The following is a 141,005-nucleotide window of genomic DNA, read 5'->3' on the forward strand; positions in this document are numbered from 1 at the left end:
TTCTGGATTCCTGGATCTTCTTCTGTTCGTAGGCAGCCATCTTTGGATTAGCTGGACCATAGCCTGTGAGTCATTCTAATAAATCTCCTTTCTATGTATAGAGAGGTTCTTTAGGTTCTGTTACTCTAGGGAGCCCTGAGTAATACAAAATCATTTATCAAATATCTTTCCTGAGACAGCATTTTCTTGAAGTCAGTACACATGCCTAAGGATGCATTCCATACAGCTTATCAACTGCGTCATTTTAAACTAGTCAACTGGGTAAGAAGGTGAGAGTAAGCACTGACAAGTTAGAGGGAGGCACAGGAACCAGCTGCTTGCTTGCTTGCTTGCTTGCTTGCTTGCTTGCTTGCTTGCTTAATTTTTTGACACAGCTACTCAAATTCTATGCTGGTTGGTGTTTGTCAACTTGACACAAACCCTCAAGTCATTTAGGAAGAGGACATCAATTGAGATAATGCCCACACGAGATTGGCCTCTAGGCAAGCCTGTGGTGCATTTTCTTGATTAGTGGAAAAACCCAGTCTATTGTGGGTGGTGCTACCCCTGAGTAGGTGGTCCTGGGGGTGGTGTATAAAAGAGCAGGCTGAGAAAGCCCTGAGGAGAAAGCCAGTAAGCAACATTCTTCAGTGGCCTCTCCTTATGGACTGTGGTGTAGAGGTTGAAGTGAATACTTGAATTCTCAAATTGGTTTTGGTCATGGTGTTTCATCACAACGATAGAAAGTCAACCAAGACAAATACTTTGGATCATGTTGTCATTTTCTCTAGACCCTAGACCAACAGTTCCTAACCTGTGGGTCACAATCCCTTTGGGGGGTCAAATGACCCTTTCATAGGAGTTACATATCAGGTGTTCTGCATATCAGATGTTTACATTGATTCGTAACAGTAGCAAAGTTTTGAGTAGTAACAAAAATAATTTTGTGGTGAGGGTTACCACAACATGAGGAATTGTATTAAAGGGTCACAGCATTAGGAAAGTTGAGAACCACTGTCGTAGACACATTTCTTATATCTTTGTACCTAATGTGGGGTCCCTCTCTCCATGACTGAACGTCTTGGAGACTGACTCCCACCCTGTGAAACACAACCACTGCTTTCTTGTAGTCGTTTGAATGTAAAGACAGTCCTGTGCTCAGGAACTAATGGAAACCTCACATCAAAAGTAGATCCGCAGCACAACAAGGCTCAAAGCAAGCAACACAGAAACCTGTAACTCTGGGCATGAACCGAGGTAGCATAATTGGATTTTAAAATCCTTCTGGTCATTGGGTATTTGTATAAGAATGTATAGTGGTTTGACTATGCTTGGCCCAGGGAATGGCCCTATTAGGGAGTGTGGCCTTGTTGGAGTGGGTGTATCCACGTTGGAGGAAGTGTGTCTCTGTGAGGGTGGGCGTTGAGATCCTCAAAGTTGCCTGAAGCCAGTCTGCTCCTGGCTTCCTTTGGATGAAGATATAGAACTTTCATCTCCTCCAGTGCCTGCCTGGATGTGGCCATGCTTCCCACCATGATAATAATGGACTGAACCTCTGAACCTGAAAGTCAGCCCAATTAAATGTTGTCCTTCATAAGTGTTGCTTTGGTCATGGTGTCTCTCCACAGCAGTAAAACCCTAAGACAGAATGTGACTGAAGGTAGTTTGGCGGGACATTAAGTTGATAGCTCTTTTGTTAACAGCAGCCAGAGCATCAAGGGAGTATCTAATCGCTAATTAAAGAGTCAACTGCCCCACACCCAGTGACTTCACCCATTTCCAGAAAAATAAATATCAGGAGTGTTTACAATATAATCTTAAAGTACTTATTATTAACATTATATTATAGTTATACTTAATTATATAATATATTTAACAAACATAATTAAATTATTAATTAATTTTTAACAAATTTCAACAGTGCCTTAGCAATGCTTAACAGTTCTCCAAGGGAAAGTTCAGTTCTCCAAGGGAAAGGTGGGTTCTGCTTTCCTGCCCCAGTCCATGCGTGGCCATAGAACTCGCAAGCATGAGAACCTGAGTTCAGATACTGAGCACCCATTTGCTGACAGCAGCGATGCACCAGTTACTGCAGAACAGATAGAGATGAAAGCCAGTCTCACCAATGAGCGAGCTACAGGTTCAGTGGCAGGCTTCATCTCAAACACTAAGGGAGAGAGTGAGAGAGGAAGATGCTGACCCCAGATGTTGACCCCAGTCTTCAGATAGGAACATACAGGTAGGGTCTGTGCTTATATACATATATGCACACACACCCACAAACACACACACACATCATCATCATCATCACCATTAGATGGCCTTATGCATTTTACCTGGAGTACATGTGCTACTATTGTGAGACAGAATGTTGTATTTATATTCTATCTTAGTCGGGGTTTCTATTCCTGCACAAAACATCATGACCAAGAAGCAAGTTGGGGAGGAAAGGGTTTATTCAGCTTACACTTCCACATTGCTGTTCATCACCAAAGGAAGTCAGGACTGGAACTCAAGCAGGTCAGGAAGCAGGAGCTGGTGCAGAAGCCATGGAGGGATGTTCCTTACTGGCTTGCTCAGCTTGCTCACTTATAGAACCCAAGACCAGGAATGTCACCACCCACAATGGGCTAGGCCCTCCCGGCTTGATCACTAATTGAGAAAATGCCTTACAGCTGGATCTCATGGAGGCATTTCCTCAAGGGAGGCTCCTTTCTCTCTGCTAGCTCCAGCTTGTGTCAAGTTGACACACAAAACTAGCCAGTACATATTCCTAATTTTTTTTTCAGAAAACATAACCAAAACTACCAAGACATGGGCAGACAAACCCCCTCTCCCAGACTCTTGAAGATAGGCTGTGAGAACCCTCTAACTCTACAGAAGTTCAACTTCCAAGGTTAGAAACATTACTCAACTGAACTGAGCCCTGGGGATGACTTCTGATACCCCAAGACTAATATATATATATATATAGTATCACAGTGCACTTGTGGAAATCAGAGGACAACTTCCAGGCGTTGGCTCTTTCCTTTATCCAAGTGGATTCTGGGACTCAAATTCAGATCATCAGGCTTGGTAGCAAGCACCAGCTGCTGAGCCATGTCCCAGGCCCTAGATTTGGATTTCTTATGTGACTATAGCTCAACTCTAAAGCAACACAAAGTACCAGAAAAGCCAAAGTGCATTTTGGGAATCACTGTAAGATAAATTATTGCATGTTTGAACTTCAGCTAGGTACTTCATAATCATCTCTCTCTTCTGTGGAGAGGAATATGCAAATCAGAATTGCTAACAGAGATCAAGAGGGAGGAAAAAGAAAGTGAAAATATAGAAAAATACAATCCACCTGGCACAAGGTGTAATTAAGATATTTTCAAGTTCTTTCTTCGTATACAGCTCAGCTTTGCCCGCTGACAGTTTTAAAGGGCTCATTTCTGAATCCTACCACATCGAGGCCTATTATATTCTCCTGGAAGAGAATTTATATTAAACTCACTGTACTTTTAAACAAATTTATCTTCCTCCTACAATGCACTTCTTTGACTTTCCCATATTTAAAAACTAGTCTTTTCCTTTGTTCTTCCTTTGAGCCTGTTACTGTCACACGTGCTTTTGGAACACCTTGCATCCTCTCCCTTCCTAGTTCTCTCGGTGTAGCCTGGTCAACTTCCTCACTGCATCCTGCCTGCACCATCGTATTACCTAGGAGGCTGTGTTAACTCAGAAGCAATTTCTCCTACTTAGGTTTGTTTTCCAGTTAATTTTCCCATTAGCACACTCCCATCATGGTCATATAATGGTTGTAGTATCTGATACATTGATTTTTAAGTAAATTATGTTTAAATAATTAGTAACACACTCAAGTGACCCTAGCCCTAGTGGTTGGGAGGCTTAGATAGAAGGACTGTAGGTTCAAAGCCATCCTGGGATACCTGATGAATTGGAATTCAGTCTAGCAAGACCTGTCCATCTCAAAATAAGTGTAAAGGCCAGGGATGTGGTAGTGAACATGTCTAACACAAGGTGATAGTGTTAGACATTCCTCAGTGGCCACTAAGTCCCAGAACCATTTGTGATGCCATGATGACAATGGACTGAACCTCTGAAACTGTAAGCCAGCCCGAATTAAATGTTGTCTTTTATAAGAGTTGCCTTTGTCATGGTGTCTCTTCACAGCAATGGAATCCCTAACTAAGACAAGGAATTTTCCCCAAATAAGAAAGCAGTAACTTTTTGGCATACTTTAACATACCGAACTAATATATATGAAAAGGAACACATTAGGAGGCTGGAGAGATGGTTCAGTGATTAAGAACACCGACTGCTCTTCCAGAGGTCCTGAGTTCAATTCCCAGCAACCACATGGTGGCTCACAACCATCTGTCATGGGATCCCATGCCCTCTTCTGGTGTGTCTGAAGACAGGGACAGTGTACTCCCATACATAAAATAAATAAATAAACCTTAAAAAGAAGAATACTTAAGAAAAAGGAAACGTTAACTTATAAAAACTACCTCAGAACACATACTTTGTCTCAATAAAATGATTTAAGGTAGACAGAGGTAGACAGTCCCTTACCTAAAATGCTTGAGACTAGATGAATTTCAAGTTTCAACTTTTATATTTTGTTTTACTCCAAAAAGAAACGTAATCTTGGAGTCTTTCCCTAGACATCAGTGGCTGAGCACCTCTAAGGGTCTTGGTACTCATCCATCCATTTAGCAATCATTCCTTCAATGCTTGTTAGTTTTATGTCAACTTGACACAAGCCACAGTCGTCTGATAGGAGGGATCCCTCCCTAAGACCAGGCTGTCGGCAAGCCTATGGAGCATTTTTATAGTTAGGGATTGATGGGGAGGGCCTAGGCCACTGTGGGTGGTGCCATCCCTGGGTAAATGGTCCTGGATTCTATAAAGAAAGCAAGCTGGTTGGTGGTGCACGCCTTTAATCCCAGCACTTGGGAGGCAGAGGCAGGTGGATTTCTGAGTTCAAGGCCAGCCTGGTCTACAGAGTCAGTTCCAGGACAGCCAAGGCTACACAGAGAAACCCTGTCTTGAAGAAACCCAAAAAAACAAAGAAAAAAAGAAAGAAAGAAAGAGAGAGAGAGAAAGCAAGCAAGCTGAAGAAACCAAGCACCCCTCAATGCCCTCTGCATCAGCTCCTGCCTCTAGATTCCGGCCATGTTTGAGTTCCTGTCCTGTCTTCCTTAGATGATCAAACTGTGATATGGAAGTGTAACCAAAATAGACACTTTCCTCCCCACATTGCTTTTGTTCACGGTGTTTCATCACAGCAATGGTAACCCTAACTAAGGCATATATTTAATGTACTGCAGTAGGCAACGAGCTGCAATACTTAAGGTCAACTAATTGGGGGCTACTTTCATTCCAGTTGGGACTTAGGGGTACTATGGGATATTTCATAGCGGTTGAGGAATGTGTGTTCTGTGCAGAGGGTAAGCAGAGTAAAAGACTGGAAGGTAGGCCTTCTGGTCTGCAGCTATAGCTGCCGTGAGGTGTGAGACAAGCCAGGATGACATCACTAGCAATAGGGAGGTTGGATGCGAGAATCAATATAGAGCTTTGAAAAGCAAAGGAATCCTAGCTATGGAGTATAAAGAAGGGCTCCCAAGCAACTCAGGGCTTTTATTTAAGCGGTCTTGCAGTCATGCGCATTTGGCCTTGGCTGATCATCTAGAGTACAAACCTCTAGGCAGGTCTACGAGGGGGCGTGTCCAGAGAGGATTCACTGGAGAAAGGGAAGTCCTTGGGCACCTCCCAGGAGTGAAGCAGCTGAGCAAAGGAAGTGGCTACCAGCTTCTTTGTTCTTAAAAACAGCCACTGTTGGACTGCCCAGCCTGTGCTGTGTAAACTAATCTAGTACACACACACACACATGTGCACACACTCACATGCAAACATGCACATACACACATATATAAACATGTACACAAACACCCATCATACAACTATATACAAACTTACACATACACAAACATACACACACCCTATTGATTCTGCTCCTCTGGAGAACCTTAATTAATACAGATTTTTGGGAAGACAGGTCCTTAAGGAATAGAATCGTAACATAAATGTTTCCAATATGCCCAATAGGGTTTTTGGGTTTTGGTATTTGATTTTTTTTCTTTCTTTTTTTTTTTTTTTTTTTTTGGAGCCAACTCTAATTTGACTACGCCTACAGTTACAAAAAGTTTTTCTTGATAACAGAGGGGCATTGTCTACGGGGAGAGCTCTTTAATGAATTACATAAGATGAGGGAGCTCCCAATGCACCACCCGTGACAGGCAAAGGATCTAATGATTCTATATTAAAAGGCTTTTAGGTATTCCTGGAAAAATAAGAAATACGGCTGGTTACTGGTAGCATTACTGGATAAAATAACAAAGGGGGAAAAGTGAGCTCAGAGATGATCTTCTCCAGTCACGGGGCTAAAATTGTCAAAACTTAAGAACAAGGACCCATCACTTGGTTAACTTATGATGCAAGTTTATGTCTCACCCTTGAGGAGTGTGTGTAGTTAAAGTGAGGGCACAGGGAAACATTGGAGTCCTGTGACTTGGACCCCATAAGGAAGGCTTCCCATCCCTCTGAGCCCCACTGGAGAATGCTCTACCACTCCCATAGACAGAGGTATTTATCCTTGACATGACCACGCCTATGTCAGCAATTCCCATTCAGGGACTCACTCAGAGGTTCCTTTGAACCCAAGCTGCCGCTGGTACTTCAAATGTCACCAAGTGGACGATCAGCCCTCTACTGTCTGGTTCCCCCCTCAAAACTAGAAGATTTGAAGCCACTTGGCATATGGCCAGAGTAATACACCCAAGTGAGAAATGTTCTGCCTCCAAGATCCAAATAAGCCTCTCTATAAGTCTTTTCCTTCTTTCTTGGTGATAGAAAAGGCACAGAGTCCTCTCTGTGAAAGGGGTTGCTGTGCCTGCCATCTCCCTGAACCTTGGACTGAGCCCACAGGATGCTCTGGAAGGACCTTGGGAGACCGACACACAAAGCCTGTCTCGGTTTTTTGTTTGTTTGGTTGGTTTGGTTTGGTTTGGTTTTTTTCCTCCCTGTGCCGCATCCACAAGTCCCAAGCGTATAGCTCCTGAGAAGCTATGTGGCTGTTTTCACCAAGGATGACTTCCCAGAGACTGACACCCATAAGAGAGGCCCCTCCACCCAAGGGTGGGAGGACTCTCTGTGGCATCACCGTGAGGGGAGGCCAGGTGTGGGCACTGCAGCTATTTCTAATCCACCAGAGGAAAGGCAGCTTTGACTGCTTGAAAAGCAGGCTGATTGTCAGGGGCGGAACCCAGCTCAGAGCTGTCAGGGAAGCTCCTGGCAGGGGGTGGAGACAGGGGGCTTGGACTGACAGCCCTGTGATTTTGAAAGAAATGTCTTTAAGAGAGTGACTTAAAGTAGGAGAGAAATATTATTATTAGGTAATGCCTGTCAGGTTATTTTTTTATGTGTTCTTGGTATTTCATAATCATTTTGTCTTTAGATGGTAAGCCCTTCCTGGTCCTGGGCCATGAACTATGCCCCTCGGGTCTCACCCCAGCCTTGGACATGCAATGGGCACCAGGAGGTATTTGCTGCCTGACCCTTGGTCTCTGTAGTAGAAAGTAAATAATCCTCTAGCAGTTAGTGATGAACCACAAATACGGGCAAACATTTACACTTGCACCCTTTCAAACCCACCCAGCACACAGCACCCACCCAGCACCAGGCATAAAGCTGACCCCTGGGGGAACAACAGAGCAGAAATTCAGCCTCCTGAGGGGTAAAATGGATGTAGGGTCCACCTTCAGAGTCAGTTCTTGCTCTTCATCCTAGGAGGCCACATTCTCTCTAGACCTCCTCTGTCACCTCAGCCAGCTCAGCCCATAGGCTCAGCATAACCCCCTGATTCTGATTCAGAAATGCTATCTGGATGAGCCGGGAGTGGTGGCGCACGCCTTTAATCCCAGCACTCGTGGGAGGCAGAGGCAGGTGGATTTCTGAGTTCGAGGCCAGCCTGGTCTACAAAGTGAGCTCCAGGACAGCCAAGGCTATATAGAGAAACCCTGTCTCGACACCCCCCTCCCCCCTGCAAAAAAGAAATGCTATCTGGAGCCAGTTCTCCTTTGTCTGTGCTGGCTACAGGCTCTTCAATCTCTGCCCAGATTTCAATACTTACAAACAGTCACTAACCGGCCAACCACACTCCCTCCCTTTGCCAGACCTAACCAGGCCTTCTCTCTACTAGAGCTTCCCAGTTCACTCTCAGCATAGCATCCACTTACACTTCTATGTAGGCCGAAGACCCTGTGCTGAAGGCTTCTGAGCCAGGATGCCCCCAGTTCTTTGTCTGATAAACGTCAGAGAGGTGGAGAGGTTTCTCATTTTAGTTTCGGGTCCAACCCAAGGCTTCACACACCCTGAGCCCACACTCTACATTCATGTCACACTCTCAGGCCCTGGACAGGGATTCTTAAACATAGAACAGCTCTTCAACAATCTTCTCCCTGACCATTCAGCAAGCTCAGTTTGAGCAGAAAATCTTTACACACACACACACATACATACACACACCACACATACACAAAACACATAAACACACCACACATACATCACACACATACATAATACACACACACAACACATACAAAACACACAATACACACACAACACACACACCATACACACACATCACACATACACAACACACACACTCTACATATACACCACATACAACACACACACAACACACACACTACACACACACAACACACACATAACACATACACAACACACACACCCTACACATACACCACATACAGCACACACACAACACATACACCACACACATAACACACACCAACACACAACACATACACAACACATACACCACACAGACAACACACACAACACACACACAGCACACCTTCTCTGTGCTCATGCACCCAGGCTAGCTCAGACCAGAATCCTTCTCAAAAAAACCTCCCCCACCCTCCATTTTACCCCCTCCTTCAGAACTTTATGCTGGAATATTTATTTGAACAGGAAAAGGGCTATTAAACCGGAAACCAGAACCTATGACAGCAAGAGATGAAATCAACATGGGAGGTTTTATTCCCCAGGGGCATTTGAGCAACTCCTGATATTGTGAAAGCCAAGAATGAATGGTCACCAAGGACATTTTTGTTTTCAACAGCTTTTTTTCCCTTTCACTTCTATCCTCCTTAAAACAGCTCATCCCTTTGCACGGAAGAGGTCTCGGGGAGCCTTGCCTGCCTTGGAGACTGTTGCTGGCAGCGCTTACTGCCTGCTTGGGCCAAGCGCACCAATGGTGACATGCTCACTCTAGAGCAAGGGGACTGCAAGTTCCAACTTCTCTTCCTTTTCTGAGAAGTGGGTATGGCTTCTGCTTCATGAGCTTGGGGGATCAGCTGTCTGTTACAACCCCAGGCTGCTCTGTGACGTCTAAAGAAACCCAGACCCCAGCCCAACACTGAACTCAACCCCATCACATCAGGTAGTATCTTACAAATGTTTCACAAGATGATTAATTCCAAACTGACATAACAACAGTGCACCCATAGAACTGCCCAATCTTTTTTTTTTTTGTTTTTGTTTTTTTTGTTGTTGTTGTTTTTTTGAGAAAGGGTTTCTCTCTGTAGCCCTGGCTGTCCTGGAATTCACTCTGTAGACCAGGCTGGCCTTGAACTCAGAAATCCGCCTGCCTCTGCCTCCCGAGTGCTGGGATTAAAGGCGTGCGCCACCACGCCCGGCTCTGCCCAATCTTTTTAAAAGGAATAAACCTTCACTTACAATCTGAAACATTGAACCTGTGTGTGTGTATGGGGGTTGGGAGACCAGGGATAAAACATGGGAAACAAACTTGAACTTATAGGTGTAGTCGAGTTAATTTTATATCCACCTACTTCACCGAAGCTGTTTATCAGGCTTAGGAGTTCTCTGGTGGAATTTTTAGGGTCACTTATATATACTATCATATCATCTGCAAAAAGTGATATTTTGACTTCATCTTTTCCAATTTGTATCCCTTTGATCTCCTTTTGTTGTCGAATTGCTCTGGCTAGGACTTCAAGTACAATGTTGAATAGGTAGGGAGAAAGTGAGCAGCCTTGTCTAGTCCCTGATTTTAGTGGGATTGCTTCAAGCTTCTCACCATTTACTTTGATGTTGGCTACTGGTTTGCTGTAGATTGCTTTTATCATGTTTAGGTATGGGCCTTGAATTCCTGATCTTTCCAAGACTTTTATCATGAATGGGTGTTGGATCTTGTCAAATGCTTTTTCCGCATTTAACGAGATGATCATGTGGTTTTTGTCTTTGAGTTTGTTTATATACTGGATTACGTTGATGGATTTCCATATATTGAACCATCCCTGCATCCCTGGGATGAAACCTACTTGGTCAGGATGGATGATTGTTTTGATGTGTTCTTGGATTCCGTTAGCAAGAACTTTATTGAGGATTTTTGCATCAATATTCATAAGGGATATTGGTCTGAAGTTTTCTATCTTTGTTGGGTCTTTTTGTGGTTTAGGTATCAGAGTAATTGTGGCTTCATAGAATGAGTTGGGAACTCAAACAAGTCAATGGCCTTTCTCTACACAAAGAATAAACAGGCTGAGAAAGAAATTAGGGAAACAACACCCTTCTCAATAGTCACAAATAATATAAAATATCTTGGCGTGACTCTAACTAAGGAAGTGAAAGATCTGTATAATAAAAACTTCAAGTCTCTGAGGAAAGAAATTATAGAAGATCTCAGAAGATGGAAAGATCTCCCATGCTCATGGATTGGCAGGATCAACATTGTAAAAATGGCTATCTTGCCAAAAGCAATCTACAGATTCAATGCAATCCCCATCAAAATTCCAAATCAATTCTTCAACGAATTAGAAAGGGCAATCTGCAAATTCATCTGGAATAACAAAAAAACCTAGGATAGCAAAAACTCTTCTCAAGGATAAAAGAACCTCTGGTGGAATCACCATGCCTGACCTAAAGCTTTACTACAGAGCAATTGTGATAAAAACTGCATGGTACTGGTATAGTGACAGACAAGTAGACCAATGGAATAGAATTGAAGACCCAGAAATGAAGCCACACACCTATGGTCACTTGATCTTCGACAAGGGAGCTAAAACCATCCAGTGGAAGAAAGACAGCATTTTTCAACAAATGGTGCTGGCACAACTGGTTGTTATCATGTAGAAGAATGCGAATTGATCCATTCCTATCTCCTTGTACTAAGGTCAAATCTAAGTGGATCAAGGAACTTCACATAAAACCAGAGACACTGAAACTTATAGAGGAGAAAGTGGGGAAAAGCCTTGAAGATATGGGCACAGGGGAAAAATTCTTGAATAGAACAGCAATGGCTTGTGCTGTAAGATCGAGAATTGACAAATGGGACCTTATGAAACTGCAAAGCTTCTGCAAGGCAAAAGACACCATCAATAAGACAAAAAGACCACCAACAGATTGGGAAAGGATCTTTACCTATCCTAAATCAGATAAGGGACTAATATCTAATATATATAAAGAACTCAAGAAGGTGGACTCCAGAAAATCAAATAACCCCATTAAAAAATGGAGCTCAGAACTGAACAAAGAATTCTCACCTGAGGAATACCGAATGGCAGAAAAGCACCTGAAAAAATGTTCAACATCCTTAATCATCAGGGAAATGCAAATCAAAACAACCCTGAGATTCCACCTCACACCAGTCAGAATGGCTAAGATCAAAACTTCAGGTGACAGCAGATGCTGGTGAGGATGTGGAGAAAGAGGAACACTCCTCCATTGTTGGTGGGATTGCAAGCTTGTACAACCACTCTGGAAATCAGTCTGGCGGTTCCTCAGAAAATTGGACATAGTACTACCGGAGGATCCAGCAATACCTCTCCTGGGCATATATCCAGAAGATGTCCCAACCGGTAAGAAGGACACATGCTCCACTATGTTCATAGCAGCCCATGAAACTCAAGAAGAATGAAGACCAAAGTGTGGACACTGTGCCCCTTCTTACAAGTGGGAACAAAACACCCAGGGAAGGAGTTACAGAGACAAAGTTTGGAGCTGTGATGAAAGGATGGACCATCTAGAGACTGCCATATCCAGGGATCCATCCCATAATCAGCTTCCAAACGATGACACCATTGCACACACTAGCAAGATTTTGCTGAAAGGACCCAGATATAGCTCTCTCTTGTGAAACTATGCCAGGGCCAAACAAACACAGAAGTGGATGCTCACTTCAGCTATTGGATGGATCACAGGGCCCCCAATGGAGAAGCTAGAGAAAGTACCCAAGGAGCTAAAGGGATCTGCAACCCTATAGTTGGAACAACATGATGAACTAACCAGTACCCCGGAGCTCTTGTCTCTAGCTGCATATGTATCGAAAGATGGCCTAGTCAGCCATCACTGGAAAGAGAGGCCCATTGGACTGCAAACTTTATATGCCCCAATACAGGGGAATGCCAGGGCCAAAAGAATGGGAATGGGTGGGTAGGGAATTGGGGGGGGGTATGGGGGACTTTGGGGATAGCATTGGAAATGTAATTGAGGAAAATACGTAATAAAAAAAATAATAAAGGCAATTCAATGGAAAAAAAAAAGAAACTAGAGAGAGCACACACTAGCAGCTTGACAACACACCTAAAAGCTCTAGAACAAAAGGAAGCAAATTCACCCAAGAGGAGTAGATAGCAGGAAATAATCAAACTCAGGGGCGAAATCAACCAAAAAAAAAAAAAAATAGGTGTAGTTGAGAACTTTCTGGAGAGTGCCAAGAGAACAGGACATAGAATCAACAAATGGAGGTGCATGGAATTCAAAAGTTTCTGCATACCAGTTATCAGCAGAGTGAATAGTTTTTTGAATTAAAAAAAAAATCTTTGCCATCTGTGCTCCAGACAAGGGGTTAATATCTAGGATATATGAAGAAAAAAAAATTAAAGACAACTACAGTGAAATGAACAGACGGTTCTCAAAAGAAGAAATGCAAATGGCCAATATGTTTTAAAACATTCGATATCCTTAGCCATGAGGGAAATTCAGATTAAAACTACTTAGAGAATCCATCTCACCCCAGTCGGGATGGGTGAGATCAAGATACCAAATGACAACCAATGCGGTGAATCTTTGGGGAGAGAGGAATCCTCACCAGGTGAGAGGTGGGAGTGTAACTCATACGGTGACTGTGTGATGATTCACACACACACACACACACACACACACACACAAATTAAAAGTAGAACTATCATATATATAGTACCCAAAGGATTCTACATCCCACCACAGAGACACTTGCACGTGTAGAAAGAATATCTTATGTCTGAATGGATGTGACACCTGTCAATAATAAATCTCATGGCCTATGGCTTAGGCAGGGAATAGGAGGTGGGACATCCGGGAGGAGAAAAATTCTAGGATAGAACCAGGTGGGAGATTGGCCCTGGAGATGTTGATAAGACAGAGTGGAGCGAGGTGTTGAGAAAAAGGGGGTTGGGGGAGAAGCCACACATGAAATCAAAACAGAATGGAGGTGACAGGGGAGGAAGAAGGGGAGGGAAGTAAATTTTGTTTGAAAAATGCCATATTGAAACCGAATTCTTTGAAATTAAATTTTCTTTAAAATTAAATTTTCTTTGAAATTTAAATTTCAAAAAAATAAACTAGAGGGCTGGAGAGATAGCTCAGCTGTTAAGAGCCCTGACTGCTCTTCCAGAGGTCCTGAGTTCAAATATCAGCAGCCACATGATGGCTCACAACCATCTATAATGGGATCTGACACCCTCTTCTGGTGTGTCTGAAGACAGCTACAAATGTACTCCTATACATTAAATAAATAAATCTTTAAAAAATAAATAAATAAACTAGAGACCTAGAACCAGATGTGGGGGTTCTTGCCCATAATCCCATCAATCAAGAACTAAAGACAGACAGTCCTGAGCTGAAGGGCTGCCTAGGTAGCAAAGGAGACCTTCACTTTCAAAATCAAGCCCTGGGTTGTACCCCAGTGTTATAGGGGTTCCTACCATGTCCCAGTCCCTACTTTGATCCCCTATACAAAGAGGGTGGCAATGGCAGATGGATACTGAGAATCCTGTGACTGGGAAAAGACGAGGGTTTGCTGAGTTCACTCAGAAATGGAACTCAGGACTCTGAATCAAAAAGAAAGAGATAAACAACCCAGCAGCAAATAGACTGTAATTGTGCTGGCTAGTTTTCTGTCAGCTTGACACAAGCTAAAGTCATCTGAGAGGAAGGAGCCTCAAACAGGGGGTGGGGATAGGGGATGCCTTCCTAATAAGATCCAGCAGGTGGCAAGCCTGTATGGTATTTTCTTAGTGATTGATGGGGTTGATAGGGCTCTGCTCATTGTGGGTGGGGCCACCCTGGGCGGGTGGTCCTGGGTTCTATAAGAAAGCAGGCTGTGGGCTGGAGAGATGGCTCAAAGTTAAGAGCACTGACTGCTCTTCCGAAAGTCCTGAGTTCAAATCCCAGCAACCACATGGTGGTTCACAACCATCCGTAATGAGATATAATGCCCTTTTCTAGTGTGTCTAAAAGACAGTTACAGTGTACTTGCATAAATAAATCTTTGGGCAGGAGTGAGTGGGGCCAGAGTGAGCAGAGGTCCTGAGTTCAATTCCCAGCAACTACATGATGGCTCACAACCATCTGTACAACTACAGTGTACTCACATACATAAAATAAATAAATAAATAAATGAATCTTTAGAAAGAAAAGAAAGCAGGCTGAACAAGCCTCGAGGAGCAAGCCAGTAAACAGCACCCCTCCATGGCCTCTGCATCAGCTCCTGCCTCCAGGTTCCTGCCCTGTGTGAGTTCCTGTCCTGGTTTCCCTCTGTGATGGACATCACTATGGAAGTGTAAGCCCTTTCTTCCTCAAGTTGCTTTGGTCTCGGTGTTTCATCAGAGCAACAGTTACCCTAACTAAGACAAGCTGGTACCAGGGAGTGGGGTATCGCTATGACAGACCTGACCATGTCGTTCTGGGGAAGAACTTTGAAACTTCACACAGGTAAAGCCACTGAGTGGTCAGTGTTTGGTGAGCTGTTCTGTCGGAGCCTGGAAGATAAGAAAGACTGTTGAGAGCAGTGCAGATGGCGGAGGCCTGGCTTTCCAAGGGTCAGAGAGAAATTTAAAGACTGTAGGAGCCATTTGCTATTTTGAATGAAGACTCTGTGGTTCTGGTTACTGGGGCTGAAGAGTCAGCTGCTTAGAAGATACCAGAACTGGGCTGGAGAGATGGCTCAGTGGTTAAGAGCAATGACTGCTCTTCCGGAGGTCCTGAGTTCAAATCCCAGAAACCACATGGTGGCTTACAACCATCTGTAATGGGATCTGATGCCCTCTTCTGGTGTGTCTGAAGACAGCTACAGTGTACTCACATATAATAAATAAATCAAGAGTTGGCTTAAAAAAAAAAAAAAGACACCGGAACTTCTTTGCTTTGTAGGGATGTTTGATGTTGGCCAGCTGGGACTGAGACATTAACAGTGCTTACGAAGTTGACTAGCACCATTGAAGTGAAATCTTCTGGGAAGTGTTTCTTAAGAGCACACAGAAGCTGTGTTCCAAAGGCGGCCATGGCGGCCATGGTTGTACCTCGTGCTGGCAGCTGAACTTGGTGATGGAGGCGTAAGAGTCACCCAGGTGGGTTGCACAGACTCTGGTGGCTGCAACAGTTTATTGGCGACACAGAGGGGCGAAGGCACTGCAGTGAGGGAAACTCAGCGCAAACAATGCAAAAGATGGGGAGCCCTTGTCGGGGTGGGGTGGACAGGATCTGGGGGCTCAGTTGTATTATATCCCAGCCCTTAAATAAATACTATACATACAGCTAGGGGCTCAGATAGGGCAGCAGGACCTGGGGGCTCCCAAGGGGTCACAGGTCTGAGCAGCACTTGCTATAGTGGTCGAACTGGTTCTTCCAGTGCACCATGTAGGAGCTCCAGCTGAAGGACTCGGCCTTCCACTGGCGCCCCGCCCCACCAGCGGCTCTGCAAGAGTGGGAGGAGGAAACTGAACAGGAAGGGTAGTAAAGATCCGTGGTAAGTGCACCCGTATATACACATCGCCAGAGACCAACGGGGTAGTGGAAATAGAACAGTGGATGATCCGGAGAATGAAGATAGAGGCGGAGAAGTGTAGCAGGAAGGTGAGGAAGAGAAAAATCACCGGAAGATGGAAGGGAGGGACAGGATCAGAATGGTTGGTAGGGAAAAGAGAGAAGATACAGAAATGGTTGGCGATTATAAGGCCCATTGGCTGGCGCCACTAGCCCCGGATCCTTCTCCCTTCAACACCAGGGCTCAAGCTCCAAAGTATAATTTTTACATAAACAAAACAAAACAACAACAAAAAAGTCACCCAGGTGGTACTGGTTTTGAAGGCATGAAGAGGTCATGAAGAGCAGCTGACTTTGGGCACTGTGAGAGGCCAGGAGAGGCCATTGGTGAGGTGCAGCCTCAGCAGTAGTTGGAAGGCCCAGGACTGAAGGGGTCATGGAGAGAAGTTGAGGTTTGGTGCCATGAAGAGAGCCCATGAGAGACTATTGGTGAAAGTGTAGCCCAGTTGCAACAGAAGATCCCCACCAGCATTGTGGAGATGCCAGTACCATGGAATGACCATCAAGAACAGCAGCAGCAGTGGAGTGGAGCCAGCTGTAGCCTAGAAGACAAGCTGCGTGTGCTGCAGACGGCAGAGCTGGAGAAGTGACTCAAGCTCTTTGGGAAAGCCCAGAAGATTGTCAGTGGATTCCCGATATCAGACATTGCGTCGTTTACACTTTGGGAGTCTGTTTTGCTTTGGTTGTGTCTATCTGTGCCCCAATCCTTCTCTCTTGAAGTGAGAAAGCATTCGATTTATTTTTGCTTTTACGGAAGGTCACAGTCAAGAGACTTTACATTTTGAAAAGACTTTGGATTGGTTATTTCAAAGAGATTGAATTATTTGAATTCTTCAAGATTGATTTTTAAAGTTATTTATATTGTTTTATATGAGATTGTGGGGATGACCAAGAAAGGAAAGGTTGGCTTTTAGCAGTGACGACTTGTGTGTCAAGTTGACAAGGGGTCAGTTGGGCTGGCTAATTTTGTGTCAGCTTGACCCAAGTTAAAGTCATCCGATGGCAAGGAGCCTCACTTGAGAAAATGCCTCCATAAAATCTGGCTGTAGGCAAGACTGTTGGGAGTTTTCTAAACTAGCCATTAATGTGTGAAGCCAGCCCATTGCGTATAGTGTCATCCCTGGGCTGGTGGCCCTGGGTTCTATAAGAGCAGGCTGAGCCAGCCACAGGGAGCAAACAGTTACATGGTAAGCAGCACTCGTTCCCCCCAACACCCATGAAGGGTTGGTGTGCTCACTGCTATAAAGCAGACAGGAACAGTTTCAAGGACAGGAACCAACCTTGGCAAAAGCGCTTTCTGTTTTTAAAGATTTATTTATTTATTACATGTAAGTACACTGTAGCTGTCTTTAGACACACCAGAAGAGGGCGTCAGATCCCATTACAGATACTTATGAGCCACCACATGGTTGCTGGGATTTGAACTCAGGACCTTCAGAAGAGCAGTCAGTGCTCTTAACCATTGAGCCATCTCTCCAGCCTGGCAAAAATGCTTTCTATCTGAATTATCATAAAAATGTTTAAGTAAAAAAAAAAAAGAAAGAAAGAAAAGGAGCAGAGGGGCCACGGTAGTTTCGGAGTAAGGGGATGAGTCACAGTTCAAGTCAGACATTCAGTCTTGGCTCCGGTGTAACTAAGTGGAAACAGGATCGCTATCATACAAAAGGTTCCATGCAGCTCACTGTGTGCACCTGTTCCAAGTCCCTAATGCTTCCAACTCAATTTCTTCCCAGCCCGTTGGGCCTGATGATGGAGGAGCACGTAGGTCTTCTCTTTGATCCAGTCTGTTACACAGCTGGTGTGTCTGTGTATCTGTGTGGTAGACAAGACAGCTGAGATCTGCCAGGGGTCAATAAAATCAAACAGCTGACTGATACCAGGTACCATGGAAGGGATGCTGGGATTTGTTCTCTTCAGATGTTCTTCATATGTTTTACAAACACCTTCCATGCCCTCACAGACTCCTAGTCAGCGTTAAGTCCTGCTGCCTGCTGGCCTCTCGGTAGGCTGTACCAGCAAAATGGTGTGAGACATCACGCGCCAAGTGCTTTCCTGCAGCCACCACTAACTCCTGCCTCCAGGTTCCTGCCATATTTGAGTTCTGGTCCTGACTTCTTCTATGGTGAACATCACTATGAAAGTGTAAGCCGAAAAACCCCTTTGCTCCCCAACTTACTTGGGTCATGGTGTTCATTGATGCAATAGTTACTCTAAGACGGTAACAATGAGCTCTGAGAGGAAGACCAGAGCCATCAGGGGATATGCAGCATAGTGCCCACTTAGATAGCAAGCAGTGGGCAGAAAAGATTTATTTTCAGTGTCAGAGAGTGCTAGGAAAGTGTCTCACACCCCAGGACAAGGACGGCCTTTAGTTTTCTTTGGTTTGGTCAATGCCAGTTCTCAGGTGGTGAGGCAGAATGGTGGGCATTTGAAGCAGAGAGACAAACTCTATATAAATGCCCAAGAGACTAAATTGAACTTGATTTCTCAAGAAGTACAATTGTTCAGCATGTGATGATCCTGGCCTAGGCGTGGTCAGCAAATTGAGAAACGTCGATAGGGCTATAGGTTCTCTGGAGCGAAATATTTCTAAGTCCCAGCTAGAGGCGGGGTTGGAAAGTAACCCTATCCATCTTTTCCCTGGGATTAGCCCTTAGCTCCCCGCATACAGCACTGGGTGTTAGGTTTTGGATGGGGTGGGTGGTTCAACAGGACAGTAACATGGATTACTAGAGGCTAAGAAATTAGCGTCATTAACAGCATGAGCAGACAGACAGCCATCAGCATTGCTGGGGCTCCAAAGAGAGATAGCATGACTGAGTCCCTGAAGAGAATCAGAGGATGAGGAAGGTTCACAGCCTGGCTTTCTGAGAGGACACGGGGGGGAGGGGGGGATGAAGAGCATAGTGCAGTACCCTTCAGAGTGGTGGCACTAGCAAGAGGGCTAGCCTGGGAATCACAACGTCCCAGTGGGCTGTCTGTTGGTATCCGTGAGAGGAAGAGCAAGCAAGGATGGATTCTAACATTCAATTCCTCCAAATTCACGGAGGATGTCTGCAGCAGAAGTGCTCTGTGCTCCTGCTGCGCAGGTTCTGTCTCAGAGGGGTGGGGAGGCCATGGGAGGAAATCTGATTCCACCCCTTGTGGGCCCACACTGCTCTCTCTCTCTTCATGAATTTTTATCCGATCTCTTGCAAATGTCATATGTGAAATGTATTTTTATCTTCCCTTGAAGCCAAAAAAAGATGTGTCCCTGCTGTGTGTGGTCAGAGCTCTGACTCTGTGTGTGTGTGTGTGTGAAAATGACACATGGTTTCTTGCTGGAATGTTCTAAGAAAGCCGGTGGTGATTTAGTGAGAATACACTACACTTCTGGCCATGGGTTTGACTTCCTATGCACAACACCTTCCTGTCGAATTGCAAGGACCATGTTCTTGGTAGTTGGATCCCGGTACCTGTTTAGTTCTGGAAAGTGCCATCCACAGCACGTCTCTGTAAAAGTCCCGTTCTTAAACATTTGTCAGCTGGGTTTTTAGCAGCTGAGAGGAAAAGAGGAAGCCAGGCCCCATTTCCTTTCTCCCTCTCCTAGCCCTGTGAAACCTCCCGAGGATTAGGCTTGAGTAAACACACACTACTTCCTAGTTCAAGCCAGGTGCCCACTGAGGGAAGATTCCAGGGCGTTGTTGCTCCCAGCTGCTCCGTGTTTAAAGTGGTCATTGCTTCAGCCATCTCGAATCTTAATACTGTTTCTTCTCAGACTAGAGATACCCAGTGCTGAGAGGCCCGCTGTCTTAGTTAGGGTTTCCATTGCTGTGAGCAGACACCATGGCCAAGGCAAGTCTTGTAAAGGCCATTTAATTGGGGCTGGCTTACAGGTTCAGAGGTTCAGTCCATTATCATCAAGGTGGGAGCATGGCAGGCAGCATCCAGGCAGGCATGGTGTGGGAGGAGCTGAGAGTTCTACATCTTTATCTGAAGGCTGCTAGCAGAATAGAGGCTTCCCGGCAGCTAGGATGAGGGTCTTAAAGCCCACATCCACAGTGACACACCATCCCTTACGCGCATGCACATATGCATACATGCACACACGCATGCACTCCACATGTCCTCCTGTCTGGCCCAAGGAGAGAAAGAGATCGTATGTTCAAGCTGAATGTTTTGCTAAAACCCTTTGGAAAGCTCTTCTTTCTGCTGTCCTTGCTTTCAAGTGACTGGCTTCTTCCATTCATTTAGTTTTGGTTTTCAAGACAGGGTTTCTCTGTTGTCCTGGAACTCCCTCTGTAGCCCAGGCTGGCCTGGAACTCAGAGATCCACCTGCCTCTGCTTTCTTGAGTGCTGGGATTAAAGATATGTGCCACCAATGCTGTAGGCATTCTTAACAACTGAACTACCTCTCAAGTCCCTACAGGTCTCGTTTCTAATTCTACCCTACAGATGGGTTCCATGAACTACGCGTGTTTTATGTAACTCTGTTCTTACTGTCTCTGTTTCCATTGGCTTTGTGTGGTATTTGTTTGTTCTGCTTTTTGAGACAGAATTTTGCCTCTGTAGCACAGGTTGGCCTAGAACTCACTATGTAGTTCAAGCTGGTTTTGAACTCATAAAACTTCCAAGTACTGATCTCTATGATTCACACTAATTATCGGTTAAACCTTTATCATAGCATCTATCAGTCATTAGTTTCCTACTAAGCCTTTCTGATTTGGGACAATGTCAGGAACCCAATGATTTAGTTATTTGAGGCAAGCTGTTATTTCCATAGGCAGGCCCAGCCTCGGGAACTGTGGGTACCTAGTGTCTCCCTGCTCCAGGATTTTAAACCCAAGAACAAAACCCAGGTCTTGCCTTGCCTGTCACACTCCTTGCTGGCTTCCTAAGGCCCGCCCATCGCTGGCCTGCTGAACATTAAACAAAACCTTGCTGACTGCCCACTGAGTGCAGACACGGTGCTCCCTTTAACTCAGTGGTTCAAAATCTGTGGGCCGTGACCCTCTTGGGGCCAGACAACCCTTTTAAAGGAGTTGCCTAAGACCATCGGAAAACACAGACATTTACATTAAGATTCTTAACATTCGTAGAATTACAGTTATGAAGTAGCAACAAAATAATTTTATGGCTGTGGGTCACCACAACATGAGGAACTGTATTAAAGGGTTGCAGCATTGGGAAGTCTGAGAACCACTTCAAGTGTAATTGCTTGGGCTTCTTGCTGCTCTTGGTCTGGCTGGGTGATCTGGAAAGACTGTTCTGATGCTGCCACCTAGAGGTTGATCTTTGCATTGCACATAATGCACAGACACACATTTCCTTCCATCTCCTTCTGGAGAAAGGTATGACCGAGAGCTTTCCTGTTGGTGGGACTCATTGTCCTCCATTCCACCTACTTCCTCTGGGCTGGGTCTGCTCCACAGTCTGTGCCTGCTCTCTGGGCGCCTAGGAAGGGAGCACTGACTCTCCTCTGTGTCCTTGAAGGGTGTACTGTGGGAGTCTGTGGCTGGCATGTGGATCCTTCATGGATGGCCACCTGGTTCCCTAAATATGGGGATCACATGGGAATAAGTCTGGTCTCTCTGCCTCATCAGAACTTGTATGAAGGAAAGTTGTCCTGGGACTCAGAAGCCCAAGAACCACCCAAAGACAAGGTAATCCAATGGAAGGGTATCCTAAGACACGGAAGCCCAGAATCCACACAGCTCTGACAGGATATCTCCCCAGCAGAGGCACTGCAGCTCCCAGGGGAGGGGGTCTCCAGCTGAGCTGAGGAGTTCAGGAGTCTCAACCCTGCTCCACTTCTTCCCTTCTTCTCTTCATTGCTTCTTGGCAAGTCACACCAGACAGCAAATCTCTTAAAAGAGATTTATAAGCCGGGCGTGGTGGCGCACGCCTTTAATCCCAGCACTCGGGAGGCAGAGGCAGGCGGATTTCTGAGTTCGAGGACAGCCTGGTCTACAAAGTGAGCTCCAGGACAGCCAGAGCTATAAAGAGAAACCCTGTCTCGAAAAAAAAAAAAAAAAGAGAGAGAGAGAGATTTATAGAATATAGAGGGACAATCCAGGGTTGACTGCCACTGCTCCCAGGAGAAGACAGCAGGGAACTGAGCAGACACTACCTTTATATAGGATTCCTTCAGGGGTGGAGCTTTCCAGGGTAGGGATTTCCAGGGTGACGATTGGTGGGATTTCAAGTCCTAAGCTTGGGGGCGCTCAGTGATTGGTGGGTTTTCCTGCTCAGGGATTGGTGGCTTTTTGTTCAGCCTTTTCGCCTAAAATTAGCATAATCTGGAAAGGGTCCTTTTGAGAAGGCTGTGTGATAGTTGCAGATACTGGAAATGCTATTTTGACAGTTAGAGAGGTCTGAGGGAGGGGACTGGCTGCTAGAGATCCTCAGGCCTGACCACTTTCTTGCCTTGAGCGTCTACAAAGTCTATGAAGTTTATAAAGAGTCCACGGCAGGGACACCTTTCCCTCCCGCTTGAGTATTCTGCATGATTAGCCAACATTCCTCCCTTTTTTGTTTGTTATTGATAATATTGACAGCCAGGGTAGAAGGGGGCGATGCTATCACTAGACTACTCCCTGCTGCGTGCGGCATAGCGGGCGGTCCGTGGGATGAGTTCGATCTCCGCTGTTAGGGTATACTCAGAAGTTGCCGGCTTCAGAGACGAGGGGCGGTAATCCTGTAATAACATCTGATTAAAGGTCTGGTTAGACATCTTTTGGATCTGTTTTTGAAGAAATCTAGACAAGAAGTCTGTAAGTCAATGTGTGATTGATTAGGAAAAAGAGAAAACAGAGACAAGAAGGGTAGTGTCCAATTCCATATTGGACTGTTAATGGTCCACTGGCCAGAGGTATTAAGCTGTTTTCTACGTTTTTGGAGATCCACCTGGAGTGGCAGGATCTTCTCTTTTACTATGAAGCCTGACTGGTTGATATACAAGCAACTTTCCTCCTCGAGGAAGAGACAATGGCCATCCATCTTTCTCTGCCGTTAGCAAATACAATCCTCACCAATTTGGTAGCACTACAGTGGCCAAAGGGCGTATCTGAGAACAGTGATATAAATTCAAGGCTTAAGTGTATTTATTTTTAGATCATAAAGGATAGTTACTTTTAATTTTAGCTTCCCTTTTGCAAATAGCTTTTAAATTTAAACCATTATAATTTTGTTTTGTTTTGTTTTGAGACAGGGTTTCTGTGTACCCTTGGCTGTCCTGGAACTCACTCTGTAGACCAGGCTGGCCTCAAACTCAGAAATCTGCCTGCCTCTGCCTCCCAAGTGCTGGGAATAAAGGTGTGAACCACCACCTGGCATTGGGTTCCGAATAATATTCTCACAGGGTTGTACTGGTTTAATCTGGTTCTCCATTTCCCCTTATTTTTTTTAGTGTTAGGATAAACGTTCAAGTTTTTTGAATGGGTGATCTATCATTCTTGCTGATTTATTCTGAGTTTGTTCCCTGGCAAATTTCAATATTCTAGTCTTAATTAAAGATACCAATTCATCCACTATTTCATTATTTTCAGACATTTTGTCTGTCTTGCCTGTATGAACTATATAAATGTGATGTCTTCCCTAAGTTTGCTAGGTTCTACCATTTCCATTTATTCCTCCCAGGACCAGATATCTTTGCCATTTTTCTGCCAGTTAGTGGCAGTTTCCATGATGACCATATAGCTATATCTTTGCACATACAGTATGAATTTGGAGAAGATATTTTCCTTTTGCTTTTGTAGTGGTTGTTTGTGTTAATAGCCAATAGTGCCGCACTGATTTTGTGGGTCCTTCCTCAGTCTCAGCCATTCCATCCCCCCCGTCTATAGGTTGCCATTTTCCATTAGTTTTGGTTCCGTCAGTGGATGATGAACCATCAGTAAACCATGCATTCGCCAAATGCTGCGACCTTTCTGTCTACTCGTATCCCTCACCTAATAGTCTTTTAGTAGAGAGTTGTTCAGTTTCCATGAGATTGTAGGCTTTATGTTGTTTCTGTTGCTGCTGAATTCCAGTGTTAATCCATGGCAGTCTGACAAGATATAAAGGGTTATTTCAACTTTGTCATACCTGTTGAGGCTTGTTTTGTGACCAACTATGCGCTGAGAAGAAGGTATATGCTTTTGTGTTTGGGTGTAATGTTCCGTAGACATCTGTTAGGTACATTTGATTCATACTGCTGTCAGTCTCATTATTTCTCTGTTTAGTTTCTCTCTTGATGACCTGTCCACCGGTGAGAGTAGAGTGTTGAAGTCTCCCACTACCAATATGTGGGCTTTGATGTGTAATTTAAGCTTTAGTAATGTTTCTGTTAACGAATGTGGGTGCAATTAAAAAGAGAAAGGGAGGAGGGGGAAGCTGGTGTTGATGGCACCAGGCATGAGCCGATGCGACTGATGGTAGCAGGAGACTAGAGAAAAGAAAGGAGACCAGTGTTGGTGGCAACTGGCTTAAACTGCTACTGATAGGAACCAGGGAAACTGCCACTGATAGAGGCTATCTGGGCTCCTGTAGGCTTAGATTTTTTAAAACCTACTTTTATAAGGGTTCTCAAATGCTTAAAACCACCAGGCCTCTACCTAATCAGCACGAGTCAGTGGGAGCAACCAGGACCAGGCAGAATGCCAGGAGTTCTCTGCCATGCCTTTCTCAATGAAGCGAAGATCAGAGACCAATGAAGTGTTGCAAGGCTAGCTATACAAGTGCCCTGTCTCTGTCTATTGAGTCCTACTTATACTCTCTCCAAATATCACATATCCTCTCATAGGTCTTGCCTCAGCAAAACATCAAGGGAGTTTGCATCACATGACACAACCAGAAACCTCCACTTCAGGCTTCCACTGATGTGGCCAGTGATCACACACACACACACACACACACACACACACACACACACACACACACTGGATGAAGCAAAGTAGGCTCCAACAACTTTACACATATATACACACACATGGATATAGATATGTATGTACATATAGACAGACAGACATATTCGGTGGATGGAGAAAAGCTTCAACAACCTTACATACATACATACATACATACAGAGTGAGAGAGAGAAAGAGAGAGAGAGAGAGAGAGAGAGAGAGAGATTGATTGAGATTAAAAGCCAGAAGGGGTTTGGACTGTCTTGCTGACTCTAAGAAACCACAAATGCCAGCCCAGGTTACTACACCCAGTAAAACTGGGTGTAAAACTGGGTGTAAAACTGCCCATGAATTACTATCTGCTTCACATATGGTGAACACATATGAAATGGTCACTTCCTTGAATCTTCTCAAATCTAATACATCCATAGGATTTTCTTTAATTTCTTCATAACCTTGGGGGCATCTATCATTTGCTGGTAAGCCTTACATAGTAACTGGATGAACTAAAGGTTGGTTTTCAAACAACCTTGGGCTTCTTCTCTTCAGTTTCATTATTTGGTGGCATGGTAGGTCCTTGTCTAAATTCCTCTGTGTCTGAGTAATTTTCTTATTTTCACCTTTAAGTCTTTCTAAGGCTTGTCTCTTATCAATTCACTTATTCTATTATTTTAGTATAAAATAGGGTTTATTCAGGGCATGGGGAGAGGAGTTGAGAGAAAGGCAGGGGGGGAGTGAGAGAGAGAGTAGAGGCCAGCCATGAGCACATGGAGGGAAGGGAGTGGGTAGAGAGGGGGAAGAGGGTAAGGGGCAAGAGAAGAGAGAGAGTAAGAACCACTTATCATATCTGACACAAACAAAACCCACTATGGCCATTAAGGGTAGAATCTGAGCTACCAGACTGATAGTAATTATAATCAGTATTATGTCAATCTCAATTAAGAAGCTATCTTTTCATTTTCTGCTTATATTTTTCAAGCCATCTGGAGCAGCAGTAGCAGGGTCCCTAGTGCATTGTATTACGGTATTTCCCATCCTTAACTCTCTCTCTCTCTGAGGACTCCCAGGTGCCTTAACCAAATCTGATGGCTTCTCAGTTTGTCTGCAGCTGGCATGATTTCTTCGTCCATGTGGTCGTGCCACACATTGTAGTGCCAAATGTTGTTCTTCATAAAATCTCAAATGTTTGCTTTTACCAAGACAGACTTGGGAGCCAGATGCTGGGTTTGAAAGCCTGCTAACTCAGAGAAGCAAAAAAAAAAAAAAATTACCCAGCTGACCTTCCTCCTCAGCCGACATCCCAATAGGAAGCTCTTCACACTGTCTCAAAAACCTCAAAATGAATGCCCCCCTCTTCTACTTCCTGTGCATTTCTCTACCCATCCTCTTGACTTCCTCTTGCTCTTTATGATTTTTTTCCTATGTTCACTTCCTGTCAACTAGATGCTTGCTCCACCTCTTGACCTATGGTTAACTTTATATAATCTTTCTTATGATAAACAGAAACCTCTTGGATTAAAGGTCTATGCTATGGCTGAGTCACACCACAACTAGAAACAGTTTTTTCTTCTTCCAGTAAATAACACAATCTTAGGGTTCACGATGTGATCAGATATCCTGCAACATGTCTTATTTTTGAAGTCTTGTTCAACTAAACTGGCTAATTATCTATTGTCTATTCTCATACTGACAGTAGAATAATCTACTCTTTATTCATAACCCTGTCTTTTTTGTGGTCCACTCTGAAACCTATGTCCACATTCCTAAATCGCAAGATCCAGGAACTCAGACCTAACCTAGAATGAGTGTTTTCTTTGAGTGTTGTCCCAAGCCTATTTTTCTCTTCCAAGTACAATTGCATGCTTATAATGCATGGAAGCTCACGGTGCACCTTTCTATCCTATGTAGCCTTTGATATTCTACAAGGGAAGGGGCATGTTCTACTCTAATTCTAATTTTATTATATCTTTTTGGCAAAACAATGTAAACCATCCCTTAAACTTTCTATAAACTACCCTAACTTCCCAAAACTACTTAAATCAAATCACGAATTCTGTAAAAATCATTGCTTCATCAAAATAAAATTATTTCACCAAAGTTCACCTTCATATTGATCTGCAGGAAAACTGACCAAGAAGCCCAAGAAGCCATCACACCAGACTATAGGCAGTAAGGCGCTCTCCATGCCCAACCACACCATGCCAGATGTATGAGGACGAGAGCAATGACAGACATGAGATGGAGCAGCAGCAGCATCAAGAAGTAATCCAGAAGCGGGAGCCCCCGCATCCCTTGAGCTCGAGCCCCGGAGCCCCCGGCTGCGTGCCCCGCCGGGCCCGTGCAGCTTTGCTGTAAGGAGGTGCAGCAGATCCGTGACCAGCACCCCAGTGAGATCCCGGTAAGGACTCCCAAGGGTGAGAAGCAGCTGCCTGTCCTGGATAAGACCAAGTTTCTGGTCCCAGACCATGTTAACATGAGCGAGTTGGTCAAGATTATCCGGCGCCGCCTGCAACTCAACCCCACGCAGGCCTTCTTCCTGCTGGTCAACCAGCACAGCATAGTGAGCGTCTCCAGATCCATCGCTGACATTTATGAACAGGAGAAGGATGAAGACGGATTCCTCTACATGGTCTATGCCTCCCAAGAAACCTTTGGCTTCTGAGTCAAGAGGAAGGGTTGGGGGTGGCTGGGAGTTCTGGTCAGATTCTCCCCAGGGAGGTCCTGGCTCCTAAACTAAGCTATTTCAGTCCCCAGTGGATTAGGCAGAGATGTGACACCCCCTCCCCCCAGGTAGGGGCCACCAGCCAGCCTACCACATCCTGGGTAGGTCCTGGGCCAATCATGTTAGGGTTGCTCTTTTGGGTGCTGGCTGGGTTGGGAGTGGGTGGGGAGCAGCATCCCTGCTCTGTGGGGTTTGTCATTTTGTTAGGTCCTTGCCTGTCTGCCCATCTTGCCCCTCATCCACCTGAGGCTTTGCCTCCTGCCAGGACCTGCCCCACCCCTGAAAGGCTGGCTCCCCTTGTCCTGACACGGTGTATGGATCTGTGGTCATTTCCTCTGCAGAATAAAGATTGCTCAGGCCTGCCTGAAAAAAACAAAAAACAAAAACAAAAAAAACAAAAACAAAAACAAAACAAAAAAAAAAAGCAAAAACAAAAACAAAAAAAACAAAAAAAAAAGAAGTAATCCAGAGATGAATCCCTCAGGACTGCCTCTCCGAGGTACATCCTTTGTAGCTGTGCAAACTGGTCAACCGTCTCCAGAAATCTCACTTGCCCACTTTCTTAGTCAGGGTTTTACTGATGTGAGCAGACACCATGACCAAGGCAACTCTTATAAGGACAACATTTAATTGGGGCTGGCTTACAGGTTCAGAGGTTTAGTCCATTATCATCAAGGCAGGGAACATGGCAGCTTCCAGGCAGGCATGGTGCAGGAGGAGCTGGGAGTTCTACATCTTCATCTGAAGGCTGCTAGTGGAAGACTGGCTTTCAGGCAGCTAGGATGAGTGTCTTAAAGGCCATGCCCACAGTGACACATCTATTCCAACAAGGCCACACCTTCTAAAAGTGCTACTCCCAGGGCCGAGCATATACAAACCATCACACCCACCACAGCTCCTCCTTTATGGCATCCACCAGACTACCTTGAAGTAGAATTCTCACAGGAGAGTCCAGTGAGGGAAGCCATCAAGTTTAGAGACAGTTGGGGTAGTAAGGATGACCTTGGGGTAGTAAGGATGACCTTGGGGTAGTAAGGATGAATCTTTCTCCATTTAAGAAGAAAGAGGAAGGGGGTTGTGATCAAAAGTAGGGAGGAGGACCAAGTCCTCAATGTGGATTGAGGAGGAAAGGGAGTCAAGGGTGACACTGAGGCAGGCAGTAGTGGGTGTAGTTCCAACAGAGCATGCGAAAATAGTGAGCTTAACAAAGGAGTAAGGAGGTGATCAGGGAGAGGTGACAACTGAGACAGGGGGGCCAGGAGGCAGGACCAGCTGTCCATACTTGAGCTCAAAACAAGGGATAGAGGTTTCTCTGGGAAGGCCCTCAGTCTCAGGAGAGCCAATGGCAGAAGTTCTTGGGAGACTTTGATCTGAGGGGATGGTAGAGAGAAGAGAATAGGGTTTTGGGACCACAGGGTGAAGAGGCACCACTACCAAGTTAATATGTCGGAGATCCTGAACCAAGTGATAGGTTCCATTGGGCTTCTTAACTGCAAGTATGGGAGTATAAAGGAGAACGATCAGAGATAAGGGGATTAAGTCCTCTGAGGCTGTGGGGTGAGAGAGGGGGAGTATTGAGCCCAGGTGATATATTTGCTGGGATTTTGTAATCATAATGATGAAAGGAGAATGGTGTTTGGCTAGAGGGTGTCCCATACCTGGGGATCCACCAGGGAGGCTGGTAAGGGAAAGGGTGTGTCAGGTTGTGTGGTTTGGAGGAGAAGGATGAGAAAAAATGGCTGTCAAGGCTAGGGTCAAGCAGATATGGGGAGCAAGAGAAATAGACATTCCCATAGAAAGGAGAGGTGAGTCCCTAGAACTCCATCAGGATTGAGTAGGTGGCCCCCCGCATCCAGAAGGAAGGAGATTGGACACTCTCATACTGTGATGACTGCATAAGGCTCCCTGCCAGAGTTAGTGGTGGCTGGACCAAAGGAGGTTGGGCCCCTTCAATTATCCATGGCCTGGATCTGGGAGATCAGCTGGAGAGGCTTCTGGGTCTGATGTCCTTATACCTCCAGGGACATGAGGACAGTCAGTAGCCCGATGTCCCTATTGATGGCACTTTGACAATGCCGAAATGGCTTATGAGACCTCGGACAGGCCCAGCCCTGTGACTTCCTGACCACAATTGGGACCTTGGAGACTCTTTGGCTCTGGGGGAGTCCCAGGAACCTGGGCAGTTGCTGAGGCTGGCTGAAAGGCCTCAGCATCAGGTACTTTTGTTTTTGAACTTTTTCATCTCTCCCATGGTATACCTTAAAGGCAACAGTTAAGACATCTGCCTGTAAAGTCAGGGGTCCTTTCTCTAGAAGTTTAAGTTTGGCCCTAATATCAAGGGAGCTCTGAGAGAAGAGGTAGGTCATAAGGAGTTGTCTTCTATTCTGGAGTCTCGGGATCCAGAATGTTATATATAAGAGGCCCTTTGTAAGGCACGCTGGGAGTTGAGACAGGTTTTCTTGTTTGTACTGGATGACCTCGCAGATTTTTTCATTATTTACCACCTTAAGGGCCTTATGAATTCTGGATAGGAGACAAATTATAAATTGATCCCTAGCTCAAATGTCCCCTGGGGTATTGTAATCCCATCCAGGGTCCTGGCTGGAAACAGCCTCAATCCGTGGGGTGGGCAGCATCAGTTTGGAGAATTTCATCTGCATTGATCTGGGGGTCTGCCTGATTCCAGACTTGCCTGCGTTCCTCAGGGAGACTGTTTGTAAAGACCATATGGACCTCATGGAAGGTGAAATTTTAAGGCTGGTTTATATACCAGAATTCCTTAATAAAGGTGGAGAGATTGGCAGTATAGGACCCCAATCTCTTCTCTATTTGAGAGAGTTTGCTTCATAAAAAGGGGCATGTACTCTGACCAAGCCATCCATCACAGCAACTTCCCAAAAAGGGAGAGCCATGACTGGTTTAGGCAAGGTACAGCGGGAATTGATGTGTTTATCAGAACAGCTACCTGGCTGGCCCTAACTGGCCCTAACTGGCCCTGGCTAATACCCTCCTCCCCTAACAAGTCTAAGGGAAAGCCAAATTGTTCCACATCACAGATATTTTTAGAAATCTGCACTGCCAATGTCAGCAACACAATTTGAACTTGCTCCAGGGAAAGGAAGACTCGCTGTAGTCCCAGCAATACCCAGAAAAACAGCCAGACACCTCAAACAGTCAGACACCTCAAACAGCCAGACACCTCAAACAGCGTGGTTCAAAACTGGTTCCCAGACAGCAGGAAGGACTGGACTTCCCCGAGGAACACGATGCCCCTAATCAGCAGGAAGTAACTCATTCCCCTCTAGCCTTCTCTCTCTCCTACCCAGTGCTAGGGGGTTGGGAGGAATAAGGGTTGGGAAGGTGATAGAAATAAAAGAGCCCCAATAAAAAGCTTTTTTAAAATTAGCTGTGTTTGCAGTTGGTTTGCTTTGAGTTTTGTGTTTGTGTTTTGAGACAGGGTCTTACTGGGTGATTCCTGGCTGGCTTAGAACTTGTTTGTAGACCAGGCTAGCCTTGAACTCAAAGAGATCTGGCTGCCTCTGATTCCTGAGTGCTGGGATTAAAGGTGTGTACCACCACGCCCAGCACATGTGTGCATGTTCTCGTGTGTGTGTGTGTGTGTGTGTGTGTGTGTGTGTGTGTGTGTGTGTATGCAGATTTGAGATGTTTGTCTTGGAGCTTGCTGAAGCTGCCAAACCCAACTATAGCCCTACAGTCATGAAGGAGAACCTGGCTCCAGGCTCTGTCTTCCTAAGCCAGTTAGGTGTGAGTACATATCATGCCCCAGTGTGTGATTTAAAAAAACAAAAAAGATTTGTCTATTTTATTTATATGAGTACATGGTAGCTGTCTTCAGACACACCAGAAGAGGGCATCAGATCCCATTACAGGTGGTTGTGAGCCACCATGTGGTTGCTGGGAATTGAACTCAGGACCTCTAGGAAGAGCAGTCAGTGCTCTTAACCACTGAGCCATCTCTCTAGCCCCCAGTGTGTGATTTTTAAGGAGTTTTCTAATACCCAAGAAGGAGTCAGGCTTACTAGGAAAGTGAGCTGCTAAAAATTAGTAATTTGCTTCCTTCTAAGGTGTTGGAAATACTCTGGGGTGGTTCAACAACCTTGGACATTTATTAAGTATAGCTGTATATTTGAAGTGTTTCAGTTGTTATACAAATTCTACCTCTATTTAAGAAATCCCTAAATGTTGCTTTTGCTTATGGGTTTGAAATTAGACACGTGGGACACTCCAGTGTAGTGAAAGTTTGGGTTTCTTTAAAAATCAAGTTATGCGAATGTTTTTGTTTTAATCCCAGGTGTGGAATAAGTGGCTGGTTCACACTGGGTAATTATGATTTGCCTCGTACACTAGTGATCTTTTCTAACTGCAGATAGTTTAATTCTAGGAACTTTAGAGAACCTGGAGGGGGGTGGGGGTGCTCCAAGGCAGCTGCTGTTGCATTTGCCATTGCTATTGCTGGGTTGTTAGGTTGCTGGGATCTTCTGAAAACCAAGATTGGACTTGCCCCAAGGAACCCAGCTTCCCCAGTCTGTAGGAAGTAGCCTGGAGAGGTCTTATGTCCCCTTTCCTCTCTAACCTTCTGTCTTAGTGAGGGTTTACTGCTGTGAGCAGACACCATGACCAAGGCAACTCTCATAAGGACAACATTTAATTGGGGCTGGCTTACAGGTTCAGAGGTTCAGTCCATTATCATCAAGGCATGAGTATGGCAGCATCCAGGCAGGCATGGTGCAGGAGGAGCTGAGAGTTCTACATCTTCATCTGAAGGCTGCTAGTAGAATACTTGCTTCCAGGCAGCTAGGATGAGTGTCTTAAAGCCCATTCCCACAGTGACACACCTACTCCAACAATGCCACACCTCCAAGTAGTGCCACTCCCTAGGCCAAGCATATTTAAACCATGACATCTTCTTTCTCCCCTACCTAGTTTTGTGGGGTTGGAAGGAATTCAGGTAGAATAAGGGTTGGAAGTAAAAGTATAAAAACCCAATAAAATAACTTAAAAGATATACCAATTTTCCAGTGCTGAGGTGCCAGCCCCCCTTTTTTTGTTGTTTTGGGGTTTTTGTTTGTTTGTTTTGTTTTTGGGGGTTGTTTTGTTTTGTTTTGTTTTGTGTTTGTTTGTTTGTTTGTTTGTTTGTTTTTCGAGATAGGATTTCTCTGTGTAGCCCTGACTGTCCTGAAACTCACTTTGTAGACCAGGCTGGCCTCGAACTCAGAAATCCGCCTGCCTCTGCCTCCCGAGTGCTGGGATTAAAGGCGTGCGCCACCACGCCCAGCTGGTGACAGCCTTTTGAGGGTCAGTTTTGGAGAGACCGCGTGCTGGGGGTCGGGGGTGGGGGATATGGAGAGTCACGGAGACCACAGTGTTCTGCTTTGGATTTACTGATGCCACGTGATAAAACACTGACTGTTAAAAAGAAAAAACTAAGGGGAGGGAAAGATTTATTTGGTGTTTAAATTATAGCCCATCACGGAGAGAAACCAGGGCAGGTGCTGGAGGTGGGAACGTGAGGGCAGAAACTAAAGCAGAGGCCATGGAGGAATGCTGCTTACTGGCTTGCTCCCTATGCCTTGCTCAGTTCCTTTGTGTGTGTTTGTGTGTAGCCCAGGCTGACCTGCCCATCCGTGGCACCACTCACAGGGCAGAGCCTTCCTATAGCAATTAGCAATTAAGAAAATGTCCCACAGACAAGCCCACCAGAGGGAGTCAGTTCTTCAGTTGAGGTTCCCTCTTCCCAAGTGTGTTGAGCTGATAACAAAAACCAGCCAGGGGACACAGCATGGCTATGGGCAGGTGGGATGTTCTTTTGATGCAACCCCACCTTGGTTACAGTCTCAAATTCTTCAGTTAGGCACAGACCTAGGTATGTGTAAGAAAAGATCTAGGACAGAGAAGGTTGAGACAGCTCTAGCTGTCACTAGTTTGTCCGGGCTGGTCTTAAACTTCCCTTGGTCATCCTTGCTTAGCTGGGACTTGAGGCACAGGCACCATGCTCTGTGTGACAGCTACTTTTACCATCACTGTCACAAAGCTTCCTGACTTAAGGAAGGAGGTGAAAGTTGCTCATGGTTCTAGGACAAAGTCTACCACAGCAGAGAAATCAAGATGGTAGCTGGTTACCTTTTGCCCACAAGAGGAAGGAGTTGGTGATGGATTCTAGGGGCTAGTTTGCTTGCTTTTTGTTATTCAGTCTGTAACCCCAGCCCATGGAATGGCCCTGCTGATACTCAGGCTTGGTCTTCCCACCCCAATTGCTTCAAACATTTTCTCACAGGTTCGCAGGCAGGTTTATTCCCACGTCATTTCTAAATCTCCTAAGTTGATATCAAACATAACCCATGCCGGCAGCTTTGTGCAAAGGTATCTTACAAACACTATTGGAGTTTATAGCCAGTGACTTGAGTGAGATCATGCCATAAAACCTGGATGGGAATTCCCGTGGCTTCTGTGGAGAGGAAGGAACTGTATAGACAGCAGTTCCAGCCCTGGTGAGAAGTTCAACCTGCCTCCCTGATACTACTGAGACAGCCTGGCTCTCCCTGGAACTATTAGACTGACCTAGGCAGTCCCCCTTCCCCACTCTCTTCACATCCTCATAACATCTCCTAACATGTCGCCTGTGAGTCCTGCCACTGGCGAGGCCTAATTGATACAGGCTTTGTTGCCATATGTGATCCCAAAGGAACAGAAGCTTAGGGGATGAGTTTTCCTCTCTGGGTCTGGATTTCTGGAATTTTTTCCATTTGATTTGGTTTAAAGACATCAATGACTCTGTTTACTATGATAAACATAGAAATGGTTGCCCATAGCATGATGGGTGCCACTCTTGCGCGCGTCCGACTCGACCAGCAAGAACGACACGGCACACAAGTAGGATCCTTCTGCAGCCAAGCTTTAATGCATCTTGAGAGGGAGAGCATAAGCTTACACACAGATGTGAAGACTCTGAGGAACCCAGCCCTGTGCCTTATATAGAATTTTTGTCCCGCCTCTGATGTGGCGCATCCTCACAGGGCCATTTCCAAATGGACAAGATAACGTACTTAACGGATGTATGTCCTCGCGGACAGGGACTATCCAGAGACATGTGCAGTAAGCCTTTTTACTTGTTCAAACACCCAGCTCATGTGCCATCTTGTAATGGCGAATGTGGGAGCGGCTTTCCACATGCCACCATTAATCTATATGTAGGGCCGATCACAACAGTGCCCAAGTGCACCAGCCTGCCTGCCCTTCCTGGTGGCCTCCCCTGTGGGTCTCAGGCTTGTGTCACCAGGCTTCCTATCATCCCATCAGGAGGTTCTTTGTACTAAATCTCTTGGTGTCTCTCACTTCTCTTTGTTTTCTCATGGCTCCCACATTGGTGATTGATTCCTGACTTACGAATCAGGAAACTCAGTTCTCTGCCTATGCATTTGTATAATGGAGCCACAAGACCATCCGCTTTAGGTTTCAGGATGGTGGCAAGAGAGACAAGAGGTCCCATAAAGCCCCATGGCAGTGGGCAGTGCAGTGCCTATGAGGGCTGTGTCCTTCCAAACCAAACACATAGACAGAGGGGTAGCTCTGGGGTAGAGTACAGAGCCTCAAACTATAGTTGACCTGAGTGTCAGGAATAGGAGGTGGTACTTTGTAGTGGCTTGTCTTCTTCTTTTTTTTTTTTTTTTTTCCTTTTATTTTTCCTTTTGTTTTTTTCCCAAGATAGGGTTTCTCTGTATAGCCCTGGCTGTCCTGGAACTCACTCTGTAGACCAGACTGGCCTTGAACTCAGAAATCTGCCTGCCTCTGCCTCCCAAGTGCTGGGATTAAAGGCTGAGGCTTGTATTCTTATGTTAATTTGGGTCCCCCAAACTGCTCTTGTGTTTGAAGGAAAGACACTCAGGGACCCTGCCCCCATTTGGTTCTGATTTGTAAATAAATATGCCAACAGCCAATGGCTGGGCAGGGCAGACAGAGTGGGAGTTTTCAGATTCCTGGGCTAGGAACAGAGAGGAAGAAAAGGGAAGAAAGGATCTGCCTGGAGAAGGAGGAAAAGAGAGTCTCCATACCTGAGCAGGTGCAGGGCAGAGAGGCATAGCCGTGTAAGAGTGAAAAGGGAGCGGGGGTTGGAGGGGTGGCAGAATGTCCTAAGTGATAACTCAGAATGATCAGAAGGAGGTGGATTAGTCACATCGAGGTTAGGAAGTGGCCCAGCCATTGAATTATTCTAGGCATATCAAAATATATAAAGGCTGTGTGTGTGTGTGTGTGTGTGTGTGTGTGTGTGTGTGTGTGTGTGTGTGTGTGTAATTCAGGAATCCAGAACTTTGGGGCAGGAATGTGCCACCACAGGATTTACTAAATTTTATACTACTATAGTACTTCATAGTTCCACCCTTCCTGTTCTTATCAGAGAAGACAGCCTCATTGACCAGCAACGAGATTACATAAACAACCCATGTCAGTGATAGGTGTCGCTAGATAGCACCTTGGCTGACAAAGTCCAATGGATCTGCCTCATCATGTTTACACTGTCTGTCCTTAATCCTTCTGTGCTTCAGAAACAGTGGCTCTGGAACTTGAGTGTATGCTAGATCCATTTCCGTCTATGGGGAGATAGTAAGGTCCCTGGGTCTTTCTGGTCAGCCAGCCTAACCTAACCTATTCAGTGATTCCCAGACCAGGAAAAGAATTTGTCTCAAAAACAAGGGGATGTGGGTGGAAGGTACCCTGTGAGATGACAGCTGACCTCTGGCCTCCACGTGCACATACACCCTCAGGAGAGGAGATCAATGATACCAGTAGTTCGTTCTTCAAAAAGATCACCAAAGCTGGTTATTAGCAAAGCTTATTATGCGGACACGAGGACTCCAGTGAGACCCTCCAGCAGTAAGACCCTCCAGCACCGGTGTGACACACCTGAAGTGTCCATGCTGGGGAAGCAGACAGGAGGTCTCCTGGAGCTTACTGGCCAGACCATCTAGCTGACTGATAGACTCAAAGTACAGCAAGAGATGTTCTCTAAAAATTAAGATGGGGTGGGGGGGTAGAGAGACTGCTCAGCAGTTAAGAGCACTGGCTGCTCTTCCGGAGGTCCTGAGTCCAATTAACAGCAACCACATGGTGGCTCACAACCATCTGCAATGAGATCTGATGCTCTCTTCTGGTATGTCTGAAGACAGCTACAGTGTACTTATAAATAAATAAGTAAATAAATAAATAAATCTAAAAAAAAAAAGGGCAGTGGTGATGCATGCCTTTAAAAAAAATAATAAGATGGCTATGAACTGGAGAGATGGAGCAGCAGTTGAGAGCACTGGCTACTCTTGAAGAGGACCAGCGTTGGGTTGCCAGCACCCGCATAGTGGATAACAACCATGTAACTCTGGTTCCAGGGGATCCAATTCCTTCTTTGACTTTTACAGGCCCTGCTTGCATGTGGACCGTAGACATACATGAGGCAAGACACTCATACACATAAAATTAAAATCTTAAAAAAAAAAAAAAAAAAAAGGCCAGGAATGGTGGCTCCTACCTTTAATTTCAGCACTCAGGAGGCTGAGGCAGGCAGTGCTTTAAGTTCGAAGCCAGCCTGGCTACATGGGAAGTGTCAGCTGGTTCTGAAATCCCTATATCATAATCATATTATATATACACATGGTACACGTGTGTGTGTGTGTGTGTGTTGGGGAGTGGGGCAAAGACCCTTTCCTAAAAAGTAACCTAACTGGCTGCAGCCAGCTTTTGCCATCTATGGTCATAGTGTGATTAGCCATTTGCTTCTTTGAGCATGATCTAATTAGTTGGCAACTCATGATTGGTTGGCGCTTGACCACAGCAGTTGGCAGATCCTTGGCTGGTTGCCTGTTTACCAGGGTATTTAGCCTCAGACCAGGTTAAGTTTGTTTACATGTCAAGCTAGGGTACAGTTAGTTCTGGAGCCTGCTTTGGGCCAAACAAATCAATTTTGTAGATAGAGTTAGACCAAACTTACATCAGGTTGACAATATATTTTACCACAGCTAATTTTATTTTTTTTTTAAATTTTATTTTCCCCCTTCACGTTCTTCCTCTTGCTCCAGCCCCACTTGCTCTGGCCCTGTTCGCTCAGCCCATAGGTTCTTTATTACTTGTTTCTCATTACAGATGGCTGTGAGCCACCAGATGGCTGCTGGGATTTGAACTCATGACCTCCAGAAGAGCAGTTGATGCTCTTATCTGCTGAGCCATCTCTCCAGTCCCCCCCCCCTTTGTTTTCTTTTTTAAATTTGAAAACAGAGTCTTAGTGTGTAACCCTGGCAGGCCTGGAATTTGTTATGTAGACCAGGCTAGCCTCAAACTTAGAGATTCATCTGACGCTGCCTCCCAACAGGTGGGATCAAAGGCCACCATACCCAGCTTAGCACAATTCTTTTGAGGAGGAAGTTGTCAAGCAAAGCCACTTTACAGTTCTTTTATCATTGGAGACGGCACCCCCGTCCTGAAATCACTTTAAGTCACAGGAGACAGGTTTTTGAGGGAGACACAGGGAAACATATAGTTTGTATTGCCTTCTTCCCTCCAAAAACTGGAGCCAGAGCTGTAGTCCTGTCTCCAAGGTGGAGGGAAGCTGGTCCAGGCTTGCCATCCTTCCTTCATCCATATGCTCACGCCACAGAGCATCCATGGTCCAGGACCAAGGGCTAGCACCTGCCCACTTGGATAGCTGCCTCCTGGGGAAAGCCTTCCTGGTCACCCACTGGTCCAGGATGAGCCAAGGGTCTTGTGGTACAGTGTCTGTGAGCTGAGAGCTGGGCCTCTGCTCTGACTCTTTCAGTGCTTGGTGCACAGCCTGAGGAAACAGGTAGAATAACCCATAACTAATGTTTTGACATAAATCTGTTCAAACTTTTAAAAAATATATTTTTAAAAAAGATTTATTTATTTATTTTATGTGAGTACACTGTAGCTCTCTTCAGACACACCAGAAGAGGGCATTTGATCCCATTACAGGTGGTTGTGAGCCACCATGTGGTTGCTGGGAATTGAACTCAGGACCTCTGGAAGAGCAGTTGGTGCTCTTAACCACTGAGCCATCTCTCCAGCCCTTTATACCTTTGATGCCTACTTTAATGGAATTGGATCCATATGTCTAAAATGCTGCCATCCACTGTTTCATGATATAATGAGCATTTCCCTTTACCATAAAACGTTGGTTGCAAAGCTATTTCTACAACTTGTGCGTCTCACATGTGGCTAGTCCCTTACTGGATCATTCTCCTATTTCAAAAGTACTCACTAGTCACGCTTTTGTAGTATTGTGACCAAAAATGCAAGTGCACACATTTTAAAGGCTAAACCTGCCGTGTTTCTGTTCTTTCCTTCAGAGACTATCTTCAGGCTAGATTTCAGGAAACAGAATTCACCATATTAAAAAGCATGAACATTCCGGAACCCTGAAGAGCTAGGTTTATGGGGCTTATTTGTACGATAATCTTTTAAAGAACTGAGGTTGATAGATTCTGTGTGAATGGCTAAATACATGCCTGTGAAACCAGGATCCCCAAGCATGGATGGAAGACCAGGTCTGATATCTCTCTCCCAATCTAGACTGCCAACATCACAGGATCCCAGGATTTCCAGTAAACCGTTCTGCGTTGAGAAAGTCAAACACATTTTTCAGTTGATTTTTGAGGAAGCCTTTCTAGTATTCCACAGTGCCAGATGCTTACAGGTGGCAGGAAGTGTGGGTACCGTGATTGTTAGCCACTGTTGGGTGACTTCTGTGACAAAAGGTCACTGCTGGCAGACTACAAAAGGCTCAGAAAGCCAAACTTAGATGGCGAATCTGTTCAGTAGCCCTTGTGGTTCCACCAGAGCTGGCTGATCAAACTGGAATCCAATAATATGGAAAAGTGTCAATAGTGGTCAGAGACCGTGACTACACCCTCTTTGCTTTGTAATCTCCTTCATCACCAAAAGAAAAGAGGGCCAGTCCTCCCGTGGATTCTGCATATGGGAAGTATCATATATCTCAGGTGGACATTCTACTTGGTGCTTTTATATCCTCTATCCCACAAAACAGAAACCTTTGAGTGGGAGCCAAGAGTAACTGACTACATTGGAGAAGTTTTGGGCTGTGCTTTGTACAAGGTGAACTCTTTGCTGGTATGAGAACTGGCTAATCACAAGCCTGGCCTACTGTGGCCATCTCTGATTGGCGGCTGTCATTCCTGGTATGTTCAGCTCACAAAACGGATGTATTACCATGTTCAACACAGTGATAAATAGGATCTGGGTCATACTGACTAGGTCAACAGCCTCATTCCAATTGGTTCAAAGGAAAACGGGTTCTTAGAATGGGCAATATGTATTTACCCATCACAGCCACAGATTGCCCAATTCACAGACCCAAACAGATGTGTCTTTAAATGCCAGTTGGGAGTGCTGGAGAGACAGCTCAGTGGTTAAGAGCACTGGCTGCACTTCCAGAGGACCAGAGCTCGATTCCCTGCAACCACATGGCTGCTTACAACCATCTCTAACTCCAGTTTCAGGAAACCTGACATTTCTATTCACCAGTCAGCAAGCACACAAATGGGGCACAGACATACATGGCAGGCAAAACACCCATACATATAAAACTTTTTTAAAAATTTAAAGATAAAATAAAAATAAATTTAAATACAAGTTGAGGTTTTTTCTAAGTGGCAGACCAAACTGGGCCACTGGCCACAGCCTGAGATTCAGGGGAAGAGGAAGTCAATGAGGTAGAATACTATGTCCAGATTATTGGCAGGTTCTGCCAGAGGGCAGTGACTCACCCACTTTCTGTTTGGTGTGGCAGCCTCTAAGTAAACAACCACAGCTGGTGGACACCAGCACAGCTTCAGTTTAGTCAAGCTGTCTGTAAAGCAGCAGAAACTATGTTAAGGCCTCCTTGGAGCCTATGCCTTTGTTTTAAGTATGGCTGTGTTCTCCCGAAAAAGGCTAGCTGCCCATTTTTTTTTTCCATGTAAAGCTTAGATACCACCTGGCCCCAGGGAGCTATGTGTGAATGGCCCACTTCCATTTTACTCCCGCGGCTTTCAAGAATCATCTTTAAGGCTGGCCTTTGAACTCACAACCCTCTTGCCTCAGCCTCAGTACTGAGACTACCAGCATGTGTCACCATATCTAGCTATGGACTTCATTTTAATTATTAACCAGGGCTGGAGAGTTGACCCAGGAGTTAAGGGCATAAGTTGCTCTTCCAGAGGATTCAAGGTCAGCTCCCAGAACCCTTATGGTGGCTCACAACCACCTGGAACTCCTGTTCTAGAAAGTCTGAGGAGCCGGGCAGGGGTGGCACACAGCTTTAATCCCAGAACTTAGAAGGTAGAGGCAGGCAGATCTCTGAGTCTGAGGCCAGCCTGGTCTACAGAGTGAATTCCAGGACAGCCAGGGCTACACAGAGAAATCCTGTCTTGAAGAAAGAAAAAAAAGAAAAGAAAAGAAAAAGAAGAAAAAAAGAAAGTGTGATGCCCTCTTCTGCCTCTTTGAGTATAGCACACATCCGATGTAGACATACATGCCAACAGAATCCTATATATAAAATAAAAATAAATCTTTTTAAGAGGAATACAGTCAGCCAGCTTTGGCAGATGACTACCTGGTCACTGTGTCACAGACACAGTGAGTCCCACATGTTCTGAGGCACCTCTAGCTTCCCTCTGTCAGATGCTCCAATCAGCAAAATTACCAACTACAGAGCCTTAACAGCTTTTTAACGAGAGTGTTGGGATTGCCGGACCCTCAGGGAGAGTGACTCACAGTTTGCTAGACACTTTCAGTACAGGACAATGTTGTCTGAACATTGCTCAAAAGGTGCTAACTATATAGAAGGCTGTACAAAGGACCCAACAGGACAATGAGGCGTGGTAGTCCAAGAAGATTCCAGGTCTCCTTTTTTTTTTTTTTTTTTTTTTTTTTTTCTGATGGTGGTAGAATGGCTGGGCTGGGGTGGGGTGGGTGGGTGGATAGATAGCTTGCCTGTAACTTCTGGAAGGAAATGGGTTGATGAATCTCTCACTCAGCCTGGAAAAACTGAATTTTGTCTGAGATTATCTATCAGTCACCTCCTCTGGTGAAGGTGTCAGTGTTATATCAAAAGCCCAGGAGACCTGTTATCGGCTACATGCTGGGGCAAAGGAAACAGAAAGGTTCGTGTCCCCCACTGTACCCCCTGGCTTTTTTCTTATAGACACACTATCTCCCTCAACTCAACCAAGTATCCTATCTTCTTTAAGAGCCGGTCTGAGTTCTGAAATATGTAGGTGCTGTCTATCCTGGCCTTGTCCAGCATCAAGGCCTGGTTGAGGCCTCAAAGGCAGAAAATGAAATTCCAGTCCCAGCTAAAACTAGATACAGCATTCCAAGGACCTGGTTCCAAGCAGTCAAGCCAACAATTTGGGGAGACAGGAACTCTGCAGGCTAATAGGGCTTTCATGACGGCAGGACAAAGGGTGCTACCACTGTACACTGAGAATATTTATTGAGAATGGCTCATTACAAACAAAATATATTTGTGTATAAAATCCTCTGCTATGCAAGATCCCTTTCGTCCTCCGGTGGCTAGAGTGATCAGAACCATCTAGAGTATCCATGTGGCCTCAGAGCCTACACTGGGCTGCACAGGAGCTGAGAAGTCTGAGTGTCACATGCTATGGTCAGTATCTGATGACAAGGCTTCCTCTAGCCCAATTCATGGCTCATGCAGTATAGCACAGTGTGCCTCGTGCCCCGCCTCAGGCAGGTGATCTCGAAGGCAGCAGCTTTCTTGTTATTCTTCCAGACAACTGGACCCGATAACTTATGACTTGCCCTGAGAAGCCATCATCTGGGTCCAGGGACTGAGTATGTTTTAAATGTCCTAGAGGATGAAGATGACTACCTTCGGTGGAGGCCACTTCCCACGAGCACTCCCGAGGGGAGGGGGGTGTCACACCTCATCCCATCCACTCGCTGTGAAGGCTTTACTTCTTCCTATCACTTAGTCTCACAGTTACACCAGGGCCTCCTAGAGGAGGACACCCATACCCATAGCTGCTATGTGGTACTCCTGAGCTTAGATCCAGAGTTCCTTGGGGCCCTGACCACCCAGCATTAAGGCAATGGAAATGAGACCAGAATGAAACCAATACTACTCTCTGAAACCCAGAGTAGCTGCCTAGCCGACAGCACCTCCTTCAGCTCAAGGCTTCGTCTAACATTGATGAATAATATGGGTGACTGGTCTTGACTGCCCTTGTAAACACAGACCACCTCTGTCCCCCAGACGACCATGAGGGGGCAGCTAGTGGTAGGGGAAGCAGCTACTGCCACGCCATGCCTTGAGTACTAAAAGTCCAAGGCCCCTGGAGGACAGTGATGGTGAGAGGCCATTGGGGTACCCTTTATTCTTCACCACGGAGAGCCCATGAGGAGTGGGCTCCCTGGTCTCTTTAGAAATGACCCATTCGCTTGTCTTTGGTGCAGCTTCAGCATGCAGACTGCTGGCCAGGCCAGAACAGCCATCTTGTTAAGAAAGAACTCGGACTGGCCTATGTGCCCCGTGTAAAGAAGGGTTAGTGGTTTCAAAGTACCTGTATCTATTATGGTCTAACTCCCCACACATTGGAAACTGAAGTCTCGCTCCCAAGAGCAAAACAACACACATTAACTAGCTCTAGTTGATGCTACCTGCTGTGCTGTGTGACTCGGGGACACTGCCTTTCTTCAAGACAGAAGACACCCAGTATTCTGTGCAAACGCTCCTGGTGTACACACCAGGGTGGGTGGGAAGCTGCCTGCTGTTTTAGGGGCACGGCCCCTCTAGCACCCATCTTCAAAAGGCTCCCAGAGTTAGAGCTTGCTGTGGGAAGCCAAGCTGGTATCAGGAGGCCTTATGGACGCAGGGGCTCTCTGGGGAGTCTCTTGTCAACTCCTTGTTCCTAAGATATTCTCTTCAGCTCCCATCCATTCAGCCCTGCCCACTCCTAAAAGCTTTCCATTGTACAGACTGTACCTAGAGGCTAAGAAGGCCTCAGCATCTCAGGGGTCAGAGAGCCTCAGAGTGGCTGTGAGGTATGCTTACGCTGCGTGATTACAAGGCCTAGTGAGCAGTCCCAGAGACCTGAGTCCGTAGGAGACAGGAGAGAGCAGTGCTGCCACCCACTATGGGGCTGAGCGTGGCCTAGCCACAGGCCTGGATCTGCATGTGCTCTTCCCAAACACGCTTCTCTTCCAGGGTTCCTGCCTCGGGCATGGCTGGAGGCAGACTTGAGGTCTTTCACTGGGCACAGCTGGAGGCAGAATTTAGGGTTGTGAGAGATACTCCCCTTAGATGCTCTTGAGTTGTCTCCAGCAACTACAAGGTGTTTAGGCAAATGGCATGATGACACTGGTGGGCAAAGCAGTCACAGAGTTCCCAAGAGCTTTGTCAAACAGGCTGAGGCTACAATTCTGAACCCCAGCACCTGCTGCCCTGGGCGTGGGCATCCTGAGTGGGCCTGGCTGAGATAGAACATAGGGTCTGAGGACCTGGCATGCCAGGCTCCTGCTGTCAGCTGTCCAGGTAGACAAAGAGGATGTCCTCATCTGTGCCGTAGCTAGTTCTGGCCTCCTCAAAGTTACTGATGCTGGTGCTGCACATCCCTGCATGGGCGGGAAAGAACAGAGACAGATCAGTGGGTGGGGTAAATACGCACTGCTGGTACTCAGGGGGACTGGATGGGGTCTGGGTTCTACCTGCCTTGTCACCTCTTAGCTCCCCTAGGGAACCTTTCGTGCCCATTCTGGCCTTCTCCAGGTAAGTCTTTCTTTTGACTCCTTCCCAGGTTAGCAGATAGAGAAAACAAGGCCCGAAGGGAAGAAAAGAGTGTGTTCCAGGACATGTGCCCTGGTCTGCTCAGAGGAGTCCTCCTCCAGACCAGGGTCGTCAGTGAGGACAGTGGATAGTCTACAACACGTCTAGCCAGGCTCTGCAGCTTGTGTGCTGGCTAGCCTGTGAAGCCCAGGAGATAGGCCCGTGGAACGTAAGTTATCAAGGTGGGGAGCTGAGCAGTAGACAGAACCTGGTAGTGTGGGAGGAGAGGTAGCTGGCGGTCAGGACAGCAGCTGGTTTTGTCTGCATGGCCTGAGGGGCAAGCCCTGATGACAGGACCCCAGGAGGAGCAGGGGCTTTGGAGACAGACATCGGCCTACCAGCTTGAAAGGGAGAAAGCCATGAGATCTGGGCCTAAGGGACAGTTGTAAGGTCTGGGCATAGAGGACAGTGAATACCAGCCACCCTGGCCCACCTGCCCCTGGCACTCACGGTCAGCATAGGCTGGGTTGTTATAGAAGATGCAGCCGGTAGCCCTGTTATAGCCACGCAGGACGATGAAGTGGCCCTGGTAGTCGGGGGTGCGGCAGAAGCAGCGGTGGCCACTGGGAGTGAAGCAGCAGTACTTGACAGGGCTGGAGCACAGGTCGCAGTGTAGCACCCCGGAATTCACCAACACAATGGCCACGTGGCCCTGTGCCAGGTGTGCTTGGATGTCCTGCACACTCACTGTGCTGTGGGCAGGAGGGAGGTCAGCGGGTGCCAGTGTGGCCTTGTTCCCATCTCCCAGACCAATGTCCCCAGTTTGCACCCACTCCCCAGTGCAACAAGACGTAAGGACTTGGCTTGTCTGCTCTCGGCCCTGAGCTCCCTGCCTTGTCACTATGACCAGGAAAGTGGGGTGGGAAGGCTCACCATTTCTCCACTTGCACCTTGCAGGCCTTGGCCTGTGCAAACAGCTGGTTCACTCGGGTCTCCTCTGTGTCAAAGTGCTTCCTGTAGAAGGACTGAAGAGAGAAGGACAGACTGCAGTCACCTACCCTGGATGCACACACTTCATTTAAATGAAACAAACACCGTCTTATAGGAGTAAGAACATACAGGAGCCCTACCGATGGGCGGGCAGCTTTACCCAGCATGTCCAGAAAGAAAGCCAGGTCTGTCCCTGGCTGGGGAGTGGATAGGACTACACAGGGGCATGAAGAAGATGCTCAAGAGATGAGGAAGCGTTAGATTCGGAGTAGCTCCCAGAGAAGGACTGACCATTTTCTGGTAGAGAGGAGCAGGAGCCTAAAGCAAAGGAGCAAGGCGGGCAAGGCTGTCCTCCTAACCCCCGCCAGGAAGGCTCAGCCACGGCCCAGTGTAGCCAAGTGTGATTCACAGAACACACTCTGCTTGGTGCTGGGGCCTCATGTGACCAGAGAGAGACCTAGGAGGCAGGCCAAAGACATTCTGTTCCCAGGTCCCCTTTTCTGTCTTAAGATTTAGTAGCCTTCTTTACCTGGCATGGAAGGTTCAAACAAGAATTAGGCTGACTGCCACTGGCCACCATGTGATAGCAGCTCTGCCAACGAGGCCAGCAGAGGCTACTCTGCCAAGCCTTGGCACCGGGGCAAGATCGCCTCAAGGGCAGGTAAGCCTGGATCTGGCTTTACGAGAGAGATCGGAACAAAGTGGTGTGTTGGCACCGCCATCGCGATGGCTTTAGTTTTCTAGAGAGGAAAACAGAGGAAGGCAGAAAAGCAGACAGACAGCTAATAACGTGTTCTTCTCCCAGAATGCCAATTACCCTGATGAGAAGGAAGAAAACAAGGCAACAGTAGTCACGTGATCAGCGTGCTCTGCTGCCTTCGACCTGCCCTGCCCTACAATGGAGAAAGATGCAGAAAGGCAGACAGAAGTCAGGACTGAGCGTGTATATGCCCCACACAGGCCAGACCTCAGAGCCACCTGTCTGTTGTCTGTCTGCCACCGCCACCGGTGTCTGTACCCCTGTGCATGTACTCGAGTGCCCAGGCTTTGACCACTCCCTCCTGCAGCTGAGATAACTGGCTATCCTCAAAGGCCCACCCAGTGGCCAGCTGCTCACCTGGTTTTTGTAACCCTTGTCAACACCCAGAGTCTGGGTACAGAAGCGGTGTCTCACACCAAAGTGGCGCATCAGGTAGGCCAGGTCGATGGTCCAGATGCTCCTGGTCAGCTGCAACTCCTGCAGGGCGTTTTCAAACTCCCCATCATTGAGCTGGCCCAGGTACCTGAGGGCAAGGGGCAAAGGGGTTAGCTTGTTTTTGAAGTGAAGCTAGACCAAGCCACTCCCTCCTCCCATGAGTGCCACAGTCACTGCTTGCACTTCTAATCCTTTATCATGAATCCCCATGGAGTGATCCATGGACTTGAGTACAACCTGAGGCTTTCAGGGCTCAGGCAGCCTGGGATGCTGTCTGGCCCCCAGAGCGAAGGGCCTGGATCTTGGATTTTGCATCTCTTATGGACTAAGTGAACCTGGGGAAGTTGCTGCTCTCTCTGGCCTCACTGACTGCATATCGGAGATGAAACTCTTTGGATCATGGAAGTGGTTTTCAAAACTGCAGGCACGAGATACTCTGTTAAGGTCTAGCTTTCCCAGAACCATAGTATGTAAGATACACAAAGGAGAACTGATCTGGGCCTCCAGACAACCAGTTAAAAACTCTTGCCGAAGGTAACAAGGTACCAGTCCTTTCTGGCTCAAACTATCAAGGTCCTTATATTTATGCAGTATCCCAGTGGGCTGATATCCGAGGAGTGGAGATGCACCAGCTACCCAACCTGAACACCTGGGACTTCTTTGTCCACCCCAAGCTCCCAGGCATCACCTGAGTGAACACACTTGGGCAGCCTGACCCACCCTTTGTTCGTATTTCAAATATGACAGGGCCTGAATGGAAGCTGGGCCTCTTCTAGGGTTCAAACAAAGCCAACCCATGCAGATGCTGGCTGCCATCCTGGTTACTTCCTGTTTCATCCCTGAGCCATGCACAGCAGGTGTGGCTGCTCACCGAAGCACCATCCTGGAGCAGGCCAGGCCACAGTCCCAGTGATAGAGCTGCTGGATGATAGGCACAGGCAGCTGCACAAAGTCCCCTGCCAAGAAAGGAGAGTGAGGTCGCAGACTCTGCACAGTGCCCACCAATGCCACTCCCCACAGAAGCACCACGATAGGATCTCAGGGGCCTTCCCACAGCTCGCTCTTCTTACACCACCAGCATGTTCTCCTACATACCAGCCAATAAGCCCTACCCAGGATCTTCCTGGGCGTTGGTCCCCACTTTACAACAAAGTAGTGTTAGCTGCTGCCCCGGCATGTTTCCTTTGAGTCACCAGTGCCCACTCTGGGCGGCATCAGTTGCTGCCATGACCACTCACACTTGGGGTTGGGGGGAGGTCTCTGCACACATGCTTTTGGTCAGCAGTGTCCCCGGAGGTCTGCCTGGCTCAAGTTCCCAGGGTGAGCAAGTGGGCAGCCATGACTGAGAGAAGGGAAGTGACCCAGGCTAGGGAAGTAGACTGCTCCTCCAAACTCCAGCTAGCACTGTCCCTGGGCAACCCTCTCAGCCTGTCCATTCTGAGCTGTGAAGCGGAGCAGAAAGGACCACACCTAGGCATTCTGGTACCATTGGCTGACGGGAGGGGCTAAACAACCATTCTCCTCTCAATGGGTCGAGTTTCGCTATTCCCAGTTTCAGTTTTTCCAAGAGCCTGGCACACGTGCTGCGGCAGTGACCAGTAACATGGCAGGGTACTGTCCCAGTGTGTAGCAAGAGCTTAGGTTAGGAAAGCGATGGGGTGTGCCTCAGAGAAAATAACATGGAGGGCAAAGGCAAATTGCATTTCCTGAGGCTCTGAAGGTAGAACAAGCTGACACGTGGCCTGCGGGAGCTTAGCCCGTGAATGAATATGCTCAAAGTTCAGTCTATTGGGGCATTGTGGCACAAATTTTTTTTTTTTTTTTTTTTTTTTTTTTTTTTGGTTTTTCGAGACAGGGTTTCTCTTTATAGCTCTGGCTGTCCTGGAGCTCACTTTGTAGACCAGGCTGGCCTCGAACTCAGAAATCCGCCTGCCTCTGCCTCCCGAGTGCTGGGATTAAAGGCGTGCGCCACCAAGCCCGGCGTGGCACAAATTTATAATCACAAGGCTTGAGAGATTGAGACAGGAGGAGCATAAGGCTAGTCTGGCTAGAGAGGAAGGTCTCTCTCTCTCTCTCTCTCTCTCTCTCTCACACACACACACACACACACACACACAGGAGGGAGAGAAGGAAATGCAGAGTTTAAAAAAACAGGAGGGACTTCTTTATACTGGTCACCACGTTACTTATTGACACATGAATAGCCAGTCAACTAGGATTCCCGTTTGTGGATTTCTAGGCTTTCCCCTGGGCCAGGTAACCAGCTCTGTACAAAGCCTACCAGGCCAGTCCCTCTCCTACCATTCCCTCTGTGTGTGTCAGAGGAGAGGGCCATTCACTAGCCAGAGGCCTGATGTCTTGAGTCTTAACCTTCTGCTCTCCTATATCCTCAGGGACTGGCTGAAAGGCCACTGTTTCTAGGGCTTTCCCTAACCCCAGGCTGGTCATTCCCCACCCCTCTTGTGTAATCTTTTAAACCCGAGTTCACACTTAAGGTTACAGGATGTAGATTTTTATCTAGTCTTTACTCCAGGAACCTCTAAGCCCAAGTCTTTCCAAGGCCTTTGGAACATCTTGTAGATTTGATCTTGCCTGTCCCCTTCCCAAATCCAGATACTTCACACAGCAGGGAGAGGAATTTCGTCTCCAGTTTCTAATCCTTAGAGTCCTTGGGATGGGCAGATGGCTCAGTGGATAAAGAGCTCAAGCAGGATGACCCAAGTTCAGACACCCAGAACCCGCACGCACCGCCCTGTAATCCCAGCAAGCGGATGGAAGCAGGAAGTCTCTAGAGCGAGCTGGCTAAATAGACTAAGAGAAACAGCAAACTCAAGGTTGAGTAAGAGACTCTGCCTCAACATATAGGAAGACACCTGAAGTCAGTCTTGGGCTTCCACATACATGCATACGCACGCACTCATATACATGAGAACACACACACACTACCCCCACACACACTACACTTAACCTTACCTTTATAATTAACCTTATCCCTTACATTAGAACTAATCCACTACCCACCCCTACCACTATCCCAACAAACTCCAAACTCCAAACCCAACCTCAACCCCAAACCCTATCTCCAATGTCCTCTTTTGCCTTCTGACAGCAGAGAGCACACATTGGTATAGTCAGAGCAACAAGCAAACAAAACAAGACCAAAAAACCCTCATGCACACACAATAGAAATCTTTAAATCGATAAAAGAAAGAAATCGGGAAGGGAGTAATTGCTCAGTTGTGAGTTGTCTGAGGCTGGGTCTTATAAAAGGTCAGGAAACACTAACCTAGGCTTTGCCTTAGCTTCCTTTCTAGTCGGAGTGATGACCGCTCCTGACAAACTTAGGGGGAAGGGGCTTATTTCTTAAGCTCACAATTCCAGTTTCCACCGGTCATTTCTGGGATGTCACATTGGTTGGAGACAGCCAGTCATATCATCTCCAAAATCAGGAACAGACAGCAAAGAGTATGCTCGTGTCTGTCCTTCCCCCTTATCAGACTGGGGCCCAACCCACGTTGGGGTGAGTCTTCCCAGCTCAATTAACCCATTAAGAAAATCTCTCATAGGCAGCGCTAAACAGCTCCTTACTGCGACTCCTTTCCCACACGATTATAGATTCCATCAGGCTGACAATTTAAAGTAAATAGCTGGTGCTTGCTCAGCAGCTAAAAGGAACTTGATGCTTTTGCAAAGGACCCAGGCATAGTTCAGGTCCAAGCACCTACACCGTCTTAGAGCTAGCTGTCTGTTCACTCCACTTCAGGGGATTCTGACATTCTCTTTCAGCACCTGCATGCAGACAAAACACTCAAGACACAAACGATTTGATAATGTAAATCTTAGGAAGCTAACAACCATAAGGCCTCTTTTTTTTTTTTTTCTTTATCTTTCTCATGCTCTGCTGTTAGAGAACACATTATTTCCCCCTCTCCTCTCTCCCCGCCATGTGGACATATCTAGAGAGAATCTATAAGGAATGGGTAGATCTTGTACTTAACTTGCAAGCATCTTGATCTTAGAATTCTCAGCCCCCAGAACTGTGAGAAAATAAATTCCTAGTGCTTATAAGTTTCTCAGCTGTACGAATGGATGAAGACAGTGGGGGATTGACTCATCTTGTTAGATGTTTCCTGGCCTAGTGTCTAATGCTTAGTACTCACTGTTACACCTGAGGCTGGGGTGTAGCCCTTGTCTAGCACTGTCTAGGACCTAGGTTCAATCCCTAGTGCTACAAATTAAAAAAAAAAAAAAAAAAAAAAAAGGAATGGAAAAAAAATCACACTTATTGAGGTGACATAAACCTTGGTCTCCAGGGACTTATCCTAAAACAGTTCTCTCAAAATACGCTAGAGGAAAACTCTCTGCAGGGTGTGGCTCTATCAAGATGGGTGTCTTCCCTTTTCAGAACCCTTACTGAGGCTGTAAATGGCTCTGATCTACTCAGGCTGATTGCTAGCCAGGTTTTGTTTTTATCTAACCATCGGTCTGGAATGTTGCTTTCTCATCTCTAATATCCAAATCCTCTGTGTTCACTCGTGTTTCTGCCATGGGCATGTAGGGCCAGGGCTTCGTTAGCCTCCCCACTTACGCTGCTGAAAAGATTTTGGGTTGATTTTGGTTTTTGAAAGCTCTGTCTACCCTTTGAAATATCTGCTTGTCACTACAAGTGCCCATTAGTTCTAGGCCTCCAGATCACAACCCTCTGTTGGAGGCTGCCTCCTTACTCTGTGGCCTGAGCTCTGCTTCTAATTAGTTGAACTATGCCCTCTAAACTGTGGTATAGGACAGTTGCTCCTCAGGGTCCTAAGAGACTCCGGTGTCTCTCCTCTTTCACTGAACCTTAGAACCCCTACATCCTGAGGCCTCACAAGGCAAACATCCCTGATTAACTCTCCTCATCTTACTTAGCACAGGGAAGATGCTTTCTGGGGCTAGGTGATAAGGGGAGAAGCAGCCTTGGTGTTTGTCCTGATAACAGCTTTGGCATTCAGAGCCCAAAACTGCTTTGGATATTGATGCCTTAAGCCAAGACAGTCCTCTACCTGAAAGCTAGGGTCTGCTTTGGAGAAAGCCCTGACCTAGCTTCAGCTGTCTGGTTGCCACAAGAGAAAGCAGACAGCCAGCTCTTCCTGGTTCTTTAACCCTCTCAGCCTATCTGCTCACCTCAAAAGGTACCGAAAGCAGCGGTCGCCTACTTCACTGGGATTTATGAAGATTAATTCTATGCTATCTATAAACACTTTAACACTGCATCTACCTAAGTGAGCCATTATCTGCTGAGGCTAAGATAGGGGCAATGATCTAGTCAAAGTTCACAGCGGTGGCTAACTGGAGGAGTAAATATGTAATCCCAGTACAGGTCCAAGCTCAGCTCCTCCAGGTTACAACCAGAAGGAACCACTCCCTGAACGTGATGCCAACTGACACTAAAGGGTTTGGGTCCCATAAACCTTTGACCCCTCCCCTGAGATGGCACCTCAACTGTTTACAGTTTATTAATATCAACTCTTGTGTCTTAAGCTCCACCATAACTTCCCGCTGTCCCCACTTCGTGAGTAAGCAAAGGGGCTCGGGTTTCCTCAGGGCAGAGGGAACCACCAGTAAGCGAGTAACCAAAACAGTACCAAGACAAAAGCGCTGAGTTTGGGAAGCCAGAGAAAATGACGTTCCCTTTGCTGGGTGCTCCCAGGCCATTCTTTCCCCCTCTTTCCCGCCCCTTTGCTGAGTGCTCTCAAGCCATTCTTTCCCCCTCTTTCTCGGCCTCAGGCTTTCCACAGTTCCCCGGGGAACAGGATCACCCAACGTGCTTCAAGCAGGGCTATTCGATTCTGGACAAGGTTGTGCCTTTTTGCCCCTTGGACTTTTCCACTTGACGGCTCTCAGAACTCCCTGGGCTTCAAGCCCCGGGAGACTCAGGAACACCCTAAGTGGAGGACAGGAGATGAGAAGGAATATCCACCTAGCTAGGACCCTCTAGAAGCTCCAGGCTGGGCTGAGGCCGCAGACGACCCAAGGTCGCGCGCGGCCAGACCCTGCCCGGCTCTAGGGCGGAGTCCCCCTCGGTTCCCCCGGTTGAAGGCAAGGCCCTGAAGAGAGGCACTGACCGGGCTCGAGCGGCTGCCCCGTTGCCTCTGCCTCCGTCCTCATGACCCGGATGGCGCAGGGCGCCCATGGCCCCGGCCTGGAGCTGATTGCAGCGGCTACTTCTGCTGGGCAGCGAGCGCGGCCAGTGAGCGCAGAGTTCCTCCTCCGCCGCCGCCGCCACCGCGGTTCAGAGCCGGGTAGGCGGTGGCTAGGCCAACGCAAGCCACGCCTAATCCCTTCCAGGTCTAGGCGCTGGAAACCCGCCCCTTCCATAAGCCACGCCTCTTCCCTTCCACCCCACTTCTCCTTCCAGAACCCGCTACCCGCAGGTCCTTCCCTGAAACGCTCCGGGGGCCCCTCCCGCTTCCCGAGCCCCGCCCCGCCCCTCCCCGAGCCCCGCCCCCAAAGCCCTTCCCGTAGCGACGTGGGCTCCCCACGCTCTCCTTCCGCTAGGTCTGTTCTTCTGCAGCCTCAGATGGAAGCTCTGATCCTCCGCAGTGCCTCATCGAGACTCCAGGGAACACTTTCCAGACTCCTTTTAGGTCTTCTTACCCAGACAAGGAATAATGAGAGTTCCCAGGGCTCAGTGCGTCCCTTACCTGCCGGTGGCCGGATCCAAAGCTTAAATCTCTAGTTCAAGCCTCACTTCCTGTCTCCCCAGAGCACTGGACTCAAGCCCAGATCCCGCCCAATCCGTCACTACAGTACTCAGGGTTACCATGTTCCCTTGTTGGGCTCCAGGATTGATGTTTCCGGCGGTCCCCCGGGCCCTCTCCAGTGCCGGAACTATTGTGCTAGAGCCCTGGTTTCCCCAGTCGGCTAAGTGAGAGTGAAGGGCAAGTAGGCTTAAAGGAAAGGGAGGGGCCTGCGCAAGGCATTCTGGGAGCGCGTGGTATTCGTGAGAGTCGGGCCGGTTGTTCTCTCGCCTTCGCCTTCTAACGTTTGTGCCAGAACCGGAAAAAAAAAATAAAGCCTGCAGTTAATTGGTGAGGAGAGGCGGCTAACGGGAGAGAGGAGGCCAGGGCTTCCCCAGGGGTTTAGGAGCTGGAAGGGCCGCTGCGGAGGAGCTCAGAGGGCTTAGCGGAGGGCGGGAAGCCAGGGCCTATCCAAAGCTCATCTCCCGAACCCTTGAACATTTATTAATTTACGCCTAGTCTGCACTTTCGCTGCCTTCTCAGGTCACCGATTTCCGAAGCTTACGGGCAGTCATTTCTTGCTAATTATCTCCTTTCCTTTTGGATCATCATTTTCAACTTCCCTTTCATCCCTGTCTCCACTCCCATTCCTGCAGTGGCCCTTTTTTCCACGCTGCTGCAGAAGTTTAAGCAAGTTGCTGTGCTATATGTTCGATCCACTTTGTAGATGCTACTCAAAAAAATTTTTTTGAACCTTTGGCTATCATCCTGCAGTGTTTCCCTACCATTTTCAGAACGGAAACCCACACTCCTAAAGCTGAAAGCCGTGGTTCCTCACCGAGAGAGAGAGACTGTGTTTAGCATCCTTACAGTCTTCTCATGCAAATAAATGGTGTGCTCCGGTCTTGAGTCGTTTCCAATCTCAGCATTTTAAAAGCCCTGTGCATAGTCTTTGTCTTTTAGTGAAACTTAAAGCAGAGCGTTTACCCTATTTCCCTGCTTGATGAGCATTTCCTGTTTTTAGCACCGTAGCCTTGACAGTTTTGGTCTGCTTTTTGGTGGGGAGTCAAAACGCTGAATTGAAAAGCACAAGCTCTTTTTCCTAGATTCCTCGGGGTTCGGGTCTATATGTACTATTAGGTACTGTAGCCTTTATCCAAATGTAGTTGCTGACTACTTGGAATATTACTGGTGTGACTGAGAGACTGAGTTTGCTTTTATTTGCATTTTGTTTAACTCCATGTAAACAGTGATTTGTTTACACTCTGGGTCTATATCATAGCCCTTTTAGTGACTATAAAGGGTCATATGGCTGGGATGAGAATGGGGGTAAAACTCTTGTTCCCATTACCTTTCATTGTCCAGCTTACCATCCTTCCCTACCCTACATGTTGCGCTAATTTGCTGTGGTGGTTCCTTCAGGCCAAGAGCCACACTCCTTCTGCAGGAAACGAAGCTCTTGACATCATTTACAAATGATGTCAAGTGGCGTGCCAGTCCTTAAGCTCTGAAAGATGACCATTGTCTCTCTTTCCCTGTAGCCTGGGAAGAGTCCTGCCAAGATGTCTATTGGTGTGCCGATTAAAGTCTTGCACGAGGCTGAAGGCCACATAGTGACATGTGAGACCAACACCGGGGAAGTATACCGAGGGAAGCTCATTGAAGCAGAGGACAACATGAACTGTCAGGTATCCTGCTTGGCACCAGGGCTGGGAAGGGGCTGTGGCTTCTATCCTGTGGGTAGAGAGGTGTACTTGGAAGTCTTAATGAAGTTATTCTCATCGAACAGTTATTAACTAAGTGTTTATGTGGGGGGAGGGTATGGGGGACTTTTGGGATAGCATTGGAAATGTAATTGAGGAAAAGATGTAATAAAAAAAAAAGAAATAAAAAACAACAACAACAACAAAAAAAACTAAGTGTTTATTACCTGTCAGGCACTCTTACAGGCTCTAAGATTTTATGTCAGTATAGACTTAACCTTGAGGCAGAAAAGTCATTTGACAGCCTGTGGTTGTACATGTGTATCCCAGCACTTGGGAGGCTGAGGTAGATTCTCGAGTTCAAGGCCAGTATGGGCTTTATAGCAAGACCACACTGCTTTTGGTGGGGAGTCAGAATGCTGAATTGAAAGCACAATCTCTTTTCCTAGATTTCTCTGGGGTTAGGTCTATATTTACTGTCAGGTAGCCTTTAGCCAAATACAGTTGCTGAGTACTTGTCTATAAAACAACCAGTTAAGTTTCACTTTTCTGTCTCATAGAGTTGGTCAGGTTCAGAGCCAGTGTCTGCTTCCCAGCACAGTGTATAATTTGCAGAATCTTCTGCTCACATGTGGTGTGTGTTTACTTTTGTCTTAGAGAAAGTTTCATCTGATAAAACTGCCAAAGTTTTGCATATGGTTTTGGGGTTTTCCCCATTAATTAAGAACTTGAGCTTTGGAATCAGAGAATTCCCTGATTCCAAATTGAGTTGGACCATAGTGATAGGACCTTGGGTATCCTGGTCACTTGCTCTCCCCTGTATAAAATGAGGATGGAGTTGTTTTGGACCCTCTGTGCTGTAAATGCCAACCCAAAATTAAATACACCAGAGACTTTGGGGAGGTGGCGTGAAGGACGCCAGTGATCGAGCGGGACTGGGGAAGTGATTGGTTGCTTTTCTTGTCAAATCCCTGACCAAAGCAACTTAAGGAAGGGGGAGTTTATTTCCACTCACAGTGTGATGAGACAGTCTGATGCAGAAATCATGGTGGCAAGAACTTGAGGAGGCGACTAACTAGTCACATTGAATCTGCAGTCAGGAAGCAGAGATGAGTGCCGGGACTTAGCCCAGTTTCTACTTTTCACCTCCACCTAACCTAGACAATCCCTCGCAGACACGCCTGTCCCTTCAGTAATTCTAAATCCATCAAGTCGGTAATATTAATCATCGTATCAAGAGGGTCTTCAGTCCAGGGAAAGGAAGGCAGAGTGAGCAAAAGGAGCCTCAGGCTGCAACATGGTGCTGAGGAAGTTTCGCCCAAGTAAGAGGAGTAACTGGAGCCAGAAATGGACTGGCTCTGATGTTTCTGCTATGGTCAGTCCCTGGCAGCCTGCTCCGAGGGCTGCCGCGGCGTGAATGCCCTGGCAGGTCCCCTAGAGTGGCAGCTGGAGGGTGCCAGCCTGTTGTCTCCTGAAAGGGTGAACGTAGTACCCCAAGACTGCTGCATATCTAGAGGTGTTAGAGATGAGATGACGTTTGTGTTAGCGGCAGCCAGCTCAGTGCTTTGCTGTTGGGATGAATATATAATGTCTGGAGAGGTGCAGTGCCTTGTTTAGGGTCATGCCTGTGGGTAAGGTGGCCTGACTGTTGCTTTTTAGGGTTTGTGCTATTTTCCGGTGGCTGCGATACTGTACCATTAGTATAGTTCCAGAAGGATGGGTCTGTCTTGGCAAGGAGGCATGATAACAGCAGCAGGAAGCTTAGAGCTTACATTTTCAATAGAAAGCAGGAAGCATAGAGAGCAAACAGGAAGTATCAGAGAATGCTCTAAGTCTGCCCCCTTGCCCCCGTGACGTCCTTCAGCAAGGCTGCATTCCCTAGCCGCTGCCCCTTTCCCCAAAAAAGCATCACCAACTGGGGGCCAAGTGTTCAGATGCCTGCAATTATGGAGGACATTTCATTTAAACTACATGCTTACGCTGGTTAGGTTTTTGTCAGTTTGACACAAGCTTAGAAAGGGGAACCTCAATTGTGAAAATACCTGCATCAGATTATCCTCTAGGCAAGGACATATTTTTGATTAGCGGTTGATGTGGGAGGGCCCGGTCCATTACAGGCTAGACAGGTTTTTTCTGGGGGGCATAAGAAAGGTAGGTGAAGGCCGAGCATGGTGGTACAGCGCCTTTAATTCCAGCATTTAGGAAGCAGAGGCAGGACAACCAGGACTACATCGAGAGAGATGTCTCAAAACAAAACAGGGAGTGGTAGTGGACACAGATCTCTGTGAGTTCAAGGTCAGCCTGCCCTACAAAGCAAATTCCAGAATAGCCAGGGCTGTTACACAGAGAAACAAAAAACCAAAAAGTGTGTGTGTACAAGAGTGTATGGAACATGAGCCTGGAGGGCAAGTCAGTAAGCAGCATTCCTCTGGAGTCTCTGCTGTGGTTCTTGCCAGCTTGAATCCTGCCTTGGCTTCCCTTAATGATGGACTGTGATCCCAACGTGTATGCCAAATAAACTCTTTCCCCTTTCCCCCCACGTTACTTTTGGCTGGGATGTTTATTAGAGCAATGGAAAGCAAACTAAAACGAGAGTTGGATGGTGTGTGCATTTGTGCCCTCCTTCCCCTCTGCTGGGAATGGAACCAGCGCCTCAGGCAAGATAGGTTAAGCACTCTCCCACTGAGTTACACCATTTGCCAATTTGGGGTTGCTTTTGAGAGGAGTTCTTTCTATAGATCCCAAGCTGGTCTTTAACGCTCAATCCTCCTGCCTCAGAGTCAATTGTGTAATTTTAGGTAGGGGCGCTCCCACCCAGCTGTGAGGCTTTCTGAAGTCCTGTGCTACTTGGTTTCCTTCCAAAGGAAAGTCCTGAGAGCTGTGACTGATTTAGTGCTGTCAAGGTCCTAACCCGCAGTGGTCTGCCTTTGTAAAGAGCCACCTTCATGGGTCCAGCCACTCACTCAGAATGTCTTTTGTCTATGTTAGGTCGTTTAGGTTTTTAGTAGAATGAAAGATTTCAGACAATGGCTTAATTTGTTTATTATGCTGATATATATATATATATTTGCTGATTTTAAAGATCTCAGACAGTCCAAATATAATATGTAAGAGTTTATTTGATATACACATCCTAAACTGAATTTGTCTGACTAGATGGTTGTGGGCTTAGAAGTGCAGCCCACGTGATCTTGGTATTACCAGGTTTCAAGTTGGAAAGTCGTATGTCTTGTGTGTGTTTTGTGTCTCCCTTAACTCTGCTCCCTTCAAAATCAGTGATAAACTAATGGGTGAATGCTCATTTTGATTTACTTATAGAGTCTGAACACTTGTATCTCTGGGACAGGTGGCTCCTGCAGGTTCCCCTGCTGTCTCCTTTCTGCCCCCAGGCCTTAGAAGTGAGGACATCTTCTAAATACCTTCCCTGCATAACATTCTCTTATAAACTTGGGGCAGTGCCATGCATGCTAGTACACACGGTCCCAGCACTTGAGAAAACTGAGGCAGAAGAATCATCACCACAAATTTAAGGCAAGCCTGGACTTGGTGACTCCCTGTCTCAAAAAAAAAAAGACTGAGAGACAGAATATTAGCATATCACAAAGACTTAGGAACATGGGAGGATTCCATTATAACCTCTTCTTTCCCATGAATATTGACACAGATAGACTTCTTTACCTGTGTCACCTTGTGTATATTTTAATTAGAAAAATTATGTAGCGGGATGTTTTTGCAGTGCTAGGAGTAGAATCCAGCAAGTACTCTCTCTACTCAGCTCTGCCTCTATCCCTTTATATGGTAGCTTCAGTAGGAAATGGGCCATGTGCCACTAAGCTTGATTAGAAAGTTAGAAAGCCAGGCAGCTAGTACTTGACTGAAAACCTGAATTCCTGTGTATGTAATAAAGGTACATTCAGGTATGAAACCAGGCAGAGGGAAATCATTTTAGGTAGATGAGATACGGATTTCTCTGGCATTCAGATATAGGAGATCCTTTTAAGTGATGATCTTAAATGCTAGAGAGATGATTCAGAGGTTGGGAGCACTGGCTTCTCTTTAAGAAGACCTAGGTTCAATTGTCAGCACCCACATAGCAGACCGCTCATAGCCACCTGTTCCAGGGAATCCGATGTCCTCTTCTGACCTCTGAGGGCACCTGCACACTTGTGATAGACATGCATACATAGGGTTTTATTGTTGTAATGATCTCACCAACGTGACGGTATAAAATCTGCTTTCCTTTAGGGTCCCAAGAGCCTTGGCACTTGGTAAGGAAGCATTGTGCCATTGAGCCACACACCTAGAACTTGGTTGTTTGAGCATAGCTTTTCATAGCATATTTGTGTCATTTGAAAGTATAGCATGGATATGCATGAAATCTGTGATGAGTTCCCAGAAATGGAACTTAGTGGATCAGACACATTTGGGCATCTAGGTTTGGACAGGAAGATTGAGATCTTTGATCTCCTACTGCATATACCCCACCACTTAAGGTGAACGTGTGGCATTAGCTGGGTAATAGTGCCATATTCCAGGTAGATGGAAGTGATCAGAAGTCCTTGTGGTTTTCCACGTTAGCTAATTTTTGTAGCAGATGTAGAGGACCCCCACCCCCACCCAGTCTCTTTCCCATCTTCAGAATGGATGACTTAGAATTAGAGGCTCCTGAAATGGAGCAGTCTTTGTTTTTAGCTCTGTCTAGTAACCATAGCCTGAAGCATTTGTCTTAGTAGTTATCAGAGGAAAAAAACTATGGTTTTCTTCAAAATCAGAAGAAAAGATGTAACCACAGGCTTTTCCACCTTTGCCCATGTTCCTGAAATAACAACTCTGAGACTGAATTATTTGTGAGTAATTGCCTAAGCCAAATGCTAGCTCGTAACTCAGTTATCTAGATTATTCTATTCTAAGTCCTGCCTCATGGGTAGTTATCTCTCCTCAAGTTCATGCGACCTTTTCCATCAACATCAGCGTTTGGGGCGAATCTCTTCTGCACCTAACCTCACATTGACTATCCCAGAATCCCTTCTCTCTCCTCAATTCTCACCTCCTATTTCCTGCCTCAGCTCATTGGCCAATCAGCTTTTTATTGATATGTGGTGTTTTCATGCAGCACACATGAGAATTCTACAGAAGATTTCTTAGGAAATCTTAAGTCAGATGATATTTAATAAATATTAAAGGCCAGAACAAGTTGGGAGTATAGCTTAGTGATACTGCTTGCTTAGCATACCTAAGACCCTGGAGTCTGTTCATAATACCACACACACACAGTTTTTAAAGATGTCTTAAAGCTAGGTTGGTGAGATGGCTCAGTGGGTAAAGGCACTTGCCAACAAGCCTGAAATACAATCCCCTGAGCCGACGCTGCAAAGGGAGAAAATTGATTTTGACCACCACATACTTAACCTATGGCATGCGTGCATATGCCCACACATAAACATATAAATAATTTTTAAAAAGAGAAAAATAAAAACTCGTAAAAGTTTTAAGAGGACATTTTGAGCCTCTTGAAGTCTGGCCCACTGAAAACCTGAAGAACTGCTGAGCCATCTCTGCAGGCTGGCTTTTGGTAGTTTCCTAGGCATGGTGTAGTTTTGTTTTATTCATCTCTCAAACCCAAGACTGTTCTTAAATGCATTGACTCCTCTCACCTCTCAGAGGTATTGTGATCTCATGTGTGTGCCATCATGACCAGCTTCTTAATTTTTACTGTGTGATTCACTCTAGACCATATTCCAAGATGTTAATACCAAGGCTATTGTATAATCCTTTATGGTGGGAGGTTACTATATTATCTATAAGTTTTTATACGTCAGTATGCCCTTATTGGTAATTATATGTGCAAATTATTACTTACAGATCACACTAATAATCTAACTTTGAAAACAGTCGATAGTGCTGTTGAAGAGGCCTTAGCTGGGCTGCAAAGTGTGTTTTTCCTGGAAAATACTTAAGTCTTTGATACAGTAATGGTGCCTCCAGTTCATAATGACAGACAAAGTTTTGTTGTTGTGTGACCCTTTCAGTGTTGTGGGTTTTTTTTTTTTTTTCCTTTTTTAATGACCAGCAAATGACTTATTGGTTAGATTATCAATCATGGAGCTCCTTGATAACAATATATAAGAAATGGATTAGTTCACCAGAAACTGGCTGGAAGATACTGATTTGAATTACTTTAACAAAATTTAGTTTGTCTAGCAAGCTCCTGTTATCACTGCTAGACAGTAAATCCCCAGCAGCTACCCAAATCCATTCATTTCTTGACAACAGGCGGTAGGACTCCCAGAGCACAGGTAAGTGAGGCCTGTGATGGTTGTAGTTGCTAACCTAGCACCATGGTTCCAAGCTTAGGACTCAGAAGCAGCTGGACAGATGATACAGGAGACAGGGAGATGCTGGAAACCTAAGCTAACGCAACTTCTGGCCTGTGCTGGAGCTGAGGCAGCACACAGGGTCTGAGACCAACGAGGAACACAGCTTTGGATGTGGTTGTGAGAGAGGCAGGCCCCCAGGGCGGAACTGATAGGTCCAGAATGCAGTACCAGACCGGCATCAGGAACTAGGGGGCTTCTTGGCTTCTAGGTCCTTTTTAATCTCCTTTTTAGCCAGGTTTGGCATGTCATAGTTCTGAGCCAGATATATTCCAACCATGTTGCCCAAAGTAAAGTAAATCCAAGCAGGAACTGGAGCATGATGTCAGTGGGGCAGTGTTGTTTTTCATACGGAATAAGGAAAACTCTGAGGTCCAGTATCTCTGTTGGTAGAGCTAAAATAAGATATATAATTAAATTCACAATGTAGCAGACTTTGAATTTCTGACACAGTGTCTCCACATCCCAAATACAGGATTATAGGCATGTGCTAAACATGCCTGTTTTGTTTGGCTTTTCATTGTTTATAGAGTATTTTATTGGTTTCTATAATCAAATATACATAGATAAAATGTTATATAGTTAACACAGTGTGTTGACCTTGTACAAATGGAGAAAAATTATATTTAACATTTCTAGACCCATGTGGCTGTTAATTTCTCCTAATAGTCTTTTTAAAAATTTATTTATTTTATGTATATGAGTACACTGTAACTATCTTCAGATACACCAGAAAGAGGGCATTGGATTCCCATTACGGATGGTTGTGAGCCACAATGCGGTTGCTGGGAATTGAACTCAGGACCTCTGGAAGAGCATTCAGTGCTCTTAACTGCTGAGCCATCTCTCCAGCCCCATGGTTGTTAATTTCTCTCCAGTGCCAACTCAACCCATTAAAGTAGAATACGTTTCCAAAGTTGACAGAGAAATTAAGGTTCTAAAACTCAAAGTTTACTTCTGTTTATTTAAAAACAAATATCAGGGCTGGTGAGATGGCTCAGTGGGTAAGAGCACCCGACTGCTCTTCCAAAGGTCCAGAGTTCAAATCCCAGCAACCACATGGTAGCTCACAACCATCTGTAACGAGATCTGACTCCCTCTTCTGGAGTGTCTGAAGACAGCTACAGTGTACTTACATATAATCAATAAATAAATCTTTAAAAAAAAAACAAAACAAATATCAGCATGTTCTATAGCACCAGCTTTTCCAGGGCCTGCAGTTATCTGTATCCGTGACTGGTTTTATGTGGTCTAAGGGATCAAACCTAGGGCTTCTCTCATGCTTGGCAAGCTCTCCACCAGCCCGCATAGCTTGGGAGGCTGAGGCCACTCTAGGCATCATAAAGAGACCCTTTCTAGTTTTGAAAGCAATAACTTTAAAAAGAAAATGATAAGCATGTGTGCCAGTAAATATAATTTAAGGAGAGTAACAGACAAGTGTATTTCACCATACATCAAGAGAGAAAGTTCTCAATGATTTGTGTGGGAGAGAGTAGCAGAATCGGTAGTTCTTTAGACACCAAAATGACACTTGCTTGGTTGTTACCAACCCCTCTGTAGGTAAATGATTTGCATGAATTTGAGTGTTACCTTACAAAAATTAAAGCCTATAAGAAACTTATCTAGGATTAGGTTGCTTAGAAGAAACAAAACACTGTGGTAACTAATACCAGCAAAGTTTGAGGTTTCTCATTGCAATGTATTTTTAAGACAAGAGTTTCACTCTGCAGCCCTGTCCAGCCTGAAATTCAGGGTCTTCCTACCTCAACTCCCCAGTCACTGGGACTGTAAACAAAGGGTGCCCTTACTTGGCTATGTGATTAAATTTCTGTAGATAACCTAAGCTCTTTAGCTGGGGAGGGGGGGGGGGCGGGGAATTGGTGTTCAGGCTATATGAATTGCTTTCAAATGAGTTATGTTCTTTGCACTGCTTTGTACTATTAACATTTTTATGTGTTTCCTAAGAACTAAGATAGGTCAAATCATTTGATAGTGGTGTAACATCATTGGCAACTAACGAATATCGTGTGTGTGTGTGTGTGTGTGTGTGTGTGTGTGTGTGTGTGTGTAAAATTATCCTCAACTGTGTGTACAGTTTTAGCATGTTGACAATCCTGGCCATACAGAAGGAAAAATCACTTCTGCTGCACCTCCCAACAGGGATCTCTTCTGACACTGGATATGAGAGTTTGCCCACATGCCAAGAAAGAAGTCAGTTGTGCAGTGCTGTCCAGTTGAGTGTGCCCTCGTGTAGCTTAGCTCTGGTGCTTGAGAGAGAAAGGGTCAGGTATCTGGTTGAAGGCTCAACCCTTAAGACTGTCCCCTCTTTAGATACCAATGACAGTCCCAGTTTATTTTAGCCTGGGCTCTGTCTGAGCAGGCAAAAGTCTGTGTCCCTACAGTCCCTTCCTTCCTTATTTATTTATCTATTTATTTATTTTTGGTTTTTCAGGACAGGGTTTCTCTGTATACCCTTGGCTTCCTGGAACTCACTCTGTAGACCAGGCTGGCCTCCAACTCAGAAATCCGCCTGCCTCTGCCTCCCAAGTGCTGGGATTAAAGGCATGCACCACCACTGCCCGGCCCTTCCTTAGTTTTGATCAGCCTTTGTTTAACAAGCTCACAGCATTCAGGGAAGTACATTTACAGGTATTTGTAGACTAGGACTAAGGATTACAGATGTGTCAAACAAGGCCTGGACACTCAGTTTCCATGCCTCCTCATGATACACCACCCTCCAGGAACTTCAGTGTTCAGCTATCTGAAACTTCTCTAAAGTATGTTTTATGGAAACGTAATTGAATAGATGGGACTGAAATATAGATAATCATGTGAAAAAAAAGTAATTTGAAAAGAAAACAACTGTAGATCTCATACTAGGAATGGAAAAATCCAGGGCCTTGCACATGGTAGATAAGTACCTGCCACTGACTATATCCCAGCCCAGGCATTACTCTGTCTGAAATGAAGGTCATGGGGATTTACTTACAGACAACTCCAGAACAGAACAGAACAGAACAGAACAGAACAGAACAGAACAGAACAGAAAGACAGATCAGAATTAGTTTCTCTTAATTCTAGCTTTTGTGGACTATCTTAAAAAGGCGTACACTTTTAGTCCCGGCACTCAGAAGAGGGAGGCAGTCAGATCTCTGAATTCCAAGACAGTCGGGTCTACACAGAGAAACTGGCTTCAAAACAAAACCAGAAAGAATTATGAGGTCAGAATCAAGAACAAAACACTATATTCTACACGCCAGCATTACTTCACAATCCTACAGTGTGCTCTTCTCGGTCTTGGCCCATAGATGTCATTTTAGTTGAATATCTAGTCTGTGTTGCTTATTGTGGCTGGCTATTAGGAAAACCATAAACTGTTCTTGCTTGACTTTCAGTAAAACCTAAGTGCTTGAGGCTGGAGAGATGGCTCAGCAGTTAAGAGCACTTGCTGCTTTTCCAGAGGACAAATATCAGATTCCTACCGCTCAGGGAATCTTAACCCCACTGCTTCAGCTTCTACAGTCACATACACACTACACTTAAATAAATTTTTTTTTTTTTTTTTTTTTTTTTTTTTTTGGTTTTTCAAGACAGGGTTTCTCTGTATAGCTCTGGCTGTCCTGGAACTCACTTTGTAGACCAGGCTGGCCTCGAACTCAGAAATCCGCCTGCCTCTGCCTCCCGAGTGCTGGGATTAAAGGCGTGCGCCACCACGCCCGGCTCTTAAATAAATTTTTAAGTATTTTAAATGTAATTAAGATAAACATACTGCAGTGGGCCTTCCCTGGGACTGTGTTACCATTTGTCCAGTAGCAGGACAGGGATGCATTAGAACAATAACAGTTTGGTGCTGGAATATTTGTCAGATGACATTGAGAACCCATCATAGGACATTGGCAGAAGCACCGAGTTTAAGTCTTGTTGGATCTGTATGACAGCCTTGTGGCGATTTCAAGGCACAGTGGAGAGATGCTGAGTGGGGAGGAAGATGGGGCTTAATGACTATACATCTCAAAAATAGACATTACTGGGTTTGTTATATGTAAGGTAGTGGAGACACCATTTAGACATGCTTTGCCTCGTTTAATTGTGGTTTTTAACAGCTCCAGGAAAATAGTCTGTTCCACTTCAAGGTAGGGAGTAGTACAGAGTCAGACAGCCAGATAGACCTGGGTTTGAACTCACAAAACACATGAAGGCAGTGTGACCTTGTGCAGGAGGATGGAGTGAGTAAAGGCATGGACCTTCAAGAACAGATCTGCATCTCACAGGCTGTGTCTCCTGTAGGGTTTCATGGAGTAAAATCAGCCATTTGGGGCAGTACCTGCTGTCTGTATTCATGCTCAGGAAACACTGGTGGGTGTTATATTGTGTTTTCTCTAGTAGGGGAACTGAGACTCAAAAAATTCTGAAGATGTGTTCAGGGTTAAACCTGGAGGGTGGCAAACCCAGGTCTCACTGAAGATCCTTAAGCCACTTCAGTGTCGTCTGTGGAGTCACAAAGTCGCCTGGAATTGAGGGGGTTGAGTGGAATCTGGGTTTTTCAGTTGGGTAAGCTAACCCATAACTACTTATTTGTGGTAGCAGAGGTCCTGATACTTGTCTAGGGGACTGTGGCAAGGACTTAGAAACTGAGATTTTAAGGAACTGACAATAGGAAGCCTACAGCTGGTTGGTGGGAAACCGGGGCCCTCTTGCCCTTGAATATAGAACAGGAACAGTGGTTTGCAATCCTAGAAATGATTCCTGTTGCACAGATACAGTGGGACAGCCTCAGAGCTTTGATGGATTTTGGTTTTGGTTTTCACATTGGTGTTCAACCAGAAACCACCTGGCCCTTCAGAAGGAGCAAAGGGTAAGGCGGCAGCACAGAAGCCAGTCCTGGGAGACAGTGCTCCTGAAGATGCTCTGTAAGCAGATTAAACCAGTCTTAGAAAGATAGCTGTTTCCTCTCATTTGTAGTTCCTAGATTTTATACTCACATAAAATGATGTATGTATATAGAAAATGAAAGTAGAAGTTGAGTTGTTTGTTGGCGGTAAGGGGCTAACAGTGGGGAGAAGAGGCAATTAAAAAGGGGAGGGGAAGTGGGTAGGGAAATATATCCAATGTACAGTAACAGTATACATGATTTAAATTTTATAAGAAAGAAATCTGGGAGCTGCACATCTTTGCAGCATGGTTCACCCACTTTAGATAAAGCCTAGTCCTTTGTGCCCACAGGAAGGCAATTAAGCAGTTGTGGTAAAAGTGGCATGTAGTGGATTTGGTGCTGGCAAGTTTATGTCACTTTCCTGTTCACTGTAGATCTCCTGACTGGGCTCAGATTCCTCCTTCCCTTCATTCTACGCTTACTCAGGTTGGCACATTTGTCTTCCCAAAATACTGCCTTAGCCCTGTTAGGCATTTCTCCACCCACACACTTGAGTGGTCTGCCCGCTCTCTGAAGTGTCCTCAGTACTGTCCAGATGTGTTGCTTCAGTCCACGCGTGCTGAAAGCTCCTGCTTGGGTTTTCCTCTCCTTGTGCAGGCTGGGAGAAGGCTCTACCATGTTACTTCTCGGTCCTAGTCTAGTCACCCGCCTTCCCAATGTATGCTGAGTCAGAACTATGTCTGCTGCGTTATGTATGACCCTGAAGATGCCTTTCTAGCTGGAGTGCCAGCAGGTCCATGAGGCTGCACTTTAGACATGGACTAAGGAAGGCTTTATCACCCGTCACTCACAGCCTGGCCCAGGTGGATGTAAGCTGGGGCTCTGCATCTGAACTTGGAGTTGCAGCATGTCAGTGGTCTGATGTGAGTTGTGTTTGATCGTAATCTGTAAAAATGGAAGAACTCATACTTCCGCCTGCCGTTTCTGTGAGGTGTACAGTCCCTGATGCGTACAGAAAGCTCCAGCCATTGCTAGGGTAGTTCACCCGCATTGTCTGCTTCTTTTCTTGATGCTGGTGTCAGGCCTCTGGATTTCTAAACTTAATCCAGTTAAGGCTCTCTGGCTTTCTGTGCTCCAATGCTTTGATCTTACAAATAAACTGCTGATTCCCTTCCAGATGTCCAACATCACAGTCACATACAGAGATGGTCGAGTGGCACAGCTGGAACAGGTATATATACGTGGCAGCAAGATCCGATTTCTGATTTTGCCTGACATGCTGAAAAATGCACCCATGTTAAAGAGCATGAAAAATAAAAACCAAGGCTCAGGGGCTGGCAGAGGAAAAGCTGCTATCCTGAAGGCCCAAGGTAGGTACCCTCGGCTGGCTTTAGAATTACTACTAACCTTGTTTCTTTTATTGCATGGGGACAAGTGAATCTGACTTGCTGCTGTACCCTGTCCTGATCTGTCCCCAGGATTGAGAAATCATTGATAATGGGGCCTTTCCCTGTTACCTTTCTTGTCTTACTTGATCCTAACACAGAGTTTAGTGTAAAATCCAAAATCTCAAGCAAGGTATGATGGCTCACACCTATAATTCCAACACTTAAGAGGCTGAGACAGAAAGAATACAGTGAATTGGAGGCCAGCCTGAGCTACATATATATAGCAAGACTTTGGAGGGACAACCAGAGAGAACACTGTCTAAGTCATACAATCTATAGTGAAGGTCCCTCCTTTTCAGAAATTCTATCCAAGAAGACTGGGCAACTTGCTCTGGTCTAGTGAGGATATGGATTAATGCCTGAAAATGTTCAGTAGCATTCCCAGAACTATGTGTGACACACACAAAAGACATGCGCATGCACATACACACACACACTTTTTTCCTATTCACCCAAGACAGAAAGGGTAACAAGTGAAGACACAACTGCACTCAGGTCTGTCTTGATAAACCAGTGAGCTATTAGGGTTGCTCAGGAGCATGGTGGATTTTGTGGCTTCACTGGAGCCCGTCAGTCAGCCATCCACTTTCTCTGTACTTACCGCCTCCCAAGACAGCAGCCGTGAGGGTAGGAGAGTGTATCAGGGAGGTGAGGGTCTGCTCTGCCTTCCCACGGCTGCTGTGATCTCATGGTGCAGACAGCCGTGTAGTGTCTGGGAAGTAATGTTGTGCAGCAGCAGCACAGAGACGACATGCTGTCTTCTAATACCTGCACATGTTCCAGACAGATTTGAGCTTCAGGTACCCAGGCTGGAACAACCTTGACCTTCTAGCGCTCTTGTCTCTACCTCCCAAGAGCTTGTGCAGACCCACCTGGTTTATGGATGAGCATGGGGTCTCAACAGGCAGGTATTTTATGAGCTGAGCAGCACCCCAGCCCTCTAATTAGCACCATCTTGTTAATTTTTGTTTATTCTCTAAAACTGTGAATTAGCTTATTTGGGGCTAGGGGCAGATGTGGAGATCAGAGGACAACTTGCCAAATTGCAGGGCTTGAGCATAGGTTGGCAGGATTGGCAACACGTGCCTTTGCTTGCTGAACTGTCTTGCCACCCCTTGTTTCACACTTTCCTTTGTATTTTACATATATATTTTTTTAAGATTCTATTTACTTTATTTGTATGAGTACACTGTCGCTGTCTTCAGACACACCAGAAGAGGACATCTGGTCCAATTACAGATGGTTGTGAGCCACCATGTGGTTGCTGAGAATTGAACTCAGGACCTTTGGAAGAGCAGTGCTCTTAACCACTGAGCCATCTCTCCAGCCCCTCACATTTTCTTAAACTTGACAGTAAATCCCTCCTTTGACACATGCCAGCAGTTATGACCACACTGTCCCCCAGATACTTATTAGCTGCTCTTGGAGGCTAGCCTAATTATGGCTTGCATTTGAGTCTCTGAAAAATTCTGCCACATTGTTAGGCACAAAAGCATAGTCCTAAGCAATTGCATTGGTGTTGGAAAAAAGATCTCAGGGTGTGAAAAGCCCGGGTCCTCCACAGCAGCATATGTTAATGTTTTATATGGGAGGTAGGTTCTGTGCTTAAAGACAAAATAGTTTAGGGGTTGGGGGTGGGGATTGGTTGATTGGTTGGTTTCTTTTGTCTTAAGACTTCTAAAAAAAGTTGATAAAATCTTTGACCAGTGTTGGCTTGGTGTTAAAGGCGGTTGTCACACAAGCCTGACAGAAGTTGTCCTCTGACCTCTACGTACACACCACACACACACAAACACACACCACAAACAAATAAAATGCTAAAAAGAGAAAGTGTTACCTTTGCCTCAGAGAGGGCTGCTCTTGCTGTCATGGTGAGGCTAACTGTCCATCTTAACCAGTCACATTACTGTGCACTTCAGGCAGTGAGTTAGCCCAGGCCCACTGATTGCACACAGCCCTGAGCCACCTGTGCTTTTCCCAGCCCCTTGCTCCCGTCTCTTATCAGCAAGTGTTGTGGAGGTTCCCGTCAGTCTCTGAAAGAACAGAGAAGAATGAGATTCGTTTTGTCAGTCCACAGAATTTCCCGAGTGACCTATAGAGCTTCTCCTAGGTACATTGGGTCCTAGAGTGGACGTCTTGTGCATCTTTATGGGTAGTGCTATTTTGTTTTTGTTATTAAGCATTTCTTTCATGCAGAAAAACTCAAAAGAATAATACCCAGAATAGTAGTCATAATTAACAGATGCTATGCTAGCACTTAGGTGTCTGTATTTCAGAGTTTCAAAACTGAATTAAGAACCAGGTTGGTAAGCTCAGTGGGTAACAAGCTTATCACACAGTGTGTGTACCTGAGGTCAGTCTATGTGTGGTAGAACCTGCTTGTAATTCTAGTACCGACAAGACCAAGATAGAATCCTGGGCTTCCTAGCCAGCCAGTCTATTCTACTTGGCAAGGTCCAGGCCAGTGACAGATCTTGTCTAAAAAAACAAAGTAGTGATAGTACGCAAGGAACAACATTTGAGATTATCTTATGTCCTGTATATAGTCACATGCCATGGCCCTTCCTCTTATCCACACAAACTGAATTGAATACATCGGTAATAGCTCTGAGAATTTGTCATTTCTGTGGTATTATTCACACTGCTGTGCTGTCGGCGCTACCTCCCACCGTGACACCAGTTATCAGCACCAACTTCCACTCCTCTTCCTTCTCACCGCATGATTTGGTCCAGGCAACCTTCCAGGCCTCTTCCAGACTGATGCCCAGGCTTCAGCTGGTGCTGTTGTGAGCATCCCAGCCCCCCTGACCTCTCCTCTTCTTTTGTTTCAGTGGCCGCACGAGGGAGAGGACGTGGGATGGGACGTGGGAACATCTTCCAGAAGCGAAGATAATATTCTCCATTGAAGAGAACGTTGTCCTTTCTTCTCTTAGATTATTGCAGGGGTTTGGGGGGGGAGGGGGTATTACATGTGCATATGTCTTAGAATTTCTTTTGATATTTTTCTTTTTTTCAGAGAAACTGTTAAGCTAAATAAAATTTGGTTGTTTTGTGGTTTGTGTGAGGCTTTTTTGTTTTGTTTTTAAGGAAATAAGAACTGTGTGTTCATGTTTGTAGTTTGCTTTGGCAGCAGGTTAGAATCTGACACCTTTGGACATGTACTGGGGAGATGCCAGCACTTTTCAAACAGCAGTTAGTGATAAAGAGTTCGAACACTTTTCAGGCCTCTTTCTAGTTGAACGGAGAAAAGCCTATCTAAGAGAGGAACCCTGTGTTACATGTACACCCAGTGTGGCACTTTCCCAGCTAACCTGACAACAGGCAACCTGACCTGTGAAGATGACTCATGCTCTGATCAGTAATATAGTAATCATAGTGTCTCGGCATTCGACAGCTCCTGAGGGACCCCTGTCTGTAGCTACTTATACTCAACTTACTCCACACAGTGTTAGAAGCATCTCTGCATTGATAAGCACACCAATTTTTTTAAGATTTATTTTATTATGTATACAGCGTTCTGCTTGCATATATGCCTGCACACCAGAAGAGAGCACCATCATAGATGGTTGTGAGCCACCATGTGGTTGCTGAGAATTGAACTCAAGACAGAAGAGCAAACAGTACTCTTAACCTCTGAGCCATCTCTTCAGCCCTCTTTGTTTTTCTTGCACTTGGAGTACTCTGGTGGTTGCCTGGGTGGTTAGGGTTCGGTGTGCTCCTTTCCTGCAGCTTTCTTTCTCATTCAGTGTGATGCCAACTTTAGTGGGCTGATTCAAGTTAACATGTGTCGGCTCAGGGTTGGGTGCAAGCATAAGCCTGCAGCACGACCCGTCAAGCCCCACCCAGTAGGCAATGGTGCGCTTCATCACCAGCTGTTTATGTGGTGAAATGTTAACATCCTTACCCTCCGGCATTTACCCTCAGCCATGGCTGTGGCTTGCCAGGGACGGGGTGGTTGACACAGATTCTCTTTACATAGACCTACTTGCTCTGTAAACTAAGTAGCCTCAGACTCGGATGCACGTGCATGGACTTCCTGAGTGCCATGGTTAAAGGCATGTGCCACTATACCCAGCCAAAAACCAAAGCTTGAATTCACCCCAGCCTCTGCCTCTGTAGAATGTCATGCAGAAGAGACTAACAGGATTGCTAGTATGTGTTGGAAACCATTTCTTTCAGGATGGGCATGGTGGTATAGACCATAATCCCAGCACTCAGGCAAGTGGATTTCCAAGCTCAGGGCTTGCTACTTAATGAGTTCAGGCCAGCCTAGGTTAGACACTTTTCCTCCCCTCCCCTCCCAGAATACATACATACATACATACATAATACATATTTACACATACTTAAAATTTTTTTTTAATTCACTTGTTGAGGATGCCTGCCAGCACACATGTGAAAATCAGAAGACAACTTTTGGGAGTTGCTCTCCCATCTTCTTAGGAATCAAACTTAGGTTGTCAGGGTTTACAGTAATTCTGCCCTCCCCCGCCCCCTCCAGCTTTCAGCTCATCACTTCTTTCAAATGTGTCTGCTTAGCCTTTGCTGTCTCAGTTTTGTGCACTGTCATTTGTGTTCCCCATCACCTGTCTTCCTGATTGTGATCCTGCCACTGCCACCCATACTTATTATATCATGACTGGTTATATCATAACATACTTGTTATATCATGACTGGTTAGATTATTACTAGTGAGCCGCGGAGTCATGCTGGAGACTGTTCTCTAGGAGTAAGTACCTGTGTGCCGCCACCTGCTGCTACCTTGACTTTTCTCTTGGCTTTAGTCCCAGTATATCCCTGGATTAAAGACCTTGAGCCGCTTGCTATCAGTTCTTTATCTGTAGAGTCTGAACTGGTTTACCCTGCTGGTGTCATCCCAAGTTCTTGCCATCGCCTTCCTCAGCCTAACTCCTGTTTTCAGTGTAGGTTCTTTCTGTTTGCTTAGTCCAAGACTGCCTGTCTGAATTCTAAGTTAGAACCTGCACTCCATCCGATTGAATGATGTGTTCAGTAGGGAGACAGGACCAGACAACTACTTGTCCCCGGTAGCAAAACACAGACAGATCCAAGTACAGATATTACCAGAATCCAACTTGGTGAACCAGTAAATTGAATTATAAGAATATGGGTGGAGGGTTACCTACAGGAGCAGAGAATGACAGGTGTATCGCCAAAACTTACCCCAGCATGGGTTCTGACATACACCTGAAAACCTGGAGTGCGCAGCATGACCTGCAGAGAGCACAACAGATGGAAGACTGTCCTTTCTAGACAGCTCGCCTGGACTGGTCTGAGCCTCTTCCAGGCAACTCAGCTTGCCTAAGTGTGTTTCAGGAGGTAGAAGCATGGTGAGTCTGATCAGTTTTAGGACTTTCTTTTAAGCCTTTTGAGTTGTTCAGTTCCCCGAACCTAAGGAGATCCCTGTGGGAAGGTTCTGAATCCCTCAAAAAAAAAAAAAAAAAATCCCATCTTGAGCTTCCATACAAATAAAATGTCTGTTCTCCAAGAACTTTACTATACAACACTTCAGACTTGGAAGGCATTGGTGCTGTATAATTTTGTAGGTGTTGTGAAATGTCACCATAAAGCATGCTTGAGACATAGTCCTTACCACGTGTTGTGCAAGTCCTTGGTGAACTCTTCAGACTGGATCCTTCCCTTTTCTGGGAAACCTTTCTTGCCTTATTTGTTAATAATTTCCTTCCAGGCATACTAGTGGCCGTCTGGGGACACCTTTTGGATTCTGGGGGGTCAAACTCAGGTCATTAGGCCTGGCATCAAGTACCTTTGCCCACCGAATCATCTAGCTAGCCCAGTCTTCAGTCCTTAGAAAGTATTACCCCAGGGTGATTTTCTGAATGTTCCGAAGTTTTGTTTCAAGGGTAATGTTCCTTGATGGTAGGGTCTTCTCTTTGGGAACATTGATGTGTTCAATGCTTTTATCTTATGTGAGTTTTTCCTCTTTTTTTTTTTTTTTTTTTGGTTTTGGCATTCTTGTAACATGTTTTCAGCTTGCCTGACAATTATTAGTAAACACTACTAATGATTGCTAATGGGTGTGTGTATACATATATAATATTAACAGGAATACTGTTTGTAGGGTAGTCTAGTTGAACTTTGAGTGCTGAGGCATTGAAGTCAGGGCCTACACATGCTAAGGAAGTACTCGGCCGTTAAGCTAGAGCTCAGCCCTGTGTCTCTAGGCTTTTCTTGGGATAGACAAAATCTCAGGGGGTGGGGGTGGGGGGAGGCATGACAAGGCTAGATATGATGGTCTATACCTTTAATTGCACTTGCAAGCCACAGGCAGACAGATCTCTGTGAGCTTGAGGTAACTAATTTTTTTATATAAGTTTTTGGTTATTGGTTTGTTTGGTTTGGTTTGGTTTGGTTTTGGTTTTTCAAGACAGGGTTTTGCCGGGCAGTGGTGGCGCAAGCCTTTAATCTCAGCACTTGGGAGGCAGAGGCAGGCGGATTTCTGAGTTCAAGGCCAGCCTAGTCTACAGAGTGAGTTCCAGGACAGCCAGGGCTACACAGAGAAACCCTGCCTCGAAAAAGAAAAAAAAAAAAAAAAAGGACAGTTTCTCTGTGTAATCCTGCCTGTCTTAGAATTCACTCTGTAGATCAGGCTGGCCTCAAACTCACAAGAGATCTACCTGCCTCTGCTGCCTAAGTTCTGGGATTAGAAGTGTGTGCCACCACTGCCTGACTAAAAATAAGTTTTTTGTTTTTAAAGAATGAAAGCTGACACCATAGCACAGTAACTAGTCCGTCGACCGCCCCCCCACCCCAACCCCCAAAGACAACATGTAACATTGGTTCTGATCTCAACTACTGTTCTCTTATATACAGCAAAGTTTAGACTCCACCTATGGTACCAACCAGTTTTTTGCTGAATATTCCATATGTAAATTAAGCATAGGATTTTGTTTTCTGCTATTGGCCAAAGCAAAAGAACGTAGTTAGATTTACAAATGTCCCTGAAAAGAAAGCAGACAATACATGAAATTAGTTTTCAAAATTTCAGGCCTCTGATACTGAAGGAAATTAATTCCTAATAAATAGGGGAGTTACCCGCTGTCCAGCTTACGTTTTACAAAGAGATTCCACCCTGTGCATGATAAAGCAAGGACTGAGCCTTCCTGGAACCTGCTGTTATGAAGAATCAAAGCTAAGAAATAAAAGCCTGAAGAACCCAGGTTCTCTGAAGGGTGGTCTTGAGTACTGAGCAGAATATGGATCCACACATGATTGAGAAAGCAGGCTACGGGGCTGGCGAGATGGCTCAGCCAGCAAGAGCACCGACTGCTCTTCCAAAGGCCCTGAGTTCAAATCCCAGCAACCACATAGTGGCTCACAACCATCCGTAATGAGATCTGACACCCTCTTCTGGTGTGTCTGAAGTCAGCAGCAGTGTACTTATTTATAATAATAAATAAATCTTTTTTTAAAAGAGAGAACGCAGGCTACAACAAGCAGGAAAATCTGCTATATATAAATTTTGGATGCTGTCTTAGCTGTGGAGTTGTTGAAGGCTTGTGGTCTAGCAATACATTCTGGGAAGTTTTACCTGATAATCTCAGGGTTATCAGGCCAGGCATGGAGGTGGGTGATAGGTGGCTATTAAGCAGACCAAAGCTATATGGAGATGATTTGACTCTGGGTCTGACAAATTCCAAATCTCCACAGTTAATCAGTCGAATCTTTAACACAGGCATGGTGCGGGATTTTTCTGGAAAGCGCAGTTCACCTGGAGAAGCACCAAGGTTGAGTCAGGAAACTACTGGGCCCAGGGGAGACTGGCTTGAGGCCCTGACAGTGGTTTCTGTGTGGGACAAGTTTTCTCAATGGGCTCTGGGTAACAGGAGTGGGCTTCAACTTTGGCCCTGGCTTTGAGTACAGTTTAGATAAAGAAAGGGGATGGATGTAGGATTGATTAACCGGTTTGCATATGAAAAAAAAAAAAAAAAACACTGTCAGGCCTGTTGTTTGCAATCATTAGGAGGTAGCTGAGAGCAGCTTTCAGGGGTTGGTTCTCTGAGTCCCCTGCAAGAGCAACAGCGCTAATAACTGTTGAGCCATTACTCCAGCCCAAAATTTGGGGTCATAATGCCTTATACTTTAGGATAAAGTTGAGACTTCAGTTTGAGTTGGATCATAAGGACAATAATGTCTGGTGACATGATGTGACTTTTAAGTGGCACTGCTATTGTCTTCCCAAACATACTTTCATAAAACAACAACAGAGTATTTAGAGAGCTTGTCAGAGTTGAGAGGATGGCTGTGAAGTAAAAACACACCTACTTCACACGAATGGAGACCTGACTTCAAATCCCCAGCATCTACGTAAAAAGCTAGGCATGGCCACACAAGTCTCTCAACACCACATTGGAAGGAACAGACGGGTTTGCTGACTGCCAGCCTAGCACCCAGTTCAGTGAGAGACCTAGTCTCAAGAAAATGAGGCCAAGAGCCATAATCAGAGCACACCTACACACATGCACGTTACCACACACATACACACACAAAGCCTACTGGTGTTATGGACAATATGTAAGGAAGTGAATATAACATGTCATCTTTTATTTTTCAAGTAACAGGTTACGCTATGTGATGTGTGTGTATAACACTTTAAAATTAAATTACACTTTAAAATTAAATTATTTAATATTTGACTTCAATAACTGAAAAATAAAGAGGGTGTTACATATGGAAAAACAACAACAAATAGCAAACAGACTAATTACCAGTACTCAGGAAGGCCTGGTCTCATAAATGAGGAACAATTAGCCTACCCAAGCACTGCTGTGGACCTGCCTAACAAGTCATAAAAACAAGACTTGAAAAAAAAATCAAATTGCTTTTCTCGGCCAATTAAGTATATATCCCAGAATGAGCTGGGTGTGGTGGCTCATACCTGTAGCATCAAGATGAGCTCTAGACCAGACTGGGATGCAGAATAATTGCCAGATCTTCTTGGGCTAGAGCAGATGAGACTCCGCCTCAAAACCAAACAATTTTTAAAGCATGTTTAGCAGAATAAGACTCAAAAAGATGTCATAAGAATGTAAAAATATTTAGCATCTAGGTGAAATAAATAATGTCTGGCATCCACTCAAAAATGGGTAGCATGCCAAAGACAGGAAATGGGTAGCATGCCAAAGAGAGGAAAGCACAGCCACTAATCAGAGTAAAGAGAAACCCAAAGCTGATACAGACGTTACATTAGCAGAGAATGGCGCTAATAGAACTATTACAACTGCATCCTGTATCTTCAAATGGTTAAATAGTGGGGTTGGAGAGATGATCGCTCAGCAGTGTTCATTGCTCTCCCAGAGGACCCAGGTTCAGTTTCCATCTCATGGAGGCTTATAGTCATTTGTAACTCCTGTTCTGGGGATCCAACACCTTCTTCTGGTCTCCAGGGACACTGGGACACTATGCACACGGTACACAACATTCATACACATAAAATAAATGTATATAAATATTAAATAGAAACTTTTGAGTAGAAGATGATTGGAGTGAGGAGGAAGAGGAGGAGGGAGGAGGAGGAGGAAGAGGAGGAAGGAGGAGGAGGAGGAATCCAGAGAGAATCTCTGGGTGGGATTAATAGCAGATTACTCATTTCACAAGAAAAGTTTCGTGAAAACTGGACCTGCTAGCTCAGGCCCGTCATCCCAACCACTCAGGAGGCAGAAGCAGGAAGATCAGAAGCTCTGAGATTGATGTAGTGGTTCATACCTATAATCCCAGAATCTGGGAGATAGAAGCAAAAGGAGCAGTAGCGTTAGATCAACCTCCAATATACAGTGAGTTCAAGACCAACATAGGTTACATAAGACCCCATTTATACACACACACCTTAGAAATGGGTGGAAACAAAGGTCTGGGGATATAGGTCAATGGTAGAGGTTTGCTTAGGATGCTTGGAGCCCTAGATTGATTCTCCAGCACAAGTAAAGAAAGACTATGAATTTGAGGCATGTGGTAGTTTGAATGAGAATGGCCACCTTAGGCTCACATATTTCTACACGTGGTCCCCAGCTGGTGGAACTTGTCCCGGCTGGTTTAGGAGGTACAGTGACTACAGTGTTGTTGGGGGTGTATCACTGGGGACAGACAGGCTTTGAGGTTTCAGAAGATGAGTTCTATTCCCAATGTTCTCTCCCCACTTTGTGGTTTTGGATCAAGATGTGAGCTCCCAGTATTTCCTTTGCTCTAGATCATGAACTCTAACCCTCTGAAACTATCAGCCAACTTAAGTGCTTTCTTTTATATGTTGTCTTGGACATGGTGTTTAATTACAGCAATCTCAAAATAACCAAGAAAAGGCATAACTAAAAGACACTAAAGAGAAAAGAAGTTGAAAAAAGAGTGAAATGTGGGGTAAGTTCAAGTGACTCAAAGGAGTAATTAGAGCACCAAAGGAGTAACTGGGGTACCAAAGAGTAACTAGGATACCCAAAGAAGCAATTGGGGTACCAAAGGGGTAACTGAGATACCAAAGAAGTAACTGAGGTAACGAAGGAGTAACTGGGGTACCCAAAGGAAGACCAAAGAAATTACTTGAAAAAATAAGGCCAGAATTTTTGCAAACTTGATGAAAACTAAACCCATAGATCTAACAAATTAAATGAACTCCAATGAGACACAAGCAGAAAACATATTATGACTCGCAACAAGTGGTGAAAAGAAAAATCATTAAAAGCATCCTGCAAATAAAAGATAAGATTCAAGAACCAAGATAAGGATGGCAGCTTTGCCATTTGAAACACAATACAGGCAAGAAGATAGTTGGGTATTCTCAATAACTGAAGGAAAAACATTGCTGGGCCAGCAAGAGGGCTCAGGGGGTAAAGATGATTTCTGCCAAGCCTGACGACCAAGTTCAATCCCCAGGGGCCACCTGGTGGAAGGAAAGAATCAACACTACAATGATGTCCTGTGCTCTCCACCTACCTACTGTGATAAGTGCACTCACTAGGAAGGCTGAGGCTGGAAGATTGCAGCTGGAATTCTAGACCCAATCTGGACTAAGCAAGAACATTCTGTCTCAAGAAAGATGGGCAAAAGTGTTTGCCATGCCATGCAAACCTGAAACCTGTTGAATCCTGGAAACCTATGGTGTGCACACACCCTCACAGATGCACACAGAGACATACAGACGACATCATCATCATCATCTTTTTTCTTTTTTCTTTTGAACAGGATCTCATTCTGTATCCCAGATTTGGCTTGGAATTTGTGGTGAAGCTTAGGCTGGCCTCAAAGTTGCAATCCTCCTGCCTTAGCCTCCCAAGCGCTAGGATTATAGGCATGCCACCATGCCAAGCTCAGAAACAAACTGCATATAAAACTATACATAGTAGAAGTAAGGAAATGAAAAAGTGAGCCCCTCCCCTAGCCGCCTCCATCTCCTAGGGACACTGCCTTGGTGCAGACCTGTGCCCCACAGTTCTTTGCTGCTGCCCCTGTCAGCTTCTCCTTCTATCTAGCCCATCTCCATTCTCTTGTGACCCCCAGCAACTACCAGAACCACTCTATTAGGAATCCCAACAGCCACCATATTTGGCAAGGATCCAGAGTGGGCAACAACAACCAAAGGAATGGAACGCCCACTCAAAGAAACAAGGCCAGAGAGATCTACACCAAGACACACTTCAGAACCATAATGCCAAATGCTTATATCCCGGTATAAAAATGCAGTCATGAACACCCAAGGACATTATGCCTCCTCTAGTTGAAATAGGAACTAAAACCAGCCTTTAATCCCAGCACTCGGAAGGCAGAGGCAGGCGGATTTCTGAGTTCGAGGCCAGCCTGGTCTACAAAATGAGTTCCAGGACAGCCAGGGCTATATAGAGAAACCCTGTCTCGAAAAAACAAAAGCAAACAAACAAAAAAAGAAATAGGAACTAAAAAAACAATTTAGCAGCAGCACAAGACAAGGACTTCAAAATATCAATTATGTGGGCTGGAGAGGTGACTCAGCATTTAAGAGTGTTGGCTGTTCTTCTACAGGTCCTGAGTTCAAGTCCCAGCAACCATATGGTGGCTCACAACCATCTATAATGAAATCTGATGCCCTCTTCTGGCATACAAGTGTACATGCAGATAGAGCATTCATATACATAAAATAAACAAATCTTTTTAAAAAGATATCAATTATAAATATCTTCAAGAACCTTAAAGAGAATATCAATTGATGCCTTGATTATATTATAAAACACAAATAAATGAATGAGACAGTGAAAAGAATTCAAGACATGAAAGTAAAATTTAATGAAGAAATAGAATCACTAAGGAAAACCCAAACTGAAATGGAATGAGAAATGGGATACTCAGTTTGGTTTTTTTGTTGTTGTTTTTGTTTTTTTTTGGGGGGGTGGTGGTTTTGTTTTTTGTTTTTTTGAGACAGGGATTCTCTGTATAGCCCTGGCTGTCCTGGAACTCACTCTGTAGACCAGGCTGGCCTCGAACTCAGAAATCTGCCTGCCTCTGCCTCCCGAGTGCTGGGATTAAAGGTGTGCGCCACCACATCCAGCTTGGGATACTCAGTTTGTCAAATGAAAAACCTTATAGGTAAGCCTGACCAACAGATTAAAAGACATGGAAGAAAGAATTTCAGATGTTGAAGATGAGGTAAAAGAAATGAATAGTCCACTCAAAGAAAATGTTAGATCTAAACAAACTCAGGCAGAAACAGTCAGGAAATCTGGGACACTATGAAAAGGCCAAATCTATAAATAATGGAGATAAAGAAAGAGAACAAACCCAGGTCAAAGGCACAGAAAATATTTTAAACAAAATCATAGAAGAAAATTCTCCCAGTCTAGATAAGGAGATGTCTAAGAAGGTACAAGAAGCATACAGAACACCAAATAGACATGACCAGAAGGGAAATTCTACATGACACAGAATAATCAAAACACTAAATGTACAGAACCAAAAAAAAAAAAAAAAAAAAAAAAAAAAAAAAAGATATTAAAAGCTTCAAGGGGGCAGTTGGAGGGACAAAACCCCAAAAATTCACATGTAAAGGCAAGTCTGTTGGAATAATACCTGATTTTTGCAATGGAGACTCTGAAGGAAGTCTTTCAGATGTTCTACATGCTCTGAGAGACCATAGATGCCAGGCCAGCCAGACTATTATACCCATCAAAACTATCCATTGTAATTGATAAAATCATTTCACTTAAAAACAAATCTTAACAATTTCTGTCCACCAATCCAGCTCTACAGAAGACACTAGAAAGAAAACTTCAGTCTGAAGAGGAGTACTATACATAAAAGGACCAAGGAATAGATAGTCCCAGAACAGTTAACAAAAGGGGGAACCCACACCCAATAACAAAATAATAGGAATTGATAAATGCTGCTCTTTAATAGTTCAATATCAATGGTCTCAATTCACCACCAACAACAACAAAAAAAACCACACACAGACTAAAAGACAATACTGAATTACAAAATAGGATCCATCTTTCTATTGCATCTAAGAAATACACCTCACCATCAAAGACAGACATTAAACCAGGGTAGAAGGATGGAAAAGACAGTATATATTGGCAATGGTTTTGGAAAAGGGGAACACTTCTTCATTAATAGTGGGACTACAAACTTGTACAGCCACTACAGAAATCAGGGCAATGACTCCTCAGGAAGCTGGGAATTGATCCAGCTAGACCACTAGTACCGGATGGCTTTGTCTAGACCACCTGTACTGGCTGGCTTTGTGTGTCAACTTGACACAAACCAGAATATTATTCCACTGTTAAGAAAACAATGAAAGTTGCAGATGAACAGATGTAGCTACAAAAAGTCTGCCTGAAGAGGCAGGTGGATTTATGAGTTCGAGGCCAGCCTGGTCTACATAGTGAGTTCCAGGACAGCCAGGGCTATAGAGAAACCCTGTCTCGAAAAACCAAAAACCAGAGGGGGGAAAAAAAAGTCCTCTGGAACAAGGTAACCCAGAGCTAGAGATCAGGTATCACACGCTTTCTCTTACATGTGGATCTTGACTTCTAAGCTTTTCATATGCGTGCTTCACTCTGAATAACCACAGAGATTAGATATCCACTAATGGACCAGGCGGGAGGAGAGCAAATTCCAAGGAAGGGAAACAGAGTAGAGTGTATAATGATGCAACAAGGAAGCTATTACAGGAGGATTACATGGGGATGGGTGTGAGAGGGTTGGGTAAAAGAGAGCATATGAAGAGGAAGGGCTAACACGAAAGGCTTTTGGAAACTTATATGGAGGCATCTTACTGTAGAAGCTTCCTAAATGTATGCACATCTAGGAAAGGTATTTAAATGAAGTCAGTCAATGCATAATGGGAAAGTCAATGCCTCAACTAGAATCTCCTGCCACCAAATAAAACCTCCAGGGCAAGAAATGGATTATGTCTTGTAGAGCTGCTAGCCAAAGAAGTGCCATGGACACACACATGCGCACGCGTGCACACACACACACACGGACACACACACACACACACGATTAAAAGTAATAAAAAATAAATCTTGAAAATAAAAAAATTGGCCGGGGGGCAGTGGTGGCGCACACCTTTAATCCCAGCACTCGGGAGGCAGAGGCAGGCAGATTTCTGAGTTCGAGGCTAGCCTGGTCTACAAAGTGAGTTCCAGGACAGCCAGGGCTACACAGAGAAACCCTGTCTCGAAAAACCAAAAAAGAGAGAGAGAGAGAGAGAGAGAGAGAGAGAGAGAGAGAGAGAGAGAGAGAGAGAGAGAGAGAGAGAGAGAGAGAAAAGATATATACTATATGTCTTAGGTTTTTCTCTTGCTATAAAAACATGACAGAAGTGGCCTGGGGAGGAAAGGGTTAATTTCAGCTCCCAGGTACCTGGGTACACAGTCCATCACTGAGGAAAGTCGGAACAAGCACTCAATTAGGACAGAAATCCAGAACTGAATCACTAATCATGATCCAGAAGCCATGGATCGGGTGCTGCTCTCCGGCTTGCTCTGCTGTGGGCTTTCTTTTAGAACCTAGGATCACCAGGCCTGGATGGTGCCACCCACCGTGGGCGGAGCCCTCCCCCATCTAATTAAGCAAATATATCACAGGCTTCTGTACAGGCAAATCTGGTGGGCACGTTTTCTCAACTGATCCCCTCTTCCCAAATGACTCTGGCTTGTATCAACTTGACATAAAACCTAGCCAGTAACAACCATTTAGCTTTGGCTGTTAAGCGTCGGGTGACTAGCTAATATCGGTTAAGCACATTTCAGAAGAAGGACAATCACCAGGATATGATAAGGATCCTTCAAGGGTCCATGGAAGTCTTAAATGTTTATGCTCCCAATAATAAATCCTCAGCACACAAAAAATGAACAATAAAAAAAAAAGGTAGGACATCAGTAAGAGACAAATCCACAAATACAGTCAGTGACTCCAGTGTTCTTTCTCGCCAATAAAACAAACAGGCAGAAAATCAGCAAGCACAGCGTAGACTTAAACAACGCTGTCAACCACGCTTTCATTGCCGCCTATTGGTTACCCAGCAGCAGTGGAATGTACTTTCTCTGTACGCACACACGTTTTCCAGTTGCCAGCCATATGATGAGCTGTAAAACTGGCCAATAAATCCAAACAGTGCCGAGCTGTGCTGCATTCCCAGACAATAGTGAAATCTAATTAAAAACCATAGAGCCGTGGAGATGACTCAGAGGGTAAAGATGCTCCGCGTGCCAGCCTGGCGTTCTGAGTTCAATCCCCGGAGCCCATGTGGAGAAGGAAGGAGGAAACTCAGTCCTTAAAGTTGTCCTCTGACCTCACGTGTGCCGTGGAACGTGTTCCCGCCCACCCCTGCACACCGTACGATTATTAGTGTTTTCAGCTATTGACTATAAACAAGAGGACCCCAAATCCTGCACGCTGCTACTAAGACTGTGAAATTATATATAAAGACCTTGAAAACCCAGTGGGAGACTTTCTTAAAGCGTTACAGACGCCAACCATGTGGCCTAGACCATGTGACCTAGCCATTCTACTCGATTAGGGTTGGGGTAGGAACTGTAGCCCCTAAAGGCTGACTGAGATACTGGTGGCTTGATTCATAAGCTGGGGGTGCCCAAGGGAGGTGGCTGGATCATCAGGAGGTTAACCCATCAATGAGTTATTAGAGAAAGTTCACTCAAAGTCTGTCTGTCTGTCTGTCTGTCTCTCTTTCTCTCTCTGCCTCTCTGTCTCTCTCTATCTGACTGTCTCTCTGTGTCTCCTCTCTCTCTGTGTCTCTCTCTGTGGCTCTGTCTCTTTCTGTGTCTCTGTCTGTCTCTTTCTCCCTCTGTCTCTCTCTCTCTCTGCCTCTCTCTGTGTGTCTCTGTCTGACTCTGTGTCTGACTCTGTCTCTCTCTATCTCTCTCTGTCTCTGTCTGTCTCTCTGTCTGTCTGTCTCTCTGTCTCTGTCTCTCTCTCTCTCTCTTCTAGCAGCCACAAGGTAAAAGGCTTTGCTTCAACATGGTTACCCTTCTCCCAGGCCCATGGGTATAGGGTCAAAGGGCAAGGTACCAAGGAAACACAGACAGACATCCCTGAATCATGAACCAAAGTAAATTCTTCCTCTCCTAAGTTGTTTCTCTTAGGTCTTTCCTCGTAGCAACGAAAGGCTCATTAATTTACATATGCAGGTGCTTGCTCAAGAGAAATGAAATGTTCATGCCACAACTAGTGCATGGATTTCCACAGCAGCTTCATCTGTCATAGCCAGAACCTAGAAACAACTGATCAGCAGGCTCCTGGATAAGATGTGCTACACCCATGGAAGGTCTGGATACATGCAAGAATATAGGTGTCCCAAAATAATTGTGCTGGGTTTTAATTTTTTTTTTAAAGAACTATATAAAAAGAGTACATGTGTAGGATTCCACGAACTGGTATAAATCTAGTAGATGCAATGTAATCTGTGTTGGAGGGCAGGACACGGAGCAATGGTTTCTGAGAGCTTGTGGGGGAAAAAAGGGGGAAACACAGCCGGCTCGGGAACTCATTTACTTCCATGGTGTCCAGGACTGTGTAAATACGACAAACTCCACTGCACACTTTAAACTTGTCACAGTGTGTTTGCTTTATTATGTTGCAATGTCACGGATGCTTACTACATAGCCAAGACTGGCTTACAGGCATGTGCCACCACGCCCAGTACATAACAGCTTGTTTGGGTTTTTTTTTTTTTTAAAGTAAATTACTGTTTAAAACAAAACAATACAAAATATGCAATTGGGAAGAAAGTACAGAAGGTTTCTTTAGTGGAGACGACAGCAGCGGTGGTGGCGATCTGAGGCCCTCTCCCAGGACCAGTGGGCTTTCCTTTTCACCCAGAGAAAACCTTGGTGCATCAGGAACCAGCTGCCCATGATTCTAGGTTCTCAGAGAGATTGCGCTAGAAACAGTGACACAGGCCTGTCATCCTAGCACTCATAAGACAGAGGCAGGGTGATTGGAAGTTTGAGCCCAGTGTAGGCTACACCATAAGACTGGCTAAGTAAGGAGAGAGAGAGAGAGAGAGAGAGAGAGAGAGAGAGAGAGAGAGAGAGAGAGAGAGAGAGAGAAAGAAGTATGGTGAAAAAGTACTTGCCTAGTATAGTTCAGGCCCAGAGTCCAATTCTCAGTGCTAAAATAGATGATTGATAGATAGATGACTGATTGATGATGGATAGATTGATTGATAGATGATGGATGGATGGATGGATGGATAGATGATAGATAGATGATAGAGAGACAGACAGATAGATAAATAGATAATGTGTTTCAGCCTAGCTCTTGCCAAATCTCACCACACAGATAGCCCAGGTGAAGGACTCACCCCAGACACTGCATCATGCTGGCTTGCCCCAGTCCTGTGACAGCCTCTCTTCAAACCTCATCTCTTCCTCACTTCAACAGGATAACAAGGAGATTTGTGCCCTAGCTCCCAAATGGACCACACTGCTAGGAAGTGATGGGTCTGGACCAAAGATGTTTCAATGCCTCCAGGTTGGCCCCCCGCCATGCTTCCTTCTTCCTTCCTGGTCAGTGCTGTCTTCTCCACCCTGAGTGAAGCCTACTCAGAGCACATGCATGGGAAACCCAGCAGGTCTGCCGTTTAAAGGGTGATTGGGTCAGCGGGGCTCTCTCTCCCCCGGTGTGCAGAAGTCCTGACTGCCCCTTGCATGCTCTCTAGCCATGTGATACAGACAATGACGCAGCAAGAAAGCCCTCACCAGATGCTCCTCCTCTGCTACACTTCCCAGCCGTTAGAACCACGGGCTAAGTAAACTTCTATTGTTTATAAATTACCAGGATGTGGTATTCTGTTACAGTAGCACAAAGACAAGGCTCAACCCTCCCTTCTCTGGCAATCTCTGTCCCTGCCCATGGAATCTCCCTATCGGTAGTCCTGAGAACTACTCCGTGAAGGGCCAGGACCACTTGCACAACAGCGAAGTCGACTTTGCCTCCGTTCTCCTAAGCTGTCTCAGGATCTGGCTCAGCTACTGCTTTTTTTTTTTTTTTTTTAGCCTCGAAAAGGTGGGGAAATTGAGACCTTCTGCTGCCATCTGGATTTGCCTAGAAACTGCCTGGGAACCCCCAGCTCCGGTCCTCACACACCATCCTAGGAAGAACCTTGCTGCACCGTGATACCTAAAGGTTTGTGGGCTGCCTTCAGACCAGCTGTGGGCAGAGAGTAAGAGGGGCAGGAGAGACTCAGAACTCTGCTTTTGTCCAGCAAGGAGTTACAGAGAGAACTCAGCTGCCTAAGCATGTGTTGGGGTTATCAGTCTGCTGGGCCCAAAGCTGGCTCTCCCTTCCTTCTCTCTGCTGGCCCATACTCCATCTTGCTTAACCTGGCTCCAGAAAGCCCCAAACTTTGTCCCGAGTTGTTAAGGCACAGGGAAAGTCCAACAGCTTCAAGCCATGGCTTTAAAACGGGGGGGGGGGGGGCGGGCTCAGGGGGTGGATAGTAAATTCAAGATGAAGCACTGAGTGCCAAGATCTGGGACAGCAAGTTCTAGTTAACAGAGAGGGGGAAGGTGGGTCCCAGGTCCAAAGAGATGGAGGATCTGGCCAGGTCCCCCAGCAAGTACAGAGCAGAGCCCTAGGTCCTGGGCTCTTCTCACAGTGTCTTGATAAGCAGTTGTCTAAAGTGGCCGGACATGAGGTGAAATGGTTTTCCTCAGCTGTCTCCTTTCCCAGGCCTGGGAGCTGATGCAGTGTAGCCAGCTGCCTCCTTGGGCACACTGGGCTGGGGACATGCTGCCATTGATGTTTTGTGAGAGCCTGGATGTACTGTCCATAGCCCACTTGGAGTTAGACAGGGAGGTGTGGGGTGGTCAGAGCTAGTGGGCCAAAGGCACTCAGGTCCGGGGTGACCCCAGCCTTCACCTTGACGCTGAGGCTGCCCTCTGTTCCTGGGTCTCTCCACTGTCACCAGGCCGTAAGTCTTGTCTCTACCCTGCTTCCCTACTTTGCTCTTCTCTGAGTCCCTTCCTCACGTGCCCTGCCTGTCTAACAGTTGGGCTAAAAACTCTAGTTTCCTAAATGAGTCAGGGAGACCTTAGGCTTCTAGTTGAAAGACCACCTTGAGGGATTTTTGGGAAAGAAAGTCAGTAACTCCCTAGAGAGATACCATTAGGTCCGTTCTGCCCTGAGAGCTCCTGATGCTAGCTGGGCCCCACCTCCATCCCCTTACACGCTGTGTGTGACCCTAAAACCAAAGGAAACAGGACACCTCATCATCTCCAGCCAGATGCATCTCCTCACCCTGCCAAGATACTCACTCGGTCTACACAGGGAGGGTGAGAACTAGAGCTGGGGAGAGTGGCCAGTGCTGTGTCCTATGGGAGACAAACACACAGTCAACTGTCCCACCTCCAGATCCACCGTGGCCTTGCCTTCGGTGTGTGGAGCCTTGTCCCCAGCCCAGTGCACACTGAAGGGCCCCGATGGCATTTGCTCTCGGGCTCCTTGCAGAGCTCTGCCTCTCTGTGACTCCCAACCTTCTCCCCTGAAGCTCCCAACTGCTTAGAGCTCATACCCTGCCCTGAAGTCAGGTCTCCTCCAACTCCGCCCACACCACTGAACCCATGACCTCTACATCTTGTTTCCATGGAGACTTCCCAGTGAGCGCTAAGGGAGCATCAATGAGGCTGCAGTTTTACCCACTCTGGGTAGGTGGGGTTTTCCTCCCTCCGCATCGGACTTGGAGCTCAGTGAGTCTGAAGTCTGTGGTACATAAAGCCTGAAGTAATGGATGCTCTCCTTTCCTGGAAGGTCTGGGCCATGGGCACTGAGGCACCTCTTGCTGGGCAAGATGGAGCCCCTAGTCTGGGCTGCCTGGCCTGCCTGCCATGAAACCTTTCTCCTTCCACTCACTCCACCTCAAGTTGAGCATTTTCACTGTCTCTCTGAGGGACACACGTGGGCCTCTAATACCTAGTTCTTAAAGGACCCCAGTCATTAGCATTGACCCAGACCAGTAGGAAGTCACCTCGCACAACAACCCTGAGGTTCTGGTCCCGCCTCAGTGGCGGCAGAGCCCCAGGCGGAGACAGCAGCAGTGGTCTCAGCCATGCCGCCCCCAGGCTCGAGGTCCAGGCCCTCATAGATGGTAGGGAGCGAGGTATGCTGGCTCAGTCGCCTCCGGAGGCCAACTAGCAAGGGCTGGGGAAGTGAAGACACATCCACATTGTTCCCCAGGTCCACCCAGGCCAACACAGGGAACTTGGCGGCGTCCTTGATAGCCTCGGTGAGTTCCCGGGCAGCGGCTCTGGTCAGCCGATTGCCATTGAGCAGCAGCTGGGTGAGGCGGGGCAGCGCCCAGAGGCTGGGCAGCAGCAGATGCAGCAGCTCATCGCTCAGCTCCGTGAAGCTCAGGTCCAGGACCACCAGCTCTACACCACGACTGTCCAGGTAGTGTGATATGTGCTGCACGTCCCGGGCCGAGAGCGGGATGCCAGAAAGGTCCACAGTCTCCCCTACCAGCAGAGTCTTCTGGAGGCTGCTCTTGAGGCTACGGAGAGAGAGAGGGATGCAGGGATGCAGGTAGGCGCAATGAACCAGGGCCCAGGCCCAGGCGGGACCCCAGCCACAGCAGACAGTTACCCACCAAAGGCAACCTAGGTTTCCTGGCCTGGCAAAGCCTAGTTTAATAATGCCACTTCTAGGACTGGAGGAATGACTCAGCAGTTAAGGGTGGGCACTGCTCTTGCAGCACCCACATGACGACTTAATAAACTATCTGTAACTGCAGCTCCAAGGAATCCAATACCCTCTAGCCTCTAGTACACAGTGCACATGCACACAGGGAAAGCATTTGCTCGCTTAAAAATAAAAATAAATCCATATTTTTTAAATTTCTTACGTTGGTGGCCAAAGGCCATGCTCTCTGAGTTCAGTTTTCCCTCTGATGAAATGGGGCCAGGGTTGTTTTATGGACTACATACATGAATTAAGGCTCTCTATGTGGACTACCATTATATATAAATAAGTATATAAATTACTTATCTTCACGACAGCCCAAGGGTGTATACATGATGGACCCATTCCACAAAGGAACTACAAGAAGTGAAAGGGGTCCCTTGGCTGTACATCACTGGGTGGGGACCAGGGCTCTAAATCATGATGCTCTGACCCCTGAGCCTACACTTCTCCCTGTGTCCCTTTGCAAGTTGCATCCTTTAAGATAATGAAACATTTTGCCATGAGCAGATATGGTATCATTATGGTCCTCTCAGTTTGTTGGTGGGGGCTAAAGATGGGACCAGCCCAGGATAGTGAAAGAGAAGGAAGCAAGTTGATATTGTAGGCTAAGGGACTGCTGGGTTGTGAGCCTCCCAGTACTATGCTGAAAGGGACATTCAGGGCCTTCGGAGCCCCTGGCACACTTGACTGCTCTCCTGTCCTTTATCATAGCCCTATAGGGAAGACGGACCGCTTTGAGTGGCAGGTTAGAAAGAGAGACTGTTACCAGGGTCCCCATCTGCTATGTCAGGAAGCATGGTTTTTGGATTCACCTTGGACCACAAAGCATAAGAATGAAACAGGGTGCGAAATAAATGGAGCTCAAGGTCTAGAACTGGCAGCGGTTCTAGACCTTGGGGCGCCAGAACTGGTTCTGGGCCGAGACTGTGTCACAAGGCTATGATATGGTGACCAAAACAGGGGACCACAAGCAGAGTAAGCTATGGGGAGGCTGTGGAAGACTTTGCATCAGGAGGTCTGGAAATGATGACTTCCCAAAGGGTTGCAGGATAATCAGGGAACGGATGCCCATAGGCAAGCTGCTTCCCCTCTCCCTGTGAAATGGGAGACTCAGAACCTATGGTTTGTTTTGTTTTTTGTTTTTTTAATTAAGATTTTACCCAATGTATCTGGTGCCCAAGGAGGCACAGGCTCTAGGAAGGGGCAGGGATGGAGGGACCAGTGAATGGCAGATGTCACGGTCTTGCAAGAAATGAGAAGCCACTTACAACATGCTGCTTGGCTTAGGGGCGTCTGCTGCTGCTGCGGGCCAAGGTTGCTGTCGGGGCTGGAAACTTAATGTAGAATAAGGCAAAGGAGCAAGAGAGGGAGATTTCTCCACATTCAGCTCTCAGAGATGGGAGCCTCAAAGACAGTGTGCAAGGACTACAGCTGGTCTCTCCTCACCTGCTCTGGGTTTTCCTGTGGGGTTTTCGCTTGGAGTGCGGAGTGAGGTGGTAGATGAGCTGCCGACAGATCTTGTCCGAGGACTTCCAGAGCTCATGGTCCTACGTGGCGGGGGAGGAGGGGGTGCCATGGTCAGGATGAGCCTGAGCCCCTTCTATTCTGCCCTGGCTACATGTAGCCTGGCATACAGCCAGGGGAGGCTGCCCGCTGGGAGCTGGAAAGGCTAGTCTGAGGCCCGCAGTGCCCAGTGGGAGGAAGCCCAGACAATGAGGCCCTTGTTCCCTGTCCTCAGGCCTAAGGCCAGTAGCTCAAGCTATCAGCCAGCAGCTTGCCACCCTCAACACCCCCAGGGGACTTGCCACAAGGAGAAGGCCAGACCAGGCCCCTTGAGGGAGCCTTATTCCAGAGACGCCAGTCCCAGAGAATAAGAACAAGACAGGTCAGCATGTTCTTCCTCTCGTTCTTCAAGCTACGCTGCGCCCGTGGGGCCTGGGTCTGGGCTGACAGGGCCGGGGCTTTTATGTTTTACTGCACAACATGGCTCTCTCTTGATCCTAATTGTATTCCCCAAAGAGGCCCGGCTTGGGGCAAAACACAAGGTGTGCTTTCCACATAGCTGCAACTGAGCATGCTCCATCACCCAGAACACTCTTTTATACTGTTAGCAGCGCCCAGAGCATGCAATACAGAGTGACAGCGGATCAGGTGGCTACAGGGATGGCTGTGGGCCAGCCAGCTGAGTACAGATGTGGGCTTCAGAGCTGATAGATCCTACAACGGACCCCCTTATTTTATTGGGGGTTGCTTCATTGTGTTCAAGATTCTTGGGGACTCATGGCTGACCACAGACATTCAGGCCAGTGCTGTGTCCATGCTCACAGTAGGCAGCAAGTAGCATTGGGTTGGACTTGTTTGTGACTCAAGCATTGGACGGGATTCAGTGAATCCCTGTCCCCAAAGGTGTCCAGGTAGGATAGAGACCAAGGACCTCAGACTAGGATGTCTCTCTTCTAACACAGGAACAAGAGTATATGGATAGTAGCTGTGTCAAGACAGGCCTGTGTTCTCTGTCCCTAGAGGTCTTCTTCTCAGATGGGGTACACAGCACTGCCTGTGGAGAAACAGGTTTAACTACGAGCATGGTTTTGGGAATCAGCAAAGCAGTTCACACCTGCTCCTGAAGTTGTTCTTGAAGAGGGAGAGTGATTTTCCTAAGGCCACGCAGCGAGCGTGAGAACCCAAGTTCCCGGGGCCTAGGCAGCTGACCTTACCTTCTTGGGGCACTGCAGGTCCCGGGCCAGGTTCACCAGCAGGTCATGGGAGATGGGGTCCACCAAGTTAAGGAAAGTCACATTCCTGTGGAGGATGTCAGTGAGGAGGTTCCCTTCAAGGCCCAGGTCCTATAAGTGGCAAAGCAACAATTGAGTAAGCTGGAGGGGGGGCGGGTGCAGTGTCAGGCCTCCCCTTTCCATGCCGGACAGATGACAGCCCTCACAGGTTCCCATGTTTAGAATGCTCTTGCCCCAGGAGCTTGCTGGACTCTCCCACCCCATGGTGACAGCCAAGGGTCTAGAGAGGGGGGCCCATAGTAAGGCCTCAGAGGGTTGATAATTGGTTCACTCTGACTAGTTGTTGGGTGTGTAATGTCTCACTGTGGATGCCTTATTCTTCTTATAACCTTGAATGCTGATATCCCCAGTCCTCCCCGTCCGTCCTTCGTCACCCTCCTACCCATCCCTGAGGTCTCCCTTGAACTGTGTCACCATCTTTTTTGCCTCCGGGAGTAAGCCCCCAGATCATGTTCCCAAAGGCAGCTCAAAGGCAGCCTGCTCGTTTGCCGGCCTTATGTCCCCTGCCAGAGTGCAGTAGGGGCCTCGCCCTGTTCACCTCTGTAGGACCCACCTAGCGTCCTTTCTGTCTGTCCCCAGGTAAGCAAGTGAGTCTCCCTTCTCCCACTGTTGCTCAACGCTCAGCCCTTACACCCAATTGCTTTTTTGCTCAGGGCTCCCAGCCTTCCATATTCATCCCTGGGCTGCCAAGGCCACCCTGTGAACCACACCAAACCTTCACTCTGTTGCTAGAGCACTGCACACTAGACACTGTGCCATCAGAGACTTACAGAGCGTGCAGAGCCGTGACTCCCTGGACTTGGCTATCACACCCTTCCCAGACTACCAGAACTTCTCTTCAACCAGACCCCGGGGGCAGGGCCCTGGTCTAGTCCTGCTGCCTTCATCCCTTGGCTTTCTCCCATCTATGCCTATGAGCACCATGTGAGGATGAACATCTCTGATTTATTTTTATTGTCTCAAGTTAGGGTCTCACTGTATAGCCATGACTGGCCTCGATTTTGCTGGATACACCAGGCTGGCTTGGAACAGCGAGGTCTGCCTGCCCTGTCTCCCATATACTGCAATTAAAGGAATGCTTTTAGAGGACTGTAGGCAGCCTACAAGCATCCAGCCTCCATGTGACATCCCCTAGCCCCTTAGCCAGAGAAGGCTATGCTGTGCATCATCCTGAGCATATAGGAAGTTAGGCCAGGCAGCAGAAACACAAAGGGCTGTAGTTCCAGGAGGTGATGGGACAGGCTAGGCTCCTGGATATGCCTCAAATGTCAACTGCTAGGTTACAAGGAGGGGACTTAGCTGCTCTCTGAGGTTGGTCCCCTCCCTGATGCTTCCGGATAAAATGCAAGCCAAGCGCCCTGGGCTCCACCATCTCAGATGGCTATCTGTATTTCTAGGCAATATGCCTGGCTGGGTACTGCTTGCCAGCTACTCTCCTGCTTATATATTCAATATGGTTCAAGCCACAGATGCCAGCCAAGGAGGGGGTGGCGGATCCCAAAGGAAGGAGGCTTGTGTCTGGGCAGACCCAGACAGAACCTCAGACAGCAGCCGACATTCCACCACCGGCCTGGTCAGTGCCTCTTAAAGTGACAGCCCCATTTTTCCTGACTGCTGTGTCTACAGAGAGGACACCCAGTGCAGGATTGGAATCAATCATCAGTCTCTCTCTCTCTCTCTCTCTCTCTCTCTCTCTCTCTCTCTCTCTCTCTCTCTCTCTCTCTCTCCCTCCCTCCTTCCCTCCCTCTCTCTCATTATAGGTTGGTCCTGAACTTGCTATATAGCTGAGGATGACCTTGAACTCCGATCTCTTGCCTCCCCCTCCCAAGTGATGGGAATAAGACATACACCACCATGCCTGGTTTATCCTGTTTTCTGGGGACAGAGCTGAGTCCTCTCAAATTCCAAAATATCGAACTGCATTCCTAGTCCCGCCTTCTCTCAGCTTTCTGTCTGGGTCCTGGCTCATCATTTCTCCCAGCTTCTCTAACTCTAAGCGGCTACTACCTTCACGGTGGGAGGGAGCATCAGCTACAGCCGAGGGTGAAGAGGCTGAGTAGGAAGTAATTTGCCTAGGGGTCATGCTGGGACAGGCATCCCTGTCTCCCTAGGGCAATTCAGGGCTCAGGAAATCTGGCTAAGGTACCGAATGTGTCTCCCAAAGGGCCAGATGTGGCGATGCAATGTACAAACGTGGTTGTGTATCCTCGGTGGGCTCAAGCTGCCTGTCAGAAGGGTGCGTGCGCTGTGGCTTTGTCTGGGCTGTAATGGTATCTGTCTCCTGACCATCTGGGCTACGCCTCCCAGGACCTCTTCTCCCAGATCTGCTGCTTCCTTTCTTCCTGCAGGATGGGAAGCTGCATTCTTCCCATTGTCCTTTAGTGAGAGATGCCCACCCCGGCTCTCGAAAAGGTCCAAATGTGGGCTCTTAGGTCCAGACTGGAGGTCCCTCAACACACACATTCAACACAGACTTCAAATCCCAGTGTCCCAACATGCCAGCCCCATCTTTAGCAAGCAATTCACCAGCCCCACCTGGCCCCCCACTTTAATCTGCAACCTCCCTCCAGGCAAGAACCTCAACGCCTGCAAACCCCGCGCGCCGCTAGAAACGCACCCACCCCTGAGCCCTCAACCCCGGCGCCTCCCTGACACCCTCAATCCCGGGCCGCCCCGCTCTTTCTCTCGCCTGGCGCAGGAGGCGCAGCAGCTGCCGAGCGCGCTCCGGCCGCCGCTCCCGAAGCGTGGACTGGATCTCTCGCAGCCAGCGCACCCGGCGCTCGTAGGGCGCCGGCCCGGCACTCGGCGCCGCAGGGGCATCTGCTCTCGCCCGCCGCCCCAGCCGCGCCCCCATGGCCGCCACGGGCGGGCGCCGGGAGGATGGAAGGGAGGCGGGTTAGCCGCGCCGCGCCCCGCCCGGGATGCGCGGGATGGGCAACGCCGGGTCTACGGCTGCGCGCCCAAGCACTGGCCGCCAGCGTGGAGCCCAGGGTCACTCCTCTTTGGCAGAGGTTTCATTGTCGAGGGCCCCGCCCGCGTACGACCTGGTGTTGGAGCTCTTCCCAGGAGCGGCCAGGGCAGACGCTGCGGAGGACAAGGTGGCATTTGGCACCTCTCAATCATGTGGCCCCAGTCAGGGCTGACTTGGGGGGGGGGGATCGTCGTCTGTCTGTACAAAAAGTGCTTCAGGCGGGTGAGGGTGCTTTAGGCAAAGCCTGAACCCTCTTTCTGGAATCGCCCCTGCGAGCAAGTGGATCCATCTGTCTTGTCCACTCAGTGTGGGTGTTAGCAGCCTCGGCAAATACCGGATGATACTTCCTGCTCAGAGGAGGACAGAAGCAGGCCTAGGCAGGCTGAGCATAGTTGGCTTCCTCTGATCCCCCCATGCCTGAGAGATGAGCAGGCTAAGCCCAGCTCTGGGCAGCCTGGCACCAGGCCCTGGTATATGTTCCTGGTTCTAAGGGTCCCTAACTCCTCTGAAGAGCATCTAGCTCCTGTGGGGGTTTCCTCAGCAGTTCCTGTTGGAAGCCTGATGCTCAATGCAGCCACACACGATCCCAGTTTCTCATATTACAGAGGTGGGGGCTTTGTGGCTCTGCACTCTAGACTCTGCCCCCCTCACCCCTCCTCCTAATTAAAGAACATGTATCCAGCTTGAGTCTGGGATGCCCGGTGGGACAAGTGTGCAAGCCTAGCTGAAGGATGTGAGAGTAGACCCATCTTAGGGCATTTAGTGAGGGATACCTGCCAGAATCCTTCCTTTGGGTCAAGCAATGCTTGACCAGAAACTGAAGATAGAGGAGAGAGACTGGATGCCAGGCTTTGTGATGCCCTAGGACTGAGACCCTCAGACATGGCAGAAGTCAGCATCCTTCCTGGTTCCTGGACCGCTACCCCCCCAAGCAGCCTCCCATCCCCTCCTCTGCAGCAGCATTGTCCTAGGGCCGGCCACCTTGGCACGACAGGTTTCCTCCCTGGCAAACCTGCATGACGACCCAGTCTGCCCTCTGCCAGGGCCAAGGCTGTGGTTGAATTGACAGTGTGCGAATGCCAGAGCTTTGAGCTTCCAGTCCAAGTATCCCAGGGCCTTCTCAGACCCCCTTGTCCAGAGCTGAGAGCCAGGTAAGCCCTCTTCTTCCCTGAATCCTCGGGGCTGGAGACAGACATGGATTCCTTCCAGATCCTGACCGTGTTGTTTCCGGAGGCTAAGCCAGGGCTAGGCATCATACCTTGGAGTGTGAGAAGAGGAAGGTGGGAGCCAAGGGGGAGGAGAAAGCAGAGAGGGAGGGAAGGCTAGACAACTAAGCTAGAAAGAAAGGAGCTGGCCTGGACTGGAAGTGTCACAATGCCTAGAACTTAGTCCTGTGGCAGGTAGAGGACTGCCCCCACACCCAGTTCCTCCTCTGTGACCCTCCCTGGCGGAGAAATTCCTAGAGGACCTTTTTTTTTTCCCAGGAAAAAAGGAAGTGTGAATTCTGGACCCAGATCCCTGGGTGAGCTTTTGTTCGCCTTCTATCCCGGTGCCTAGGTGAGTTGGCTCTTGGGCACTGTTTCTGTGACTTGGACAAGAGCCCCCATAGACTAAGCTGTCTCCTCTGGAGTGAGAATATCATTCCACCTCACCGGTCTCCCAAGTATACTGAGCTGAAGGCTGTTGGCCCTTCTCCCAGGAGCTGTCCTGGGCAGCAGGGTTCGTTGGCAATCCCACGGTGAGGCAGAGATCTGATGCTGTCGTCTCAATCTCTGGGGATGATGTTGGGCATAGAGGGTTGATCTGGGTTCCTCATGGCAGCCTTGTCACCCTTAGCTAAACCCATGGGGTATAAAAAAATGGGAGGCAGGGAACTAGAGATGGCTCAGTGGTTAAGAGCACTGACTATTCTTCCTGAGGTCCTGAGTTCAATCCCCAGCAACCACATGGTGGCTCATAACCCTCTGTATTGGGATCTGATGCCCTCTTCTGCATGCATGTAAGCAGAATATTATATACATGGGAGGCAGGGAGTATGAGAGGAAGGATATCCTCAGACTCCAGGTCTTGGTGGGGACATATAAGGCCCCACGTGGGAACTGTTTGTGGATAAGTTATGGGCAGCAGTTATAGCCCAGCTGTTCTGAGACCTTCGCTACTCGTGAGGTAACCCATCAGGAGTGGAGAGGAAGCCAAGATATGAGTAACCGGCAAGTATGGTGGAAGGCTACATACAGAAGGGTATGGAACTGAACCAGCTCTGCCATTGGTCTCTTTCACCCAATCAGAAAGCCCAAACTCAAAAACCAACTCAAGGATGTTAATTCGGCTAGGTCATCTGTAATCAGGTCATCTCCAGCTTCCTGGTAATCTCAATGAGGACTCAGTCTCTGTTGTCTGTTGTTCCTTGTTTGTTTGTTTGTTTGTTTGTTTGGGATAGTCTCACATAGCCTAGGCTGGTCTCAGTTACTTAGCTGGTAATGACCTTGAGCTCCTGATCTTCCTCGATCTACTTCCAAAGTGCCAAGAGATTACAGATTTGACCCACCACACCCAGCCACCGAATGGTTTTGAAACCTTCTCTGGGAGGAAGGAGGCAGATAGATCCTCCGTGGAGACGGTTTCCCTGAGCTTACTCTGTCGGGAATGGGTCTTCTGCCTTCAGACGGAGTTTTCCCAGAAGGAAAAGTGGCAAGAGGCTTTCCGCTCCCTGGGTTGCTCTTGGCCGAGTGTGTAGCCATAGACAAAGTAGGGTCTTGTGATGGTTTCAACCTGGCACCCCAAGTTCAATGGCTTAAAACAGCAAATTCTGGTTATTGGGAGTCTGGAATCTAATGTAAGCAAAGCCGTGCTCCCCACCTCTCCCCCATTGCCCCCAGGACTATGGGGCCGTATCCTTCCTTGCCTCCCCTCCTTCTGAGGTTCCTGGCAATCCTTGAGGCTGTTTGGCTTGTACTTGTGTCGCGCTGACCTCAGCTTCCTACTCCACATGGCTGTCTTCCCTGTGCGACTGCCCAAACGGCCATCTTGTAAGACCACTAATTACTGCATTTAAGGCCTACCCTAATCCAGTATGATCTCATCCGAACTAATTACCTTGTGAAGACTCTGTTTCTAAATAAGGTCACACTCTGAGCTCTCCCTAGTGGGCATGAACTAGGTGGAAGGGGAAAAAACAAACAAACATTAAAAAAAAAAAAAAAAAAAAAAAGACACCACAGAAGCCTCTGAAACCCTCGGTTTCCTGGTCTGTAAAATGGCAAAGGCATTATAGGATTAGAGACTGGCATAGCGCAGTGTTGCGTAAGTGCGCCTTTATTCTTTAACATGATTAATCTTCTGTGACATTTTTCTTCTCCTATCAGTGCTGATATTTGAGTCCAAGATCTTTGACATGCTTGGTGATCGTTTTACCTTTGGGCCACACCTAGCCCCTCTTTCTTACTTTATAATGAGCCTAACCATTCACTCCTCAGCATCAGTCCATTCAGGACTGGGCACTGTGCATGCAGCCTAGACTTCCTTAGAATTGGGAGCCAAGAAAGATTTAGGGAGGTGTCATAAGTTAGCGGAGTCTGAAGGAAGACGACTTTAGCCTGTAAAATGTCCTGGCAGGAGCATTGAGGGCAGAGAAAGGGCAGGGGCAGGCACCAGCAAGGCAAGAATTTCTCTGCAGGGCAAAGGGGGCCTTTAAAGGGTTTTCCAGTGGGAGAGGAAAATGTTCCATTAAGGTAACAGCAGCCTTGCAAACCACTGGTGAACGAGCGTCACCAGGTGATAGGAGTGGTGGGGGAGGGTACTAGGTGTGGCTTGGAGGAGGTCACAGATAACACCCATTGGAAGGGACCAGTGAAGAGGCAGGGGGGTGGCTTCTGAGGGGCTGGACTCTGGCTTCTGTGGCTGGTAGAGGTTTGAGGAAGGTAGCTGCTTAGCTCAGGTTAGGACTTGTTGACCTTGGGCATCTGACACAGCCGGTGGCTCAGACTTGGACTCTATGCGAAATGTGATATAGCTCAGCATCTAAGATGTAAAGAGTAAGGGAGCTCTGGGTAAGCTGAGGACGGAGTGTAGGGAAATTGTTGGGTGGTTTAGGTACCAATTAAGTCGCAGGGAGGTTGTGGGTGGACAGGTGTGCTTGCTTGCCTTGTGGTCCAGGAGGCTGTGAGACACAAGTGAGTTAGTTGGCTTTCCTGCAGACTGTGGCATGTGATGGTAGGGGCGGGGAGTGAGGAGACCAGGACGTGGGTAAGACAGGGCTTTCCTCCCAGCCCCCTGGAGATTCCAGACAGCACAGATAATTACCAGGTGATACAATAAATGCCACCTGAGCGGGGGGGGGGGGGGGAAGCGGGGCAGAAGTGACTGCAGAGCTGGGAGTCAGAGCCAGGCTAACACTGAGGCTTTGAAGAGCTCTGGAGCCTTCTGAAGTCTGTCTGTCTGTCTCATCCAGTCCTCGAGCTCCCTTGATCCTCTCTGGAGAGGAAACCAAGGCCAGACAGGGAAGGTGTCCCAGGTCCCCAGCTCTCAGGGAGGTCAGGCATGAAACCGGGAGCTGTGGGGTGCACATCTCTGTGATTCTGCTGATGAATTCTGGAGTTGGACTTCATCCACCAGATGCTGAATGCTCCCAGGAATTAACAAGCTGACCATCCTGGAGGCCCACGCGCTTGGCTAAGTACAGGCTCCACTCACACCAAAGGCGAGTGCTGGGATGGGGTGAATGGGCAGCACCAAAAAGCCAGGCTTGGGGGGGGCGGGGGGGGCAGAAGACAGAAAATCTGACCTTGCTGTGGTGTGGTCATTCAGAGTGTACTTCCTCAACACCATTGGGTAACAGGGGCCCATTTCCGGATTCTTCTATCTGGTCATTGTGGTCTATGTGTGGTCAAGCACTCTATGCAGGTAGTCACAGGGCATGGGTGTCCCCTGCATCTGTGATCTGTGGCCTGGGATGATTAGAAGGTCTGAGACCAGACCCATCCAAAATGAGCCGACTCTCTCAGCCTGTAGAAGGCGTCACAAGCTGGGGCTCGACGCTGGGGGAGAACTTGCCAGCTGCTTTTAGAGATGAAGAACTTCCCCCAAGGGCGAACTTTCCTAGGGTGTTGGAGAATCAGAGGGAAGGTTGAGATTCTGTGATCCTCACGTTCATTAAGCTGTTGTGACGTTTGGATTTGAAGTCAGTTTCATCCCACCAGTTTACCAGGGGAGTCTCAGGGTTGCTGGCTTCCAGGGTGGGGAGGGAGATCCTGTCCCAAGAGAACCGGAGTGTGGGGAGGGAAGGACCCACCCATCTCAATTACTCGAACTGACTTCTGAGGCTTAGACTATCGACCTCAGCTGTGACCCTTACCCACTGGGGTAAGGGGTTCAAGCCCTGCCCAGAGCTTCCTGACATTCAGGTGAAGTCAGTGCTACCATGGGGTGTGGTTGGACTGTAGGAAGAGAGTTTCAGGAAGTGGTTGGCTGAGCCCCTCCCCAGCCCACTAAGCTGTAACCCTCCAGCATTTGGTTTCCGGTACTGACAGCTCAAGTCTGGCTTTACTAGGACTAAGATGTTTTCTAAGATGGGGTGTGGGGAGATAAGCCCTTTGAAACAGGAAGTGCCTTGGGGATCACTGTGAACCCACTTCTCTGCAGGGGAGCTGGAGTAATTCCCCAAGCCACCCCCTGAATGTGTTCCTAAGTCTCCTGCCTGGCCAAGGTCCCCCCAGGGCATGGACTCCTAAAAAAGGAGTGACCTGAAGATGAAAGGCGCAGGTGGTGTGCCCCCCCCCCCTGCCCTAGGCCACACTGTCCAGCAAAAGCTCCTGCAGAAATTAAACACACAGAGAGCCCCCGCTGGGCCAGTGTCCACACCAACACCCCTTCTCACAGCTGCCCTCTGCCCAGTTCCCCAGAGCAAACCAAGGAGCAAAGAGACACCCGCAAGGGTCTTAATGAGCAAGCCGGGGTTAATGGGTTACCCAGCATGGTGATATATTCACCAGCCTCGCAGGGTTCTCAAAGTCCAGACTGGCTGAACTTTCAAGGTCTAGGCACGTAGGCTTTTCCAGCCCCAACACCTTAAGAGTTCAAGGGTGAGGCCAAGGGAAGTCAAGAGGCCTCTTCCACACCACCTATGACTTATCCGAAGCTGCCTCTTCAGGAAGTCTCCAGCTCCAGCCTCTAAGCTTACAGGTTTCTTCCTACCTCAGTTTGGTCTCAGCTCTAGTTCTGACCCTTTCCTCTGGCTCCCATCATAACATCTGCTCCCTCTCTAGGCCCTGGCCTCCCCACCCGCCAAAAGCACTGTGTGTTTTTTATTTTCTGTGTGTGGTGTTTCTGCTTGTATGTGTGCCGGTGGCCTGCTTGTGTGCCTGGTGCCCCTGGAGAACAGACAGAATAGAGCATCAGATCTCCTGAAACTGGAGTTACAGACAGTTGTGGGCCACCTTGCGAGTGATGGGACTCGAACTTGGGTCCTCTGGAGGAGCAGCCAATGTAGCCAGTCTCTCTCTCTCTCTCTCTTAAAGATTTTTTTTTTATTAAATGTAAATACATTGTAGATGTCTTCAGACACTCCAGAAGAGGGCATCAGATCTTGTTACAGATGGTTGTGAGCCACCATGTGGTTGCTGGGATTTGAACTCAGGACCTTCGGAAGAGCAGTCAGTGCTCTTAACCTCCAGCCCTCTTCTTTTTTTTTTTTTTTTTAAGATTTATTTTGTATAATGTATATGAGTGCTCTATCTGCATGTACACCTGCATGCCCGAAGAGGGCATCAGATCTCATTACAGATGATTGTGAGCCACCATGTGGTTGCTGGGAATTAAGAGCAGTCCATACTCTTGATCGCTGAGTCATCTGAGTAGCCAGTGTCTTAACCATGACACCATCTCTCCAGTCCCTGGGATTTTTGTTTTGTTTATTTGTTCGTGTTAAACCTTTCTTTTTAAAAAAAGATTTATTTATTTTAAGTACACTGTAGCTGTCTTCAGACACACACCAGAAGAGGGCGTCAGATCTCATTACAGATGGTTGTGAGCCACCACGTGGTTGCTGGGATTTGAACTTAGGACCTCTGGAAGAGCAGTCAGTGCTCTTAACTACTGAACCATCTCTCCAGCCCCTGTTCTATTTTCTTATTTTGGCACTGCAGAGATGTCTCAGTGCATACTGTTCTTGCAAAGGATTCAAATTCAATTCCCAGCACCTACAACAGGCAGCTCACAGCTGCCAGTGACCCCAGCTTCAGAGTACCTGACGCCCCACTGACCTTCTCGTCCACAGACATACACATGTACACATAAATAACAATTCACATGTTTAAGCTTTATTTTTATTATTTTATATGTGTGTGTATTTTTGGTATGGCTGTGCAGCACATATGGGCAAAGAAGTCAGATTCTCCTGGGACTGGACTTTATAGATTGTCGATGCTGGGAGTCGAACCCGGGTTGTCAGAAGAAAAGGTAGTCAACGCTCTTAACTGCTGAGCCATATCTTCAGCTCCAACATTTATTTCTTGTGTATGTGTGTGTGTGTGTGTGTGTGAGAGAGAGAGAGAGAGAGAGAGAGAGAGAGAGAGCAAGCGTGTGTGCACATGTGCGTGTGCACACACACACACTTACATGCATGTGCTACAGAGTGCATGTGCAGATCAAAGAACAACTTTCAGGGGTCTCCGCTCTTCTTCCATTGGGTGGTTTGTTTAATCAAGCTCTCCCTTTGTCAAGCTCAGCAGAAGCACCTTACCCACTGGGCCTTTGTGTAAGCCTAAGTTATTTCCAACCATGTTGTAGGCTTCTTGGGAAAGAGTTCAGAGGAAATGGAGGTAGATGAAGCATATGGAGGGGGTAGTCTGACGGGCAATAGGCTATGAAGATCTTGAGGCCTAGAAGCTTTGGATAGCCCCCTTTGTTAGAAACTGACCCTATCTCATTCAATGAGAAGTTTAGAGCACTTAGACAGAAGTGCCCCCACTTCCCCTGCCAAGGGGCACACACACACACACAGAGCACACACAGACTGCCAGACTGCCCTTATCTAGAAAGTTGAGGAATTAGGGAAGACTTTTTAGGTCGCGTGAGACTTCCTTCAGTCCAGTTAACCGAAATACTTGGAGTAGCAGCCCCTCCCCACTCTGTGGCCCAGATAGTCTCGAGGGCCAGCCTCGATCTGACAATCACTCAGGGGAACAGAGTCCTTGGATCTTGTAGGACCTCTGAAGCTTTCAGCCATCACCTCTACTAAGGCAAGGCATGTGGCTGCACTCTGGCTCCATAGGACCCCTATTTGAGCCTAAATCATCCCTCCTCTTTGATATACAGCTTCTTTAAGCTCCGCTTAGACTGTCCTGGCTCGGGTTTCTTCTCGGGAACTGCCTGCGGCTCTGAGTTATCCCATGCTGTTCCAGGTTACCAATGCTACCTGAGTAGTTTCTGTACCTTTAAAGCCTCCTCCCATCCCAAGCCAGCTAGGGGAGGGAAGGGAGGAGCTGGGTCTCTGCTGGGGATGGGGACTTAGTCTTCCGCAAGTGTGGAGCTGAGAGGGAACGCAGCAGCACGTGTCTGGCTGTGCCCCAGCTGCTGAATGACCCCAAAAGCCCTCCTCACCGTCTCTGAGCTGCTGGACATCGTAGGTGGGGGCAAATAGACTTGGGGGCCCCTAAGAATGTGTGGAGACCTGGTTCTGTTCCTCAGTTCTGTTCCATGCCATTCCAGAGTCTCTGTGTAGCCACCTGCGCAACAGGAGTGCACCACACTCCAGGATAACGGGGCAGGGCGGCAGGCTCCTGTGCCCTGGTCCCCCTGGGTTCACACAGGTAGGCAGAGCCCTATTTCGTACCAAGCAGTTGGGCTTAAGGAAGCCTGTCCAGGCTTCTCTCTCTCTCTCTCTCTCTCTCTCTCTCTCTCTCTCTCTCTCTCTCTCTCTCTCTCTCTCTCTCTCTCTCTTTCTCTCTCTCTCTGTGTGTGTGTGTGTGTGTGTGTGTGTGTGTGTGACCCAGGTTGTAAGGCGGGTGTTAGGGGCTCAGAGTGGAGTCACGGACTGCTCAGAGAAGCCTGGTTCTCAGGAAGTAGATTTGAGATCAAGAGTGAAGCAGCCCGAGATCCAAGAGGATATGACCACCCTGGCAGGAGTGATGGTCAGCCGATCAGGAGGCACTGTGCCCTCCAGCCATGCCTGCCCCTCTCTGGGCTTGGGGTGGGGGTGGGGCAGAGACCTTTGTGGTGAGTCATTACCCAGCTCCTGGAGGCTCTGTCACCTCCAGGTCTTTGAGCCTAGACACTTTATCTCTTCTATCAGGCTCCCGGCAAACAGTGCTTTTCACCAAAAAGCACTTTCACTTGGAAGGAAGGGTAAAAAGGGTCTATAGATCTGTGTAAGGTTATAGGTGTGTATTTGTGAGCATTATGGGTATGTGTGTAAGGAGTATAGGTGTGTGTAAGGAGTCTAGGTGTGTGTGTAAGGGTTATAGGTGTGTGTGTAAGGGTTATATGTGTAAGGATGTATAGGTGTATGTGTGTGTAAGGGGTATTGGTGTGTGTGTGTGTGTGTGTGTGTGTAAGGGGTATATGTGTGTTTGTGAGGGGATTGTAGGTATGTTTTCTGATCCTCTGCAGTCTGTACCAGTTCAGCAAATAAGGCAGATTCCAACTTCAGGCCTGGGTGAAGTAAGTGTCCTGTCAGGATACAGACAGGTCTGAGAGGCCAAAGAGATCTGTGTTCTCATACCCAGGTGTTCTTACCAGCATATGGACTGGGGTGGGATGCCCTGACCCACATGTGCTCTGCCGACCTCCCTGGCACAACTCATCTTGGACAGTTTGCTTTTGTCTAAACTTCAGTTTCTTTTCTTTTGTTTTGTTTTCTTTCTTTCTTTCTTTCTTTCTTTCTTTCTTTCTTCTCTCTCTCTCTCTCTCTTTCTTTTTTTCTTTCTTTCTGAGACACCATCTCACTATGTAGCACTGGCTGACCTTGAACTCACGAAGAACAGCCTGCCTCTGCTCCCTAGTGCTGAGGATAAAGGCTTACACCACCACACCTAGCCTTAAGTTTCATTTCTCACTGGTGGCTGTGTTTTCATTGTGCCCAGTTTGACTCCCATAGCCCTGGGACTTCCTAGCAGCCCACAGCTCTGTGGATCTGTTGAAGGATTAGCAGAAACACTTTGGTCTGGCTGTCTTGTATACCACCCTTCTCTACAGCATCTTGGGAACCTACTTTGCTCAGCCTAGATTCAGCTTGGGGTGTATGTGCAATTGTGTGTGTGTTTGTGCATGTGCACATGTGTGTGTATGTTGTATGTGCATGTGCACAGTATATGTGTGTATGGAGTATGTGCATGTGTACAGTATGTGTGTGTATGGTATATGTACATGTGTGCAGTATGTATGTGTATGGTATATGTACATGTGTGCAGTATGTATGTGTATGGTATATGTGCATGTGAGCAGTATGTGTGTGTATGGTGTATGTGCATGTGTGCAGTATGGTATATGTACATGTGTGCAGTATGTATGTGTATGATGTATGTGCATGTGTGCAGTATATTTGTGTGTGGTGTATGTGCATGTGTGCAGTATGTATGTATATGGTGTACGTGCATGTGTGCAGTATGTGTATGTGCTGTGTGTGTGCTGAGTGTGTGTGTGTGCTGTGTGTGTGTGTGTGTTGTGTGCAGGGGAGTGTTCAGAAGCATGGCAGCACCCCGCATCTCTGGTATATGAGGTCATGGCAGCACCCCGCATCTCTGGTATATGAGGTTAAGCACTGCTGAGTTCAGGGAGCTGCCACACTGTGTGCTGGAGTTGGGGAATTGATCACCTTGGTCAGTGAGGACCAGGAGGGAACTGGATGCCCCTTGACGCAGACCCACAGCTGCATCCATTTAATTTGGGGCAGGAACCATGTGGCAGGATGGCCCTGCTGGATCATATGACTTTGTGTCAGGATGGCCTTCTCTGGGCCTTGTCTTTCTAGGCTGCTCCCTGTCACTGTCTGAGTCTGTGGGCTAATGTTCCTTGAATGGTGGTTGAACCGGTCTGGAAGCTGAGGCCCCAGGCCCTGTTCCAGGAACACACGGCTGTCATTGACCTCTTAGATCTGAGCTATGGTCTGGTGCCTGGGGCTACCCCTACTTTATTGCCTCAGGAACATTTTTGAGGACATCATGTCTGTCTCTAAATTCACAGAGGGACTTAGCAGGGGCTGTCTGGAAGGGTTCACCGGTGGCCTCTGCCCCTTGGAGGGAACCAAATCTGGAAAGTGGGGGAGCTCCTTTCCCAGGCTCTTAGTACCTCCCACCTCCCCCGCCCAGAGCCCTCCTGGGGCTGCATGAACTGTAGTCACCTGGTCACAAGCCTGACGCTGCTGCGCCTCCTTGCGGGCTGTGACGTCAGGGTTGACCATCCCCCCAGCCTAGCTGAACCTCTTACAGAGGACTCCCTACCCCACACCCCACTCAGAAGCCTTCAGATGCCCTTCTGGGATGCTGGGCACCTCTTAGCTGACCTCTTGCCCACCTCTCGGATTAGGTAAGCATGTGGGTCCTATACCCCTTTCCTACCTCTGCCCTGAGGAGCTGCTCAACCCCAGATCCTGATCCCAAGTTGGGGTGGGGGCACTGGTCCAGTCTGTAAGGGTGACAGGTATGGCTCTGGCTGCTTCTTGGGGACAACCAGCTCTGTGACCAGGACTTTCTTGGTGGACCTATTCTCCTCCTCCTTCTCATTCCAGAACCGTCCTCTGAGGAAGAGGGGTCTCTTTCCTGGGTCCCCACTGCCTGTAGGGCCTCTGGGAAACCCACCAGAGTTACAGAAAGGGAGGGGTCTGGACTTGAGGACCAATGCCTCGGTTTCCCTCCCAACACCGACATGGGTGTAGCCAGGCTTCTGGCTCTGCACATTCTTTTAGTGAATCTTTGAGAGAACTTGGGGGTGGAGGGGTGGGAAATCGAAGCCCAGGCTTCCAGCCGAGTGTCTTCCGTTTGGATGGAAACATCTGCTCAAAGGAGGCTGGACCAGCCCTCCCTGTCCTGGGAGGAAGGGACAGGGGTCAGGGCTGCCCATTTCCCAGGCTTTTTAGAAGGAGGAACCCTGCCTGGTGCCTTTGTGGGCTGTTGGGTGGATACAGAATGGCTGGCTAAGGAAAGGTAAAATTGTGCACCGCGGGTGTCACGGATGGTACACCTCAGCGTGCTGAGACCCTGGGACCACTTTAAGTTTACACCTCCAAACCTAAAAGAAATGAAGCCCAAGATGCCCCAACTGGGCCAGAGCAGTGACCACACCCATTCCTACCTCCTGCATAGATGGGAGTGTTCCGTATCAAGGATGAATGATGCCACATGTGGGACTGCCCTGGCCACTCAGACCCCCTCGAAACCCTCAGTGTGACTTTCTCACCAGAAGTCCCAGACCCTGACCTAGGTCCTCCCCAGGGACCTGGGTACCCGTATCAGGTCTAAAGAAGGGTATGAACTGTCCCTTGGACAACAAGGACAGGGCCTGGGTGCCATAATGGATAGGAGGAGCCCAGCAGCTTCCTCCTGGGACACCAAACTGACCAGAGGAAGGAAGGAGTGAGTCTCTGTCTTCAGGTCAGAGTCATGCCTAGATTTGAGACAGGGTGGTGTCCCCTCTGCCCTGGGGTTTGGTTCCCTCCTCTGCCTCAAGAGTTGCAAATCTGCTTTCCCACGTACGATGAGACAAACACCAAACCCTGTTACACCACCCACCAACCCTACCCTCTGATCCAAGGGAGAGGAATGTCAGCAATGAGCATGCGTGTTTTTCTAATGTGTTTTCCTTGAATGTTTGCGTGTGTATCATCTGCATGCCTGGTGCCCACAGAGGCCAAAGGAGAGCATCAGATCTCCTGGAACTAGAGAGTTGATGTGAACAGCCATGTGGTTGCTGGGAATGGAACTCGGGTCCTCTGGAAGAGCAGCCAGTGCTCTTAACTGCTGAGCCATCTCTCCAGCCCATCCCCCCCCCTTTTTTTTTTAGATAGGATCTCACACTGTAGCACAGGCTAACCCAGAGCTTACTAGGTAGGTTATGCTGAGCTCAAATCCACAACAATTCTGCTTCAGCTCTCCGAGTGCAAGGGTTACAGGTGTTAGCTTCCGTGCTCAGTTATAGCATTTCACACATCCAAGTTATTAAAAAACACCCCAGCAGGCAAGTGGCAAAGTCCCACCACAGGTGCATACCAACCAGTCTCAGGAAGGGCCTGGACCCTTGAACCCTTTTATATGGTTCACATGCTGCTATTACTACCAAATCCTGGGTTTACGCATGAATGCCCAGTTCTGTGACCCCTTCCCCGGCAGCTCTTGGGAGAAGTCATGCATACATGGAAGCCGCTGGCAGCTTCTGAGGCTCAAGAGTTCAATGGGAGACAGGAAGTCAGCGAGAGCCAGAGGAAGCTCCGCACATCAGGCTCTCCAGAAAAGTTCTGAGCCTGCCCTACACACGTTTGACTTTGTGATTTTTCAGGAGTGCCAGGAGGTAGGCTGCTCTAGCAGTTCAGGGAAGATTGGTCTCTGCAGAGTGTGGAGAGAGTTCCTGCCCATCCATACAGCTGTTTTTCAAAAGCCACCTCCCCAAGAAAGGTTTGGGGGCTCCTACTGGAAGGTAAGTCTTGACCCATGCAGGTAGTCATTGGGTGTCTCCTTGGAAGAAGAGCATGATAGATGCCCAACCCCAAGCTATTCCAGGAGTCCAAAGATAGAGCCAGGCTCTCTGCTAGAGTCAGGCACCCAGAAGGAAAGTGTGAAGCCTAGCGTCCCCGGAGTAGGACAGTGGTGGCTTGGCTTCTTCTGTAAGCAGGTACCCAGGGCATGTGGAGTCTGAAGGGTCTCCTTGGGAGGGTCTGCTAGGAATGAAGTCCACACGGAGATAAGCCCTGAAGATAAATGGGGATTTGTAATAATGGAGGTAGGATCCAGAGCTTTTGGTAGAAGGAATGGCCTGGCCAAAGGTCTGGGGGCTGGACAGGAGCTGAGAGGAGGCCTAGGACTGTGTCCCTGAGGCTTGACTTTAGACTGTGCCCAGTTAGGGGCGCGGGATGGTCTGGAGTTCTCGAGCCTGGGTCTTACTCTACTCTTTCTCACTGGGCAGCAGAGCCATGAAGAATCGGTTTCTGGTGCTGGGCCTGGTGGCTGTGGTTCTGGTATTTGTCATCATCGGCCTCTGTATCTGGTTGCCCTACACCTCTGGGAAGCCCGACCACGTGTACTCCAGGGCGGCGGTGGCCACCGACGCCAAGCGCTGCTCAGAGATTGGACGGTACGTGGGTCTGCTAGGGCAAGGCACCCTGGAAGACCAGTGAGCTTGGGCATAACTCAGGTTCCCATCTGTAAAGTGGACGTAAATCGTGTCCAGTGAGCTGCCTGTCCTTTCCCTGGAATCTCTTGCTAGCCTCTGTCTAGGGAAAAGGGACGGTGATCTGAGAGTCCCTCTTTTCAGCATGTCTCTCCGAAAAATGCTGCTGTCTGATTTTCATTTTAGATGGTGTGGGTTTTTTTTTTTTCTATTTATTTAAAAAGAGTATGTGTTTGTTTTGCCTGTGGGTATGTTTATGCACCACCTGCATGCCTGGTGCCCTCAGAGGTCAGAAGAGGGCATTGGATCCTCTGGAACTAGATTACAGACAGCTGTGAGCTGTAATGTGCTGGTTGCTGGGAATTGAACCAAGGGCTTCTGGAAGAGCAGCCAGTATTCTTAGCCAGGCAACCACTCTGCAGCCTCTGCCCACGTTAGAATGATATCTCATTATATTGTAAACGTCAGTTTCCATTGAGAGACATAATCAGAAAAACCATGCTATGAATAAAAAGTAGCCCTCCCCTTTTTTAAAATGAAATCGTGTATATTTGTTTGCTTGGAAAAGAAAAAAATAAATATCTTTAAGAAACAAAAACTTTGCAAGGCATAGGGGCACAGGCCTTTAATCCCAATGCTGAGGCCATTCTGGTCTACATAGTAAGTTCCAGAGCTATGTAGTGAAAACCTATCTCAAAAGAGAGAGAGACAGACAGACAGAGAGAGAGACAGACAGACAGACAGAGAGAGAGAGAGAGAGAGAGAGAGAGAGAGAGAGAGAAGGGAAAACCTTCAGAGCTAGAGAGATGGCTCAATGATTCAGACTGTGTGTTGCTCTTTCAAAGAACCCAAGTCCAGTTCCCCACACCCATGTCAGGCAGCTCATAACTGCCTGAAACTCCTGTCAAAGGGGACCTGATGCTCTTCTCTGACCCCCATGGGTACCCGCACTTACACACACACACACATACACACAACTTAATAAACAAAAAGAAACCCCAAAAATGTCACCTGTAACCTCAACCCTCAGGATAAGACCCCAGCTCAATAAACTAAACAGGTAAACGAGCCAGGAAACAAAAACCTGGCCCAGCTGAGCATGGAAGCTCCCTAGCTCTCATCTCAACCCTCAGGAGGCTGAGGTTTGAAGCCAGCTTGGGCTACACAGTAAGCCTGATGCAGCATGAGGTTCTGCTCAAAGCAGAAACACCTGGTGTAGGGGCTCGCTTCTGTCTTCTTTTGGGCAGGGTGGCAGGGTGCGGGGCAAGGTCGTCCTGGGAGTCCTCAGGTTCTTGCCTTCCTTTGGGCTGCTTGTAGGGATATCCTACAGGAAGGTGGTTCCGTGGTGGATGCAGCCATCGCAAGCCTGCTGTGTATGGGGCTCATGAATGCCCACAGTATGGGCATCGGGGGCGGCCTGTTCTTCACCATCTACAACAGCACCACAGGTGAGTGTGCATGGTCGGGTGGGTGAGTGGCTCAGGCTATCCCTCACCCATCAGAGTGAGTTGGGTGTCTCCTGGGCTCCCTTGATAGGAGAGGTTGGGGGTAACCTGGCCTGCCAACATGTTTCCTTTTTATAGGAAAGGTTGAGGTTATCAATGCCCGTGAGGTAGCTCCCAGGTTGGCCAATACCACCATGTTCAACAACTCCAAGGACTCTGAAGAAGGTAAGCCATCATGTGGGCAGCATTCCGGGAACGTGTACCTGTCTGAGGCCTGGGGACAGCTCGGGTACCCAGGACACCCTTCCATAACAGATGGTTAAATCGCCATCGTGAAAGGAGGGGTCGGTTCTTTTATTTCTTCTCAGCCCTGCATTGAGGCACCTGTGTGTGCACATGGAGAAAATAATCTTTCTATACGAGTAGACTGTAGCTGTCTTCAGACTCACCAGAAGAGGGCGCCAGATCCCATTACAGATGGTTGTGAGCCACCATGTGGTTGCTGTTAATTGAACTCAGGACCTCTGGAAGAGCAAGCAGTCAGTGCTCTTAACCACTGAGCCATCTCTCTAGCCCAAGCAAATCTTTTTAAAAGCCTATTTTGCTTCTATACTGAACACACGCAGTCCTCCTTCCTTGTCAACATTTCCTTAACAGTTCAGTGGGCTGCCAGTTACTTATATAGCCTTAACTAGGGATTAACTACTGCAGGTCATCACCAACAATTAAATACACAGGAGTGTGCTTCATAAACGGGATGTGGGCATGCATGCATTTTGGTATTCTTGGGGGTTTCTGAGTGCTGAGAGATGACTTCCTTAGTGTAACACTTCCCAAGGGTCTCTGGGACTGTCCCCTTGCCCAAGTGAGTGGTTATTGCTGATGAGGCTCTTGGACCCTCCCTGGTTTCCTGGGGCTGGAGAAAAGATGTCATGTTTGCCCCTGTCCTACAGGTGGGTTGGTAAAACCCAGGGAGGTCATGCTGACCAGGTGAGATTACACAACTCCACAGCTAGTACATGGTAAAGCTAGGACAGAACGAGCTTTCGGCTGTGAAAGCAGCCGGCTGAACTTGGAGCAGATGGCCGTCATGGCTGTTCTCTAGCAGGCAAGGCGGTCAGGATCTGACCTCAGGCTTGCTGGGTAATCCATTGTAGGAGTCCGTTTCTAATGAACCCATTTGCTCCTTAAAGATGTGAACCAGAAAAAGTGAGACGTATTAGGTCAGATGGGGAAATCGAAGCACACAGAGAAAACAAAGCTAGTTTTGGGACTCAGGTCAGTAGACAGGAGGAAAGGGCCTGTCTTAGACTTCATTACTGTTGCCGTGATAAGGCACCATTAGCAAAAGCAGTTTGGGGAGGAAAGAATTTATTCCACTCACAGTTCCATATAGCATGTTCATCATTAACAGCAGTGAGGGCAGGAACCGGGAGGCAGGAGCCGAGGCAGAGGTCATGGAGGGGTGCTGCTTACTGGCTTGTTCGTGGCTTGCCCAGCCTGCTTTCTTATATAGAACCCAGGACCACCAACCCAGGGATGGCACCACCCACAATGGACTGGGCCCTGCCCACATCAGGCAATAAAGAAACTGCCCTATAGGCTTGCTTATGGCCCGATCTTATGGAAGGCATTTTCTCAGTTGGGGCTCCCTCCTCCCTGATGACTCTAGCCTGTGTCAAGCTGACATAAAAGCAGCCAGTACAGGGCTCTTGCCACAGAGCTGCCTCATCTTTGTTGCTGACCTTGCTTTGGTATAGTCTGGCGGAGTTCAGGAATTGTGTGGAACAAGAATGACTGAGGGTAGGTAGCTCGGATTGAGATTTGGGAGGCGGGAGGGATCCCGTTTTCCCCAAGTCTTGTGGACAACCATAATCCTGACACAGGATTTCACAAATGGAGGTACACAGCCACCCGCTCCTCGTTCTGCACCCTCTAAGAAGTATTTGCTCACACTACGAAGATCAGCTGTGATCTTAAACTTGGTTCATCCCCTGGGATGGGGATGAAGCTCAGTGGTGAAACCCTTAGCTAATACCCAGGAGGTCCCGAGTTTGATTCCTAGCACTACCCTAGAAACAAATCCCTTCCCTTCCAGGCTACTCTAGCCCCAGCCATTAGATAGATTGGAGAAATGTTGCTGCTGCTTTTTTTTTTTTTTTTAATATGGAGCTAGACCCAGACAAGCGCCTGACCGCAGAGTAACGACACACCAATTCTTTTCCCGTTTTCCTTTTTAGGTAGGGTCTTGTTAATCTACCACAGCAGTTCTTGAGCTCCTTCTGTAGCCCAGACAGCCCTTAAGTCTGAAAGTCTTCCTGCTCCAGCTTCTCAGTAGCAGGGATTATAGCCCTGGTGACCAGACCACCCAGTAACTAACCTTCCATCCCACCCCCATTCCCACCCCAGACCCCCGTCTCTCTCTCTCTCTCTCTCTCTCTCTCTCTCTGCTTTTGATTTTTCAAGACAGGGTTTCTTTGTGTAGCCCTGGCTGTCCTGGAATACACTTTGTAGACCAGGCTGGCCTTGAACTCAGAAATCCGCCTGCCTCTGCCTCCCAAGTGCTGGGATTAAAGGCATGAACCACCACTGCCCGGCTCTGTCTTTTCTCTCAAACTCTGCTCATCTGGTTCCTAGGTGGCCTTTCGGTGGCTGTCCCTGGTGAAATCCGCGGTTATGAGCTGGCACACCAACGACACGGCCGGCTCCCCTGGGCTCGCCTCTTCCAACCCAGCATCCAGCTGGCTCGCCACGGCTTCCCTGTGGGCAAGGGTTTGGCAATAGCCCTGGACAAAAAACGGGACATCATTGAGAAGACCCCTGCCTTGTGGTAGGTGGCCTCATGTCCATGTAGCCCATCCTGGGAAGGACTGGTGGCACTGCACTCTGCTTTTGAGAGCCTGCCACTTACTGCATCTGGAAACACAGTCAGAGCCTGATTTAGAGGCCCCAGTGAACAATGAGGCCCAAGCAAAATGGGACACTGAGAACCCCAAGCAAGAGCAGAACCCACCCATGGACAGATTCCACCCGTGTTTCTCTTCTGCACCCTGAGGACAAAAGGGTGAGGGGTGGGTATGAGGTGTAATTGGCTTCCCACACCTGCTGCCTTACACAAGTCCTCTCTGCCCCAGCGAGGTGTTCTGCCGCCAAGGGAAGGTGCTTCAAGAAGGAGAGACAGTGACTATGCCGAAGCTGGCTGACACATTTCAGATACTGGCCCAGGAAGGCGCCAAGGCCTTCTACAATGGGAGCCTCACAGCCCAGATTGTGAAAGACATCCAGGAGGCTGGTGAGTGGACTGGAGTGAAGGACTCCACAGAAGGAGCCCTGAGTGGCTCTGAAGTGCTCCCTGCCTAGGTTGGCTGACCTCTGGGTCCTCAGGGAATGCTTGGTGGGGAAGGGTTGGAATGGATTCCCTTGGATTCATAGCTCCTGGCTCACACCTGGCTGAGCAGCACAGGAAATCCTTTCGAGTGTAAATAGAGGTATGGGCAGCCCTTGGGGCTGAAGAAGAACTAGAGGCTTCAGATCTGGAAGGATGACCTGCAAGAAATGAGCCGCAAGGGCAATGGCCGTCAGGCAGAGAAAGAGGACAGCTTGGGCTAAGCAGAAGAGGGGAGTTTTGACTCACTGGCAGGGTGACAAGGCCCGAGGGCTTGGCCTTAATCACAGCATTCTTGCCCTGTTTCGAAAAGTAGGAGAATCAGCACATTGACTTATTTGTTTTTTAAGATTTATTTATTTATTTAATGTATTTGAGTCCACCATTGCTCTCCTCAGACACACCAGAAGAGGGCATCAGATCTCATTACAGATGACTGTGAGCCACCATGCAGTTGCTGGGAATTGAACTCAGGACCTCTGGAAAGAGCAGTCGGCGCTCTTAACCGCTGAGCCATTTCTCCAGCCCAGCATATTGACTTTAACTGCTGTAAATCCTACTTAGATTAGAGAATTAGGAGACTTCTCCCATCCACCCAGTCATCAGTGGGGGAGGAGGAAGGGGATTGGTAAGGGAAAGATGGAGGCAGGTATCCCACTTGGGAAAGACTCTTGTGCCGTAGAAAGGAAAGGTTGACCAGGAAGGAGGCTGTTCTTTGAGCCTGGCATAGGTGGTAAGCACCATTAGTGCCTAGGGAGTCCCGGTGATGGTCAGGGCTATCGGTTTGATGGCCCTGTGGGCCCTTCTGATGGTATAGACCGTCTCCTCACTATGGTACAAACATGTCCTCTTCAGTGGTGACCAAACTCCTTAAACAGCCCTGACCCTACAGCATTCCATTGGCCATACTTCTCGGTTTCACCCCATACTGTGCCCAATGGTAAACCCAGTCCCATGTGATACAACCCTGCCCCCAACCATGACACAACACCATCACACAGCCACTGACCTGCAGTTACACGGCAGGTGGCATTATGACGGTTGAGGACCTGAACAACTACCGTGCGGAGCTGATTGAGCATCCAATGAGCATCGACCTCGGTGATGCGACCCTGTATGTGCCCAGTGCCCCACTCAGCGGGCCCGTGCTGATTCTCATCTTGAACATCCTCAAAGGTGAGATGTCTCTCTCTAGCCCTGCTGAGGGGCAGGGACAGAGACCCAGTGGAATATCGAGCCTGCTTCATGGCTTGTAGCCTCCTGAGGGGGTGATGCTTTGTAGCTAGAGGAGGAAGAATGTTCAGGAAGAGTCAAGGAGTTCAAGGCAGGAAGTCTTATCCAGAGTGTGCTTCTGGCTGGTCTAAGTGATCTTCCAGAAGCCCGTAGACCCTAAGACTCTCAAGTTGGCATGCCCTAGTCTTTTTTTTTTTTTTTTTTTGGTTTTTCGAGACAGGGTTTCTCTGTGTAGCCCTGGCTGTCCTGGCACTCACTTTGTAGACCAGGCTGGCCTCGAACTCAGAAATCCGCCTGCCTCTGCCTCCCGAGTGCTGGGACTAAAGGCGTGCGCCACCACGCCCGGCATCTTTTTTTTTTTAAGATTTATTTATTTATTTTATGCATATGAGTACATCACCATTGCTCCCTTTAGACACACCTGAAGAAGGTGTCAGACCTCATTACAGATGTAAACCATCATGTGGTTGCTGGGAATTGAACTCAGGACCTCTGGAAGAGCAGTCAGTGCTCTTAACCACTGAGCCATCTCTCCAGCCCATGGCATACCCTAGTCTTAACCATGCCTTTCTTGCATGGCCATTGCTGTTGGTTGTTACCTATTTCCTTTCCTATGGCAGAGGGTGGGGAACATGGCTAAGAGCTGTGTTAACCCCTTGAGCCCCAGTTACTACCAGTATGTGCTTGGATACCACTCAGGATACAACTTCTCTCCGAAGAGCGTAGCGACCCCTGAACAGAAGGCGCTGACGTATCACCGTATCGTGGAGGCCTTTCGGTTTGCCTACGCCAAGAGGACCATGCTTGGTGACCCAAAGTTTGTTGATGTGTCTCAGGTAAGGGGATACCCCACAGTGGGTGGGAGACATGCCAAAGGGGTGCTGGGTGAGCTCTGAAAACCACCCACCCCACCGGCTTCATTTGTGCTTTCTGAACCTAGTCTGATTTCAGGGCAGGCTCGTTACCATGTTACTCGTTACCCTGACCTCTGGTTGCTGGAGCTCATAGTGTTGGGGAAACTGAGGAAAGCAGACTTAACAGTGGATAATTGGTGTCTTGTTATCCTGTCTCCAAACCCAACACCTCTGCAACCCAGCTCCTATCTCAGATCCTTTGCACATGCATGGGCCTTTGACCTGGAGGATTTTGGAGTGCTCAGTATAGAAGGGAGGAAGGGGTGGACAGGTTGTATCTCTCGGGAATGATGAGGGGTATGAGAGGGATTAAGACCCAGTAGGCAGAAAGCTCCACTCTGTATCCAAAATGGCTCCAAATTCAAGGCAACCCTGTTACCTCCGCCTCTTAGTGCTAAGGTTACAGGCACGAGCCACCGAGCCTACCCTTACTTTCTTTCAGTTTGCAACAATGAATCCATAGGAAAACCAGCCTGGAGCATCAGTGCACACCTGCATGCTTTCCTTGGCACCCCCATTGGATTGTGAGCATTTGCTACAAGCCTTTCCTTTCTCTTTAACCCCCACCACTATCTCAGTCTTTGTTTCCCTGAGTAAGAAACCATTGCCACAGTCCAGGGTATATTCCTGAAAGCAAGGGTGCCACACACATTGTGTGAGAAAAACCAATATCAGGGCTACATGACTCGTTATCTGCCAGAGGTGGAGCCCCCACCCCAGGGTCTCCGTATCTTTTAGGTTTAACATTAATCAAATCACATCCTACCCTTTGCCACCAGGCCTCTTATGGTAGATCATTTGGTTGCTATGACAAAACCAGAGAGGAACAAGCTTCTGAGCCTGCAGTAAAACAGATAGATAGACCATCATGGCAGAAAGGTATAGTGGAGCAAAGATGACTCTGTGGTGACCAGAAAGCAGAAGACACAGGAAGGGACCAGGTCTATGATCCATCTTTCCAAAGCACATTCCCAGTGACGAATCCAGGATCCCCAATAAAGGCTCCGCCTTCCAGACGGCCATCACTTTCCAGTAGTTCATTGACGCTTCCAATCCAAGCCACACATGTCACCCCGAGCATTTGGGAGGCTGAGGCACAAGTCAAGGCCAGCCCGTGACACATACGAAGACCCACCCTTTCATCCTATCTCAAAACTTATCAATGGATCCAACCATTGAGGTCAGAGCCATCAGATCCAGTCTTTTCAGAAAGCACAGACACATACGGAGGTGAGGGTTTGACTAACCACCTGAGAGTCTTTCAGTGCAATCAAGTAGACAGTCAAATTAACCACCACACCGCTCTGCTCCCTTAACCTGCAGAAGCCCCTCTGCTGCTTTATTGGTTTCTAAAGCCAGTGCTCTCGAAGCATGGTGATGGCCTTGTTCTGCTTCTATTGAGCAGATCCAGGTTGCCACATGCCTTCGCTCGAACTGGGTAGTTCATGCGCTGGGCATTGCTAGTCTGATATAATAAAGGACACTGAGCCACACTCTGCTCTGAAGCCATACAATTTTTGTTTTTTGAGACAGGGTCTCACTAACTATGTAGCTCCAACTAACCTGAAATTCACTCCTTAGACCAGGCTGGCCTTGAATTCACAGAGACCTTCTTCCTGTCTCTTCTTTTTGAGTGCTAGAATTAAAAGCATGTGTGACCATGCCCCCGGGGGAGGGACATGGGACTTATGTGATGCCAAGGAGAGTTTGGCAGGGTCTAGAGAGAAAAGAGAAGACCTGATACTGCCCAGAAAGAACAGCGGGGACTGTTTTAGGGCTTTGGTGGAAAGGGAACAGGGTATCGTGCACTGTGAGGGAGGGCAAAGGGAATCTTGTCAATGTATGACTTAAATGGAGGTGAAGGAGAGGTCACCGTTAGTTAAGATGGGCCCCACTATACCAGTAGTCCAGACAGCCTAGAGTCTGTACATTTCACTGGGGGGAGCAAGAATGGTATGGGCCATTCTGGAACCTGAGAATCTGGGGAGTACCTTAGAGTCAGAGACTCACAGGCAGGTGGGGTGTCTGCTGGCCCTGTAGCTTCAGGGGTCCCAGAATCAGCTAGTGAGTGGAGCTAGAAAGAGCTGCAGGGTGACTTGAACTGACTGTGGGCTAGGACTTAGTGTTCCACTCCTAGAGTCTGGAAACCTAGGAAGACTGCTACAGCTCTCCAGATAGATGCTGACCAGGGAAGGGATTGATCAATCACTGCATGGCTAGGAAGACAGGGAAAGTCTCCTGCAAGTGGGCAGTCTGCTTGGCCTTTAGCCTAACCTGACAGGTCCTGGGGTCCATTTCTTTCTGGCTGTGCCCCCTTTTCCTCTACCTCCCCATCCTCTCCCACCCATAGTTCTCAGCAGCCGTCCTATGCCCATACCATATTTGCATCTTTGTCTTGCCTGTGAACTTCACACATGAACCTGTGTTCATGAGCCCATGCACCCAAGCTGAGTTTTTCAGTGTGTCGTGGCTGTGTGTCCCAAAGCAAGCAAGTCCCTAGCTGCCCCTCCATCTGCTCCTTCTTTAGCGTTTATTTTCCCAGGTAACGACAACTCCAGGCCAAAGACCTCAAGGCCACTATCTTTTTCTCCCCCCCACAGTGACGTCTTCATCTGTCACGTGGTTGTCCACAGTCTTTTCTGGGAGCCCCCCCAGATGGAACCTATGAAAATCTTTCTCATCCTGCTTACTCCTCTACCCCAAGCCTGTGTGGCTTGTAGCAAAAAAGCCGAAGTCAAGCCTCTTCCTTCATCCTGTTCATTCTCCATTATCAGAGGTTTTGTTTTTTCCTAAAGACTTATTTATTTATTATATGTAAGTACACTGTAGCTGTCTTCAGACACACCAGAAGAGAGCATCCGATCTCATTACAGATGGTTATAAGCCACCATGTGGTTGCTGGGATTGGAACTCAGGACCTCCAGAAGAGCAGTCAGTGCTCTTAACCACTGAGTCATCTCACCAGCCCTACCCCTCAGGTTTCATTCAGGGCTCTCCACTAGAATGCTTTCTGCTTCTCCTCCTCTATTCCTGTCATTTGGCCTCCCATTTCCAGTACTCTCCCTGCCTACTAGTGTTCTCTCCATGTTACACCAATCAAGACCTGAATCTTCCCTGCTGATTCTTCAGCTCTGATCACTTGGCACAAGTCCCATAAACAATCATACAGATCATGTAAGAACATGGCAAGGGTCTAGTGGCTTGAGGGACAGACAGACACAGGCTAGACGTTAAAGAGGGTGTCAGGCCGGATTTAAAAGGTACTGTCCCTGGTCCTGGGGAGGTCCTGGTTTAGCATAGAGGTAAGATCCACGGCTGGGGCTTCCTAAGACCAGCTGGGACAGCCCTGTTGCATCCCCTTCCCGCCTCCTCCCTCCTAACCTCCTCAGGCCAGCTCTGGGGTCTCGGCAGGTGATTCGAAACATGAGCTCTGAGTTCTACGCCACCCAGCTCCGAGCCCGCATCACTGATGAAACCACCCACCCAGCCGCCTACTATGAGCCCGAATTCTACCTTCCGGATGATGGAGGCACCGCTCACCTGTCTGCGGTTTCAGAGGATGGCAGTGCTGTGGCCGCCACCAGTACCATCAACCTCTAGTAGGGGCTGGGCAGCTGTTGGGCAGAGCAGGGACCTGGGGGTGGGTGGGTGGGTGGGGCTCCTAGTGAGTGCTCTTGGCCTGGGCTAGGTGGGGACCAGGTGGGGAATGGTTGGGTTGTATATCGTTATCTGAGCTGGCCTATCTTCAGCTTTGGCTCCAAGGTCCTGTCTCGGGTCAGTGGCATCCTGTTTAATGATGAGATGGATGACTTCAGCTCGCCCAACTTCATCAACCAGTTCGGGGTAGCCCCCTCACCAGCCAACTTCATCAAGCCAGGTGCAGGGTGGGAATCCTGGGATGCAGGGCATGAGTTGGGAGGGGGCTGGTACCCTAGGCAGGCAGCTGACCAGCACCCCTGTCTCCTCCTATGGATCATAGGTAAGCAGCCTCTTTCATCCATGTGTCCCTCAATCATTGTGGATAAGGACGGCCAGGTTCGCATGGTGGTCGGAGCCTCAGGGGGTACCCAGATTACCACATCTGTTGCACTGGTATGTGCCTTTTGCCTGCCCTTTCCTGCTCCCATCTCTCTCTGCCCTTGCTCCTGGGTTATACTGACATCTTGTTATACTTTCCCGCCAGGCCATCATCAACAGCCTGTGGTTCGGATACGATGTGAAGAGAGCCGTGGAGGAGCCCCGGCTGCACAACCAGCTTTTGCCTAATACCACAACAGTAGAGAAAGACATTGATCAGGTAGGCTGGGAGCTGAGGAGACAGAATCATGGTGTGGGATGAGAGAGCATCCTAGAGGCTGGCATCTTCTGAGTTACGACAAAGCAAACAGTGGCAAATGCCCCCTGGCCAAGGTATGGGGTCTCCAGGCCCTCAGCATAGATCATCCCGAGTCCTTGCTCAATGTCAGCCAAACAGCCATTCCTAGGAGACCTTGGAAGCTTAGGTACCTCCAAGTCTTCCTGCTCATGTGACCCGAAGTAGGTCTAAGTGGGCTTGTGAGGCCCATGACCATACAGGAATGGCTCCAGCCACATCTGTGGCCCTGCTGAGACGTGTCCTGTCCTCTCACACACACCGCCCCCCCCCCAGGTGGTGACTGCAGGCCTGAAGACTCGGCACCACCATACAGAGGTCACGCCCACCTTCATCGCTGTAGTTCAGGCGGTTGTTCGAGCATCAGGTGGTTGGGCAGCTGCTTCAGACTCCAGAAAAGGCGGGGAACCTGCTGGCTACTGAGTGCCCGGAAGAGGCAAGACTGACCCGCAGCCAAGGGATGAGAATGGGAACAGGAGCAAGAGTGGGACGCTGGAGAACATGCCGCCCCTGGGTGGGACAGAGGAGCGCAATAAATGGAGGCCACCGCCAAGCTGCGGGAAGCCTTTGCGGGCTGGACTTTCCATATCATGGACTTTAGTGTCTTGTGTATGAAATGGAGCCATCTCGCTTGGAGAATGACAAGGCAGGATCCTAAGACTTACCGTGATGTTAGTCATGAAGCTAACACCAACCTTTAAGTGGGGAGATCCCACTGTGCCTGAGAGTTAGGGGGATGGGGTAAACAGAACACCTAAATTGTCCTAAGCAGTGACACTTGCAATATTAGCCACTAGAGGGCGCCCCGACCTTGCCATTAACTGGAACAAAGCAACGCCGCTGTAGCTGTGGGTGGAGAATGCTTCTAGGACAGATGTGGGCTCTCATTGGCCCGCACTTAGGGGGTAAAACTGAAGGAGAGTAGACTAGAGACAAAAACAAGGCAATTAGGGGGTAAAACTGAAGGAGAGTAGACTAGAGACAAAAACAAGACAATTTGGCTAAGGCCATACTTGAGGTCACTTTCCAAGCACAAACCCAGAGTGAAAGCCAAGCTTGTCTTGCAAGAGGCCCAGTTCTCAAACAAACAAACAAACAAAAAACCCCAGCAGGTCTGCCAGCTATAGAAAACCCACAGATCCACGAGGGGAACACAGCTCAAAATGGATGAGCCCAGAAGAGCACATTAGATACATCACTCCTTGTGTTAGTCAGAGTTTCTATTGCTGCAATGAAACACCATGACCAAAGCAGCTTGGGGAGGAAAGGATTTATTTGGCTTACATTTCCACATCACAGTTGACCATCAAAGGTCAGGACAGGCACTCAGACAGGCCAGGAACCTGGAGACAGGAGCTGATACAGGGGCCATGGAAGAGTGCGACTTGCTCCTCATGGCTTGTTCAGCCTTCTTTCTTATAGAACCTAGGACCTTCAGCCCAGAGATGGCGCCACCCACAATAGGCTAAACCCTCCTCCATCAATCACTAGTTTAAAAACTGTCCTGCAGGCTTGCCCACAGCTGATTTTTTTTTTTTTTTTTTGAGACAGGGTTTCTCTGTGTAGCTCTGGCTGTCCTGGAACTCACTTTGTAGACCAGGCTGGACTTGAACTCAGAAATCCGCCTGCCTCTGCCTCCCGAGTGCTGGGATGAAAGGCGTGCGCCACCATACCTGGCTCCCACAGCTGAATCTTATGGAGGTATTTTCTCAGTTGAGACTCCCTCTCTGATGACTCTAGTTTGTGTCAAGTTGATATAAAACTAGCCAACACACTCTTTAAGGGTAGCCCCTCATGCTGTGTCAAGGTCTATAGAACTCACAGCTGTGACCACGAGATAGACACTTGGAGACAATGTAGAAGTGAGCCACCGGGGTAGTCACAGCCTAAGAGCTAAATATTGCCCCTCAAAGTGGGTACAAGTTGGGGGTCCCTGAGGGAAGGGGCCCAGTGGCTGGAGGAGGGTCCCAGGAGGCTAAAAGTCCTGGTGTTTCCAACCTGCCCATGGGAAAGCAGGGTTTTCCTGTAGGTGTGCTCCATGTCTGAGCTCTAAAGCTCTCTATCTCTGGGGCTCCTTGGGGAACACAGAAGCTGGGCTGAAGGGGGTGGGGTGCCAGCCATTCCTCAATCCATATTTGAAGGGGAGAAGGCAGGATTCCCTAGGCCAATACACTAAGGTATGGTAGGTATATCAGTGTTTCATGCCCCACTGGACTGGCTGGAGATTTCCATGGACCCAGGGTGCTTGAAGTGTACCGCACTCTCCCAGACCCACTGCGTGTAGCCCAGAGCTTCTTTGGAGACTTGGGGACTTGAGTGACCATCCCATTTCTGAGTGCCTTTCCATGTTACTTCCTGGGTAAGGGCCTTTGGAGCGACCAGACCTGGCCTTCCCAGCCAAGTCCAGTATGATAGCAAGCCTTGAGAATCTGTAGAGCTGCCTCTGAACTCTGGTCTGCGCCTGACCAGGATGTCCCAGCCAGGGACCAGGAGGGGAAGATAACCTACCCTTGCGTCTGTTTGTTCCCCCCACACTGCTTTGGCCTTAGGGGACAGTGGCCGGTGAGTGGAGTGGCCTACATTCAAGAATGTGCTTTGGTTCCTGGTTGAGCAATGACATGACATTGTAGTGTTGGGGACAGCTGGGATGGGGAAGGCTCCTACAGACACTCCCTCTTCCTCTAGGAAGATGTGGGAACAGGCTTACAGGAAACAGCCTCCCTTGTCCAGGCTTAGCAGGGACTCTGGGTGTGACACTTAACAGGATGGGTGGCCAGTGCGGGCATTCCCTCTCTGGGCCTCTTTTTTTTTTTCTTTTTTTTTTTTTTGGCATTGCCAAGCCGGGGATATGAAGGGGGGGGGCATGCTCAGTGGAAAGAGAGTGAGGAATGATGGGAAGGCACTGAAACCAAGAGCTCTTCTGCCCTGCACATGTATTAATTCTGATCACAAGAGCACATTGGTGGGTCCTCACTCCTCCAGCTGCCTCCCACTGGAACATCCTGAGACCACGGAAAGATAGGACCCAAGCCAGGCTCCCCAGAGGAGGAGGCTCACCAGCACAGAAATAGCCCTGAGCACTTCTGGACCCAGCAAGTAGGGCTCTGAGCTGCAGAAAAAGGGAGGGTACCTGGGCAGGGCAGCCTCACCCTTTAGAGGTCTAAGGTTGAGTTTCTGGGTCACTATGTCCCAGGGGATGATTCAGCAGCACTGGGTGTCGGGGCACTGGACATCTGGCCTGCCTGCCCACTCCCTTCCCACCCCATGCTCAGATGTATGGGTGAGGCTGTGCCAGGCTGTAATAAAACGGTCCTGACGAGGCTGGAGAGATGGCTCAGCAGTTAAAAGCACTGACTGCTCTTCCTGAGGTCCTGACTTTAAATCCTAGCAATCACATGGTGGCTCACAACCATCTGTAATGAGATCTGATGCCCTCATCTGGTGTGTCTGAAGACAGCTACAGGGTACTTACATATAATAAATAAATAAATTTTTAAAAATATTTTAAAAGATTTATTTCTATAAAAATCAAAAATAACAATTAAAAAAATTAAAACAGCACGGTCCTGAGTGGCTACCTTGGTCCACTTTCAGTCCCATCTCTGTACCAGCTGGGTGATTAGATTGAGAGGCTGCCTGGGTGGAACCAGTTGGGAGTTGAAGCTGGGAAATGGAGTTTCACCCTGCAGGAGACACCCTGACCCTGAGCTGTTGGGAGGCAGGAAAACAGTGAGAGAGGTTCTCTGAGTTCCATGTCCCAGTTCCCCTAGGCACATCAAGCATCACAGTCCCAATGGCACTGGGACTGAGGAGTCTTTGGGTGGTGTTGGGGCAGCAGGGCAGGCCATGGGATCAACTGGTGATGAAGGAGTTAACAGCGGCAGCTGGCTCTTCTCAAGGAAAAAAAAAAAACTCCCTGTAGATGCCTGGCTTGCCTCCAGGGTTGAGCCTTGGGAGCTAAAAACTGGAAGTTCAGACCTGTGGCTAGTTCTGCCTCTGGAGGAGAGTGTAGCAGCAGCCTGGCCACAGCCTGCCGTCTGTCTATCCATAAGCCCAGGCTGGCTGGCTTCCTGTTTCTCCTCTGTAACCTGCCTGGCCACCTATCTGTAAGGCTGTCCGTCATCCTTTCTGTCCAGTTGTCTGGCCTGTGTGGCTGTCTGTCTTGACCCATCAATCTTTCCCTTCTGTCCAGTAGCCTGAGATCACCCTGTGTAGCTTCTTTTCCCTTCAGTTTGTCAGTCAGTTTGTCTGTCTCTGTCTGTCCATTGCCCTGTGTGTCCAGTTGCCTCCCTCTCTCTCCCTGGACCACTGAGCCATGGCATGGGGTCACAGGGCCACGGTCTGCCTGGTCCTGCTGGGTGTAGGTCTGGGTCTGGTTATCGTTGTGTTGGCTGCGGTCCTTTCTCCTCGTCAAGCCTCTTGTGGTCCCGGAGCCTTCACGCGTGCTGCGGTAGCGGCTGACTCCAAGATCTGCTCGGATATTGGACGGTGAGTAAAAAGTGGGTGTGAGCTCAGTGGCCCTTGGCAGCTAGAGGGTTGTGCCTGGAGACTGTGTAACTGTGGTGGGGGTGTGAAGAGGGACACGCGAGTGCCGGCCGTGCTTGCGGTGGGGTAAAGGCCATGTGTGGTTTGGCTTCCTACAGCAGTCCCAGGGCCCTTGCACAGAATGGTGTATGTGTGTCCATAGGGAAGACAGGGACTCGGGACAGCATTGCCAAGATGGTGTGAGTCTATTATTGAAGAAGATCGACTATACAGTGCTGGTTGGAAAGGCACACTGGATGAGACCTGTGACTTTGTCCATGCTGGTTCTGATCAAGACTGGACCTTTTTTAGAAACCTGGGCAACGGGCTTCAGGGTTCCATACATTGGTCTACCTTGCAATACACAATACCTCCCAGGGCCAGTATAAAAAAGCACGTTACAACTGTCAGGACCTCCCTCTCTGTGGCAGGGTCTGGCCTTGGTGAGTGGAGTGACTGATGTGGAGGCTGGGAAGGAGGGAGAGAGAGAGACAGACAGAGACAGACACAGAGAGAAAAAGAGAAAGAGAGAGAGAGACAGAGAGAGGAAGAGGGGGGAGAGAGAGAGACAGACAGGGACAGAGATAGACAGAGACAGACAGAGAGATAGACAGAGAGACAGACCGAGAGAAAGGCGGAGAGACAGAGACAGAGAGAAGCTACAGTGGTTGTTTCCTGACCTTCCAGGAAACCCAGCCCATGGGAAGCCTATGCTACCCACCATGCTGCCACAGGACTACCCTGAGGCAAGAAGTCACTCCTGGTCCCCTGCCTCCCACTGGGGCCCTGAAACCTGGGCAAGTCTCTCCTTTCTTCCAGTCATCTGGGTCTCCTTCCCAGAATATCTGCCTGGTAGCCCACTGTCAGGGTTCAAGTGCTTTGTAAACCCAAGGCTGGGTCCTGCAGCAGGCAGAGTGGTGGTCCTGGTCCAAAATACCATGCTATTATGCTTTTTTGGACTGTTATTGAATGCACCTTTCGTCTGTCTGTCCTTCCTTCTTCCTTCCTTCTGTCTATCCTTCCATCTGTCCTTCCTCTGTCTGTCTGTCCTTCAATCCGTCTGTCCTTCCTTCCTTCCTTCTGTCCATCCTTCTTTCTGTCTGTCTGTTCATCTGTCTTTCCTTCCATCCTTCCTTCTGTCTATCCTTCCTTCTGTCCATTCTTCCTTCCTTCTGTCTGTCCTTCCTTCTGTCCTTCCTTCCTTCTGTTTGTCCTGCCTTCCTTCCCTCCTCCCTTATTCCATCTGTCTACCCATTCTCTTCCACCTCCCTCTCTCACAGTAGCCCTCAACCCTGCTAACCTGGTCCTCTGAGTTCCCAGACTTCCTGGAGGATTCACGTCTACATTTAATTTGGAACTCCATGGGAATAGCAGCCTGGATCAGTAGGGACAGTCCTTTCTACGTCACATGGCGCTCCCAAGGGACGCAAGAGTTAAGACCAACAGTTGCTCTGTCTCCGTGAGATGCAGCATCTATTTAATCATTCCAGAATGCAAAATTGTAACTGAGGTGGGGTATGTGTGCACGCTCAGGCCCCACAGAAAACCAGCCAGAAGAGCAGCCTCCATGAACAAAGGGGCGTGCTTCTACTATCTGTGGGAAGGCTCTCTGAACAGGGAGCATTGGTCTGCAAGGGCCAGGCTGTGGTTGGTGCTAAGAGCCTGCACTCTAAACTCTCAAGCTTCCCCTGGTGGAAAGCGGATGTGGGTTCCCCCACAGTGTTTTGTTAAACTCTTCTTGCTTCCTGTTCTTGTTTTAAGAAGTCAAGGGTGGGAGGGAACCTATGGACCCAGCTGCTTACCATAAAAGAGTGCTTGGTGACCATAGCCAGGCTAGGTGCTGTTGTGTGTCTCCTGGCCAAGAGCTTTCCATTTGACTTTGGATGTCTGCCCAGGGGAAGAACCTGGCCAGTGTCACCGTGGGAAGTCTTGGTGCTACTGGTATTCTCCCCTACTGTTGCTGCTGCTGTTCTTGCCAGGATGGGAAGGCTGTAGAAGGGTCAGTCTTTCTAAAGTCCCTCACCTCTCCCCTGGGACACCAGTGTGCCCAACCCTAGGTACTTAATGGCCACACCCTTATTTACCAAAATCATAGAAGGTAAGGCTGCTTTGGGGTTCTGGCGAATAAGTTTCTGGAGGGCTGTCATCTGGACTGACTCTGGGCTACAGGTTGGGGTGACAATTGAACCCCAAAGGCTGAGTGTTTCCTGCTGCTTCATGTCCACCTGGCATCCAAGGGTTGCATTCTTCGTTCAGAGGAGAGCAGTCACACAAGCCAAGCTCTATGGCACCATGTGGGCCTCAGTTTCCACTCTGTGATGTGGCTTTTAGGCTGCCACCTCCTTCATGGGACAGCTGGGAACACACAGGTGAATTCACCTCACACAGTGGATGAGTTCCTTCAGTAGCTCTGTAGACAGTCATTTGCCTGGATTCATCTGGACATAGGCCAAGATCTCAGGACCCAAGGGAAGATTAGGGTGTGGCTCCTGGTTCTCATCTTCCAGGACTTGGGCTTCAGTTTCTCCTCTTTCTTCCTCTCAGCCTGAAACTTGTTCTGAGACCTTCCTTGTTCTCCATATTCCCGGCCAGCTCACTAGGAAGTGACCGCCTTCCCCAACCACTGGGGCTCAGGATGAAAAGCTCTTTGCACTTATGGATGGCACACGTGTATGCAAACGCCTGTGTGAACACACACGGCTGAGTGAGCCTGTCCAGGCTGTCGTGGTGACATCAGAGAAGCCTGTTGCTTCCTTGGGAACAAGTACATGGGAAATGTTTCAGCCTTTTACTGACCCAGACTGATCACATTTCCCAAGGGAGGGAAGCCAGGCCCCGGAAGCTGCCTCACCTCTTGCAACTCCCTAGTAGGAATATAGCCCTACTATAGCAGGGCTACTATAGACCCAGGCTCCAGGCTTATCCCTCTGGGGTTGGGGATACATGTGGGTAAGTCATGGGCCCTGCAACATCTAATACATTTGTCATAGATTAAAAATGGGAACGGGGCTGGAGAGATGGCTAAACAGGTAAGAGCACCAACTGCTCTTCTGAAGGTCCTGAGCTCAAATCCCAGCAACCACATGGTGGCTCACAACCACCGGTAATGACATCTGAAGCCCTCTTCTGGTGGGTCAGAAGACAGATAAATCTTTGGGTGGGAGCAAGCAGGGCCAACCAGAGCGAATGGGGTTGGCTGGAGTGAGCAGAGGTTCTAAATTCAATTCCCAACAACCAGATGAAGGCTCACCACCATCTGTACAGCTACAGTGTGTACTCATATACATAAAATAAATAAACAAACCTTTTTTTAAAAAATGGGAGGGGTAGGCACATGCTCACTGGTACAGTACTGACCTAACATACATGAGGTTCCCCGTTACATTTCCATCAGGGTAAAATGAGGAACAACTACACTCTGTCATAACCTAGGGACACAATGTAACCAAGAGGGACACAGCCCTGACTTTGTGGGAGGAAATACAAACAGATCTGTAACTCTGTTGCATGGTTAGGTAGGATCACTGTTCATGAGGTTTCTGTCCTGTGACCCTCTCTCCCTCCCGGAGAGAGGGTTTTTGTGTTATCAGGACAATTCCCTTGGCTTAGTCATCCCCAGGGTGATTACAGTTGGGAGCCATCATGCCTAGCAGCATGGAGCGATTCCCTACCCTCTAGCTGCCATTTTTTTTTTTATTAGGTTGTCCATTAGATGTGTTTTCTGTCTTGTTATTTCTCTCCCTTTAATATGCAGCAAGTCTTAAGCCTCCTTTGTATTCCTAGCATGAACTCCGCTTAATAGGGATTCAATATGACTTTTTATATCATAGATGATCACAATTGGACTTACTAATTTTTGTCTTGATGGTCAGCAATCTCTGTGATTTTCTTTTGTTGCAATGCCTCGTCAGCTTAGGTTAGGTTCCACGTGTGGATTCACTCCAGGGCTCTTGCGCACACCAGACACACGCTGCACCCCATGAGCCACACGTTTATCATATTTGCTGATCCCATAAAGAACCAGGAAGCTGTGTTTTCTTTTCCCATCACTGTGCTAAAATACCCCAATGACAACAACTTTATTCTGACTCACAGTTCAAGATTCAGTTCATCATGGTGCAGAAGTCAAGGCAACAGGCACTTGAAGGGACAGTCACATCCACACTCAAGACAGCAAACAAGACGGGCTGTGGTGGCACACCCCTTTAATCCCTGCACTCTGGAGGCAGAGGCAGGCAGATCTCTGAGTTGGAGGCCAGCTTGGTCGAGAGAGACAGAGAGACAGAGAGAGAGACAGAGAGAGAGAGAGAGAGAGAGAGAGAGAGAGAGAGAGAGAGAGAGAGAGAGAGAGAGAGAGAGAGAGAGAGAGAGAGAACAAGGAAAACAAGAACTCGGTTTATTTCTCCTTTCCTTACAGTCCAGGGTCTCTCTCCAGAAACCATCAAACCACAGCAGGTGGATCATCTCACTGCAACTAACCTAATCAAGAGAATCCCTTCACGCATGCGCCAGTCGCCCAGGTGATTCTAGATCACTCCCAGATGATAGTACCCACCGCAAAGGTGATCTCTCTGTCTCTGTCTCTGTCTCTCTCTGTCTCTCTCTCTCTTCTCTGGAAGATAGAGGCTTATTTTGTGTTGTTTTAAAATGGGCCGCTCCACCTTTACATATTAAGAAGAATTTACTGGCTAAGCCTTCTGCACTAATTTGGATCTCACAGGTCTCCTCGGGGTCCTATTAAGGGTGAGCTCTCCACTTTTTGCATTTGGGAAGCGATGGAACTTTAAGGGGTGGGTAGAGTAGGGGGCCTTGTGAGTACTGGGGCATGCCCTGGAAGAGGACTGGGGGACCCCTGTTTCTCCATTTTCTCTTTTTTCACCCTCTGGGAGATTGATTCTGTGCTATCAAACACAGAGCCACAGACACACTGGCCCACAGACTACAACTCCTGGGCCGTGAATCAAAATAACCCTTTTCTTTATAAGAGTTGACTATTTCAGTATTTGTTACAGTAACAGAAAGCTGAGATCCCCTCTCTGCTTGAAGGCTTTGTGTACATGAATGTGAAACCTTTAAACAGTGGCTTCTGTTTCTTTAGCAGGTTCCAAGTCTCTATGTTCTAAATATTTACACTTATTTATTTATTGAGGGAGGGGGAAGGGGAGGAGGAGGAAGAGAGAGAGGGAAACAGGACAGAGTTAGTTTTCTTCTTTCATCATGTGGTTTCTGAAAAAGGCACTTAAATCACCAGGCTTGGCAGCGAGCTCCTTGTCCCACTGAACCACGTCACCAACCCAAGTTTCTATTTCTTTGTGTGAATTACAACAAGCTAGCAAACCCCTTTCAAGAAACGTGTCCAGTTTATTCACACTGACACATGTATCCACACACCTTCTTTGTTTGTTTGTCTTAAATATAAAAACCTTTCTAGCATGGTGCCAGACACCTACCTACAAACCCAGTACGTGGGAAGATTCTGAGTTTGAAACCAGCCTGGTCCACATAGCAAGACTCTGAGTAGCATCTTTTGGATGTTTACAGGGGCCTGTAATGGGTCTTTGCTCCTGATCTGCCATGATGAGACTGAACCAGTGGGCCTTATACAGGCAGCATTTGGCTTTGTTGATTTCTCTTTTGAGTGTTGGCAGCTAAGTGCCTGGGCCTTGAGCAAAGTAGGCAGAGGCTGGATCTCAGCCACACCCTTGGCTGGTGATTATAATGGCTGGTGTATTTGTTTCTCCTTGTATCACTCTCTGCTTTTATCTTGATTTCTTTTTTCCTTCCATTCCTGTTGACTTATGGTTGCTATTTATGTCCAGGAATGTAGCTTAGGGCTAAAGCATTCATTCCCCCATACAATTAAAGCCCTAATTCTCAGTCTCAAAAACAAACAAAAAACCCAACTAGTTTTCTTTAAAGGTACACATGTTGAATTTATGTTTGAGATACAGCTTAAGAAACACATGATAACAAATTACAAGTTGTTTCTGACTAAGTCATAAAGACGAGGCTTATAATATAAAAGTCATAAAGAAGAGGCTTATCTTGCCTCAGGGCACTGGTCCAAGATTGAGCATCTGGTAATGGCCTCTTGCTGGCAGACTCCACTAGTGGGTTGGAGTCCCATGTGACCGAAGAAAGACAAAACAAAAGTGAATTCCCAAATTTACAATGTTGTCATTACTAATTAACAATGTGCTTTAACCATGATCTCCTTTCCCTGACCTTACACTCTAGAGTGTTACTATTGACTCAGGGAGGAGGATTGCCCCGTTTTATTATGCTTTATATTTATATTTTGTTTGTTTGGTTTTTTTTTTCTTTTTCTTTAAAGAAATATTTTATGTGTATGGAAGTTTACAGGCATGCAAGTATGTACACCACTTGTGTGCCTGGTGCCCAAAGAGGTCAGAAAAGGCCACCAGGTGTGGAGTTATGGATGGTTGTGAGTAGCCATGTGCGTGCTGGTAACTGAACAGTGGTACTCTGGAAGAGCAGCAAGTACTCTTAGCTCCTATCTAGCACTTCCTCTTCCTCCTCCTCCTCTTCCTCCTCTTCCTCCTCCTCCTCTTCTCCTCCTTCTGCACAGATTATCATAATATGATCAGCAGGAATCCCTTTAAGTCAGAAGCTATACCTTTTTAATTAATTAATTATTTATTTATTTTGTTTGTTTGTTTGTTTGTTTGTTTTTTAAAACAGGGTTTCTCTGTGTAGCCCTGGCTGTCCTGTGACTTACTCTGTAGATCAGGCTGGCTTCGAATTCAGAGATCCACCTGCCTCTGCCTCCCAAGTTCTGGGATTAAAGGCTACTACTGCCCGGCTTTAATTTTATTTTTATATGTATGAGTATTTTGTTGCATGTATGTACATGATCACATTCATGCCTTGTGCCTTCAGAGGTCAAAGATCAAACAGAGACACCAGCTCCCCTGAAACTGAAGGCACAAAGAGTTGTGAGCCACAGTATGGGTACTGGGAATCAAACCTTGGTCCCCTGCCGCCAACCGGACTCAGTCGGCCCCTCAACCCGCAGGAGAATCAGGGTCCCAGTATTCAGGTGAGCAAGGAGCCAGTGAAACTGACAAACAGATACTGACACAGAGAGAGTGCTGTATCTGAATGTAATTTCTCAAAGTGAGCATCAGACTTATAATACAGAAGAAAACAAGGAAGTTAGGTGACACATCGGCCAAGATACATTGAAGTTACCCAACGCAAAGTAACTCTTTACACAAAACAGAGAAATGCATACACAAAACCTGACAGGAACCAGGCAGTATTTACAACTGGGATAAAATTCACTGTTTACCACTGGGACCTACCTAAGGTCAGCTTATTCTTAGAAGCCAGGGCCCTTGCCATAGTTCCAATTCTAGTCTATTGTATAATCCACCTCCCCCCTAGGCCATTGTAAATCCCTGTGTATGGGAGTGACTCAGCTGTTATTCTAAGTATTTACTCTAGTTCCTTCTTAGACCACAACACACCTACTTCCTAAGTCATTGTAAATTCCTGCACATGGGAGTGACTCTAAGTTTGCTGTTATTCGAAGTTTACTTTGTAGAACTAGCTCTGAGATTTCTAGCTCTTTTCCAATACATTGTAATGTCTGATTTCTTTCACTATCTCTCTGTCTACATGGGAGGTTTTTTGTCTGAATGAGTAGCATTCTTACTAAAATCAAAGTCCAAGGTTGGCTCAACAATTTCCTAGGATATTGGAACACTGGTGGAGTCTAATCTAACTTAGCTATATGTCAAAATCAATCCTTAGAGGCACTTATAATAAAACAATATTGAAGGAAAACACACAGAATCATTCACTGACTGATGGAGGGACAATTTTGGAGCATTCGTGCTATGGGATGCCAAGACTCCAGGAGACTAAGTTTCCATGAAACTTTTTGCCTCAGGACTGTGTCCAAGTTTTGGGCTTGCCATGCAGACTTCACAGGAGTGGGTGTGGCAGTCCCCTGCAAGAACAACTAATGTTGTATGTGTAATATTTTACACATGTTGTGTTAGTCAGATTTCCATTATCATAACAAATACCTCAGGAATCACTGATAAAAGGATGTTTATTTGGCCTCCTGTTCTAGGGGTTTTGACCACAGTCCTGTTGGTCCTGTTGTTTTGGAGCAGCATATGGCAAAGAGTCTCACTTCACGGCTGAGATAAAAACTGGAGAGCTAGGGAGGGAACATCAAGGCATGACTCCAGTCCCCAGAAGACCTCTCATGAGGCTACACATCTTGTGGAGGTTTGAGTGAGAAAGATCCCTGTAGGCTCATACATTTTAATGCTTGGTAACCAATTAGTGGAACTGTTTGGGAAGGACTAGGAGGTGTGTCCTTATTGGAGGAGGTGTGTCAATAAGGGTGGGCTTTTAGGTTTCAAAAACCTAACCCAGGCCTGTGCTCCCTCGTGCTCTCTTACTTGCTCTCTCTCTCTCTCTCTCTCTCTCTCTCTCTCTCTCTCTCTCTCTCCTCCTCCTCCTCCTCCTCCTCCTCTTCCTCCCCCTCTCCCCTCCCCTTCCTTCTCCCCGCTGCCTGCGGATGAGGATACAAAGCTCTCAGCTACTGTTCCAGCATCATGCCTGCCTGTCTGCTCCTTGCCTTGATGATCATGAACTAACCCTCTAAAACTGTAAGCAAGCCCCCAATTAGATGCTTTAAATAAGAGTCGCCTTGGTCATGTCTCCTCACATCAATAGAAAACTAATCAAAACACATCTTAAATATTCCACTAAGAGTGCCAAGTTGTGGACTAAGGATCTCATTCATGGGGACCTCCCCAACATGATCATCAGTCCTAGAGGACATTCCTGTCTACTGGCCCCAGGTGTCTCAGGATCAATTTGCATATTCCTTTAGCCAGACCTGAAGTCAAGACCTAACCAAGGACGGTATGCATATATAATGTGTGTGTGTGTAAGTGTTTTCAGTTATTTCCATATCCCTGGTTGGCCTGGAAGTCACTAGATACATCAGGCAACCTTGACTTTACCATTATCCTCCAGCCTCTGCCTCTCAAGTGCTAGGACTAAAGACTTGAGTCCCCATGCCCAGCTGGAGGATGGTGTCATGGGAAGTAAGAGCTGGTCACTGCTGGACTGCTTCTTGTAACCAGGTCCTTCCATTCAGAGACTAGGAAAGTCTTGTCTGGGAAGCATCTTGCTCTCCCTGGTAACACCAGTTCAAATCTCCAATAGGGGTTCTTCCTTCCCTAATTTTCTCCATTTCATCCACCACCACCACCACCCAAAACTATTTTTAGCATGTTGGATGATGGCAGTATACACCTTTAATCCCAGGACTTGGGAGGAAGAAGTAGGCAGATCTCATGTGAATTTGAGGCCATCTTGGTCTACAGAACTAGTTCCAGGGCAGCCAGGGTTACACAGAGAAACCCTGTCTCAACCTCCTCCCCCAGAAATTTTATTTGTAGCAATTGTTATAGCAGCTTTCCAATGCTAGGTGGCAAATGAACAAGACAGCAAGGAGATATAGCAAAAGAAAAAAACACAGACAATCTTAAAAGATCCACAGGGGGCTGGTGAGATGGCTCAGTGGGTAAGAGCACTGACTGCTCTTTCAAAGGTCCCGAGTTCAAATCCCAACAACCACATGGTGGCTCAAAACCATCTGTAATGGGATCTGATGCCCTCTTCAGACACAGTGTGTCTGAAGACAGCTACAGTGTACTCATATACATAAAAATAAATTAATTAATTTAAAAATTTTTGGACTAAACATAGTCTTCCCCTCCTGTAATTCTACTACTTGGAGACTGAGGCAGGAGGATCACCACAAGTATGAAGTTAGCCTGGGTTATAGTCTAGGACTCTGTCTTAAATAAATAAATAAATAAATAAATAAATACGATAAAACCCAACCAAAACCCAAAATAATTAATAAGCCCAAATAATAAGTTAATAAAAGTATTTTTTAATATTTTAAGGCCTTAGGATTATAATGTTATAATTCTGGGATCTCCTTTATAGTTCTAGTAACTAGATGATTTGCAGCTGGGCCCCTATATGGAGAGGCCTAGTCTAATTCTGGATGTTACCTCTGGAAAAGGACCCATCCTAAGGTGTGGGGCACAAACACCATCTCTTCCCTGAGTCATCGGTCAGAGGATGCTGACACACCACTCTGCCTCTGAGCTATCTGTGTAAACACAGCAATGTCCTCCAGGGAAAAGCAGCTGCAGGTGCCAGGCCTGCCTCCCTCACCATGAACGTCCTCCCTGCCGCCAGAGCCTTCATAGCACGCGTTTCTGAATTGTCCGGCTTTCCTAGTTCTCTGTGGGAATTTGGTCTAAAGTGTCTAGTCATCAACTACTGGGATATCCGGTGGCACACTGGCCAGATTCCTGAAATGGACAGAAATCAGGCACACACTTTGAGGCCAGGTACAACAATCCACTGCAGAAACCCAGAAACTCGTCAGGGACTGATAGCTTGGACCACGGTGGTGGACATGGGGTACCTCCCATGTGGTCAACAGGAGTGGAAGAGACCGGCCATCAAGGATGACTCCCCAGGGTGAAGGACAGAGTAAATTGGCAAATGGTTACGGCATTCTCTAAGCCTGTGAGAGCAAGAATAGCAGACTGTTGCCGGGTTAGAAATGGAAGGGAAAGAAAATGTGCAGTTTAGATCATGGTGGTGTGCAGTGCTTCTTACCCCGCAGCGAGGCGTCGGTAGACGATTGCACAGAAGAGTCTCAACTTCAGGGAAGAGAAAGGAAGGAAATCCAGAAGTCTTAAGGATAGAGTTAGCATTGCACGGATGGACTCAGATATGGACCAAAGGCTCGATGTTAGGACTTCCAGGGGGTAAAGATGGGCATTGAAGAAGCTGAGTGTAGAAAGGGCTTTGGGGGCTGGAGAGATGGCTCCAGTGGTCCTGAGTTCAATTCTCAGCAACCACATGGTGGCTCACAACCATCCATAATGAGATCTGATGCCCTCTTCTGGTGTGTCTGAAGACAGCTACAGGGTACTTACTTACATATAATAAATAAATCTGTTTTTTTTTTTTTTTTAAGAATCTGTGCTCATAAGGCTGGAGTGATGGGCCAGCATTCACATCCTCTTGTAACTCCAGCTTCAGGGCCTCCAATGCCCTCTTCTGGCCTCCACACAGTGTGTGTATGTGTGTGTGTGTGTGTGTGTGTGTGTGTGTGTGTTTCAGTCTTGAAAAAATTGTACCACACCTGACAATATATAGCAGTCTTTTTTTTCATTCATGGTCCTTGTTTTCGTTCATGGTCCGGGCTCCATTCCATTCCAGGATTACACATGTAATGATGGCATTCCCACCTATACTAAGGAGCCACAGTGAGGCAGAGTCCAAGATGGCCTGGTTGGCTCACAGACAATGAAGTCAAGGGAAGATGTGGGGTCAGAGGTCCCACACAGTTTTGGGAGGAGACCTAGGTCTGCCCTTGTGGGTTTTGACCTCCTTCTGATACCTGGAGGTTAAATGGTAATTCTAACACCTAGAGGTGCTGAGGAGGGTCTCTGTGTGTGAAGAAAGAAGTGATTCTTGTTGAGCCATGAAGACTGTACTTTTGTCCCAAGACCCACTATGACACAGGCCAGTCTCACCAACAATTTGAAGTTGAAGGATCTGCCCTTTGGACAAATAAGGGGACAGCTGTCTCCAAGGGCATTGTCATAGGCTTGGGGTCAAAGAAAAAGAGGTAAAACTCACCAGTTCAAGTACTGGACCCTGGTGAAGGATCCTGGGTTCACCCACTAAAGGTTTAAACAATGGAGTCTCAGGATAAGTTACAAGAGCCCAGGTTCTACCTATTGCAATGAGCTAGTGTTGCAGAGAGCTCCAAGGGACAATGGTAACAGCATCATTTGTAAACTGGGAACCACCTTATATATGCCACAGGGACGTGGCAATGCCATCATGCTTTATAATCTATCGGTTGTGATGGCAGACCAATGGGTAGCTGGATTTGAGGGGCATCTTGGTGTGTCTTCTCACTCCCTTGGGGTTTGGTGCCAGCTGACAGACCATCAATCTGTTGCTGTTTCCCAGTGAGTGCCAGTCAGTTGAGCCCAGGACGAGATGAAGTAGGGAAGACAGATCTTTGATTCTGTGTCATGTCCCCTAGAGCCATCCTCCAGCAGCGGGGCTCACCTGTGGATGCCGCCATCGCTGCCCTGGTCTGTACTGGTGTTGTTAACCCTCAGAGCATGGGCCTGGGCGGAGGGGTTGTCTTCACCATCTACAATGCATCAACAGGTGGGCCCTCACGGGATGCCCCCTGGGGAGAAAAGGCTTCTGTCTGTCATGGGGCACTCGTTTCTTGCATGCCTCTTCCCGGGTACTCTTGGGACCCTTAAACTACCTTAGTCTCTGTTGTGTGAAGCCCTGGTGGTAGGTAGTGTTCCAAGGGTTAGCAGAGAGATGGAAACCAAGACCTAGAACAAATTGGGGCCATCTCTCACCCCATCTCAACTCCAGGCAAGGTAGAGATCATCAATGCTCGGGAGACAGTGCCAGCCAGCTATGACCAGGGCCTGTTGGACCAGTGTAAAAATGTCCTGACACTGGGCACAGGTAAGGCCTTGGCAAGGGTTCTTACCCCCACCCCCACCAACAGAATATTCTTATTGATTATTTGGGAATTTCACAGCATGCACCCCAATCAAACTTCCCGGGCCTCCCATGTCTGCTCCCCACCATCCTCTCACACCTCCTCCCCACAAAAAAAGAATAAATAAAGAAAAAAAAATCAAGCCCAATTTGTATTGTAAATGTACTCACTGGAGCATGGTCAAATTTTGGGAAGGGTTCTTTGTTTGTTTGTTTCGAGACAGGGTTTCTCTGTGTAGCCCTGGCTGTCCTGGAACTCACTCTGTAGACCAGGCTGGCCTTGAACTCAGAAATTTACCTGCCTCTGCCTCCCAAATGCTGGGATTAAAGGTGTGGGCCACCACACCCAGCTTGGGAAGGGTTCTTTAGAAGAACTCACTCTGTTATGGGCTTGTCCAGAGCAGCCCCCCACAAAGGGTCAGTATGTCTCATGGAGAGGCTGTGAAACCCTGGGCTTTGGGGACAGCATCTGGTCATGGGGAGACTTGGACCCCCTGACCTTCTGGGGTGTGATAGAAAGTTTATTTGGGCGGAGACTGAGTAAGGGGATGTTCCAAAGGGAAGACCAGTCTTGGGGAGCCCAATGGATATGGGTTGATGGAACAGGAATCCTGGGTCCAGTTTATTAGAGGGCAGAGTAGGCTCTGCGGTGGGAGTGGTGTAGCCTCGGCTTCATTCTGCCTATTGTAATGATCAGTAACCTAATAGCAGTCTTTCTGTGTCGACTTTATACGGAAGGCAATGGGCGGCCGCAAGAGGTCGATGCCGGGAGCGCTATGGTCAAGCATGGGCTCCAGAAGCTGGGGTGAGAGTATTGTTCTGGGCTAAGGAAAGATGCATGTTATGCAGGGGCCCAGTGGATCGGGGTTCCTGGGGAGCTCCGCGGCTATGCTGAGGCCCACCGCCGCCACGGACGCCTGCCTTGGGCTCAGCTTTTCCAGCCCACCATTGCACTGCTCCGAGAGGGTTTCCGTGTGCCCTTTATCCTCAGCCAGTTCCTCAACAACAGCATCCTGCGGCCCCGCTTGAAGGCATCAACCCTGAGGTGAACATTGTAGGGTAGGCCTCAAATCCGTATCCCACCCGAGTTCAGCCACAGTCCAAGAGGCACTGCGGTCTTTCCTGGGGGAGGGGAAGGGCCAGGGCCATTTACAACCAATGCTTTTCTGTCTCCTCCAGTCAGAACCTAATTTGGACTAAGGATAGCTTACTTCCTCGGCACTGGCTTCCTTCTGCTTGTCTTTGGGAATGGCATATAGCCTTTTTTGCTCTGCTAGCTCAGTGATGGGTCCTCCCAGGAGGTAACAGAGTAAGCCTGGGACACCAGGAAGGTTTCATAGCCAGGAGTGTGGGTGGTAGCATCAGCCCCACATCTAGACAACCAGTTCTGCTGTGCTTCAGTGCCGGGACCCTGGCTGTTACCCAGAGAAGAATCCTGAAGATTTCTCTAGGGCTCTGCAGGTATGTGAGTGTCCTCTGAGATCTGGCATCAGCCTGAGGTTGCCTCCTACCCCCCTAGACAGCTCTTCTTCAATGGGACAGAAACTTTGAGATCTCAGGACCCATTCCCATGGCCTGCACTGGCCAACACCCTGGAGACTGTAGCCACGGAGGGTGCGGAGACCTTATACACAGGGAGACTGGGCCGCATGCTGGTGGAAGACATTGCCAAGCAAGGTTAGCTGAACTAACACTCCAACACAAAGCTAGGAAGAAGAGTCAAGTTCTGGGCATTGGGGGTTAAAGTCACACCTTTCCCAGACCCTCCAGTACCACGGGGTTCTCCAGGGATTCGAGGGAGGCCAAGTACCCATATGGTCCAGCCTGATCGTTGCTAGCCTTAGGGTTCTTGGTGGTCCAGAGCCTCAAGGGGTGGAGTTTTTGCACATCTGCCTGTAAGGAGGCTATGGCAGATCTGGGTGGCCAAGCTGATCTTCCATCTCCTCCTATTTCCCATTTGCCTTCACCTACTCTCTGCCCACCACCCTATGCCACTCCGTCCATCCATCCTCTTGAGGCTCCATCGCTAGCAGTCAAGAGAAACTTCTCCATACGTCCTGAGAGGAGTTGCAACTCTTGATTGTTCTTTGGCAATCCCCATCTACACCTGGGGCTCTCACCATCTCTCTCCAGGAAGCCTGCTGACAGTTCAGGACTTGGCTGCCTTCCAGCCTGAAGTGGTGGAACCCCTGGAGATGCCCCTAGGAAACTATACCCTGTACTCGCCGCCGCCACCTGCAGGGGGCGCTATTCTTAGCTTCATTCTCAACGTGCTGAAAGGTAAGACCTTCTCGGGCCTCCCCTCTGCTCTTCAGCCCCACGCGAGGAGAAGCTGAGCTCTCAGCTCATCGCAGACTTTGAGGGAACACATTAGCTTCTCGTCACTCTATAATATATTGCTGGACACAGCTACTTATCAAGAAAAGTTTAGTGTTGCCAGTTTAGCCCAGCGGTAGAGTTCTTAAGAGGCCTGGTTCTTTTCTAACAACCCTCTTGTAAGAACTACCAAAGAGTCGCCTGTGAAGCACATTCCAATAGCAAACTCCTCCCAGTGGTCTTTAGACTTCCTATCAAGTCTTACCTCTTAAAGGTCCAGCCATCTCTGAGTGCTGCTACTGTGGGGATCAAGGCTCCAATCTCAGTAAACCCTTGGGGACACTCAGAACATAGTCTAATTATAGCATATGGCCACTGTCTTTTTCTATGTACTAGGTTAACAGATAATATGATATCTAAGACTGTCCAGGACAGTGGTCAGGATGGTATGTTTAGAGTTGGTCTCTGTCTCAGGAACTGGGCTATATTGTACAGAAGGAGGTGGTATCCTTTTCCTTAATACGTGACCCAGTCTCCGGGCACAGGAACAGAAGGCTCTGCACGTATCAAGCTGCCTGTCAGGTGTGTACACTCAGGGCTGAAACAGCACAGAGAATCAGAGCCTGCAGGGACTGCCCAAGGCCTCACAGTTCTGGAAGCTAGAAGACACACAGCAGGCTGCACACAGGATGGATTCCCTCTAGGGGCACATGTTCATCATAAATTCTACCACTGAGCTCTCAGGCCTATATAATCAGATCAACTGTCACCATACTGAAGTACTTCTGTCAAGGTGACATATGGCCCCAGTGCACACTTGTAGGCTTGGTTCTGAGCTTGACCTACTGGGAAGTGATGGGAACTTTACAAGGTAGGACCAGAAGGATGGTTTAGTCATGTGCTCAGTGGGGCTTGTATTTTCTTCTCTCCTTTCCTCTCCTTCACCTTCCAGAAGCCTTGAGCTTCTTGTTTTACTGCAAGTCCCTGGCATGATATACTGTCTCACTGCAGGCCCCAAAGCAATGGAGCCAACCAAACCCA

At 47.6% G+C, this 141,005-nt stretch overlaps 6 protein-coding genes and 1 pseudogene across 15 annotated transcripts in view; 4 read left to right on the plus strand and 3 right to left on the minus strand.

Moving 5' to 3' along the window:
* Positions 1-18,124: 18,124 nt before the first annotated feature.
* On the plus strand, positions 18,125-27,725 carry LOC110302705 (microtubule-associated protein 1 light chain 3 alpha-like). The gene is made up of 3 exons (XM_085842575.1): positions 18,125-18,149; positions 25,152-25,168; positions 27,385-27,725. Exons 1-3 carry the CDS (start codon positions 18,125-18,127, stop codon positions 27,700-27,702), a joined length of 360 nt encoding a protein of 119 aa, XP_085698701.1. The 3' UTR covers positions 27,703-27,725.
* A 14,532-nt stretch (positions 27,726-42,257) lies between these two features.
* Positions 42,258-53,627, minus strand: Gucd1 (guanylyl cyclase domain containing 1). Of its 2 annotated transcripts, none has more exons than XM_085842887.1 (6): positions 53,435-53,627; positions 47,623-47,707; positions 46,674-46,839; positions 45,500-45,591; positions 45,077-45,318; positions 42,258-44,415 (listed from the first exon to the last, which is right to left on the minus strand). In XM_085842887.1, exons 2-6 carry the CDS (start codon positions 47,631-47,633, stop codon positions 44,324-44,326), a joined length of 603 nt encoding a protein of 200 aa, XP_085699013.1. In that variant the 5' UTR covers positions 47,634-47,707; positions 53,435-53,627; the 3' UTR covers positions 42,258-44,323. The 2 variants fall into 2 exon arrangements, with proteins under 2 accessions (XP_085699013.1, XP_021029465.2); XM_021173806.2 differs by lacking the exon at positions 53,435-53,627 and adding an exon at positions 52,856-53,108.
* A 51-nt stretch (positions 53,628-53,678) lies between these two features.
* Positions 53,679-70,922, plus strand: Snrpd3 (small nuclear ribonucleoprotein D3 polypeptide). The gene is made up of 4 exons (XM_021173808.3): positions 53,679-53,821; positions 55,012-55,158; positions 67,598-67,790; positions 70,700-70,922. Exons 2-4 carry the CDS (start codon positions 55,033-55,035, stop codon positions 70,759-70,761), a joined length of 381 nt encoding a protein of 126 aa, XP_021029467.1. The 5' UTR covers positions 53,679-53,821; positions 55,012-55,032; the 3' UTR covers positions 70,762-70,922.
* LOC110302958 (short transmembrane mitochondrial protein 1 pseudogene) lies at positions 61,729-61,868 on the minus strand (annotated as a pseudogene).
* A 15,897-nt stretch (positions 70,923-86,819) lies between the features above and the next one.
* Lrrc75b (leucine rich repeat containing 75B) lies at positions 86,820-94,771 on the minus strand. The gene is made up of 4 exons (XM_021173518.3): positions 94,557-94,771; positions 91,790-91,918; positions 90,519-90,619; positions 86,820-88,881 (listed from the first exon to the last, which is right to left on the minus strand). Exons 1-4 carry the CDS (start codon positions 94,719-94,721, stop codon positions 88,356-88,358), a joined length of 921 nt encoding a protein of 306 aa, XP_021029177.1. The 5' UTR covers positions 94,722-94,771; the 3' UTR covers positions 86,820-88,355.
* A 4,670-nt stretch (positions 94,772-99,441) lies between these two features.
* Positions 99,442-121,108, plus strand: Ggt1 (gamma-glutamyltransferase 1). Of its 9 annotated transcripts, none has more exons than XM_029482917.2 (15): positions 103,356-103,458; positions 103,545-103,645; positions 108,324-108,461; positions 108,948-109,115; positions 110,469-110,599; positions 110,735-110,821; positions 113,234-113,426; positions 113,731-113,888; positions 115,008-115,157; positions 115,914-116,050; positions 119,540-119,727; positions 119,878-120,005; positions 120,108-120,220; positions 120,312-120,425; positions 120,777-121,106. In XM_029482917.2, exons 4-15 carry the CDS (start codon positions 108,955-108,957, stop codon positions 120,921-120,923), a joined length of 1,707 nt encoding a protein of 568 aa, XP_029338777.1. In that variant the 5' UTR covers positions 103,356-103,458; positions 103,545-103,645; positions 108,324-108,461; positions 108,948-108,954; the 3' UTR covers positions 120,924-121,106. The 9 variants fall into 9 exon arrangements, with proteins under 9 accessions (XP_085699014.1, XP_029338780.1, XP_021030599.1 ...); XM_029482918.2 differs by having other exon boundaries at positions 103,362-103,462; XM_085842888.1 differs by lacking the exons at positions 103,356-103,458; positions 103,545-103,645 and adding an exon at positions 99,442-99,537.
* Positions 121,109-124,471: 3,363 nt separating this feature from the next.
* Positions 124,472-141,005, plus strand: part of Ggt5 (gamma-glutamyltransferase 5) — a 25,314-nt gene continuing 8,780 nt past the window's right edge. The window contains exons 1-6 of the mRNA XM_021174388.2: positions 124,472-124,988; positions 137,164-137,294; positions 137,517-137,612; positions 138,498-138,693; positions 139,168-139,325; positions 139,782-139,928. Coding sequence (XP_021030047.1) covers positions 124,816-124,988; positions 137,164-137,294; positions 137,517-137,612; positions 138,498-138,693; positions 139,168-139,325; positions 139,782-139,928 — 901 coding nt within the window. The 5' untranslated portion in view covers positions 124,472-124,815. The remainder of the gene's footprint in view (positions 124,989-137,163; positions 137,295-137,516; positions 137,613-138,497; positions 138,694-139,167; positions 139,326-139,781; positions 139,929-141,005) is intronic.

This window comes from Mus caroli, unplaced genomic scaffold (assembly GCF_978045245.1).
Source record: "Mus caroli unplaced genomic scaffold, Mus_caroli_1 scaffold_9, whole genome shotgun sequence".
Classification (NCBI taxonomy): Eukaryota; Metazoa; Chordata; class Mammalia; order Rodentia; family Muridae; genus Mus; species Mus caroli.

Coding starts and splice junctions, on each gene's coding strand:
- LOC110302705 (XM_085842575.1), top strand. CDS start 18,125: ATGCCCTCACAGACTCCTAGTCAGC.
- Gucd1 (XM_021173806.2), bottom strand. CDS start 53,108: ATGGAAGGGGCGGGTTTCCAGCGCCTAGACCTGGAAGGGATTAGGCGT. Junction 46,840..47,622: donor TGCTCCAGGATGGTGCTTCG/GTGAGCAGCCAC, acceptor CCTTGCCCTCAG/GTACCTGGGCCAGCTCAATG. Junction 45,592..46,673: donor ACAAGGGTTACAAAAACCAG/GTGAGCAGCTGG, acceptor TTCTCTCTTCAG/TCCTTCTACAGGAAGCACTT.
- Snrpd3 (XM_021173808.3), top strand. CDS start 55,033: ATGTCTATTGGTGTGCCGATTAAAGTCTTGCACGAGGCTGAAGGCCAC. Junction 55,159..67,597: donor AGGACAACATGAACTGTCAG/GTATCCTGCTTG, acceptor ATTCCCTTCCAG/ATGTCCAACATCACAGTCAC. Junction 67,791..70,699: donor TGCTATCCTGAAGGCCCAAG/GTAGGTACCCTC, acceptor CTTTTGTTTCAG/TGGCCGCACGAGGGAGAGGA.
- Lrrc75b (XM_021173518.3), bottom strand. CDS start 94,721: ATGGGGGCGCGGCTGGGGCGGCGGGCGAGAGCAGATGCCCCTGCGGCG. Junction 91,919..94,556: donor TGCTGCGCCTCCTGCGCCAG/GCGAGAGAAAGA, acceptor TGCCACTTATAG/GACCTGGGCCTTGAAGGGAA. Junction 88,882..90,518: donor CACAGGAAAACCCAGAGCAG/GTGAGGAGAGAC, acceptor CTCTCTCCGTAG/CCTCAAGAGCAGCCTCCAGA.
- Ggt1 (XM_085842888.1), top strand. CDS start 108,955: ATGAAGAATCGGTTTCTGGTGCTGGGCCTGGTGGCTGTGGTTCTGGTA. Junction 115,158..115,913: donor CATCTTGAACATCCTCAAAG/GTGAGATGTCTC, acceptor GATACCACTCAG/GATACAACTTCTCTCCGAAG. Junction 119,728..119,877: donor ACCAGTACCATCAACCTCTA/GTAGGGGCTGGG, acceptor GCCTATCTTCAG/CTTTGGCTCCAAGGTCCTGT.